Consider the following 102075-nt stretch of genomic DNA (forward strand, 5'->3'; position numbering starts at 1 on the left):
GGCACCATTCAGTCAAGAGAATAGTATCCAGAGGTTTGCCATGGCATGCTGACATCCTTCTGGCTGGTATCCTTGTTGGCTCTGGGCAGATGGACCGAATCTTTCCCAAGACCTTCGGTGTCTGGACATTCCAGTTTACTTGCAGAGAGGCACGGTTGTACACTCCACACTAGAAATCAGATACACATCCCTTGAGGTGTCACCCTGTGCAGTCTGCACCCCCCCATGCCCCCTAGAAATGCCCCTGGTACTAACATTGCTTCCTGCAGTGGTGGCAGTCTTACTGACGGAAAGATGCCAGTCTTGTCTATTTTTATACATGGAAAGAAGTGGGATATCATGTAACTGTATTCTTTGCTTTGGACATCTTGAACAAGCCCTGGACTGACAACAAAGGACCGGAGAAGAATAAGTATAATAACTTTCTTCTCTGGCTTAATGGATAACAGAGTGGTATTTCCAGGTAGCAATCTGGCTACCTAATTCAATGGGCCCTTGGTATCCACTAGGGTTTGGTTGTAGGACTCCACCGTGGGTACCAAAATCCATGGATGCTCAAGTCCCATTAAGTACAGTGGCATAATAAAATGGTGTCCCTTATATAAAATGGCAAAATCAAGGTTTGCTATTTGGAATTTATACCCCCTTTTTAAGGAATATTTTCAAGTCATGGATACTTTAATTTTTGGATACAGGGGGGTGACTGTGCACACTTGGGCTATTTTCTAATTGTCCATGGTCACGGTGCTTTCTACTTTCCCCAAACCTATGGAGTAAACATTCCTTTGTGAATATTTCAGCATAAAAACAGAACAATTTTACTTCCTCTGCAGGTTTGACTTTAAAAACAACAACGATAACATGACTCCCTGTATTTTTCTGTAGCCTGAGCACAGGTTGTAATTTAGGTGTGTGTATTTATGGCCCGTGAACAAAGCTATTTAAAGCCCTACTGACTATGAACCAGTCTTTAGCAGAGACAAACTTAGTCTGTGGAAATGTGCAGCCAAGGGGGCTGTGGGGTGTGTCTCTGCCTTTTCTCTTCTCGGAGGGTGAGGGTGACCCAGGATGCGTGAAAATAGAAGCAGAGCAAAAGACCAATCAATGGTCAAAAAAGAACTGAAGTCCCTTTAGGGAGCGCATGTGGGCAGGCACCTGCACAGAAGACATAATTTTGTATCTTTGCACTAAATTAGAGATGCACTGGGATGCTATTTTTCATCTTGTGTCTTGGGGAAAAGAATGCACATTCACAACAAAAATAAGGCAAGAAGCTGGGCAACCCTGAGTAGAGTCAGGCAACCATAGCTTACAAAATGTTGTGGGATGTGTGACCTATGGGAGAGGAAATATAAAAATCGGGGGCGTCTCTAGAAAATGGTTAGATAGGGCCAGATAGAAATAAAGATGTGGACTGGTGCAGATAGGAAAAGAATTGGATAGGGGCCAGTTAGGAAGAAGGGAATGGAGGAGAGCTGAATACGGTTTTGAGTGCCGAGAGTGTGGGAAGAGTTCAAGAAGTGTTGCTTTGGAGATTACTATACATGGCTTTTAAACTGCAATTAGCAAAAAGCAGCTTTGGTGATACTTATCACACCACAATGCCTCCACTCCATAGCTGCAGTATCCCTTTTCATTGATGGGGAAAATCTGTCAATGATTTTACAATTGCACAAGTCCCCAGGTACGAAAATTCATTGCCAGGGCAGTTGCCCTTGGCTAATACTAGGAAGAACAAGATTCACATCTTCATTCAGCAGGGTGCCCCAACTTATTTTGCTATCTATAAACAAAATGGGAAAGGAGTAGAATGAGAATCAGTGAAATTTAAGATCTGCAGACAAAGGATTATTGGCAGTTTCACCAAGGCATATGACTCTATCAAGGCTGCAAGCCTTTCAGGATCATGGTCTGCATTTATGAAACAGTCTTCCTTTGCACCTCTGGCTGGAGGAGGATCTTACCTTCTTTCGTAAAGGGTTGAAGGTGTTCCTCTTCGATTCACAGGATTGTGTGGCTGAGTGTGCCTAAGGTGGCCAAGATGGATATTGACTGATAAGAAGTTTGCTTTAGTATATTAGCATATTATTTTAGCATGTTAGCATTTTATAGTGTTGTCTTTTATCCTTCATTTTTGGCTATATATGTTTGATGTTCCACCCTTTGGTGGAAAAGGTGTTATAAATAAAAGTTATTCAGTCCAGTAGTAAGTGGTGGGTGTGTACAATGGGAAAGATTTTAAAAACCCACCCCCAAAAAATCCTTCTACCAAACTGATGCTTTATGAGTTATAGTTGAAACCCAGCAAAGTCTGGTCATCTAGGTGGAAGAGATGGAAAATGTGATCCATATATTTGCTTGCTCTGTGAAGAAGCCGGCCAAACAAACATATGGCATATGGCACGGCTAACACTGTGAAACCTGGGGCTAGGTAGAATGGTTGCAAAGCTGCCATGGCCCCCGGCTGGTGTTGATGTGTGCATGCTAATCTTGTCTAACAGCAAAGGCATGACGCTTGGTTAAGCACAAGGTGCTGGACTCAGGCCAGGGAAACATCTGGCCACATTAGGCTCAGTCACAAGGAGCAGCACCTTATGCTGGATCTCAGAGGGAGTGTCATTCCATTCCAAGGCAAGAAGGGTGGAATGTAACTCTCACTGTCATGTGGAAACATGTGTTCTGCAGGCCCAGGTGGTGTGCTTACCTGCCACCATAACACCCCCTTCTTCATGCAAGAAGCCAAGCGTCCCTGAGGGGAATCATATAGCATTGGGTTTCTCAGCTGGCCAGTGAGCCTCTGGAGTGGCTAATATCCTGCCTTTGCAAGTGCCGATGGAGCAAAGGAAAACTGCATGCATTTTGAATTCTGGGGGGTTATGCACACATTTTATTCTGCAACGAGACTATGTGAATGATCTCTCATGCATTCCTAATTTGTCATTCACACTATTTATTTACATCTCTGCAAGTTTTGTCACTCATATGTGTCAGCACTGTGAATAAAGGTGGAATCGATGCTGATGCGGATGTGTTCAAAACCTGTTCAAGGCAAGGAAAGTTTTATCCTGATTTATCCCGGGTCTCTCGCCATTGGTTATGCACACAGCTGACAATGTGAATCTTTCAAGAAAACTTGGTAAAAACCCCGGGACCGATTATCGTGGGTTTTGTGGGGTTTTTGACAGCCTCCTTAAAAAATTTAATTGGATGCATTCGAAATTCATGTGAACAACACAGATTCAACCCACATTCTACCAAGATTAGTATGTAGAGAGATCTTGTAGCACCTTTGAGACTAACTGAAAGAAAGAAGTTGGCAACCATATATGCATGCTAAAAACCTAAAGGCTTGTGGGGTTAAGTTAGACCTTATAGGGTTTGGGTGGGACAAGGTAAACCAAACTTATGCCAAGCTATAAGGCAAGGAGGCAGAATTAAGAGAGAGTACCCAAATGAGAGGCAATCTTACGATTCCATGGCTACCTATCTTCTACCTTCGTTCCCAATAATCTTTTCAAAGAAAGGACCCACATTTTAAAGAATCAGGTTGGCTAAAACATTGCTGAAGTGTAGAAAGGACAATGCAGCAACAGGCAATTTGACCTTCGGATGGAATCCCCTGGGAATGAAACCTTACTATTTGTTTTGGCAGAGCAAATAGAGGAGACGCATTGCCATGAACCAGGCACTTTGGGCAGGATATCCGATATAGTAAATGGGGGAAGAATACACATTGGTTATTTACTTCTCCCTTTAATGAATTTGTTGTTCTTGTTAACTGCCATCAAGTCAATTTTCGCTTATGACAACCCCATGAATGAGAATGAGTCAGCGTGGTGTAGTGGTCTGAGCACTGGGTTATGATTCTGGAGACTGGGGTTTGAACCCCATATTGGACATGAAAACCTATTGGGCAATTCACACTTTTTCAGCCTCAGAGGAAGGCAAAGGCAAACCCCCTCTTAACAAATCCTGTCAAGAAAACACTGTGATAGATTTTACCTTAAACTGGAAACAAATTAAAGACAAACAACACAACACAACACAAGTCACCCTGCCATCAATAGCTCCACTCAGGTCCTGCAAACTCAGGGCTCTGGCTTCCCGAACTATCTACCTGTAATAAGGTCATCCTCCTTTCTTATAATGATTCATGTCTTCTCGTGATATGTCCAAAGTACAACAGTCTCATTTTAACCGTCTTGGCTTTTAGGGAGAGCTCAAGCCTGGAGCACCCATTTACTTGTGTTTTTGGCAGTCATATCCTATGAAATCCTGGGATCTGTAGCTTGTTGCAGCACCAAGACTTCTCTTACAGGGAAGGCTAAATATCTCACAAAACTACAAACCCCAGAATTCCATAGCATGGAGCCATGGCAGTTAAAGCGGTGTCAAACTGCAGTAATTCTGCAGTGAAGACGCAGCCTCAGACTCACTGCAGATTAACAAATGCATGAGGGGGGGGGGGGGAGAGAGAGAGAGAAAGAGAGGCTAAGACCAGAAAAGGGAAACATACATGCTATGTCTAAATTCCCAGAGAGATGTGCAGATTAATAACCATCTAGCAAAGACATGCTAAGGTTGCTGCCTCCAATAAAAAAGGCCAAGAGGGAAATAGCAGCATGGGAGAGCAAGGAGAAAAAAAAATATTATCTTCAGACTACAAAAGGTTTTGATGCCATTTACTTAGCAAGCAAGTCCATTAAGTGCAACATTTTCTAATTGCATGAATAATATGTCTGTTTTGGCCATAAAGGGCTTGTGCCTTTTGGCAGCGGCAAAACTAGAGTGGCTCAAATAAATTGAAAAACAAAACCTGTCCAGAGATTCGAAAGAATGGTCTGAGCGATTGTTTTTTGCTGCCATTATTAGATCTCTGACAACATCGGTTTGGGAGATCCCAAAGGGAAATGGAGGCGAGGAGTGGAGGTAGAAGGAGGTGAGGAGGAGGAAGAGATTTATCTCAGGGCAAGAAGGTGGGAACTTCTTTGGATCTCAAGCTATAAATATTTCAAGCAAGGAGCAAATCTCTTGGCACCTGCCCAGAGGTGCATTTATCCACAAATGGATGCCGGTGATGCAGTGCTCCTGTCTGCTCATCAAAACCATTTGAGTTGATTGTTTGAGGCACAGGAGTCCATCTGTGGATGGTTCGGAGCCATAAACCCATTAAATATGAAGTTTACCTTGCATTGAAGAGGAGCGGCTGCGGGCCGGAAGGGTGACACGGTGCGAACAAACAGAACTCAGAGATTGCAGGATTTGCTCACCTCACAAGCCAGGGAGAGACACCATCCCTCCACTGAACACACAACCAGAAAGCCAAATTTCCCATTTAACACATGCCTACATATGGAAACTATGGGTGCATCTCCTTGGTCGAAATAATGCAGTTTGACATCAAGTGCTGTGGCTCCATCCTATGGCACCTTGGGATTAGTAGTTTCACAAGGTCTTGAGCTTTCTCTGCTAAAAAGTGCTGGTACCCCACAAAACTACAAATCCCTGTAAGGTGGAGCCATTATTATTATTGTTGTTGTTGTTGTTAAAATGATGTCAAACTGCATTACTTCTTTTACGCATCCATTGGGCATGGGACTATAAATGTAAAGATTTATATATCATCCGGTGGACATGTCGTTCCTCATCTGAGCATCTTTGTGAAGTATGTGAGTAAATCTACCAGTGCCCTTCCCAGACTCATGCTGAAACTTGAACTTGTACCATTTGCAGAAATATTTGCAACGTTCCTTCCTGAAAGCCTCATGGCAGTTCATATTTCATAGACTGTTCATCTCAGGCGTGGTTGCTCATCCCAGTGCTGGGCAGTCCTTGTCCTCCCTCCCTGAACTCCGACTCTGGAGACCAGGATTCGAATCCCTGCTCAGCCATGGAAACCCATTCAATGACCTTTGGGCAAGTCACACTCTCTCAGCCTCAGAGGGAGGCAAAGGGAACCCCTCTTTGAACAAATCTTGCCAAGAAACCCTGTGGATAGCATCACCTTAGGGTCACCTTAAGTCATAAATGACTTAAAGACACACACCAACACCACCAACAACATCATATTTGAAATAAATGTCATGTTAAGAAGTGGGCCTGTCCCAAGGCACCTTGCTTCCCAAGGCACAACTTTCAACTAACTCACTAAAAAGTCCCAATAATGGGACTCAAGGCTATTACCGACATATTTAATAACAATACAAATTTAAAACCATGCAAAGGAATTCATAAAAGTATAAATATAAGAATTATTTTAAAAGTGATTAAACAATTCATGTACCTTGTAGATATGCAAATGTCTTTAGAAGCTATTGATAAAGTCAAATTTAAGCATGTGAGAAGGAACAGTATGACTATCTCATCAAATGACCAAGTAAGAGGATCATGAACGTAAGAAGGATGTATGTGATTAATGGTTGACGTGCGTATTGTTTTATGTGTTTTATTGTTTGAAGAAGAAGAAATCTGACATAGGAGAAATAATGGAGAAAGGTGTGGGAAGCAAAAGAACGGGTAAATAGAGAAGAAATATGTCATTATTTCTGTTAGATATACTGAAAGCAGCCTTTCACAACTTGGTGCCCTCCAGATGTGATGGACTACAACTCTCAGCGTTCTTGGCCATTGGTCATGCTTTCTGGGACAGGTGATCATTGGAGTCCAAGACATTTTCAGGGTGCCAGGTTAGAAAGGACTTCAGAAAGGCATCGGTTTCTTTGCCACTCGTCCCAGAGGAAACAAAGGAAAATACCCCACTGCTATCCATACTTTGAAAATAAACTTTAAAAAATCCCTATTGCCTTTCTGGAAAGGAAGAACAAACGCACACAGATATGGGCCAGGAGGGGGTCATGTTTAAAAAGTAGCTATATGACAGCCTTAAAAGTCCCTCTGCTTGTAGAGGGATTAACAGATACTCAGTATTTCCTGCTGATAAGAGTTATGGGTTGCTGGGTGGCACTCTGCTAGAAGAGAAAAATGAATAACTCAAGAGAACAGGCAACCAAAAGAGTCCTAGGCAAGGGTTTCCAAAGTGCATCTGGGCCCTTTGGAAAATATAATGGATTTCTGGCCCCACCCAAAACCCTGCAAAGCTGTTTCAAGTCCTCATTCCAGAATATGGCACCAACGAGTCACATACGCTGGCTTTGTCCTCGGGATGTTGAGCCAGCTCCCATAGACGGCCCATTGACTCACCATGCAGCTCAAGTGTGTTTATTCCCATGACATAGATGCCTCCGCCTCCCAGAGCTGTGTTGGAAGCACTTTTATGTCTTCTGTTCCTAGGAACGGAATGGCCGAAATCATTTTTCTAAGGCAGTTCTAAAAACGTACCGAGCTTTGACACTGTGCAGGCACATTACACTCATTACATTTTTAGGATTGGCCTTACAAGTTTCCATGTGCATCCTGAACCTTTGTATCAAACAATCCCATCAAAGAAACACGCCGCCAATGAGCTGCGACTTGGCTGTTGGGTGTCGGCTCGACAGCAAAGCTAAATTTATCCTTGCGTATTCTGTGGAATGGCCTTGGTTGGAATCAGAGCTTGGAAGTAGCTAGCTGCAGCAACACATTGTTCCTGCTTCATTCGTTCCTGAAACAAAAGAATATAACTACATGATGTTGATAACAAAGGAAAATGTCACTCCTATTATATCTACAAGACTTAAGCAGAGCAGTAGAAGACAAGGAGGCTTGGAGATGTCTCATCCATAGGGTTGCCATGAATTAGAGAATCATAGAATCATAGAGCTGGAAGAGACCACAAGACCCATCCAGTCCAACCCCCTGCCATGCAGGAAATCTAAATCAAAGCATACCTGACAGATGGCCATCCAAAGCAGCTAACAACAAGCCATAAACAGTCACTGGGATATGGCCTCACTAAACATTGGAAGCGCACTGGCATGGTATGACGCGTGGTTAAAACATGCGCAAAGCAAGAGTACATGACAAGTGGCTGAAACTTGACACCAGCCAAAGTTCTGCAAAGCTTAGATTCCAGACTTTTGACCATGTTTGACCCTGTCCACAGTAAAGCGGGGCAGCTGAGAGTATCCTGTCTTATGCTGGTCTGTGGCCATAATATCCATCTATCTATCTATCTATCTATCTATCTATCTATCTATCTATCATCTACTGTAGATATGCCCAGCATTTCAGTCTGTAGAGGAACTTTGTGGCTTAAGCAGCCACTGCCTAGAATTTTGCCTCCTGGCAAAGTGAAAAGGGTTTTGACCTGATACAGGATGGATACCCTATCATTATGAAATGAGTAACAGAAAGAAGCATCTCCCATACTTGCACAACCAGGAGTAGGGCACAAGGGCTGGGTTGTGGCTGGGCATCCAACCCACTCCTTAATACTGTTTTCTGACATTGGGCATAATTGTGTTAATCTCCACTTTCCTGTGCAGCTGATGACTAACAGGAACGGTTAAGAATCCACTGGTAGATTTCCTTGCTCACTGAAATGTGTGTGTGAGTGATGAAGGAGACAAACAATATGTGACAAGCGATGTTTCTGTATCTGTGGAATTTTCTTCTTCTTACAAGAGAAGAAATGAAATCCTTGAACAGCTTTGGCACTGGATTCTGCAGGCGTTTGCACATTACTTTTAGAACCACAACACCCAGCATTTCCAGCCAGCATCCCTAGTGCCTGGGAGATTTGGGAAACCTTAGTCCAAAAAAAGCTACCTATTTCTGGTATAAACTCACTCAGATATGTGGGGAAGAACAGAGCTCCCCACATACATACATGTAGGGGGAGTGAAAGACTGAAATTGAATTCTGGGGGTGTTCAGAGGTTCGGTCAGAGATGACCCAAGATTTTGTGTTGATGTCTATGCAACAGCAACATGTTTTCCCCATCTCATGTGTTACGATGCATTGCAGTCACAGAACTGACTTAGAAAGCATCTTTATTTTATATCGGTAAGCAGAACAAATGTAACCCATAGTAGTATGTCCCTTCTTCCCATGGACCCAAAAATATGGATATACAAAACCCAAAGAACTGAGGTGAAGCCATTTCTATAGATAACTGTTTGCTGCAGAGCAATGGTACGTGTTTTCCAGGAAAAGGAGAATGGGAAAGCTTTCTGAAAAAATTTCCCCACGGCTCTAAGTAATGCTACCCGATTCAGTATGTTGATGATTTTATTGGCATATTTGTCATATTGTAAAGAGACTAACATACAGAGGCAGGCTCATATAGGAAAATGTGATCTGTCGGATAACCTGGACCTGAGCCATATCACCTCAGGCATAAAGACCTGAGAAAGCAAGCAGCAAAAAATGCAAAATGGCAAAAGATGGTGTGAGTAGATTATGTTACTAGAAACAGTATTGACGATGATAAACCCAGAGGCAGCATCTGCTCTTCTTCCCTTGCATGGGACACAAGGCCAAGCAAAAGGATTTCTTCTGCAAGAGATGAGGCTGGTCATCCTAGAAGTGAGGAGAGAGAGACTCCATGCAGCCTGGTTTGCTTCTGCATTTGCCACGGAAGAGAGACGCCCTCTTCCCCAAGACAGCAGCAGTAAATCTGGGATCTTTGCAGGAGACGTGGAGGAGTACATCTGAAGATCATTTTCAAAGTGAACTCCAGTAAAAAGGGCATCATCTCTATAAATCTGTCAGCAGGGGCTTCTTGAAAATCCTGTCCTGGCTTCCCTTCCCCTCACTTCTCTTTGGAGACACCCTCTGCTGCCACAACCGCAGCCAAAGGACATCTTTAATGCAAGGCTGCAGCAATTCCCCAACTCATGCCCAGAGCTTTTTCTTTCCACAGAAGCTCTTTTTTCTTCTAGAAGCTCTGAGAGAGAGGGGTGTGTGTGTGCTTGAAGTAAACCCATGTGAAATGTCCATCCGATATGGTGTGGTGGTTAGAGTGTTGGATTATGACTTTGGGGACCTGGGTTCGAATCCCTGCTCAGCCATAAAAACCCACTGGGTGACCCTGGGCAAGCCACACTCTCTCAGCCTCTCTCAGCAATGGCAAACATCCTCTGAAGAAGTCTTGCCAAGAAAACCCAGGGATAGGTTCATTTTAGGGTTACCATGAATCTGAAACAGCCTACAACAACAACAACAATAACAGTTAATCCTTGCGGAGATATGGCACACTTTCACCTCTATGGATGTGAGCCCTGGACTCGCCCTAATTTTTAAAAATCCAAGTGAAATGTTACTTGCAACTAGAGTAAATCACTGAATCTATGGGAACTCGGTAAACCAACATTTATATATGTTCCAATGAATTAATGTGTCTCCCTTTGGTTGGGATTAACAGCTTGAATGTAGGCCTTTATTTTTCATGGCATGCCCACTTTGGGAATCACTGCCATTGCTGAGGAATATTGCTCCCTTATCAAACTCCATCTCTCCTTAATGTCTGCTGAGAAGAACCTGTAAGATGGATCAGTGCAGGAAAACGGACCTTCCTTCCCTGACATCTTCCATACATTCATTTTTAGCACTAAAAATGTGCAGCTGCCGCTCAGTTGTTGTGGAAGACCCAGACATCTGTCTTCAAAGCAACACAGCTGTTGGCTCAGTTGTTTTGGAGAATCCCAACTCCTTTGCCCTCTAGGCAGTATGTCTGTCTCAAGGAATCAGCAGTTCCACAGGGCTGGGTTTGCAAAATGGGTGGCTCTGGGAACATGCAATTTCCCTTCCAATGTGAGCCTTCCTTGGCTGTCTCCAATGTTCTGCAGGCTTTTGCCCTGGGGAAATCTTCAGTACCAGGTAAAAGCAGGTTTATCTGTATGATGCTGTGGGTGCTCTTGGAGGGCAAAGGGGGGAAAAGAGAATAAAATGCAAAATTCTTGACATTTAGCATGATAGGATCGTCTTAACTCGGAAACAACTTGAAGGAACCCAATGCACACATGCACAGCAAAACAACAGCAGTGGTATCAAGCATCAAGTTGTGTACCATAGATTTCACCTCTTCTCACGTTCCAAAGACCAGGCTTCTTCACTGTTTGTTTTTGACTTGCTGTCGTTTTAACCTCCAAGAGGAACGGCCTTCATCCTCCACTTGTTTGCATGGCTCAGCTGTGGCTTTTCCACTATAAATATCCAAGTGTGGTTAGAAAAGAGAGAGAGAAAGAGAGAAGAAGAAGAAGAAGCCCACTCTCTTGCCAGTGGGAGAGAAATCATAGCCCAGGGGCAAAGACGCATAATTACAGCTTTTCTCCTGATGAAAGGAGCAACCAGTTGAACTCCGAAATGACAGTGTGTAGAAAAGGCTATTATCAGATTATCGCGCAATGGAATATTTGCAGCAGCAGGAAAGCAGTCGGATGCTTCCATGATCTGAAGTCAAGAACTCAAGAATTGGAGGAGATTCCCCCTATTAAGGACATTGTTGCATGCTGGGTCCCTTAACACAAGGCATAATCTGCACTCAGCACCCAAGGCTTCTAGTCCCCACTGGTTTGCCAGGAGTAGTCCTGGAGCTCCTTTCCCTTCCAGAACAGTGAAAGCTAACCACTTCTTTTATCTGAAACGGCTGCTGTGTCATAGATGCATTCCCCAACTTTTTTTGCAGAGGTATTTGCTATTTGTAGTCTTTTTCCATTAATGTTCCTGGCCTTACGCCTGGGACAACAGAGAGAGTGGAGCCAGCCATATCTATTTTTTTTATTATTATTATTTGGTTCACCCACTGCCATTAACTTCAATGGGGCTGAACTGACTTAAGCCAAAGTACTTTGGCTTCGGTGAATTGGAGATGAGGCTAATAATTCCCTCTTCACTGGCTGTCCAGATCTCAGATCTGTACTAGGAGAGGAGGAGAGAGATCATATAAATATTGAAGCACTTTAAAAAAGACTCTGAGTGGCATTTTATCTTTGAAAACCATGGTAAAACTGCAAGTGGAAAGTTAAGAGCTCCAGAGGGGTCCAATCTGAACAGGGACAATGGATGACAAAATGGGAAATGAGGCTCAATATGAGTAAATAAGAGAGCCAGCATAGTGTTGGACTGCGACTCTGGAGACCAGGGTTCAATTCCGCATTTGCCCATAAAATCCACTGGGTGATCATGGGCAAGTCACATACTCTCAGCTTCATGGGAAGGCAATGGCAAACTTCCTCTGAACAAATCTTGCCAAGAAATCCCCCGCCTTAGAGTCGCCATAAGTCTGAAATGACTTGAAGGCACACAACAACAACAATGAATAAATAATATAGAATGAGAGTGAGAAAAAATCCTGACTAGTCTTAAATTCAGGAGCATTTCATCTGGTGTCAACTGATGGGAGGGAGGCCTCAGGGCTGAGAGTAAAGTAGTTGGATCCTAGTGTTGTACTTCAGGAGAGTGGACTAGAAATCTCCAGCTAAGAATTCTGAGCATCTCCCCAAACCGCAGGATCAGGTTTATGGCAACTAAGATGGTGTCAAATTAAAGGCCAATCCAGCATGCAGGCATGGTGTCTCCCCATCATAATATGGAATGGCCAAGAGAAGGACCCATCTTGCCTGCTCTCAGCATCTTTAATTTCCTCTGAGGTTAGCACTGACCTCTTGGAGATGCGCTCTGTGGCTTGTCTCCTTGGGGGTAATTATCCACCGCAACATACTGTCTACGTGAGATGAGCCTGACTTCTGACCTCTCATTGATTTGCAAAAAGGATATTAATTGCAACAAGAATGGGTTGGGATACATGAGTGTCGTGCACTCCCTTCACTTCTGCCTCATAACTCCACTGTGCGTAAACCTCGATTGGGAAGAGGCATTGATCGAGAAAGCATGAGAGAAGAAGCCTGGCCTTTTTCCATTCAGGGAAAACCATATACCTCAATTGACCTAGGATTGTAAAGAAGATGATCTGAAAGTGACTCCTGATTTGGCTGAAGAGATATAGCATGCAGGTCTAACCTGAGGAACGAGAACCAAAAGGAGGAAGGAGCAGAGGCTTTCACATTAGAACTTGGGACAGCAGACAGATCAAGCAGAGCTGGGGAAAGTTATGCTTTTTGGACTGTAGCGCCCACTATCCTTCAGCCACCATGGCCATATCATGGGGCAATGGTTATGGTTGCAGACAGGCCGAGCCCAAATGCATGCCCTCCAACTGTCTCAGTTTGGCAATCCCAATTCATTCTCTGCCATCCCACTTTTCTTCTATATACCCAAGCAACATCAGAGGATGGTCAAGATGGCAGAAGTTATCAATGAGGAGGAAAACACAGAAGCCCCAGAAGTGTCTGGGGCTACAGGGAAAGGCAAGGGTCCCCTTATTCTTCTCTCTCCTCTCTGATGAGTTAAATGAGTGCAAATTACTTTTCCATTAGGAACTGAGTTTGCACTAGTAGAAGTAAACCAGAACAAAGGGGGAGGCGCAGAGAGAAACTGGGACATTTTAAAAGCACCTGAAAAAGTCGGAGGACAGAGTTGTCCCAGTTAAAAATTATTAAATGTAATAAGGGCAGTTGGAAGATACTGATAAGCAAGATACGGTTGGAAAAGATCTTCTGCAATCTGCCTGTTTCTGCAAAGAGTTTCCAGGCTGTTCTGAACTAGACATCGCCTTGTCAAGACTGGTCAAGGCATGTCCAGCCAGTGATCTTGAGTCTGAGAGACTTCTGCAGAATGAGGAAAATGAAGGCTTGGGTCGGGTCAGCAGCAGCAGAGAGCTGGTTTCAAGTGAAGGCTGGAGCACTAAATCAACCCCCTGCCTGGAGCTTGGGTACTAACTTGATGGGCCCAAAGAAGGATAATGAACATTTTAACACTACTGCAAGAGAGAGGCAAATAAGTGGCTCCCCTCTCGGGCACTTCAGACTGGGAAAAGAGCATTAAGTGATGGTCTGGCTGCAAACACCACTGTGCAACTGTCTGGTTTGATTGTTGTCTGCAGACAATAAACCATCATGTGATGTTACTTAATGAGATGCTTGGTATGTGACAATTGCAGGCTAGCTATTCTACTCTGAAGCAAGCATTTTGCATCTGGCCAAACTGAGTCTGGCTCCCCTTTCAAAATGCTCACTTTTGCATCCAGGCCTGGATAAAATATACCTGGCTTAAATGGACGGCTAAAAAGACAAATGAATGGGGCCATGAGTAAATAACACCTGAACTCTCACTAGAGTCCAAAGTGATTAACTGAGGCTGTTGTACTTTGGGCAGATTGACTCATTGGAGAAGCAATAATGCTGGGTAAAGTGGAAGACAGTAGGAAAAGAGGAAGGCCATAGGGTAGGTGGATTGAGTCAGTCAAGAAAGCCATGGGCCGTGGCATCACTAGGGTTGGCATCACTCCGTGCGGTGACTCATGATGTCACACACACACCATTGACCTCCTCCCATACCACACCATACAGAATCCCTAGTACAGCAATGCTATTTGTACAGTCAGTCCTTCATATCCACTGATCCAAGTATCCATGGTTGGAAAATATTTTTAAATACATCCATCCCAAAAAGCAAACCTTCGATTTTGCCATTTTATACAAGGGACACCATCTTACTGTGCCACTGTATTTAATAAGACTTCTGTATCCATGGATTTTGGTATCCATGGAGGATCCTGGAACCAAACCTCAGCAGATACCAAGGGCCCTCTGTACTAATGTTAGGCGGAAATTGTAATTCCTGTAGATCACTGAATGTAGTGGCAATAGTTGTGACATAAACAACTATGGCCACTTTCCACAAAAGATACAAACAGTTGCAGCCAGTGGGCAAAAATATGTTAGTGATCCCTGGCACATTAGAGAAACAAATGGTCAGTTCCTTACATCGGATAGTTTGAGGAACAAACTAAAGGATGCTTTTAGCCATCTAAGCATCTTTTGGGGGTTATTTTGTCCTGAAACATTATTGGAATGGAAAGCAGAGTTAAACCCAGAAACTATCCAGCAGCTTAAGGCGATGCCCTACACCCTGGCTATTGGATTGGAGTGATAATGATGGGAGCAGCAAGCTGACAGCACTTTTGTTGTTCTCATCTTGCGATGGTGTGTGTGTGTTTGTGACCCTTTGTGCTGCCCCACCTCCAGAAAGACCCTCCCCTTTCTCCCCCTTTTTGTTTTTTAATTCCACATTAGGGGACTGAAAGGATCCTTTTGGCAGAACTCCTCCCTGGGCAACTTAAGGTCAGGGGCGGAGAAACCGTTCTATTGTCTTGGGATTCCCATCTTCTTTGCAGCTGCTGCCTTGTTCTTCTGGGGGGATGGGATGGTGGTGGGCTTTGGAGGGGTGGGAATGGAGGGTGACGGTATGACAAGACTAGGCCTGGAATTCAGAAACGTAGCCCTGTTCGTCTGGAATATCAGCTTGCAAAGGGATCTTGTAGCACTTTTGAGACTAATTGTGCAAAAGAAGTTGGAGCGTAAGCTTCCGTAGACTTACATCTACTTTCTCATGGAGACCAAGTCTACGAAAGCTTATGCTCTAACTTCTTTTGCACACTTAGTTTCAAAGATGCTGCAAGATCCCTTTGCATACTGGTACTAGCTTAAACAGACTGAGACATACAGCCCACAAACATTCTTGTTTCAAATTGGCCCTATAGCACTATGGAGTTGGCATCCTGTTAACAAAATAACTGTAGTGGTGGGTGTCCCTGGTGGAGGATCTCTTGGGACAACCACAATTGAGACATCACAACTAACACACGTTAGTATTGTGCTCATAGGGAGGCAATGGCAAACCCCCTTGCAAGAAACCCGCACTGAGAAAACCCTATGATCAGGCAATTTTCAGTTTAGAGAGGGATATCACACTCTCTCAAAGTATGGCAATGGCAAACCTCCTTTGGAAAAATTTGCCAAGGAAACCCCATTGCAAGTTCACCTTAGGGTTGCTATAACTTGGAAATGACTTGAAGGCACACAACAACAAACAAAAATTTAGCATTCTCAGCAAGAGAGCTCTAGTGCGTCATCAGATAAAAACCCCAGGAGTCCACAGGATGTTGCCATGGCAGTCAAAGTGGAATCATGGTGCCATAGCTATGTGGAGTGAAGGGGCATTATGTGCACAAAAGAGCCGGGGAACAAATGGGGAGGACAGCTTCTTTTCCATGCTGTTCTATGCCTCCCATTTTTTCTCATGTTTCCTTGGTTTGTGTTTTTAACACAAGTGAGACTGCAAAGGGTTGCTGGGAAGGACTGGAACTCTTCAGTGAGTTCCTCTAAAGCTTGTTCATTCAGAAACTGTCTTTCTAGATTTTTTTTCTGTTTTAATTGTTTTAAAAAACCCAGCTTGCAATTGTTTCTCAGGAACTGATGCTTTTCCTTCTGCCCATCGCTTCTACATGCTCCTTTCCTTCTGTTATTTATTGAATTCTGTCAAGCTGTACCCAATTTGTAAAGGGTTGAAAAACTGCCGCTGGGAGGCAATTGGCAAAGAAAAGCACAAGCTGGCACGGAAGCAGGCCAGTTAACAACTCTGGCACTTCGTGACAAGTTTGCTTCTTTTGGCTTGGGTTTCACAAGCGTGTGCAAAGTACCTGAGACAGTGGCCTACAGAGCGAGGGTGCAATCATACATGTTCATGCGTGCCTGTTTATTATCATGCAGGTTTCACGTTGTTGTACCAAAGGGCTCCTTTTGAAAACGTTCCAGAAACTTCAACGGACAGAAAGAAAGCTGAATCCCACCTGTTAGCAGGAGCAGGAGAAGCTTATTACTCATTTTCGAAAAACCAGGCTGTGGTCAGGACCAATTCAAAGTGGGATTATTTCTTTTCCTATTAAAGCCCTGTAGTGTAGTTTTGGCTGCAATCGTATGCACATTTACTTCAGAATATTCCCTATTAGACTCAGTGAAAGTTATTTCTGAATAAAGAGGCATTGGTGTTGTTGTTAGCTGCCCTTAAGTCAATTCCAACTCATGGTGACCCTATGGATGAGACATCTCCAAGTATCCCTATCCTCCAATGCTCTGCTCAAGTCCTGCAAGCCCTATAGAAGCCCACTATTCCCTCTGAGAGTTGCCAGGGCCATTTCTCTCTGTTGGGAGACAGAAATATTTGAAGGGATGTCATATTGAGGAGGGAGCAAGCTTGTTTTCTGCTGCTCCAGAGACTGGGACCCGGAGCAATGGATGCAAACTGCAGGAAAAGAGATTCCACCTCAACATTAGGAGGAACTTCCTGAGAGTAAGGACTGTTCAACAGTGGAACACATTCCTTCCTCGGAGTGTAGTGGAGTCTCCCTCCTTAGAGGTCTTCAAACGGAGGCTGGATGGCCATGTCGGGAATGCTTTGATTTGGATTTCCTGCATGGCAGTATGGGGTTGCACTGGATGGCCCTTGTGGTCTCTTCCAACTCTATGATTCTATGAACTATGTGCTGCACACAGGGCTGGACAACTGCCATAGGACCCTGTAAGGCTGGTTGCCTTCTACCTCTTGAATGGAAACCTCAGCGGACACTAACTTTAGCTGAAGATGCTAAAGGAAAAGCTGTAAAATATAAACAGAGTTTTAAAAACCTACTAGCAAATATAGAGGGGGGTAGGTAGGAGACTTGCCAGCTGATGCAGAGCCAAATGCTTGCCAAAGCAAGTTAGGTTTTGGCCCTTGTGAAAGGCCAGGCAGCCTCCCTTGGATGTTCTGTTGTGAGGAGAGCATTCCAGAAAGCCAAGCTGTGGCCAACAGGACTTTGCTTCTGAGGCAATGCCAAGGGACCCTGTGTGGAGCTGAGCATATGGGCAGATTCATGGGGCAGAGGTGATCTTTCAGAAAGGTGGAGAGACAAAGCAGTGCTTATTTCTGGTCTGTGTCAGTTTCGCACATCATAAGCCCACTATAGAACTTAGGTTACTCTTCTGAATTACAGCTCCCAGAATCTCCTACCCACATGGCCACTGGCTCCAAAACACTTCCCCCAAATTCTAGTCCATTCTGTCCAATTTCTGCCCCAGACTGCTGTTGCTTTTTAGGACTGTATGACAATTCAGTTTCTGTATGCACCCATTTTTGTATGCACCTTTCCGCAATATGCAATTCCCAAATGCGGAAGAACTGCATTTCGAAATTCAAAAGTCTATAGCCTGAAGTATAATCATGTTTCAACTCGCATCTTACAGTATATACTCATGTATAAGTGGAGGACAGGTTTTGGGGCCAAAATTTTGATACAACCCATGGATAAGTCTAGCTGGAAAACCGCTTTCAAGTCTTAGGTCCAAAACACACTGCAGAAATAATCCTGTTTGAGACTGCTTTAACTGCCCTGGCTCAGTGCTAGGGAATCCTGGGCATTGTAGTTTATTGTGGCACCAGAGCTCTCTCTGACAGAAAAAGCTCAATGTCTCACAAAACAACAATTCCCAGAATTCCCTAGCACTGAGACAGGGCAGTTAAAGTGGTCTCAAACTGGATTATTCCTGCATCGTGTTTCGGACCTTAGTCTTAATCTTGTTTCTTGACTACAGTCTCCATTTTGAATATTAACTGAACTAAGGGATACAATAAAAATACTTCTTATTAATGCAATGACTTTGTTACCCACTTTAAAGTTGTGTAAATCAATGCGAGTCACTTGTGCAAATTACGAAAGTCATTCTGCTACTCTTAATTCCAGCTCGGATTTGATTCTAGGGTCTAACATGCCCAAAGCCATAGATGCTCAAGTCCCTTTTGCTTTTTACACTGGCACAGTGAAATAGTCTCCCTGATATAAAATGGCAAAATCAAAGTGTGCTTTTGGGATTTCACTTTGGATATTTTCAACCTGTGGATGGTTGAGTCCATGGATGGAGGATCCGTGGATACGGAGGGCTGACTATAGACTCCAATATACCACCAGAGGCAGCTCTTCCTCCTGGCCTCATGTTTGGTTCATCTCCAAGCATGGCTAAAACGTCGGACTACTAGGAAAACAAGTGTTTTTGGAGTTCACTAGACCTTGGCCCTCTTTGCACACTTAGCTCCAGGTGGATGGCTCTGACTCACTCTTGGTTCCTCCTTGAAGATGGCATGAATCAGGCCCAGTTTTTGCAGCCAGCCTCTGATTTATGCCTATTGATTTTTTCCTTATTTAATGGAAGAAAGAGAAACGCTGTGTGCCAAATAAAAACTGCAGCATTGGCTCAGCAAAGGCTTTTTGCCATCTGCCCCATGATGCGCAAGATGGATGGGAATGGAGCAAAGGAAATACCAGGGAGGGAATCCTAGCTGGAAGCCATCTTTCCTTTCAGAAAGAATAGGCAATTTTATTTATTTGTTGGTTTGTTTGACCATCTCCTGCTTTTACTATATTTATTTGTTCCCCAAGATGCAGAAATTCCACAGACCTTGCCTGCAAACTGCCCTTGACAGGAAAAGCATCCTCTGTTGTTGTTACTGACTTTATTTATACCCCGCTTTTAGCTCAAGACTCAAAGTGGCTTATACCTTAAAAGGGTTACAAGTCTCAAACTCTCTGCCCAAGAGATGGCCATGGCAAAGCCCCTCTGAACTGAAGTGACTTGCCCCTGTGTGCCTCCAAGGCCTTTGGGACTCATGGCAACCCTCATAAAGCAAACCTTCCCTTCTTTTCTTCTAGGCAAGGTTTCTTCAGGAGGGGTTTGCCATGGCCATGCGCTTAGGCAGATGGAGAGAGTGGCTTGCCTTTCATAGCATGGCCAGGGCAAACCCCTTCTGAAGAAACCTTGCCAAGAAGAAACTGAGTCACTTGGAGGCAGGTGACACTCTCTCAGCCTTGGAGGATGGATGGCCAGGGCAAAGCCCTAAGGAGCCCTTTTCTTTAGGGTCACCACGAGTCCCAAATGCCTTGGAGGCAGGTCACCCTCTCAATGGTTCTCTGGGGAAACCAAGGGAAGGTTCCTCTGAGGAGGGTCTCCATAGCTCCAAAATGCCTTGGAGACAGGTCACCCTCTCAGTACCCCTCTGAAGGAACCTCAGGAGGGTCTCCATGAGTCCCAAAGACCTGGGAGGCAGCTCACATTCCCTCTGTCCAGGCCAGCCTTCTTCCTGTTCCCCTTGGAGTCCCCATGAGTCCCAAAGGCCTTGGGGGAGGTGACACTCTCTCAGCCTCAGAGGATGGATGCCCCGAGGAGGAGCCCTTGTCCCTTCAGGGTCTGCCAGCCTCGCAGCTCTCCTGGGAACAAGGGCCCGGACTGGGCTCCTGGCTCCCCAACTTCAGCTGCCTGCCTTCCTTCCTTCCTTCTCTCTGGCGGCAGCAGGCTTTGGGCCGCCCTTCTGGAGGAGAAGGAGGAGGAGCAGCCTGGCCGGGAGGAGGCAGCAGGAGCCGGGAAGAAGGAGGCGAAGGAGGAGGCGGCGAAGGCGGCTTTGGCGGCTGGCTGCGAGTCCCCTTCTCCTCCTCCTCCTCCTCCGGGAGCGGGCTCCTTTTGGGCCCCGTTTGCCTCCAAGAAGAAGAAGAAGGCGGCGAGAGAGAGAGAGCGAGAGCTCCAGCCCCGAAGAGCCCCTGGGCTGCCTCTCCATCTCCTCCCCTTCCTTCCTTCCTTCCTTCCTTGCAGCCTCCATCCGAGACCCAGCCGGGGCTGGAGCCCCTTTCTTCCCCAGCCAGAGCCAGCCCTTTCCCGCCTCCTTGGAGGGTCTCCCCACAGACGAAGGGGGCTTTCTTCGGGGGCTGCTTTTGGGGGGGCTTTTGGAAGGAACCCTTGGAGGCCAGAAGAGGAGAAGAAGAAGAAGAAGGAGAGAAGGGAGGAGCAGCCCCGGCGCCCCTGCTCTCCTTCCCCGGTGAGTCTCCAAAGGGCCGAGAGGGAAACTTTCTCCCCCGGAAAACTTTTCTTGGAGGGTCGACAAAGGCTCCTCCGGAAGGAAATGGCTTCCCTTCTTGCTGGCCCACTCCCCTCCCTTCGCTCGGGGTCTCTGCCCTCCGGAGGGAAAGGGCTTCCAGGGCCGCCAGGGCCAGGGCCCTCGCTTGGAGGCAGATTTGGGGGGGCTTCGGGGGGAAACTGCCTGGGGGCAGGCGGAGAGGGGCTGGCAGCCTCCTAAAAGGGCCCCTCCAAGCATGGCCTCCTCCTCCTCCTCCTCCTCCTCCTGGGCTTGGAAGGGAGCCCCAGAGGCCTTGCCAAGGAGGGAAGCTGCCCCTGAGGCTCCCCAAGAGCCCCCAATACCTTGGAGGCAGGTCGCACTCTCTCAGCCTCAGAGGATGATGGCCAGGGCAACAAGCACCCCTCCAAAGAAGCCCAAGGGAAGCTTCCCCTTAAGGTCTCCATGGGTCCTAAATGCCTTGGAGGCAGGTCACACTCTCTCAGCCTCAGAGGATGGCGATTCAGTATCAGGGGAGGGGGAAATAAAGCCATGGCATGGAGGTGCCTTAGAGGTAAGGAAGCCTCTTGAAGCCTTGGGAAGAAACAGAACAGGAGAAACTGCCTCTGCTTGCATCCATCTGTTGCCAAGCCTTGCCTCAGCTTTCCCTTTTGGGGTCCCAGAGATGGTCAGCTCCTGGAGGCCAGGGACATGGCTGCTTATGGGACTTTGTACAGCATCAAGCAGACGGTGGGAATAGTGACAATTTGTGGGAGTTGGCTGCACCACTTGGGTTTGGGATGAACTAACACTGAGCAGGAAAGATGTGATATTTGGGTGGCTTGCTCCCAGGAGCTGCTGGAACTAAAGGTACATAGAAGAGGAGGAGAAGGAGCTGGATCATAGAAGGATCCTAAAGTTGGAAGAGACCCTAAAGGTCCTCCAGTCCAACTCCCTTCTGCCATGCAGGAACTCTCCATCAAAGCATCCCCATTGACAGATCTCCATCCAGCCTCTGTTTAAAGACCTTCAAGGAGGGAGACCACCCCTCTCTGAGTGGACTGTAGATCCTATTGCCCCTTGGAGGATTCTGGGAGTTGTAGTCCACAAGTACATTTCCCAAGCTCTGTGTAGTTGTGGCTTTGGGACATTGTGCTGCTCTGCTGGGGGGGGGGGGAGTGAGGAAGGCTGTAGCCATCCTGTCCTCCATGAAACTGTTTTGTTGATCCGGCTGAGAAGTGACATCAGGAGCTTGTCTGTGCCACTTGTATTGACCCAAGAATGGACTTTGCTGCCTGTTGCCACCTGTTAAAGTTTAAAATCTATTTGTCTTGGAAGGATGAGGCAGTGTGTGTGTGTGTGTGGTGGATGTCTGGTGGATGCCAAGACCAAGGGCCAGGGTCAGGTGCCCCAGATCCTTTTTCTTTGCTAAGCTGCTGATTTCTGTACCTGTTTCTTTCTCTTCCTGAGGTTGGCTTTTTAGAGGAGGAATGCAGCTTCTCTCTTCGCCCGCTTGGCTTTGATGCACACGCTTGGATTTGCAGGCATTTATGGGCAGGAGAAAACGTTCTTGCATTTTAAAAGGAGCAGCGTATGTGTGAGTGTGTGCCTTCAAGTCCCCTGTTGAATTACGAATCATGCGCTTTATAAATAAAGGTTAATAATAATAATAATAATAATAATAATGTTAGCCCCAGTGAATTTCATCAGGTTTTCTTAGACAAGAAATATTCAGAGGTGGTTTGCCATCTCTGGTAGTTTGACTGCAGCACCCGTAATTTTTGGAAGTCCCTCATCCAAATACAGGTTGCGTTGCCCCTATCTGGAATCCTGACTTCCAAAATACACTCGTCCATCCACATTCACAAGGGTCAGGGGCACAGGACCCCCATGAATGTGGAAAAAACACAAGTAACACAAACACTATGTTTTTACCTGAGAGAACACTTCTAGGAATCTCTAGGTCCTCCAGTGCCAGACATTGGCCATAGAAATGCTCTGGAGGAGCCACAAATGCCTAGTGGAGCGTTCTCTCTAGGAATCTATAGTTCCTTCAGTGCAACCTTTGGTTAAGGTTGGCAAAGGGAGTGTTGAAACACTTGGGCCAAAAGTCCTTGAAATGTCAGAGATTTTGTAGTCCAGGGCTGTTTCAAGGTAAAGCTCAAACATATGCAAGATAAGAAGAAGGCACCTGAACCATGGCGCTTTCAGGATGGACATGACCTACCTCAAAGGGTTGTGGAGAGGAAAAAGTTGGAGGTGCTGCCTTTCGGATGTAGTCTCAGTACCTCTTTGTCCTGTATTTTTGGGTAAGCATCAAATTGTGCAGCCCTTGAAAGCAGGTGTTGGTTGAGCAGGTAAGGAAGGGGAGTAGTGAATGCCTGGCTATGGCAAGGGAGGCTTCCATCTTGCTTACGTTTTAGTTATCAATAAATAAATACTGTAAATGCTGCCTACTAGAGGAAACATGAGCTATAAGTGCAATAAAGAGACAATAAATAAAATGTATTGCAACATGCTGTGGAAAGCATGGCTAGGTGAAAGGAAGCAAGCCTTGTTGAAGTCAGTGGAACATGCTCTCTATAGTAGGTTGTTGTGGGTCTAGTTGTGCAGAAATAATCCATCTTGTGACCGCTTTAACTGCCTTGGCTCAGTGCTAGGGAATTCTGGGAACTGTAGTTTTGTGAGACATTTAGTTTTCTCTGTCAGAGAGTTCTGGTGCCACAATAAACCACAATTCCCAGGATTCCCTAGCACTGAACCAGGGCAGTTAAAGTGGTCTCACACTGGATTATTTCTGCAGTGTGTTTTGGACCTTAAAGTAAGAATTTAACCAGAGGCCTATGCTGCCATGGGGAAAAAAAGCACTATAAGAGCAGTTTGCAGATTATTTACAGTGTAATCCCCATGGCATTTATTTCCAAGTAAGTGTGGATGACTTTGTAGCATTACTATGTTGTGGCTTCCTTAAGGGGTATGTTCCAGATCGTTGCTACTTTTTTCATTGGGGTCGAAATCATGTGGCCGTCCAGATGTTGTTGGACTGAGGCACCCAGGATTTTCCACTTCTGCTGCGTTGGGGCTTCTGGGAAATGGAGTTGAGCAACACCTGGAGGGTTGCCAATTCCCACTCCTGTTTTACACGGTTAGTTTCCTGGTAGTGGAGTATTATAGATCTGTGGCCTTTTTTGTAATAATGAGTGGTTTGCAGCTATGCGTCCTTAGTAAGGGGAAGCAAGCAAGCATCAAGACAGTCACGTCTGAAGTAGCGCCAGCTCCCCATAAAAGTGACGATTTACAGTAAAATGGTTTACTGTCGAGTTCATTTGCGTTGCGTATTTAGGTTTTTTTGTACTGAATGCTATTTTGTAATGGAAAGGTAAGATACGGATGTATTAAATCAGTTAATTGTAGAAGAGCAGAGGTCCCTCAGTCCTCACTCCAGATGGAGACCTTGTATCATCCAAGTACATAGTCCTACACCTCTGAAACCCTTACCCTTAAGTAACACTAAACCTATTGCATGATTCCAACCATCTGCAAAGTGGTCAGGTAATTATGGTCACCAGACCAAGACTGTAGTCCTCAAGGAGATGGAGGAGTGAGCGCTTCAAATATGGAGGCTGTGACATGTCCAGAGTCCTGTCATGTTGTCTTCCAAGGTCTAAGAAGCATCAGCCAAACCTGTATTGCCTTCTAGTACCTTTCAGTGTGGGGTTGCCTTCTCCAGTGAATGGACTTTCCTTGCGCCACAAGGAAAGATAGAGAAGGGAGAAGACTCACTCTAAGAATGAGATTGAGAAGCCCTCACAGCAATGGTTCCCAAACTTTGGTCCTCCAGATGTTTTTGACTCCTAAGTGTTGACCAAGTTGACTGGGATTTCTGGGAGTTGAAGTCCAAAACACCTGGAGGACCAAAGTTTGAGAATCACTGCTCTACATACATATCTGGTAACAAGTCCCCCTGAAATAAATGGAGCTGCTTAGGAGGCCATGCATAAGGTTTTAGTGATATTTTGCTAATATTGTTATGATTGCTTAAGCAAGTTCTTAGTCCTTATGGCTGCAGAGATAAGCTGGAAAGCGTATGTCTAACACCTGGGGAACAAAAAAGAAAAGGTGATTTGTGTTCTATGTTCAAGCCATGGGTAGAGCTTTATTGTCTAGCAGTAGAAACTTGCCCTTTTGTAGTATAATTATGTAAAACAAATAATATATGTACGTATTATTAAGAAGGCTGCACTTTTACTTGGAAGTACTGTTGTATTCAGTTGGATTTATTCATGAGTGCATTATATGCAATTCTTTAAACAATGTTAATACTATACTTCTTGGGGCAAGATTTGTGTTATCTTGGCACATTGCTAGATAGTCCTAGACTCCAACTCTGTGGAGTTGCTTTGCAGAGAAAAGTATTTAAAATGGGTATGCATTTTGCTCTTTAGTATTTATTTATTTCATTGCCCGCCTTTCTCCTGGCAAAGGGCCCAAAATGTCACATTTATATTTTCAGGCCTTTTTGCTTCCTCATCTCATTTGATATCTACATGCAAATAGCTTTGTCAAAATAAATGTCATACAGCTTTGGGAATGCTGAAGGGTAGACTTTGACATATTGCCCTGATCATAAACATTTTACTTGAAGGCAAGTCCTATTAATTTCAGCAAGACCTGCTTCACTCTCAAAATGTTGGAAACATTTGAATTTTGGCGCAGTGGGTTCAGGGTTTTATGGCTGAATGTTGTGAGTTCAGAAAAGTGCAGCTTGGAAGGCTTTGCGGGAGAAACGGATCTGTGCGTTCTGTTGCTGGTTGCATAAGGGTTCGGTCTTAGTTAACACATTTTATTGTTGTTGTGTGCCTTTGAGTCATTTCTGACTTATAGTGACCCTAAGTTAGATCTATCATGGGATTTTTCTTGGCAAGATTTGTTCATTGCCTTTTCCAGAGGCTGAGATGGTGTGACTTGCCCAAAGTCACCCAGTGGGTTGTGGTGTGTAAAGTGCAAAATGGTGAAAGTGACTTTATAGATGTAGTTGAATGTGAGGGTTTTCTGGACAATGGTCTAAAGCTATGCTTGTCCCAAATAAATCAAAACTGTTGGAATGTACACAACCAGATATCCACCAGATGTTCTGGATCACAGTTGTCTTGATCCCTGACCATTGACTTTGTTGGCAGAGGCAGATGGGTATTGTGGCCAAAACATCTGGAGGCCACTGCGTTTGGTGTTTGAAGATGTCAGGTGCTGAAGAAAGGGAGCAGATAGAGTGAGTAGAGCGCATCATGGTGCAGGCTGAGAAAAAGGAGCAAAGGTATAACAGGTGGGAGTACAGAGAGAAAGAACCTGTTATATGGTGCAGAGGAGAAAGGACTGAACAAAAAACACTGGGTTAAAACTGACCATAAATTCTTTTCATCTGGCTTATTGGTATAAGGCAGATTTGGAAATGTGTGCACTCCAGATACTGGATTGCATCTCAGTCCTTGGAAACCTAACCAATGCTGAGGACTCATAGGACTTGCAATCCAACAATGACTGAAAGCCAAATGTCCCTCACATCTTAGAAACACTGGCGATAGTTCTATGGCAGAGCACATGTTTTGTATGCAAAAGGTCCCTCTAGGTTTTTGTTTTACATGGAAAGGGCCAGAAGTATCAAGGTTGCAAATGGCCGTTGTGTAAGAACCGATAGAGTGGTTGTCAGGAGAAGGAGACAATGCTGGGTGAGGTGCACCAATGGACTTGGTATCAGGCAGCTTCCTGTGTTCATAGCCAGAGCAGTAATTGCCAAGATTAGTATTCTGTGAGAGAATTATTAGATTATATCCATAGTTTATGTAAAAAATTTAAACCAAATGTTCTTGGGAGTCCAAGGTACCCACATAGCTAGGAGGCTTGGCTGTTGTGTGTCTGCATGTTTGTTTGGCACACCTTCCAGTGAGTTTGTAACACGGCGGCTGCATCTGTCCTGCATGCAATTGCATCACTCAGCCAAGATGCAGAGAGGAGTACCTATATAGGCAGCGATTTATTTCATCTTTGTATGAGTCATCTCCATTCTTTATTTACAAGTGAGACCTGCAACAAAACGTAGCATTGTATCTTGAGCATCTAACAAGATTGTCCCCATTTAGGATGCCAACCATTTCTTTGCCAGCTGTCATTCAGCGTCCATTGGCTACTGATGATGTTCAGACCTCTCTGAGATGTTATCTGGGTTTTGCCCCATTAGGTTTTTCCTCACCTCTTGCTACTTCTGCAAACCTTTTAGACCAGTGGTTCTTAAGCTTTGGTCCTGCATTTCCTTTCAACATCAGATCCCAGAGGCCCTAGCCAATTTGTTCAATGGTCAGGAAGCATGGGAGCTGAAATCCAAAACATCTGGAGGACCAAAGATTGGGGACCACTGTTTCAGAGAGTCCAAGGTTTAAATGTTAAAGCTGAGAAGGTATTTGAGCCTTTCGCCTAATATGATACACTAACCACTACACCATACTCTCTTTCAGTCTGTTTCATTCAGACTTTAGAAGTGGATGTGGTGGATTGAATAATCTGGGATCAAGTATGGTTGTGAAGCACGTCAGATAGTAACTTTGGAGGTCTTTAAGCAGAGACTGGATGGCCATCTGTCGGGGATGCTTTGATTGTGAGTTCCTGCATGGCAGGGGTTGGACTGGATGGCCCTTGCGGTCTCTTCCAACCCTATGATTGTATGAGTCCATGTTTCTGTGATCTCTGCTGGAGTTAGATAGGGTGGGGTTGTGGCTTAGATGGGATACAGATGTCCAAGGATGAATCTTGCCAAAAACTAGTGATGAGGAAGAAGTTTGTTTGGTTCACATTTCAGTGTGAACTGTCCTACTCCACATTTTGAATACTAGTGTACAAACTGGGATGTGCTATCCTTTGGTTTTCACAATTTCCTGACAATTGTGACTCAGTTCTCTGGTTAATACACACACACACACAAATACAGATCCAAGAAAATAGTATTAAAATGTATTAGGCAAAATTCCTAAAAGTTACCACTGTACATATAGGGGGACATTGCACAGAGACGCATGTCACCTGGACCTCAAAACATGGTGAGCCGCTGAGAAGGATATTTGCTCCTGGAAACAAAAGTGGATGTTATCAGCCATGGAAACCAACTGGGTGGCCTTGAGCAAGTCAGCCTCAGAGGAACACAATGGCAAACTCCCTCTCACAAAGCTTGCCAAGAAAATCCTGTGATAGGTTGACCTTAGGATCATCGCAAGTCAGAAATGATTTCAAGGCAGACAACAACAACAACATTAAAAGGAAAAAAGATTTCTCCATGTCTTCTTAAGCAAAGCTGGAAAGAGTTTTGAAGGGATGGTTTTTTCCTCCTCGTCTTGCTCTGTCCTCATTTACATGACAATCCTAAACTAGTCTAAGTACAGCCATTACTTCCCTCTTCTTATAAGACCTTAGAAACTGAGCATTCAGAAGGGAGCTAAATCTGATCAGCTTTGGCGCTCTTATCTCTTGAACTTTAGTTCTCAAGAAGCCTTGTTAGTTGTCAAGTGTGTGCATAGATAATTGCTTTGGGGAGGCTGATGCTCCTAATGCAATACACATTTCATTGCAGATAAAAGTTCCATTTCAGCTCATTGGATTTTCCCCCCTATGTAAATAAACTGATCATGGCAATAATACTCAAGCTTGCAAAGTACTTCGGATACATTATCTTGTCCTTGCAACAACCTTGTAAGACAGTCTGATTTTCTTTTATCCCCATACTGCAGTTGGAAGTTTGCCTAAAACCATCTAATAAATTTGAGCTGAAATACAAGATTTCCCATCATAAGTTGCATGTCGTCTGAAACGTTTGACCAAACTCATTCTCAACCTCAAAGGATGGCAATGGCAAACCTGCTCAGAAGAAACTTGCCATGAAAACTCCATGATAGGTTCACCTTAGCGTCACCATAAGTTAAAAAATGACTTGGAGGTACACAACAGCAACAGTGTGATGTTAAGACCCCCGTATCTTGGGGGAACGCTTTTTACATTTAGATGTTTTTCAGGGAATTTCTGAATATTGTGGATGACTCCAGGAAGCAATCTCCCTTTCTCCCTTTTCGCAGTTAGGTTCACACAGTGTTCATTTCAGAGACGTATGATTGCTCACTGAGGAACCTTCCAAACTACTTGGAGGCTTACAACAACAATAACAACAAAAATGGGCCCCTGATTTTGAAGAATACAGTATGTGCATTTTGGATATTAAACAATGCAGGCCACCTGTTTAAACTTGCTAACTCTTTTAACCCTGGTAACCTATTTAAAAGCTGAATTGGTACAACTCCTGGTGACTTCCATGAGAGAAAACCCACTTTTTTGCGGGGTGGATTGAGAGAGCCTAGAGGGAGGTTGTCATAGTCTCCACATGAAAGAACTAGAAAAGATCCTAAAATGTAAAGATATACAACTGAGCATGAAAGTTAGAATCGTACAAGCCATTGCATTCCTTATTTCCATGTATGGATGCGAGAACTGGACAGTCAAGAAAGATGGATAGGGAAGAAACTCAATTCATTTGAAATGTGGTGCTGGAGAAGATTGCTGAGGATACCATGGAGAGCCAAGAAGTCAAGCAAATGGGTGCTAGAACAAATCAAACCAGAAATCTCTCTGGAAGCCTAAGGCTGTCTTAGTTTGGACACATCATGAGAAGAAACAACTCATTGGAAAAACAATAATGCTAGGAAAGGTGGAGGGATGCAGAAAGAGAGGAAGGCCACATGCTAGATGGATGAACTCTAAAAGAGATCATGGGTATGTATTTGCAGAAACTGGAGGACAGAGAGCCTTGGAGATGTATCATCTACAGGTTGCCATTGGTTGAGATTGACTCTAAGGTGGATAACAACAAAACAGAAGAGGGGATGTGTGAGAGCTGCAATTCCATCCTTTGGGGCACTGCTTTCCCCAACATCCATATTTTTCCAACCCAGGTTTTAAAGCAGTATCCGAAGCAGCCCTCAAAATGGGGGGAAGGAGCTGAAATAAGTTGCCAGAGTTGAGCCAACAGATTCCTGCAGACTCCTTGCCTCCTTGAGCCCTGCTGAATGTAAATGATGAGGCAGAGGGGAAGGAAAAGAGAGGAGTGGGGAGCCTGCCAAGTCTTGGCTCTGTCGAGTCCTGTCACATATTTCTTTGGCAGGAGGCCATCTCCCCCCTTCACCGCACACACACTCAAGCACTTCCCTTCCGTAATCTCAGGGGTGGCTGGCATGCATTGGTGCCCTCCATTGTCGTCTTTGGAGGGGATTAAAATACATCAAGACAGTCGCTGACTGGAATAGAAAAGAAGCTGCGGCTTGGAAACTAGATGTCAGCTGCAGGAGGAAAGTGGGAGAGTCCTCTATTGCATACAGTTCTTTTTCTAACAGGAAAAGGGTACTGGGCCTGGCCCAGTGTTAAAAAGACTTCTTTGGTTTACTAGTATCTTTATGGCTTGTTTCTTAGCTCAGCCTCTTTCCTTCTTTCTGCATTTGAAAATGGAGGCTGCATTGGAACTTATTTTGGACGCAGCCCATCCTGGCAGCCATTTTAGAGGATCTTAATGGCAACAAGAGTGGGCAAGAGGGAAGCTTTGGGCCACAATCCATTTGGATGTTCTCCTATTTGATCCCTATTGAAATCAATCTTGTGTTGACGTCAGCAGCCCTTTCTGAAGAGAACTGTTCCATGGATTGTCCTATTCTTGAGGGGAAAAAGTGGGTACCCTTTTCGATTTTCCTTCTCCAGTTCTCTGATTATATTTTGGTTCTGAGAAGTGTGTGTGTATGTACATGTATTCATGCATGATATTAGTTGCATGCATGGCATGCCAACTTAGGTCTTCTCACTATTTTTGTTGCTGTTGTTGTGTGCCTTCAAGTCATTTCCGACTTATGGCATGCGCCCCATTCAAGCCTATGGGGCTCGAATATGTGCAAGTTTTGTAACTCACAAGGGGGGGCCTGGAACGGATCCCCCTCGAATTCCAAGAGGCAACTGTACGTATATCCTTTCTGAATAATGCTAACTTATTTTATTTCCCAAGGCGTTTCTCTTAAAACCTTGAGGCAAAAAGGACAAGATGCCTGCAACCATTGATAGAATCAGGCTGGAGTGGCATCTGTCCCCAAGGTTTATGCTACCTGAGGCATCTTTGTTACTTTGTCTTAACAGAGGACTGGACTTGAGACCACTTTTTGTGGCCAGATAGTGGCTTAGGGCCATCCTTGGATCCAGAAATATCGAACACATCTGGATATACCTTCTAGATCGTGTGCACTCCGTAAGCAATCAGGCCATTCATTGGGAGGCCTCTGCATTTTGGTTTTAATTTTAGTATCTCTGCTAGTGGTGTGTCTTTTTTCAGACCCTGCTTTTTCCTGTTGGACCTATGTACACATCCCGGTGAGGAGGCTGTTGGCTGTGTTTTGCATATCTGGATGTTGACTTTTCTGAATCTGCTTCAACCATTAATTGGGGTGGTTTCCTTCCCTTTCTCCCCAGAGCAATTAAATATGTCTTATTTAAGCAAATCATTTCTGGCCTGACACATTTGCACTTTGAGGCAACAAGGATACAGTGTGGTAATGGTTTGACTGGGAAATCAGGCACTGCGTGAATTCATCTGACTTATCAATGGTTGCTCATCTGACGTCTGTTGGAAGTGTTTATCTACAGGCCTTGAACCTGGCTAGGTAGTCTCTGTAAACTGATAGGAATTTGCTGTATCCTTCCTGTTAGGTATATTTTAAGCTGGTATAGCATGGTAGCTAAGATCCTAACTATGAATCAGGATCCCTGTTTCAAATTTCCACTCTGTCACAGATTCATTAGGTGACCATAAGAAATCAATGTGCTCTCTTACTTTCTCCTTCTGACCACATCAGCAGTCTGGTGATGATGATAATGGTAACCTATTTACAGGTTTGCAAATAAAGATTACTACAGATTTGAACCCTGACCTATCTAAATCAAGCAGTTAAGCGGTGGAAGGTTTTCATTCCTTGTGACCCACCACTGATTGCGCCAGTTCTCCAAAATGATGAATAGATGGATAGTGTAAGAGGGGGTTGCCACTTGAAACAGTCCATGTTGCTGGAGATTTTTTGGGCAATACTGTCCCCCCCCCTTTTTTGGTGGATCTTTTTTCTTTAGTGGGGGGGGGGGGTGGGTACAAGAGAATTCAAAAATGCCTTTAGGGACAGAGATATAAAATCTCCAGAAATTTTGAAGGCATGGGAAAATAACTGGTTTTTCTACCTGGGTTTGTTGGGGAGAAATGGAAAAAATTTGGATCCCGAGATTTGTAGTTTGATGAGGGATAGAGAATTGTCTGCTTGAGATTGCTAGGGAACCCTTTAAACTATAGCACTAGAACTGTGTTGGAGAGAGTTCTAGATACTTCATGAACTATAAATCCTAGGATTCCATAGGATGCAGCCACGGCGATTAAAGTGGTATCAACCTGCTAATAATTGCGCACTGTGGATGTACCCACGGCATGTTTGCTGATGCAAAATGCTGTAGAGCAGTACTTCTTGTGGTCTGATGTGAGGGACAAGCCAAGGACCGGTACCATATTTGAGCCCAGTGACTACAGTTCTTTTTTCTTTCCTTCCTTCCTTCCTTCCTTCCTTCCTGGAAACCTTCCAGGGACCAGTAACATGTCCCATGGACTGGCACCAGCCCTTGAACCACCGCTTTCGAGTAACACTGTTGTAGAGGGTCACCAAGAAGGATGTTTTGCCTCCATGGAATATTTGTGGGTTTCCCTAAAGCATCTGGAAGGCTACTGGGGCAACTGCAATGCTGGATTGGATGAACCTGATTCAGCAGGGCTCATTTTATGTAAGGGGAATAAGCTCTACACATAATCAGAGGTATTTTGGTTTGGGAACCATTCTCTGGTCAGGAGGAGAGGATGTGGATGTGACTGGCCACAGATGTTGAGAACTAAAAAAACAAGTATGGTGTGTCTCTAGAGATATTCACTCTCCATTTACCTCTGGATATTCTTAGACTTGTCTTTTGTCCTGTCGTAATTGGCATGGCCTTATTTTAGGCTTCCTGCGGATCTGTTTGGGAGCCTTGATTTTAGCACAACATTAGATAGCAAAGAACATAGAGTGAGGCTGATGGAGCCAGGTGGTGAATTAAAGTTTCTGTTGTAGCTGAATCACCCAGCAATCACCTCTCTTAGACTTATTTTCTTTCTTTCTTTCTTTCTTTCTTTCTTTCTTTCTTGTTTGTTTCCTTCCTCAATGTGAAATATGAAGAGCGAATTTTGTAGCTAAACAAAATCAAGCCTCAAGGCAGCTTGCATCCAAGGTACATGGAGAGACTTGATTTATCTCTTTTATATCCCTGATCTCTTTCTGGAGCAGAGAAGTCTCCGAAATGAGATGTTGGTGCTTGTAGCAAAGCTCCTGTCTTTGGGTTCAACCACAACATTCTTTTTTTTTCCATTCAAAGGAAAAATAATATTGGAAATTGTCCAGTACCTTTGTTTGGTCCAACAACATCACAACCAACTTATTATCTGGCACTGGACAGAACATATAAACCCCATTCTGTTTGATCTGCATTAGTTACCTGATTCTGCGTTGCAGAGGTATCAAACTGGATTATTTCTACAGTGCAGATGCAACTTGAGGAATTTCTTGAGTCCCCTCTTGAACCTTAGGCTAGGCCAGAGGAAGGGAAACGCATCAGGGTCGGTGGGGAGGGGGCTGGATCTTCTTTCCCCTTAGCCTTTGGGTGTTGGGTGATATCAGGAGTCATGGCTCGTGTTTGTAAATGCCATCTGACAGCAGCTGGTGTCATTCTTCCTCCCTTTTCCACACATGGAAACACAGTCAGCAAAAAACAAGAGTGGCTAGCTTTGTGCTCTGTTCCCCTTCCCAGAAGTTACTTTTTCTCTATTACAGTGAGCCATTGGTATCCTCTGTGTGTTAGTTCCTGGTCCCCCTGTGAATACCAAAATCCATGGATGCTCACGTCCCATTACATACAATGGTATAGTAAAATGTTGTTGTTGTTGTTGTGTGCCTTTAAGTCATTTTGGACTTATGGCAACCCTAAGGCAAGCCTATCATAGGGCTTTCTTGACAGGTTTCTTCAGAGTGGGTTTACCATTGCTATCCTTTGAGGCTGAGAGAGTGTGACTTACCCAAGGTGTGAGTTTCCATATATATATATTTGGAATGGCTGAATCTGTGGATTTAAAATAATCCATGGATAAGGAGGGCCTTTTCTTTCTTTCATTTGTTTGTTCATTCATTCTTTCTGTGCTTCTCTTTCCTCCCTCAATGTGAAATATGGAAGTCCCTCCTTATCCATGGATTTTTTTTTATCCACAGATTCAGCCATCCATGATTTGAAAATCTTAATATATATGTGTAACTTCTCCAAAGCAAACCTCTCAGAGTCCTCCAGCAAGCCTAGCCACCTATAGTGCCTTGCAGGTTTCTGAAGTTATAGTTAACACAGGCCCGGTACAGATGGGCCAAAAAGGACGTCCTCATCACATGCGAGGGGCGGCACTTCTAGACATCCTTCACACATGAAGAGGGCGTCCTTGCTGCGCATCGCCGAATACACGGCATGCGTAGTGATGACGTCACTGCTGTGTGGCCTCCAGATGGAGCTTCACAACAGCGAAGTCCTTGCGCCGCCGCCACTTTTAGCGCTCCTTTTTTCTTGCATAGCCGCATCACGCAATTTGGTTGCTGCGGCGTGGCTACACAGAAAAGAGAGGCGGCTCCCGTCCGCCTCTTTCTGGCGGTCTGTACCCCGCCTGAAGGAACTTTTCCAAGCTCTGCTCAGTCCTGCTTGGGAGGGAGAGTGGTGCCCAAGCAGGGACTCTGTGGTTGTCTCCAGTCACTGATTCAATCTCTGTCCTTCAGATGACAAAGGAATGGCAGCTCTGTTTGCACTCCAGCCCTGTGAGGTTGACAGGTGCACTGCAGACTCAGGCTGTGTAAATACCAGGAAAATCATCACCTTTTTGCTTCTGCAGTCACCGATCACAGATAACAGTGGGTTTTCCCCTCCATTGGCTACAGATGGCGGGGCTTACGTGGGGTGAGGTGCAACTCTATATGGGCCAGATTCTGATCATATGACCCACACTAGAGGCTTAGTTTATGGCTCCCAGCTTCAGCAGGGATATCATAAAACTTTTCTACCTTGTTATAAGGATTGCTGTGAGGATTGCATGATCGCTTATGACACAAAGCAATGTAAACATATTTATTTGGGCAAGTCTTTTCTTCTCAGTCCAACTGAACACCTGCTTCTTTGACTTAGGTCCAAAACACACTGCAGAAATAATCCAGTTTGAGACTGCTTTAATTGCCCTGGGTCAATACTAGGGAATTCTAGGAACTGGAGTTTTGTGGAACATTTAGCCTTCTCTATCAGGGAGCTTTGGCACCACAATAAACTATAGTTCCCAGGATCCCCCAGCATCGAGCCAGGGCAGATAAAGCGGACTCAAACTGGATCATTTCTGCAGTGTGTTTTGAACATTGGAAAATAATGTGTGTGTTGTGTTTTGTGTGTTTGTGCATTGTGTGTATTTTACATTTTATAAGTGATATGTAAATATTTGCAGAGAGCATAGGACTTAGACAGTGGAAATCAGGGTTCATTTCCCCATTTGGCCATAGAAACCCCCTGAATGACCTTGGGCATGTCACACACTCTCAGCCCCAGAAAACCCCATGATATGTTTTTTAGGGTCACCATAAATCAGAAATGACTTGATGGCTCACACCATTAAAATATTTGCAAATGATAGGAATGAATTTTAAAGTACTTCAGATGCTAAAAAATATATCTCTATAATATTGCTTATCAGTATCACCAGTCACAGAAAAGTTTTCTAAATTGGAGGAGAGAGTGTGTATTCTTTCCCTTTCATCCTCTTAATTTTGGTGATGTGTTACAAATGATGGACAAAGAGGAATGGGCTGGTAATATTTGTGGACTGACTTCCCAAGCTGATCTATAGCAGATAAGTAATAGAATTCCTGCCTAGAGAATTAGCAGTCATCAATAGAGAGGAATGGGTAGACATGGTCTCTGTGTGTAAAATTGATTGATCACTTAAATGGTCTCTAAGGGAGATTCTGCTGGTCAGGCTACACATGATTCTTTGCAAGTTCAACATGTTCTCTTAGGGCTTCCTCCGCCCCATGAGGGTGTGTTTGTTTTTGTGTGAAACCTTAAAACAGCCGAGAGACTTTGCAAGAGTAAAAGTTATTGCAGGAGTTGCTTCTCACTGTTTTGCAAACTCTCTCCTCTCCTACCATTGCTTTTCACCTTATGTAGGGATGTGTGCAGATGTAAATCAAAATTTCTGTATCGTTTTGAGAAGAAAAATTACCAGTGCAAAGAAAAGAGAAGTGCTTCCTAATATACGTGTGCAATGAGGTGCTTTAGTTTTACACCCACAACGGTGAAATCCTCATGAAAAACATAAACACCGTTGCAGGGTATTGAGCAGCTGTACCCTGACTGAAGCTGCTCCAAGGCGATAGCTGCATCAGAAATATAAAAGTAGTTTCATAACCCTTCCATTTGCCCAGGAGAGGATTCTGCCTCTCTAACACATTCCTCTCCCCAAAATGGATTTTTTGGCACAGATTTAAAAGGTTCCACTCTTCCTGCAAACAGATGGGACATTGAAAGTGGACCTGATACAGTAGGTAACCACAGGAGCATCAACCCCTCTTCTGTTCCTGTTGCCCCCAACTCCAGCCCTGCCCTGCCTTACAGCAATATTATTATTATTATTATTATTATTATTATTATTATTATTATTATCCATCTTTCTCCCAATATAGGGCCTCAAAACAGGATGGGATGTTTGGGTAGGGTGTTTTATGTAGTCTACATAATGCAAAGGGATCTTGTAGCATCTTTGAGACTAATGTTGGTAGCATGAGCTTTTTTAGACTTTGAGTAGCCTACAAGGGTGTCAACTCAAAGTCTACGAAAGCTCATGCTGCCAACTTCCCTCTTACATTTAGTTTCAAAGGTGCTAAAAGATCCCTTTGCACACTGGTTTTGCAGACTAACATGGCAGTGTCTTTGTAGTTACTCCCTCGGAGAGTGGTAGAGTCTCCCTGCTTGGAGGTCTTTAAACAGAGGCTGGATGGCCATCTGTCACAGGAGATGCTTTGATGGAGAGTTCCTGCATGGTGGAATGGGGTTGGACTGGATGGTGTGGTCTCTTCCAACTCTATGATTCTATGATTCTAGTCTACAGTTTTATGCTCCATATCTGCTCTTTGTATTTGTGTTGTACAGGGCCAAAGAGCACAATACAAACTTCAGTGTGTTTTCATCAAGGCCTATTTGAAGGTCTCTCCCCTCATGGACCTTTTCTTCTGCATGGTGCTGTGGGCCACATTGGGAAGTATAGTACTAGTATACAGTAATGCTAGTGTTCTTCAGCAATTTCCGGTGTATGGAGTGGGATGTTCTGGAAATGGCATGATTTATGGGAATTTATACACATGGTGGATGTGTGTATTTGGAGATGGCCTGGTACCCTGTCCACGTGCCAGTGGATGGGCATGAATCCCGACGGGCCACATGGAGGAAGGAGGAAAAGGCTGTGGTGGCATGTGGTCAAAGCAGCCTTCTAAAATGTCTCTTGAACAGTTGAAGCCTTGTAACCAGGAGGATGTGCTGAGGTGGGGTAGGAGGGGGCGGCAAAGGAAGCTGGAGGTAAGCGGCAGGCAGGTTCCCACACGGGAAGGAAGGAATTGAAGGGCAGCTCTGTTTGCGTTCCAGCCTTGTGAAATGAACGGCGGTGCTGTTCAGGTTTATATAAAAACTGTGTCAATACTGAGAAGAGCTGCACCATTATGCTCCCACAAGCATCCTTCACGTTCACTTGCCCCTTGGGCTGGGCAGGCTGGAAAGCAAGAAAATGAAGATTTCTGTGTTTCTTTTTCATGTGCCGTATTTGCTCCTACATGGCCTATTTGGGGTGGGATGGGTGACACCTTTGTTCCCAATGGGAACAGCTTGGTAGCAGCACAAAATTGTACCCCCATATTTCATGTCTTGTGGAAAAACTGGTTAGCAATACCTTCTTGGAGTGCAGAGCTTGCTAACCGGTTGGACCTTGACCTAACTAGTCAACGGGTTAGATCAGGATATAGGCTACATGAGTCCAAGAGCACTGTTTGATGCTGGCAGTAAAACAGCACTGTCAGAATTGACAGTATTATTGGCACAGCCTTAAACACTTCCCTATTGATTTTAAGTCACTCTATTGTGGGCCTGTAGTAGGGGTGGAAACAACTTGAAAGCACACAACAGACTGCAGGCACTTTGTATATACATACATAAAAAAAAAAAACAAAATTATGCATTATCTTCATATACAAAGTGTCTGCGGATTGAATTGACTAAAGCTCCCAAATCATCAACTAAGGCTGCATCCACACTGCAGAAATACTGTAATACAGTTTGACACCACTTTAACTGCCATGGCTCAATGCTATGGAATTCTGGGGTTTTTAATTTGTTGTGGCACTGGAGGTCACTGACAGAGAGGGCTACGTGTCTCACAAAACTACAGCTCCCAGAATTCTGGTGCATTGAGTCATGGCAGTTAAAGTGGTGTCAAAGTGAATTATTTCTGCAGTGCGGATGCAGCCCAAGACACTAACCCTAAAGCTGTTGTGAGATGTTTGAAGCACAGTGAATGAACGTGGCATTAACATACAGGGAGCTTGTCAGGATGCATGTGTATGATCTCCAGTTCCAGTGCCCCTCTTAGATGCTGGGAAGCATGAGGTGCCAAGGGTATACTGATGTTTTTGTGGCAGGCTTCCCACAGGCAAGTTTGTTGGCCACTGCGGGAACAGAAAACTGGCTGGGGATCTTCAAGCAATAATGGGGACCCTATGAGCCTCATGATTCCCATTCTTCCTCTAGTTGGTTGTTGTTGCTGTTATGCTAAGTCAGCTCCAGTTTATGGTGAACCCACTGTAGTGTGTCCTTGGCAAGATTTGTTCAGAGGAGGTTTGCTGTTGTCTTCCTCTGTGGATGAGAGAGCATGAATTGCCCAAGGTCATCCAATGGGTTTTCATGGCCAAGTGGGGATTCAAGCCCTGGTCTTTACTTAAATCCCACTACACTACTCTGGGGCTCTGTCCAGTGGCACCTGCAGGAAATGCCCTCTCACTTGTTACTTAATGCTTGTGTTGACTTAGATCTTCAAGTGATGGGCCTCATTCACACTTTAATAGTTAGGCTGAAATCCTACACTTGTTGTGTACCTTCAAGTTGTTTCTGATTTATGATGACCCTAAGGTAAACCTATCATAGGGAGCCCTGGTGCCACAGTGGTTAAATACCAGTACTGCAACCACAACATTGTGAGTTCAGTCCCAAGGCTCCAAGGTTGATTCAGCCTTCCATCCTTTCGTAGGTCAGTAAAATGAGTACCCAGCTTGTTGAGGGCACTTGGCTTACAGATTGCAAACCACTTAGAGAACGCGGAGTTCACTGATAACAGGTATGGAAATGTACATGCTGTTGCTATTGCTGTGGGGTTTTCTTGGCAGCATTTGTTCAGAGAGGTTTTTACCATTGCCTTCCTCTAAGAATGTGACTTGCCACCCATGGCCCAGCAGAGATTCAAATCCTGGTCTCCTATTCCAAGACCCAAACCATTACACCACACTGGCTCTACACAGACCCAGGAGTAAATCGTATCAAACTGAGCAGAACCTCTGAATGGACACCTGTAGGATTATCCTAGAAAATCTATTTGATTAAGGAAGCCTCTTTATTTTGGCCTGTTCCTTCTTTTCCCTGTTAATCTCCTCTGAACAGAGTTCAAAATACTGGGTTCATTGCCACTTTGGGGAGGGTGGCGGAGGGTATTTTGGTTACAGTCAACAAAGAACCTTTTTCTTTTTGGTTCCATGCGTCACAAGGAAGGCTGTGGCTTATCCAGGCCCCCCCTTTCCCCTTCTCCTGCTCCAAAACTCTCAGTGCACTTTGGCTGCAGAACTGGATACTTTTCTGCTGACGCTACTTCAGCGCCTCTTTTTCGGTGTTGTCTAAAGGACAGACACATCACCGCGCGTGACTCGTCCTTCAGATTCATGCTGGAAATATTAACTGGGCACTTAAGGAGGCCGGGACAGGCTTCCCCGTGACTCTTTCCTGAGCCATCCTTTAGGTGTTTCAGGGGGAAAAAATTTAGGATTTGGAGCCAGCTCAAGCTCATGCCCGCCCCAAGCTCCACTAATCTTTCCCTCCCTCCCTTTCTACTCCACGTTTCTTCTCAAAAAGGGCCTTAGTTGCAAGAAACATTTCCCATTAGGCTGTCTTGAATGACCTGTGTGCCTGATAAACGAGGCCCTTCGGAGCTGCGGGTGACTGAGTCCCGAAAATGCCAAGGACTCTTCAGCTGGGTATTTCGCTCCTTAGCAATATGTTTGATAATATTTGGTGAACTATTTTAAAAATGTGCTTTCCAGGCCACGTGGCTCCTCTCCTGCTCAAAGTCTGGTGCCGACGTTTGTTTAACTGTCTGGGTCAGTACACAAATCCTAGGCGCCATGGCTGTCGATAACCAAGGGGGGTTTTGTCGGACGTCCAGCTATGAATAGCTTCTGCCTGGCTGGTTTTCCACCAACGCAGTGCCCTTATAAGGATGGCAATGGCTTGGAACCTGGGTACCCCCAATGGCATTAGACCAATGATTCCCAAACTTTGCTCCTCTGGGTGTTTTGGACTTCAACTCATAGAAGCCCTAGACAGATTGATCAATGGTTAGGACTTCTGGGAGCTGAAGTCCAGAACATCTGGAAGACCAAGGTTTGGGAATCACTGCATTTGACTGACCACAGAGTTGAGCCAGATGGCAGTCAGGGAAAGGGCATTTGAGTGGTGCCCTATTCAGTGGTGCCAATGGGGCAGGACCTTGGGGCATGATCAAGAAAGCCCCCAAATGCATCAGGGCTGACTTGCAAGTGACATATCTAACCATCCAAAAGGTCCTGCTTTGGCAATAAGGGAGCAAACGTTCAGACTCTAAAATTAACTAGCTGCAGTAGTGACTTCATTTCTGGAATTGACTCCTCAAGGAGACTTGCTTAGCAACACACTGTTATATCTTTCTGGTGCCAGGTAAAGTACAGTACAGTTCGTCCTCTGCATCCATGGATTCTTCATCCACAGTTTCAAGCATCCACAGCTTGAAAGTATTCAGTACACACACACACACACACACACACCTTGATTTTGCCATTTTATAAAAGGGACACCATTTTATTATCCACTCTATTTAATGGGACTTGAACATCCACCCAGAGGACCTGGAACCAAAACCCAGCAGATACCAATGGTCCACTGTACTTTTTAATCCTTTGGGCTCCTTTAGTGGCTTATGGCAGGCTGCATCTGCACTGCAGAAGTAATGTGGTTTGATACTGCTTTAACTTCCATGACCTTTGAATTGTTATTGGATTGTTTGCTACATGGTAATCCATAGATTAATTCATTCCAAACTAGCAAGATCTGTTATACCATCAGGCAAAGGTACTCTTTGAATTATTATTGGGGTATGTTGGCCAGGACAGTGTCATGCCATTCTCTAATCAGTCCCAGGATTTTTAGGTACTAGGAAGTAATCCAATAGCAAGCAGCAATGCAAACAAGTGACAACTTAACTTTTCATACCGTGGCAGCTTTAATTTCAAAACCACCATAATGAGCACTGGAAATGAATTAATGTTCAGAGGTAGCATTTCAAGTCCTGTGTTTGTTGAAACATGCCAGGATCATAAACAATGCCATACATTTGAATGTAACAAGAAACTCCTGTTAGTTTAGACCAGGAAGTGAATGCTTCTGTTCTCTGTATTAGGAGAGAAGGAGTAGTAGGGGATTGCAAAAGCCAGAGAGAGGGTGGCTGTTGCTTGTATATGTATTATTAGATGATAGTTTAATGTTACATCTGTAGGAGGGATGTGATTCATACTGGGTTGCTTGTGCCCCCTGGAAAAATGTGCTTCCTGTCTCTGGAATTGTGTTCTCTGGAGGTGGAAGTAAATGAGAATGAATTCCTTTCTTCTTGGTGGGCATTTTTAAGCCAAGGTTCCCAATTTCTGAATTACTATGACCCTTCTGAAAAACATTTTGTGATTAAGAGGATGGAGGCAACAAGCAAGTTGGTCCTAAGAATGACTGAGAGTCATGTTACTTTTAATTTTTTAAAGATAATGTTTCATCTTCAACAAAAGACAAGCATCTGGTTGCTACATAGTTACACCAGATAGAAGAAATCAGCAACAGCCAAAAATAGCAACATGGCTAATAGATAGGTATATAACCAGACATTTGGAAAACAAGGAAGACGAGTTTCAGTCCAGCTCTGTGAGTATGGGAAAGACACATGAGAGCAGTTGTACAATGGGTTTGCAAGCGTTTTCAGACGCTTTCTGAAAGAAGCTGTTTCTTCAGAAGTATCTTCACTTTCAAAGTATCTTTGAAAAGATAGACAAATGAACTTTCCATGGTGGGAGACTTAGGGCTCTTTTATGGGTGCATGCTTATCACTTGATGGTTGAAATTTCAGGTGATCCCATACGTAAATATGCCATTGCAAACAAAACAGACAAATAGTAAGTAGCCACAGTCAACTTAGAAAATATTCAGAAGTGAGAATAAGTGCAGCATGTGTAGTAGTTTCAGTGTTGGACTATGACTCTGGAAGCTAGGGTTCGAATCCTGGTTCGGCCATATAAACTCACCAAGGGTAACTTTGGGCAAGTCACACTTTCTCAGTCTCAGAGGATGGCAATGGCAAATCCTGTCTGATGAAACTTGCCAAGAAAACCCATGAGACAGTCATCTTAGGGTTACGGTAAGTCGGAAATGACTTGAGGCCATACAACAAGAAACAAAAATGGATGGATGGATGGATGGATGGATGGATGAAAGTTTTTGTGTCAGAACGATTCAAGGTACTGTATGTAACTTTGACAACCTGTTCTAGTAAACACTATATAGTCCTGACAGATTGTTGATTAATTCACTGAGACTGTCCATTAATTCTCTTTTCTCCCCTTCATCAACAGTGTTCAAATGCCTGTACTCTGGAGAACAAGCAGCTGAGGAGAACCAAGCGAGAGACTTTCCTTCCATTTGCTAAAAGGTACCCAAAGTCCAAGCCCTCATGGAGTCTAGGAGCACAGTTGCCAACCAGTAGCTGGAGAACTGGGATGTTTACGTGGAAGTGCCTCATTCTTTGGGCTGTGCTGGTCACAGCCACACTGACCTCTGCAAGACCAGCGCAAACCCTGCCAGAGCAAGGTAAAAAGCACAAGTATTTTTCTGACATTGCTGGGTATGGATTTGGTTTTGGTCTTCACCTTTGCATTTCCGTGCTGTTGGTGAATTGGAGGAAGCTTAGTGGAGCAATGTCTTGCCACGAAACTGAAATAGCTCAGAAGTGATGCTCGGGTGTAAATATGTCTCTTTTGTATTGTGTGCATGCACAAATGTGTTGTGAATGAATACAACAGAGAGAAAAAGGGAGAATGGATAATAATAATGGATAAGCCTGTTTCATGAGCCATGACCAGAATGGAAAAAACAAGAAAAAGATCTATAAGTTTGGCTATCAGAATTGAAATTATAAGAAAAGTGAAAGTTGGTGAAAGAAAGAAAATCCCTTTATGGATTTTGGAAGAAGCCTTCAAGTGTTCTCTAGAAGGTTCAAAATGTTCTTATTTACTTATAGAAGGCTTATCTGACCTAGTTGTTTCATTTCATGTGTGCATATTGCTAAAGTTGAATTTTTAAAAAATTGCTGGGACATATTGAACTGCTCTTCTTTTTGTTGGTCTAAGAAACTGTCTCTATTCTTTTCATGTTGTTTTTGCCACTGGTACCTACGTTTCTGTTAAAGAAGCGATGCCCAGGAGCATGTCTGCTTCACTAACTGAGGTATGCTTGTAGTTAGAATTGCAAATGAAGAATCTAGTGACATATACTGGTATAACTTGTTAGGACAGAAAGACTGGACTCACCAACATGGGGTCAGCTTTCTTTGGTAGATTTTGTACTGTAGCCATATAGCTGGAATGGTATGATGCTAACATTTTGCAGTTGTCAAGAAATGACTGTTGGAGTATTTTGGCAGAAGACTTGAGTGGCAAAACTATAGCATTATTTAGTGCCGCCTCTTGACTGAAATGCAGAAAAGGGAAGTACAGGTTGGGTCTCCCTTATCCGGACGCAACCTGTACTGTTATTCCAGAAAAGGAAACTTTCCGACAGGTCAGCAAGTGCAAATCTGTTTCCAAATTTAGGTTCTATTCAAGCTGCATTTGTTTTGAGACATCAGGTCCTGCGTTGCTCTTAAATGAGGAGGTGGCTGAGTTCTCCCCAGCTCCAGCTCCCTCCCATCGAAGCCTGGCACCTCCTGTGGTTTCCCTGTGCCATATGGAATTACTGGCCCAAATATTCAGCAAACTTGCTGACGTGTTGGGCTTGGCTTGCATTTTTGTCTCCAGCGGAGCTAATAGCACATAGTAGATGCTTTATTAGAGACTGATGCAACATGATGTCAGTGCCCAGCCATGTACTACTATGGGCCATAATTGTCTATGACAGTCACAGTGTTATGCTTCATTGACCGCAATTCCACGCAAACAGAACCTGATATCTGTAGCATTTGGATGCTAGAGAACCTCGTCTCTCATTTCCCCCCTCATTTTAAAGGACATTTGGTTCCAATGCCGTCTCTGAAACATGATTCAGGCAGAATGAGGTTGTTTAGAGTTTTGAAACCAGGAATTTATTTTTATTGGACTGAAATCACTAAATAATCAAGAGTAAGCTTGCATCTCCTTTCTGCTTCTGCTTCCACCCCTTTGATCTAAAGCCAACAATTATGTGTTTGGATTCTTGAGGTCCTAATCTGAAGATTCAAAGTATATTTAAAGAAAGACGCCGAGAGTCGAGATAAGCTAGGCATGTGAGAATACCGTGAATCTGTTGTGCGCATGGTTGCAGCAAGTGCACCCAAACATTGATTTTTCACATGCCTGGGTTATTTGGATTCTAATCTGAAGAGAGGTCAAGCTTTAAATTAGAACCTTGAGCATTCAGATAAAGCAAGGCATGTGGAAATCAATGCTTATCTACCTGTCAGTGCTATGCACATAAAGAGATTACTGTTAAAAAAGTGTGTGTATGGGGGGGATATCATTAAAAATACTAAGGAAGGATCATATGAAGGCAATTAAATATAGTTTCCATAATTCAAAATTGTTATATAGCAGAACACTTTAAGTAATTATTGTGGGAGTATAACCAAAAGCATGGTGGATTGGTTTGAGTGTTGGACTACAAGTCTGGAGACCAGGATTCAAATCTCTGCTCTAGAATAAAAACCCAACTGGTGATCTTGAGCAAGTCACACTCTCTCAGCCTCAGAGGATGGCAATGGCAACCTCCCTCTGAAGAAATGTGCCAAGAAAACCCCATGATAGGTTCACCTTAGAGTCACCATAAGTCCAAAATGACTTGGAGGCACACACAACGACAACACATAACTAAAAGTAATTTGGAGAAGGTTTAGCAATTTCCCCTGATTTATCCTGATTTATTGCCATAAGTCACAAACAACTTGAAGACACAGAACAACAAAAACAAAGAGTTACAAGCTAGTCAAAGCTTGGTGTCTTTAACTGTTAAGCTGTTAAAGCATAATAGCAATTTGATATGCGGAAATCAGCAAGTGAAACCTTTCTTTCTTTCTTTCTTTCTTTCTTTCCAGCAGGGAGGTTAGGGTAGTATTTTGCTGATATCTGCATATCAAAGCTTTTGCACAGCTGCAGAGGCTGGTGGAAAAGTTGGCCATCCTCCTGGGGAGAAGCTGCTGCCTTGCCAAATGCAAACATTTGGGAGTAGGGTTGTGCAAATCGGAGATGTGTGAAACAGGGTTTTTCCAGCAGATATTGCTTGTCACAGAACCAGATAACAAATAATACCTACTGAAATTCCCCCATCTACACAAACGTTAAGGTACGGGAACCCTCTCCAATTTTCACTCTGGCAATGCTGTTTGGGAGCTATAGGCATAAAACTGAACTGGCTGCCTCTTGAAGGCATGCAGCAGCAACAACAACATCAACCTTTGCAATCATTTCATAACTATGGGGAGGAAAAGTACACCTGCTAGTATAGCACACCAACAAGATTCCAACTGGTATGTCCCCACGAATCTCTCCACTTCTCTAAAGAGTTAGGTCAATGTAGTGATGGGCTTGGGTCCTTCTAAGCTTCAGTAGCCCACTACAACATTTGGCCACAGAGTGATGGTAGTGGAGCATGGAAGGATCTATGCTCCAACCATCAGCTGGGCCGAAGGCCAGAGAGCATCGGTTACTGATTTGCTTTTGATGCTGTGATTAATTACTAGGATGTGGTCAGGGGAGAGGGGAGATGTGGGGAGGAGAAGCAGTTGCCAAACAGCCCAGAGGTCAGAGATCATGCTTAGCAGCTGGGGCAATGTTTTTACAACCCCCTTTTCCCCTGGGACATGGGGGCAGGGATGTGGAGGCATTGCATTCATAGTATCCCAGCATTCCTGGCTGAACTCTTGCAAACAACAACAAGAAAGGATCCTCCAGCTCTCTAGTGTGAGCTTGCCTGGGCCAGCGCTGACGCCATGCGCTAGTCAGGCTTTAGAAATCTGATCCTTAGGAAGGTCTGCAGGCCAACCAGTATTCATGCATGGGAGTGGGGTAGTATGTGTGTGTGTAAAGCACAGGTAGGATTTGAAAACACCTGAATCCGAATAAACTGGAAAGGAATCCTCCAAGTCAGAAAAATTTCAAGGCATTGCTACTATTAAGTGAGCCATTGGCTGCCAGTCCCTGGAGAGTTTCCAGGAGGAGAAGAAACAACTGGAGTCAATAGGCACAAATATGGTGCAGGTCCTTTGCAAAATGAGGGGGGGGGGGGGACCTTGCTGGTCCCTCGCATTAGGAAGCTTAAGAAGTATTGTTTTTTGTGGGTTTTTTGGGCTCTGTGGTCATGTTCTAGAAGAGTTTATTCCTGATGTTTCACCAGCATCTGTGGCTGGCATCTTCAGAGAATGCTGGCATGGAAGAGAGTTCTCTGAAGACACCAACCACAGATGCTGGCGAAATGTCAGGAATAAACTCTTCTAGAACATGGCCACAGAGCCCAAAAAACCCACAAAAAACTATGGATGCCAACCATGAAAGCCATGAAAGCCTTCAACTTCACTTAAGAAGCATTGTTTCAGGGTACATTTTGTGCAGCCATTCTTCTCTGTTGAAGAGTCCTTGTGCCTTGCAGAAAATTTAAGTTGCCATGGGCCCTTTTTTAAAATGCAGTACGAGGCCTTTTATATAAATGTGAGCTCTTATAATATCACTATATTCCTCTTCCTGTTATATTTTCCCATTAAGAGAAAGAAAGAGAAGGAATGTCCCCTTTCTTTCTCCTCTTTATTTCAGAATGGCTTTAGTGGGTCTGAGTATGGACTTGTGCCAGCTGGTTTCTGTGCCATAGGCATATGCCAGGTGGGGAGCTGGAACAGGGGGGTGTTATATTTACAGTCCCTGCATAGTAAATATTTCTCCTGGACTGGAAATTTGAGACTGTGTGGTGGCTGGCATACTTTCTGCTGTTAATAAGCTTCCTCTCAGCTGGATTTTATCCCCAGATAACTCTAGAGATGTGGGGGACGTTCAGTCAGATTGCAGTCAAATGCAAACCTGTCTTTCCGGAACCAATACACAAACCAGAGCAGTTTTCCTTCCCTACTCACAATCCTCACAATTCTGTGCTGGCGTTTTTCCATTTCAAACGACACAGGAATATATACGAAAGGAAACAGAAATGTATATATCAGGAAAAATAACATACAAAAAATGCACTACGTTAAGAGAAATTGCTTGCAAAAATACACATAGGAAGCGTGTTGGAAAACGTGCACAAATATTTATTCAGACTTTATATAAAGTAAGAAGTTGATCTGGAAATAGAAAGGGAGAAACCTAGGAGTGTGGGAAAATGAGAAAGCAAGAGAAACCAAAATTGACAAATTAGTCAGTTTGACTAATTAGAAATCAATTAGTAGATAATTGTCAGATTAGAAAGGATTACACTGTCCCTTTCTCTCTAATCTGGCTGTAAACCTTTAGGAATGTTTAGCTATTACATAAGGGGTTTTACTACCCCATTGTATATAATGGGGCTTCCCAGGGTCCTGGAACCAGCCCATTGTATGTAGTTTACCATTTTTATTGCAACAAAAATAACAGATGCTGGCAAAACATCAGGAACAAACTCTTCTAGAACATGGCCACATAACCTGAAAACCCCACCGAAAACTAATGATACTTTTATCGGGGCAACCAAAATGCACAATTACATGTTGCGAGCTTTCAAAGTTACATTGGCGTCTTCATCAGGCATTGGGGGGGGGGGGGGGCATTGAAGATGTTAGTCATGCGGCAGCTAAAAAGGCCAGTGCAATTTTAGGATGCATCAATAGAAGTATAGTGTCTAGATCAAGGGAAGTAATAGTCCAAATCTATTCTGCTCTGGTCAAGCCCTACCTGGAATATTGTGTCCACTTTTGGGCACCACAATTTAAAAAGGACATTGAGAAACTGGAGCGTGTCCAAAGGAGGGCAGCCAAAATGGTGAAGGGTTTGGAAACCATGAAGCCCTATGAAGAACGACTTAGGGAGCTGGGGATGTTTAGCCTGGAGAAGAGAAGGTTAAGAGGTGATATGATAGCCCTGTTTCAGTACTTGAAGGGATGTCATATTGAGGAGGGAGCAAGCTTGTTTTCTGCTGCTCCAGAGACTAGGACCCAGAGCAATGGATGCAAGCTCCAGGGAAAGAGATTCCAGCTCAACATTAGGAGGAACTTCCTGACATCAAGGGCTGTTTGACAGTGGAACACAGTGGAGGATGGTGGAGTCTCCTTCCTTGGAGGTCTTTAAACAGAGGCTGGATGGCCATCTGTCATGCTTTGATTTAGATTTCCTGCATGGCAGTATGGGGTTGGACTGGATGGCCCTTGCGGCCTCTTCCAACTCTGTGATTCTATGATTTTCTGTTTCAGGTAGGGCTGGCACCTCCTGCTTTGGCCATGCGGTCACTGGTAGATTTTCAAAGTCAAGGAAATGTAATGTCCATTAGACACCATACTAGCTGATGGATTCTGGAAACTGTAGGCCAAAAACAAGTACCCTTCCAAAGTTCTGACACATGGGAAGCCGCCTTCCTCAAGTCCTCTTGCTTGATCCCATCCAACCCCAATTTTTTTAGGGCTGACCCTTTCCCAACGTAATTCAGTCCATCCCTCCCTGCTCCGGCCCTTCTCAATTTCTGGTTGCACTTGAGGACAGACGGCTCCTGTTTTTTGCACAAGCTCTCTCTCTCTCCATCGTGTGTCAAACCACTTCCCTTCCTTAATGTTTGGCAGAAGCCGGCGTGCATAAAGCAGACTGGTCTGGAACGCATCCATGTTACGATTTTGGAAAGGGGGGGTTGTTTTGTGAGAGAGACCGAGGGGAAGGGGGTTGCCTGCCCTCCGGTGGGATGGAGTTAAGCCCTGGAATAGCGTAACAAGAAACAGAGGTTGCACTTGTGCGCATGAGAGGGAAAGCAATGCATGGGAATGGGAGACTTTGCAAACTGGGGAGTGGGATGGCACCCTTTGAGCATCTCCTGCCAGCAAAGGGATCATAGCCATCCTGGAGGAAAGGCCAAGGGAGGGGAGCAAGGGGGGATGCTTCCCTTCCCAGCCACCCATCCTTAGAGAAAGAGGCCAATCCCCAGAGGCCCAGTAAGCGCTTCCTGTTGGGATTAGCGGAGCTGTTGGGCATGTGTGTGCTTTTTCTTCAGGAAATACCTTTAGTAAGCCCTGGTGGGGGTTTCCAAGGCAACCGGCGAAGGGACCTGCTGATCTCAGCCATTCAGCTCTTTATTGTTCCCTGCATCTCTTTGTTGGCTGCATTATTGCAATCCTGGGCCCTGGCAAATAACAGCAGTTTGCACTGTTTTGTGAGGACCCTCTGGATGCAGAAGGGTAGTGAGGTCTTCTTTTTTTCCTTCCCTCCCCTTCTTTTTCTTTTTAACATTCAGATGGCTCTAGTCTGGCACAGGGCCATTTGCATGCAAAACCCCTTTCCTCATCAATGCAAGGTATTGAAGCCCTGGCTGAATACCAAAAGACTAAAGGTTAATCTGTACTGCTCCTTCCTCCCATGCCCCCCCTCCTCTCCCCAATTTTCCTACCAATAAATTATCTTCTTTTTCATCCCCTTCACACAAAATTGGGTTTGGGTACATGGCGGGGTTGGGTTGCTTTCTCCCCACTCACCCTCATCCCTTCTCCTGCCACATTCCCACATCTTTGGAAAGCTAATAACAGCCCTAAGAACCTGTTGAGTTTTGCCATCTGGCCTAGCATGCCAGACTAAACTTTGGGATTTAATTCAGCTTCAAAGCTATGGTTAAAACACAGGAACACACAGACACATTGTCAGAAGTGCAGCAGAGAGTATTTGGACATTACATCATGCCTGCAATGTTCAGGCTTGTTTCAAAACTATTATGTAACGTTTCTGGCAGGGGTGTGCCCCCATCCCATATCTGGCGTTCGGCCTCCTTCGCCCCGGCGGCACACTCTGCAGTGCGGGTCCCAGGCTGAAAATCTCGTGTTACAGCCCCAGGCGTGGGGTATTAAAAGACACTCTCTTCCAAATCCCTTGAGGGATGCAGCGTGGTCCAGGGCTTTGCGGTTCCCCATTAATCATTGCTATTTCAGTTTCTCTGTCATTGAAGTATGTGCATCCAGCCACAAATTGCAGCGATAGTCTGCTCCTTTGCCCTGGATCAGTTATCTCTAGAGTTTGGGAAAGTTACTTCTTTTCCCCCTGCTCCACTGCTCTCAGAATCCTCCAGCCATCAATGGCATTTGGAAGTAGTAAAGGAAAAAAGTAACTTTTCCTAGTTCTGCCTCTTTGTATGGATAAAAGTAGGTTCATGATCCTTGCACCTTTGGGGGAACTGGCTTTCAGCCCATAATAACTTCATAACGTAGAGCAAATGCAGTGGAAGAAGGAAAGGGAAGAGTCATGCCATGACTCCAAGATGTTGGGATGGACTCTGAGCCAGAGCATGAAGGCTTCAATAGAGAGCCCAGAAGACATACCAGGTTTGCAGCCTCAAGAGCACAGTTCCCAGCAGCCACAGGAGCAGAGCCACAACCTTCAGAAGAAGATATGGGCTTACCTGTACTTAATGCCCGTGCAGACAGGCCAAAATAAAGCTGCTTCAGGACTCTTTGGAGGTATGCTGCTTAAATGATACATGTGTCCTAAGAGGCCAGAAGTTGCACCAAAGCTGTGCTCCAGTCTTTAGCACTGGAGCATGGCTTTGGTGTGGCTTCCGACCTCTTAGGACACATGTATCATTTAAGCATCTGTCTGTACTGGCCCTTTGTCTCTGATTCTTGATCTTAAAAAAAGAAAAGCATCAAAACTCTGGAATCTTCCTCCTTTCCCTAGTCCCCAACACACAGCTACACACACACACACACCCATCCCTCCTCTGGGAATGAGAGAGAGGAGTCCTGCCATTCCCTCACTGTTATGGAAATGTCCTGGATGCAAACTGTTGGTGATTACCAGAGGCTCCATTAAAGGCCACAGCTTTTCTCAGAGCCCTGGAACTGCCCCAGGCGTCTCTTGAGTCTCTCTTCACAATGGGAGCCAACACAAAAGGACCACAGAGATCATCTGGCTTATTAAAGATTTGTTAGAGATGGGGAGTGAAGGAGGGCATCTTGTTGAAGAGCTGCTAGTGGAGGATCTGGTGTGCTTGGTGTGTTGTCTCAGGGGCCCTCCCTCGACTGAGCCTTGCTGCACCTGGCCTCTGCCTAGAGTTACAAAAGTAGTAGTGATGTGGTATGAAAGAGACATTTGAGCCTGACAGAGCCCAGTGATCAAATGGGGTTTCCCCTTAATTAACATGCTCAAGCAAGAAGAAAGCGGCAGCATCACTCAGGGGCTGTGGGGGCCGGCTTGCCTTGAAGGGACAGAGGGGGTTTTATTGTGCATTGTGGCCGTAGGCAATGCGAGGGAGGCATCTGTGGGAAATGCTGTTGTCTCTGCTCACAACCTGTTGGTTCTTGGGTGGGGGGGCGGGGGCTCAAAAGCATCTTGAAATACTTGGTTCTGGTCCAGCTCAGGGGTAGGACTGATGTTGCAGCATCCTGTTGCCTAGGCAACCTGAAGAGTCGACCCAGACATCTATGCTCACCTTGAAGCCCAGGTGGTCCTTTGTTTTTGAAGGATGATGGTTGTTGTTGTTGTGTACGTTCAAGTCATTTTGACTTACGGCAACCCTAAGGCAAACCTGTCATGGGGTTTTCTTGGCAGGGTTTGTTCAGAGGAGGTTTTGCCATTGCCTTCCCTAAGGATGAGAGTGTGTGACTTACTCAAAGTCACCCGGTGGATTTCATGGCTGAGCTGGGAACCGAACCCTGGTCTCCAGTGTTGTAGTCCAGCACTCAAACTACTATGCCACACTGGTTGGGCATAAATTAAAATCACACAAACACACATTCCTGGAGTTGTAGGAAAAGGTTTCAGGTTTTTAATCTACCGGTTTTAGTAATTTGAAAGAGAGCTAGTGCAATGATGTGGGAGCTGATGGTGCAAATTCTCCACTTTTGCTGCGCTGACTTCCAGGCAAGCAGAAAGGACTGTATGCAAATATCCAGTTTAGCTAGTAATCCAGCAGTTTGCTACAATCTGCAAGGATTCATAGATTTGTTGCTTCAGCATTCAAGGACTCTCCAGGGGGTTTATGGATTTACCTAGCTTCCTCCTTGCTTCCCAATTGGGGTGGCTCTAAGGTTCACCCTCTGCTTTGCTCTGCATTCACCTTCTGCCCAGAAGCAGATAAATGTCCTCCTCTCCCTAAGAAGAAATAATCCCCTCTTTTCACCTTCATCTGGGAACATCTCCTCCAGCTAAGTTTTAATTTCCAAGCAGGAAAATAGGTTCTGTGTGTGCTTGAATGACAAGGTGTGATCAGGTGTGGCTGTGTTGTTGTTGTTTGCCTTCAAGTCATTTCCCACTTATGCCAACTCTAACATGGTGTTTCCTTGCCAAGATTTGTTCTAAGGAGGTTTGCCATTGCCTTCCCCCTGAGGTCACCCACTGCATTTACTTGGCAGAGCCAGGATTTGAATCCTGGTCTCCCCAGTCATAGTACAACACTCAACCCACTACACCATGCTAATGCGTGATGCTTAATAAAATCATCACTAGCCATCCCTAAGTCTCAAGTTTTGATCTTGAAACCTCAAGGCCTGGGATGATCCAGAACAGGCAACCCTAGTCACTGTGGATGTTTAGTTTCTAGTCACCCAACATTGTGTGCATGTGTTGTGTCCCTTCAAGTCATTTCCGACTTAATGACTATCCTAAGGCAAACCTATAATGGGGTTTTCTTGGCAGGATTTGTTCAGAGGAGGTTTGCCATTGTCTTCCTCTGAGTTTGAGAGCATGTGACTTGCCCAAGGTCACCCAGTGGGCATTATGGCCAAGCTGGGAATCAAACCCTGGTCTCCAGAGCCATAGTTTGACACTCAAACCACTGGCTTTCTCACTCAACCATAAGTGTAGAGAAATCCAGCCATGTGTATACCTGTTGGGCCATGGTTCCATTAAACCTGGGCTCCTTCCCAGTAGCTAAGATGGCGAGGCTATGTTTTGGAACCACTGCTCAATTTAAGACCCCTTTGGCTTAGATTGTGTTGTCTCTCCATTCCTGGAGAGACTAGTGAAGCTGGATATGGTCATTAGCCTGTGAATGCATTCTCCCTGCGTTCCCACCGTGCCTCTTTACCAGTCTGTGGTCTGGGTTACCAAAGGCCAGCGGCCTGCCTTTGCCCTCTGACTCCCTTCACTCATCAGCTGGGGCTGGGAGAGCAGCCCTGTCTGTCACAGACAGAAAAGCATCCCTGCACTTTTGAGCTTCCATTGGTCATGGCAGTTAATGTAGAACAGTGGCGGGAATGGAGGCTTTTATTGACATGGAAATGACATGACCCTGCCCAGGCTGCTGGAGCTGATGTTTTAAAGTGCTTGCTCCTTCTCTTCTACGCTCTCCAGAGGCCAAAAGCAAGTTGGATGCTTGCAAATGAAAAAAGTATCCAGTATTGGATGGTCAAAAGTGCCAAGTAGTTAGGTTCCAAGTAGGATGCTCTGGAGAATTAGCTTAGAAAAGAGATGGGCAACTAATGTCGTTTTGGTGGGGCGGGAGCTTGCTTCTCTAGCCATCATTGTGAAAGCCAGAGGCATAAGTGTATTGTCGTTTTTGTGCCATGTACAGCTTGGAAATACTATTTTTTTAGACAACAGCTCCCAGAATCATGCAACTAAATAGGACTTCCATGTATAGAACAAGTATACCACACTAGATAACAAATTTTGGACAGAAAGAAAGGACAGTTATGGTACCTGTGAAGGTCCATGGGTATCTGGCAGGTTGGGAATTGTACTCCAAAAAGTAACTTTTCAAGCTCAGTGCCAGCTACCAACAAGCGAACCCAAGCATTAATTTCACATAAAAATGTGTATTACACCTCTGTCTTACAATTGTTTCTTATTCCTGTGAGGAAAACATCCTACCACATTTTCATTAGACCATTAGGGACCCCAGGGTCTTTGATACAATTTGGGTACCCTATGTGCTCTCAGGAAAGGAAAAAATAAAGTTTTTTTCAGAATCATAGTCTCTCCTTCCTAAAAGAATGAAAATTGTTTAAATGGTGGTCATAAATCCAGCTGTATTCATTGGTTCAAGTGAAGGCAGCCTTTTAAGCGACACATAGCTATGCCTAATGGACAGAACTGTGTATTGTGATACCTTGCATTACTTTGCTATTTATAAAATTAATGCCCAAAATAGCCATTTGTTATTGTGCATTAATAATATGCTGTTATCTACCAAGAATGGCTAGTTGTGTGCCAAGACCTGTAACACTGTGGATGTGTGGAGATACTAAATCTTTCCGGCTGGGAGGGTGGGGTGGATCTTTATACAATTATATGGTGGGAAGATGGGGAAAGGAAGCAGTTCCATAGAGGCTGGGCCTTTGTGTAAACAGTCTGCTATCTGGTTAAATCAAGGGTAATGTATCAAAGTTAAGCATTTGAAATTAAAACCACCAGAGATCTGATGTAACTATTCATTTTAGAAAGCTGACCCAGATTAAAGGGGAAAGAGAGCTCAAAAGGCAGCTCTCAGACCACTAACTCTGCAGTTAATGAACGTTGTGTCAACTCTTATCCCAGCATATTGTGATAGTGCTTCAACCATGTCTGTAAAATATCTGTGTAAGCACTGACTCAGATGTCTTTTTCCTTGCCAGTTACATATGCGTACATGCAACCAAAACGATGACAATCGTTGTAGTGTAGTATTTCAGAGAGCCGATGATCCCAGCATTCTCAAAAATGGGTCAGGGTGTCTAGCTTGAGTGTGAACACAAATAATTGTGTTCTGAACTTACACATCAACTTTCATTTTGACGTCTCCATCTTCAAAGGAGATCTTGCTTTGTTTGTCATGTTTACATTGCCCTCCTTTTTGGAACCACTGATCAGTCTAAGACCCCTTTGGCTTAGAAGCATTGCCCTCCCTTATTTTTCCATCAAACTCAGTGCAGCAATTTTGCTGTGGTTTATATTTAAACTTCAGTAGGTTGCCTTCAATGCTGGAACCATTTTTCTTGAAAGTAGTCTTAAACCTTAAAGCCAATAAATGTACTGTGTTATGCTATACATCTTATCTGCCTCCCTTATAAACATGTTCAGGGACTGAGACAGCATTTGTATTTTACACCAGAGCTTGGAAAAATTACTTTGGGGGAGTAAAAACCATCCAGTCTCTTACTACCAGGATGGCTGGAGCATTCTGAGAGGTGTAATCCAAAAAGTAATTTTTCTAAGCCCTGCGTGAAGTATAGACTACACCACTGAACATGTGCATCGCATTTTATTGCAGTGTATCTGCATTCCACAGAGACATTGCAGGGCAAACAAAAACGCAAAACAGGATGCTGAAATGGCCAATAGATAGAATAGAATCAATAATAATGACAAGTTACAAGTTCAGGTGTGCAACAGAAGAAGGGGATGTGCTCTCTATTTGTTTAGTCATGCATCCTGGCCATATGAAAACTGTGTGAAATATGGTGTATAGTAATGCTTCAGCATGGTGTGATGTTTTGAATGTTGGAATATGACTCTGGAACCAGGGTTCGAATCCCGGCTCATCCATGTAGGGAAGTCACAGTCTCTCGGCCTCAGAGGATGGATGTGCCAAACCCCTGTGAAGAAACATTCCTAGAAAACCCCACAATAGGTTCAGAAACAACTTAAAAGGCACACACCAAATACAATGCTTCTTAAGCAACTGATGCTGAGAATCAGTAGGATTTTCCCCTCAGTGTTCCAGGATCTGGCATCATATTTGTGCCCATTGTTTCTTTCCTGGAAACTTTCTGCTGACTGTCATTCAATGTCTTGCAGGCAGCCAGCAGTCTATGTACCTCCATTTTGAGTAGCACTGAGGTTGAAAGTTTCATCAAGCCTGTACCGTTCTATTATCATAGTCAGAAGTGCTGATCGCCCATTGTATGAAGTCCCAATTTATTTACTGAAGCACATTTGTATGCTGCTGCATACAACAATTTGGATGTTGCCAGAATGTTGACTGCGACACCCATCACCTCTGGTCATGCTGGCTAGATGTAATGGGAGCTGCAATCTTACAGAATTTAGGGGCAGGGGAGGACACTCTCTACTCTTCGCTTATAATAAAAAGCATTTTAGCAATCATTTAAATAGATAGAAACCCAGAAGCAGCATCAATACAACAACAGAAAGCAAAACTGAGAGCAACCTTAGTGGAAGTGCAGATTTTTAAAAACCAGTTAAAAGCAAAGACAGTGTTCCAAATCAATGTGGACTCATTGATTTACTTTCACATTGTTTCTCCACTCAACAGCTGATGGAAGAAGTCTACTGTATTTGGGAGCAACCAACAGGATGTTAGCCATTGTGAGTCATTTCATATGTTTAGTATATGCTTTGAAGATCAGGGCCAGGAGAGATAACAGCAGAAGGCTGGGATGGTGGGTGGGCTGACACCTCTCTCCTTTTCCAAGTGACACATTTGCAAAACTTGTTGCTTAATAGGCAACTGGGAATAATAGGGGAAAACCAGCCTCGAGGAAAGTTTTTGCAGCCAATGCAGACTGAGCTGCACTGCAGTTAGGAAACAACATACAGCATATTTATAGCTTGTGGTTGGAGTTGACTGGTCTATATCCTTGAAGGTAATTGAAAAATAATAATGTCTTTCCTCTTTTTCCAGCACCAACTATTAACTTTTGTTTTTCAGAAGGGGAGCGGTGTGGGGAAGTAGAAATGAAAACACTTGAGATTAGATTAAAACCATTTAGTCCTGTCTCAAGAATTTCCTAAGTGACCAATGGAACAGGACAGATGTGTTGGAAATCAACAGACTTAAGCACATCTGGCTGTCATCTTGAAAGGATCTTCTGAACTTTGTGCCGCCTTTCCAACCCTCTTATTTTTCACAACATCATTTGGGCATGGATATATATTTTAACATACATTGATTTCATGTATTCCATTCGTATCCTGCCTTTCTCCCATGCATGGGACTTAAGGACGTTCACCATCAAAGAGAACAAACACATTTAAAGCATAAAATGAATAAAGGCATACAAAATTAAAACATGATTTTAAAACAGAAAAGAAAAAGAAGAAAAGCCCCTTCAAAAGCAGTAAACAAGCTTATTTGCCAAAGGCCCATCTGTATAAGGTCTTTGCCTGTTGCTGAAAGGTTTCCTTCATTGGTTAGGGTGGTCTGGATCATGGAGGTGGATTAGAAAGCCCTTTCTCATCATTTATTTTGGTAGCTGTAACAATTAAAACATATTGGCTATCAATGAAATGGAAGCTTTTTACAGCCTAGCTGCATAATCCAGCATCTTTAGATGACACGACATGCATGTACTTCAGAAACAGTTGCTCAGAAGCTAAACAGATTTGAGTTTTGCTTTCTTTGTACACATGTCTGGACAGTGAGCAAGATCACTTACTTGAAGGCCAAGTCTGCAGTCCCCTTAGAAATCAATCCTACTGAAAAATAGATTACTCAGAACGTAAGTGTCCACAATTTCAAAACCTTAAAGTAGCACTTAGTCAAACCAAATGTCCACTCTGTTTGGACAGTAGTCTTAAACAGTCACGGTTTGGCCACTGACCGCATTGAGAACTTGGAGGACTGGAAGACATGAATTGGAGCACAGGATCCATCCACATGGGCTGTGTAGACTTGATCTTAACAGACTGATCCACTTCAGAGAAGCTGGATAGTTTGTTTTCAATTGGGTGGGGAAGCCTTGCAATTTGTCATAAAATTACAGAGGAGGAAAGGAATAATGAGAGGAGAAATTATCAGGAACACAGAGCAGAATGTAATCTGGTTGCTTTCTCTTCGCCTTCCATCTGAGAATCCTGGGCTCATATTTTTAGATTTTAAGCGCTCAGCCAATACACATTTATTATATCTCAGTTCTGCCAGGGGCTTACTTTTGCTGTCAGAGCAGATTGTTGTCTTTCAGATTAAGTTATACATCTGTAAAATGGAGACAGTTGAGGGCTATCCCGCAGGAGTATTGCACAGAGGAATGCTGTAATAAAAATGTGACGGGTTTTGATCACCGTTAGAAAAATGACATTGGCACAGGCGAAAGTAATATCTACACAAATAAGATGTTCTCTATAGAGACCATCTTTAAAGCACTGATGGTAGATTACTGTATGCTTATATTGAGAGATATATAACTTGACACTCTGTTGCACATTTCACAGTTCGTATTATTGATCCGAGTCACTGTTCATTCAAACTTTTATAGATGAGGAACTAAAGGACTGTGTGACCTATCACTTTGTTTCATACTCTGCTTCCTGAGCCATCAGTCTGATCTTAAAAGTAGGACTGTAAGTCAAGCATTAATGGGTACGTTACTCTGCAAAGGAATCTTGCAACACCTTTGAGACTAACAACGCAAAAGAAGTGGTAGCATAAGCTTTCATAGTCTTGGTTTATGTCCTAAGATGCATGGAGTGAACTGCTTCCCTGAAAGGATCTTTATAATCAGACTGTGTGACTAGCCATAGAAATGTAACATATGCATGGCTAGTCATACATTCTGATTATAAAGGCATTGCTCATGGTACAATAACTGCAATTCTTGTACATCATCACTGTGCAACGTCATTTAGAGAGGTTAAGATCAGTGTTCAAAATCATAGTCTGCGCTTGTGCCAGAAGAACATGATGCACACAACAATTTGTGAATGAAAGGAGTGTGAGGGTAGAGACTGAGATGGGAAGGTCTTTCAAGAACTAGAAAATGTAAGCTGTGGAATGAACATTTTCTGTCTCTAGACTCCTCAGTCCTGCTTTTTTTTTCTCTTTCTGTCCTCTTTACTTGTTTTTCTTTCTGGATTCAAGAAAGACTGGACACTCAAGTTGAGGGCAAGCAGATCTAACCAAGCTGGAGAGCTCCAGCAGCAAAAGAAAAAGGACCTTTGTGCTCTCCAAACAAATGCTTGGTTTTGCAGCAGCTGCCTTCCTTCTCTCTAAATATATTCTCAACCCTGGAGTTATCCGGACAGCACCTAATAACTAGATACTCCCCTGAAGCTGATCCTGCCTGCCAGCAGGGATTTTTATATCGATTTGCCACTCTGGCTTCAACTCTGCTATGGTAAAGCTTGAAAGGCCTGTATTGTCCAGAGCCTTGCTCACTTGATGTATCATAATCCAAAGAAACTGGAGGCAGGAGGGTGGGTGAGCTGAGAAGGTAGTGTACAAACAACCCCATATAGACTCTTAACTGGACCCTGTGTGGAAGAGAAACAACAGAAAGGTTCAAAGACATAGCTGTGTCCATCTGGGAAATCAGTATGCAAAGGGATCTTGCAGCACCATTGAGACTGAAAGATAGAGGTTGGCAGCATGAGCTTTTGTAGACTTGAGCCTACTTCCTCAGATACATCAGCAGAAAGGTCGATCAGAGGCTTGCTCGAATGATACCTGGTTTTGGAATTGTGCCTAGGAAATCATCAGTAATAGACCTTAGTTTTGCACATTTTTCTCCACTGGAATAAATGAAAGCATTGTTCACTTTTCCCAGTGTCCAGAGGAGGGAGTGCTAGCATCAGAGGCCAGTATCCCTCTGTTTACAGTTCCAAGGCCCTGGTATCCTGCAGGGAACCTCATGGTGGTCAAAGGAAGCCGATGGTGGCATATAGTATCCTTGGTTAGGTCCCTGGGCCAATTACCTTGACATGACCAGTTCTTTACCTCTGTGAAGTCTGGCTTCCATGACTGGCTTCCATAGTTTTCTGTGGGTTTTCCAAGCGATGTGGCCGCATTCTAGAAAAATGTATTCCTGACGTTTCGCCTGCATCTGTAGCTGGCATCTTCAGAGATCTTCTTCTCTTCTAGAGCATGGACACATAGCCTGAAAAACCCACAAAAAAACTATGGATGCCGGTCATGAAAGCCTTCGACTTCACAGACTTTGGGTGTCCAGTTGCAGCAGTGTGTCTAGGGTAAACAATGAGATAAAACCTCAGCAAGAAAATAACTTGGTTCTGCTCTACCTGTTTGTACAGTATCTGTGTATGCTTGCATACAACAGGCAAGGTAAGCAGTAGCTGCCTCCAAAATTGTGAACAGCAAAACAGAAAAAGAGAGCAGGGCAAATAAGCCTCCTTTGTCAGCATCCCAGCAAAACAAAACAAAACAAAACATAGATCTGTAAGTTTGGCAAACAAAATGGAAACTGTAAAGAAAGTGGAAGCTAGTGAAAGAAATGGTACATTTTGGAAGCAGCTTTCAAGTGGACTCTAGAAGGTTCAAAATGTTTTTGTTTACTTAATGTTAGGCTTACCTGACCTGCTTGTTTCATTTCACATGTGCATATTGTTAGTTTTTAATATAAAGTGTCCTGAAACATGTTGACGTTCCCTTCTTTTTGGTGGTTTAGGAACTTGCCTCTATTCATTCCATGTTATTTCTGCCTCCCCCCCCCAAAAAAACCCCAAATTTTCTGTTTAACAAGTAATGCCTGGAAATGTAGTTTCTTAATTGAGGTATGCCTGTATTGCCACATAAGCCAGAAGAAAGTGACCAACATGGGACAGAACCACTAGAGGGACCCCCCTAACCAGTAGTCCATCAAACCTGAAGCTAGCCCTGAAGGGCTACTGTGTTCTCTTTCATTACAACTTGGAAGACAGCTTTAGCTTTGATATTGAATCATGATGGATGTGGGAGCTAGTGTGACAGTGGCAAATTTGGAAAGTTTTCTGTTCAAATGAAGGTTATCCCAAAATCCCAAATAATCCAAAATCCAATATTGTCCACATGGGTGGCTGAGATGGTATAACACCTTTGCTTTCTGATGGTTCAGTCTACACAAATGTCCTTTCATGCACAACATTATTTAAAATTACCTTCAGGTTATGTGTATAGGAAACGTAAATGAATTTCATATGTAGACTTGGTTTCGATTTCCAAGATGTCTCATTATGTGTGTGCAAATGTTCCAAAATCCAAAACACTTCTGGTCCCAACCATTACAGATAAGAGAGACTCACCCTGTATGAACATAGTGAACAGCTTGCTAGGCAGCCTTTGACAGCTCCCTTGGCTCTCAGAGCCAGTTACCCCATGTGATTTGTATGGAATTACCTCAATGAAGAGTGTGTAAGCAAACCTTGAGCAGTGGTCCTGTAATGATTTAATGGTGAAGACCATACCGAAGTGTGGACAGTGCAATGAAAGAGGGAAGAAAAGCTCTAATCCTCCTGCAGTTGCTTTTAACCCTTGCCTCTTCTCTGCTCTCCCTGCTCTGAAGGCTGTGTGGCAGCTGGCTTGCAAGCTGCTGAGCTTCAGGCAGGTGGAGCTCTAGTTGGAGTTGGACTTGCCACCTTGCTCCGCCATTTTGTCTTGGACTTGGTCAGAGGCAGCCGCTTCCCCGTCGCTTTGTGGCTGCAGCTGGTTTCTAATCACATTTTTTAAAAAAAAGACATTGTATACATCAGTGGTGCTGCATCAATAACCAAAATGAAAGTCCCCATCCCATGCTGTTGTCCCTGCTGCTCTTCCCAAAGACCCGCATGGCAGCTAAGCCTTGCGTCTCATGACTGGAAGGAAATGCCCTCTCCCCATTGTCTGCATGCTGCCAGAGTAATGCATCTGCGATAGACCACTCATGCCTTGCTTCCCTTCCCCCTCTCTGTCTCTTTTTCTCCCCTAACATTTCCAGTTCTGCCCAAAACAAGCATTGAAGTGGAGTCTTTGTCAGCTCACCCTGGCGACCCCCTCCAGTTGCGCTGCCGGCTACGGGATGATGTTCAGAGCATCAACTGGGTTCGAGATGGGGTCCAGCTGGCAGAGAACAACCGGACGCGCATCACAGGGGAGGAGGTGGAAGTCAGGGACGCTGTGCCCGAGGACTCAGGGCTTTATGCTTGTGTGACCAACAGCCCCTCGGGAAGTGAGACCACCTACTTCTCCGTTAACGTCTCAGGTTGGTAGCAGGTCACTGCAAGGCTGACCGGTTTCAAGCCAGTATTGGCACGGTGGAGGTTGTTTGGTCTGGCTGCACAAAAATTCAGTTCCAGATTCTCGTCTTTCTCATGAGCATGCCCTAATATTTTGCAGCCTCATTTGCCTCCTACAATTGTTTGGAGGAGAGCTCTGCAAAACTAAGAATAGATACTGAGCAGAAGCATTCTTGGATTCTCCTGATGTGCTTGCCTTTCAGATAAGATGTTCTACTTTCCACAGGGAAGCATCCTAACATTTCTTTTGTTTATATGAAATCTTATAATATACAGCCTTCCATCTGAAGTGGTAAAGTCAAGGCACAGTTCTCTCGTATGATGTGCTCTTAGTAAGATTGCTAATTCATATGGAGTGACTGATGAGATACTCCTGAAAGGCTGCTAAATGGCTGGCTGCACCACAGATATCACAGATTTTAGCTATGACCTCTTCTCCCAGATGCAGCTTAAGGTCAGAGGCTCTCCTTTCCCACATTGAGCCTGTAAGAGGTTCAGAAGGCATTAGGATGTCTTTGAGGTTAAGCATGAGATCATAAGATCATCACCCTTTCTTCAGGCTTGGATTTGTCATCAGAACTAAAAAACACAATTGCCAGTGGTAAGTGAATTTGTGGATCTGTGGGCCCGCAAGATAATCACATGTCTCTTGTTTTCAATATCTGTTCAGCCTCCCATTCTCCATTATTATGTCATACACAACAGAGCATCATCCAATCATTGCTACAGTGGTCCTCAGACTCTAGTCTTGCAGAGGTTTTGAACTTTAGCTCCCAAATGCCTCAGGCAATGTGTCCAATATTCTGGAATTCTGGGAGTTTAAGTCCTAAACATCATATGGAAGAACAGAATGTGGGAAGCACTGCTCTAGGAGATTCGGATTGCCAAAACTGATTTCCATAAGATGGTGTTTGCTACGCTATTTGTGGCTGAAAAGAGTTACATCTGAATTGTAGACTCATAGAAAGAGAGGTGCTACTCTGTGGGCACCCCTTCTTCTGCCTCACTGCCAACTTTCATGCTATCAGTTCAAATCTTACGTCCATATTTTTTCTCTCTCAGATGCTCTTCCATCCGCTGAAGATGATGACGATGACGATGATTCCTCCTCAGAGGAGAAGGAGGCAGACAACTCCAAGCCAAACCGTATGTATTTGATGGAATTTCTTTCCATAACTTGTGTAACTTCAATAACCTGAGTAACTTTAACTTGAGTAACTTCAATAATTTTCAGCTACAAGTCCCAATTGTAGTCTGGAGTTCCTTGTTATAAGTGCATTTGGGAGCAATTTTGCATTTCCAGCCAAGCTGGCAATATCATGTACAATTTGTAAGTCTGCTCATCTTTTCTGTGTGGATGTTTCTTAAACCGATTGCATTTACTGATTACAAAACAGTGGACACAGACAGTAAAATGTAAAGTGTAAAATCTTTTTCAGAAGCTATTCCCCCATACTGGACTTATCCGGAGAAGATGGAGAAGAAGCTCCATGCAGTCCCTGCTGCCAAGACAGTGAAGTTTAGATGCCCATCCAGTGGGACACCTACTCCTACATTGCGTTGGCTGAAGAATGGTAGGGAATTCAAACCTGACCATCGTATTGGTGGATACAAGGTAGGATTTTCTCGTTGGTCTCTTGTGTTTAAACCCTGTAATGACCCATTGGAGAACAGAGTATGTAGAAGTGGGTTGCTCCTACTCTAATGTGCTTGTTTCCAGACTCTGTGTTATATGGAGATTTGCTGTTCTGGTCTGTTTTTCCTTTGTGGCTTGGCCCTCTTTCTTTCTTGACAAGCATCAAAACCTTCCGAAACAAGCCCCAATTGTTGTATTTTTTCATATTATAAGTAATTCTTCAGAGTATCCGCTAAGAAGGTTAGAAGTGCAGAAGAGACAAACTGCTTTTTAGTTGAAGCGGGTCGCCTCTTCAGCGTGTAATGGAAGTAACCATTCAGCTCTTTGACATTTGTGTGTATGTGTGTTTATTTAACTGCACTGTGGTTTTAGAGGCTATCTGAAGACACATCAGAGCCTGGTAACAATTCCTTGGATAATATCTTAAGGCCTTTCTTAAGAGTTCTTGTAATCGGCAATGCTGTTTTTGAACAGAAAAAGGCATTGCAGGAAGGGTGAGAGGGAATAATTGATTTTCCAAATGACTTCATAGGTAAAAGTTTGCGTATCTCAGAGGCTGGATCCACATTTTAGAAATAACCCAGTTTGACACCACTTTTAACTGCCATGGTTCAGTGCTATGGAATCCTGGGAATTGTACTTTTGTTATGGTATGAAAACTCGGACAGAGAAGGCAAAATGTTTCACAAAACCACAAATCCCAGAATTCCATAGTATTTGAGCCATGGCAGTTAAAGCGATGTCAAACTAGATTATTTCTACAGTATGAATGCAGCCACTTTACACTCTAGCTTGCTTCTTTCTAGCCATACCAGTAGAGTAGTCTGAAGCAAGAAGGCAGACTCCCACAGAAGTAGGATGCTCTTATATAAAATGTAATTAATTAATTGTTTAACAGAAATGACTAATCTGCCCAAAGCTCTGTGATCAGTAAGTGTTCTGATACCTCTTTCCAAACCTCTCCAAAGCCAAGTGGCAGCATACGTCTGAATGTACGACAATGCAGAAGTCATTCTGGCACTTGCTGGCCAGCATTTCTGGCTTCCCTTGGATGCCTCATCCATTCGCCTCCAGTTAGAACAACTTGTTTCCATCCGGAGTGAATCACAAGCTCAGTGTGGCTTCCACACCTCCCACTGCGAGCGCAGCCCAGGCCCCTGTGCTAATAATAAAACTCTTTTAGCAATAGCCACTGGCAGGGACAAGAGCCATCCTGTTCTACTTTTCCTTCTTTAATCTTCATTTCTGGTCAAAAGAGGTTTGCCTGAGGAATCAATAGTGGCTTTAATGAATCAGCTGGTCCTTGTCATTTTTCTCCTGGGCTGACCTAGGCAAGTGGCAGCTGTTTGTCACTTCCTGAAACGAATGCCTCTTTCCAGCAAAAGTCCTTCTGCAGCTCCTTCGTTTCCATCCGACTCTCCTTTTGCGGCTCCTCCTTTGCTGCGTTCGCTGGATTGTAATCTTGGCAGATGTTGGTGAACAATTGCAGCAGGAGGAGTGACACAGACCCTCGACTAAGGGAGGCCTCTTCAAGCTTTGCCTTTGAAAAAAGTCTTGCCCAAAATCATCTGCCATTAAGGAGCATGAGCACAGCAAGGCAAAAATACTCAGGTCCTGATGTCAAACGCTAGACTGGCAAAGTGCATTGCTTTGTGGAGCTGGGACTGATCCTAGCTCAGCTACTGATAATCCATTCCAGTTGAAAGACCAGTGGCAAGAGCTAGCAAGCATCTTCTGTTGAAACCAGTACTTTTATTGTGGTCAAATGTATCACCACAAAGGTAGGAGGACTGAAACTGGCCACTCTGAGGTAGAGTTTGCAGGGTCTGGCTGAGTGCATCATGCTGCTTCTTCCCTATCCACTTGGCACTTGAGGGCTGCCATTTCAGTGGAGCAGTGAATTTTCTCCAAACATTAAAGAGGTGTCCAAGCATCCAAGATGCTGAAGCAACACTCCTATTGCAATGTGGAGAAGATGGAAGGAAGCCAGCCAGCATCTACAGTCACTGTCCAAGCCCCATAGAAGATTAAAAGTCAGGGATCCTATGAGTCCCCATGGCATTATCCATTCCCTGGAAGATTGTGATAGTAATTTGCATTTCCCACTCAGATATGGCTCTCCTGTCCTGTTGAAGGGACGTGTGCCCTCTCCTCATGTTGAACAGTGGCTATCCTGGAACACCTGTGAAACTGGACAAGACAGTATTAACATGAATAACTGCGGAGCCTGGCCATTCTCTTGAGAGGGTCTGATGGGATACCAGAAGTTCAGCTGTTTTAACAGCTCTGCTGATCTCACTCTGTTCCTGTTTAAGACATGGTCCAAAAGGGGAGCAAGGGAGAGTAGAGTGAAAATCAAAGCAAGATTTGTTGGCACAATTTGAACATGAAATATGCATGGGGCTTTTTATTTCCTTTTCAAAAGCAGAACCATTTCTACAGTATGTTTTAAAAAAACAAACCTGTGTGCAAGGTACCATGCATATTTATGGATCAATTTCATGGCCAGGTATAACTTTCATCTGATGGGAGCCTTTGCCAAAGCACTTTCTGGTGGACCCTCCCATGGACATACCTAGTTTTATATATTTATTTCATTTATATGCCAAATTTCTGGGACCTAAAGGGGCTTCCAAAGAATATTCCAGAATTCCACAATATTCCAGAATGCCTAAGACAAAATACCCCCAAGACAGTATAGGATTCCCAGATCTTTTCCAAACCTCAAGGCACAGACAAGAAATCTCGGGGAAATGCCGATTTGAAAGATGTGTGCATAGATATTTTTCTCATTTGTTGGATTTGGGTTATCGTTGCTGTTTTTCATTTGTATGGTGTACTCTGTACATCAGTGGTTGATGCTTAAAGTATTGTGCTCAGTGATGTCACCAGGGCTGCCCGCTGTGATATTACACAGGATCATCCCTACCTTTCAGATTTGGGCTTTGAAATCTCAGGGCTTGAGATAGTCCTGACCTGACAACCCTAAGATAATGTGATAAATTCAAATAGTTGCTCACAGACCTGTGGCTGGCATTGGGGGTTGAACATCATTGCTGCCTGGCCTTTCCAAGTTGCTCATGCCTTGTCCCCTGTATGCCAGAACTGGTCCTAGCATTTATGGTTTGTGTATAGAGAGAATTCTCTTCATGGGGAAACATTTTTATATGGTAGCTCTCCACTGTGGGCCATTCTATTGACTTTTACAAAGCAGAGGTGGGTGAAATGCAGACCTGGGGCTGCAAATGGACCCCCCAAAGCCAATTCTGCACAGGCCCATACTGGTCAAACTCCACTGGATTGCCTTTTTATCTGCTTAAAAAACAACATTGTTTCTCCTGAAAGCCTCCAGGACAGTTGTTCACCTTTTAAATAGGACAGAGGGCCCCCTCTACTGTCCCAAAGTAATCCATTTTTCAAAACCAGATGTGGACTTCAAACCTTATTGATTTTTGTTTTGTTTTGTTTTGTTTTGGGGATTTTGGGGGGAGGAAATTGGCAGACAGACTGTGCTTGGAGGGTCCTAGGAGTAGTGGTCTTGTCCCCAGACCATTCGAAGTTGCATACACATAAGTTTCTCCTGAACAAAGAACTGCTTCTTCCTTTTGTAACTGTGTCATATTGTCGTTTGTAGTTGTTCTGGTTTCATTGTATTTGAAGCTATTATTGGTTGGTGTTATATACATTGGCAGTTCTGCAAGTTGCCTTGCACAGGGTCGCATCCTAAAAGCAGGGAACTAAAGGCAATCAATCAATTTATCAAGAAGGAAAGAAAGAAGGAAGGTGGGATTGTCCAGACATCAAATTCCATGCTAGATCCAGAACTGGTGTTTGTGTGGATGAAGTCATGTATGACACACATAAATGTTTCAGCCCTCTGGTTAGATTTGGGCATAGCGAGCCTTCCTTTGTGTGGGAGAGGAGCTGGAGGAGTTTTGAGACTGGTTCCTGTGCTGGCAAAAAGAGCTCGTCCCACTCAATAGTATCGGTTTCCAGATGTAGCTGGCTCTGTGGTCAGCCGGCAGCTGGCAGCAATTACTCCCTGTCCATGGCAAAAGGGGGAAACATGACCTCAAATGGCAATTACGTGCCGTCTAGAATGCGGAGCACAGGAGCTGGCAAGACCTTTTGCCCCAATCTGAGACGAAGAAGCAAAAGAGGACATTGTCACTGTGTGCGTATGTGCTTTCAGGTTGCCTGTAAAGATATGGCAAGTCCATGAACTGCGTAGGGTTTTCTTAGGCAAGAAATATCAAAGGTGGTTTTGCCAGTTCCTTCCTCTGAAACAGAGCCTGGTTTTCGTTGGTCATCTTTCATCCAAGCACTAACCAGGGCTGACCCAGTCTAACTTTCAAGATGGGATCGGGTGCCTTTAGGGTATTACTTGCTCCTCATTCCCCACTTACACATGTTCCTCCCCAGTCATCATTCAACAGGCACCTTTGCTGAGCTAGCCGTGCTGTCTTTTTCCATAGGTCCGTCATGCAACCTGGAGTATCATCATGGATTCAGTTGTGCCGTCAGATAAAGGCAACTACACCTGTATTGTGGAGAACAAATATGGAACGATCAACCACACCTATCAGCTTGATGTTGTTGGTAAGGAAATCTGGGCATGGGAAGGAGAGCTTGGAGAGCTAGCAATGTGGAAAAGCTTTTAAATCATTATTTTGTTGCATCTTGCCAAATTCCGCCTGTACATCAGTCACCTCCTTTGATGCCATCAATTGCAAGATTGTCCCCCAACATACACATATGTGATGGAAAGTTGTACACATTTTTGCACATATTTTCTTAATGTGTATATTTTTGTACACAATTTTCTGTAGCGTTTGTATTTCTCCCATTGATGAAAGTGTTTATACCTGTTTTTCAGGTGCATGCATTTTATCCATTTTTATATGTACAGTGTACACAAGGTTGTGTGTGGATGGTATCACTGCAATGACTCTTTTACTGATGCCACTTTATATATATATACATATATATATATATATGTATGTATGTTGTATTCATTTAATTCCTGCTTTAACTGTAGGGATTATCCTCCCCCAGTTTGAAATGCCTGTGTTTTATGGTGGCTATTTCCTTGCTTTGAATTTTAAAATAATAATAGAAGCAGTACCATATAAATATATATCAAGATAAAACAGTGGCACATAGGCCAGCTCAGAGAGAAAGGGGGTGATTTTCTGATCATAAAAGCTCCCCTACCTTGTTACCCAGAGAGAGTATTTTCTCATTATTAGTGACCACAGAAGCCTGGATGAAATGTTATCTTGGTCTAATTTCAGCAAAACGACCCTTATGTTCTCATAGCCGAGCTATTAATCGTTGCCACTTCCTTTGCTCCTTGGTAGTTGCTGGGGTTGTGCAGTCAGGAGTCTTTTGTAAGTAGCCAGACGTATATGGCTGACTGGAAGGGACTGGAGAAAGTGGTTGAATGTTATTGTCTTCAACTTTTAATAGCCTTTTTGCCCTGATTTTTCACTTTTCTAAGTCGTCTACTTATATACCAGTCCCCATGCCAGACAATCTTCTTTCCACTGGTTGGGCTCAAGAGGCTGACTTTGCAAGCCAAATGTGAAGTTTTATTTCATTTCCCCCCTTTTCTTTTCATGCTATGCTTCCAATACTTTGAGAGGCTATCCAAGAAACTCTCTCTCCTCCTCACCCCCCTCCCCAATTAATCTCCTTATTAGCCTTAATTCCCAACCCAGGCAGGCTGATCTCTGCCGTTCCACTTGTGGAGTTGCTCTAAATGCCACTAAATGAACCATTAAGAATGCAGTTTAATTTGATTACACTGAGCAAACTGAAGGGAATAGTCTGCAAGGAGGAACAAAGGGGTTTGTTAATGCTCACTCACCACAGTGGCAGGGTCTTTGTTCATCCGCCGGGCCCTCATTAGGTTTGTTTGACCTTTGACCTCCGGTGAATAGGTAGCCATGTTTACCACCATCCCCTCTCCCCTGAACCCCAACCCTAGTTCTGTGACAAGAATTTCACCTGTCCGCTTCTCCTTTACTACCAGCAGTAAGGATTTCCCCCCTGTTGTTGGGGTTTCCACGTGGAACCCCCATTCACCAGAGTAGGCAACCTGGAATGTGGCCAGGAAAGCCCTTCACTTAAATAAGATACTTGATGGTTTGCAGTTACTGTATATACTCATGTATAGTCTAGAAATTTTAGTCAAATAAGTGCCCCAAAAAACCTGGGTTGACTTATCCATGGGTCAATATAAGTACTCTACTTTAACTTTGGAGCCATCCCTGTTCTCTGAATAGAGTAGTAAAAGGCAAGAGATTAGTCCATCCTGGGAGCACCAAAAAGAAGCATGGATCCCCTCTACTCTTTCATCCGTCCAGCTCCAGCCTTTAAGGATGAATACAAACAGTTATGCCTGCCAGAATGTTCTAAGTTCTTTGGCATCATTTTCCTTTGCATCATCCTTTGTTACGTGCCCCTAAGTTTTACCCTCGACTTATCCATAGGTCATATCAAAATCCATAATTTTGGCCCTTGACTTACACATGAGGTCGACTTATACTTGAGTATGTACGGTAAGCCATAGTTGCCTGGTTGGTTACTTGGGCTCCTATGTGCATTGGAGCTGTCAAATATAGGAGGGATTAGAGTGCAACCAGAGATGTAATGGAGGAAGCAAGTGAAACATTGCCCTCCAATGATAATTCTGCACCCAGATTAATTTTTCGTTCAGTTAAACCTATTTTGCCGTGCCCCGATCTTTCTGCTCCCCTTAGTTTTGTCCCTGCTCATCTGTGGAAGTCTGGGGGGGGGGGGGTCACATTAGACCCTCTGGAGACCTTGGGAAACAATACCCCCATTGCAGTAATAGTCAAATAAATAAAATGCAAAGGAAAACCCTCTCCGAATAAATGTGACTTAATGACTTAAAGAAACACAACAAAAACAAATCCTCTGTAAGGAGCATGAGGGCATTTTAAACATGTATTTAGGTATTTCGGGGCACTCGCTTCCTCTTCACTTCTTGTTTCAGAAAAGACCTCTCCTGGGCTGAGGTTGGTACAGGGGACCCCTAAATCTGATGGAAATGCCCTCCACACTCCTTAAAGATTATTTGGGGGCAAAAAATGACCCCCTGAGAGTCACAAAAATAGCCCTGAACTTTGCCCACCCTGTGGTAGAACATCTTTGGTAGCAAGGCTAATTTTGCTGCATGCATAGAACTTTTCAAAGATGGCTTGTTCAGCCATGAGCTTTTTGCAGTTGTGGCCGGAAGTGGATATTGGAGCAACAATCCCTTATAAATAACTGTAACTCGACGAAGGAGGTCTATTTTGCATGCTGAAGGTTGCAGGTTCAAGCCCCAACTTTGCCCAGAGCAGTTGCAGAGACCCCTGTCTGAAACCCTGAAAACCATCTGCAAGCGGTACAAACACTTGAGCCAAAGGCACAAATTCCCTGGCCCCAGAGGATGTGTTTGTACCGCATCCACAGCTATTTCTGTGTGAAACTGGTCCTAGTTTGCTACTTAGGACTCCTGCCCCCACCCTTTGCTTCTCTATAGCCCAACTCCATTCCAAGTGTCAGAGCTGCCTTTTTAGGGTATTGTAACACAGGCTCCGAAGAAACAATGGAAATCCCAGGAACCTTTGGCGAGCCGTGTGGGAACGTGGCCTAGCTTATTCATTCCTCTTGGCTGTGACTGACCTGGATATTTTCTGGGTCAAATGGAGTTAAAATGGCTCAGAACCTTTTGCATTCTCCTGGCCAAACCATAACCTGGGTCATTTTGAGCCCAGGTGGCTGGGATTTCTTTGGACATGTGTGAAAAGAGGGATCTGTTTGCACTAGGATCTCTTGGTGTGGTTTAATGGCCCTTTGGTGCCTTTTTAACCTACCCATGGTGCCCATTGTCAGGTTGGTTAAGGAACAGATACTAGCTGCTTTTTTATTGATAGCAAAAAAGGTGAGACTGAGAATCACATCCCTACCAGTGATTTCCGTTCTCACACATTTAATTAATGTAGAGTGCAAAGTGAGATCTAAATTGGCAGCAATTTCTAATTTAAATATCTGAATCTCCCTTCTTTTCACATACTGAGTGTCCTTAGGAAAAGCTGAATATCCCCCATGATTTTAAATCTGTCTTCCAATATTGATATCTGACATAATAGTGAGGTTCATATGCACTCATGGTTTTTGTGATTGAAACTATACCTTGGAAACATAAAGGCTTGTTTTTTGTAACTGTATTGGGGCTGTATAATCTTCTGATACACACACACACACACACACACACACATACACACATACATACACACACACAACCACAAACATATCAACAAAAGTAAATGTATATTACTTGATGTATTACATTTATTCTCAAGTTGCTTTATTCATTCCCTTTTAATTGTTGCATTTTAATAGTTTTCTTTGGAATCAGTTTTCTGTATAGATCAGGTCTTATGTGACCACATGCTTAAGATAGGGCTGCATCTGCACTGCAGAAGTAATCCAGTTTGACACTACTTTAACTGCCATGGCTCAGTGCTATGGAAATGTGGCACCGGCTGTTCTTTACTGCTTCAGAAAAGCTCTGTGAAGCTCAGCAGAAAGTGTTCTCTCTGATTTGAGGCAATGAGACCCTTTGGCAGAGGAAGGTCTGGTCCTGTGATATTTACTTCAGGAAGCGGAATATGATTTTTGGATACAGAGGGGCCCCACTCATCAAAGATCCTTAGCAAGAGGGATTAGAGGAGGAAGCATTCCCTTCGTATTTTTCATAAGTGACTGACCGGGATGGAAAGAAACAAGAAAGAAAGATCTTGGCACCGGCCTCTTGCAATGAAGGGGGGAAAAATAACTTCTTAATCCCTGCTTTGTCACATCACAAGTGAAGATGTGAGGGTCGCAGACGGCTGCGAGGCTGGAGGCTTTCGTTTCCATGCCTGCCAGCCTAATTCTTTTTTGTTTCTGTGAAGTTTGTTTTCCGATCTGCACCTGACTAGTTGTTAATGTTCACTTGGATTACTCCACAGCCTCCTTGACTGGGGAAGAGAGGACAAGGCAGGGCCAAGCTATTTCCTTTTTTTAACCTAACAGATCCCCTTTCTTCAGCCCTAAATCGCACGGCAAACTCAGCCCCTTTCATGTATTATTTTGCATGATGTCTTCTTCATGCAAGTAATGTCTGGAGGATGCCTGTGTCTGTGTCTAGCAAGTGCATACAAGAGTGCACAGATGGTTAAAGGCCCAAAAGTATAGCACAGCTCTCCCAAATACCACATTGAGGGAGTATATGAGCCAACTTGGGAAGCTCAAATTCACATTGACGGTGGAAGAGAAACCGCCAGCATAGCTCCTATCAACAATGGTCCGCTTGGGAACTAGTGTGGGAAGTGGTGTGTTTTTTGTAACTCCTATAATGTCATTTTCCATCTTGCCTCCGCAGTATTTGATGGAGCAGTGCCTCAGCCGTATAACTGCTAGATTGAAAATTAGATCTTTCTCCTATATCTTTAATAGTTGTGTAGAAGGGAGGCTATCAACAGGCGTTGCTTGTTACCTGGTTGTATGACCAAAGGCACCTGCTGAAATGCCCTCATCTACACAACCATGAAATCAAAGACATAGTGTGGGAAATCAGTGTGCAAAGAGATCTTGCATTACCTTTGAGACTAGAAGTTGGTAGCATGAGAATTCGTAGACTTTGAGTATGTTCAAGTCTATGAAAGTTCATGCTACCAACTTCTGTTTTGCAGTTAGTCTCAAAGGTGCTGCAAGATCTCTTTGCATACAACATGAAAGATACAGGAACCCTCTTCAGCAATCCTATTCAGCAGTCCTACCAAAGTTACATCCAAGGACACACTGATGTTCTTCAGACCAAATAACTCTTTGGCCAGTCTTGAGGGCATCTAGAGAAGGAACCAAATCTACATTTTCCCTCTCGTTTGAGATGGGTTGGGACTATGTTTTGGCTTGCTAAGCAACCCTATCCATGCTAAGTAAGAAGGCTTTCTGAATGCCTTCGGTCTGAAGCTCAGAGAGATTAGTGGAGTTAGGTTGCAATGTTTGCTAGGAGGCATCATTAGAGGTGAAGAAGGTGATGACCATGGAATGAGTCCTCTCAGTATTAGTGCCCTGTGTTTAGAACTGCTTACCCAGAGAAGCTCACCTGGTGCTTGGTTTATAAACTCAAGTTTTATAGTAATCTGCTTGTGTAAACTGTCCCAGGAACTGGTTGGCATGCAGTATGTAACTGTCATAAACAAGCAAATGGATGTTTATTTCTGCACTCTTTCTCCATGATCTAGTTGGTGACACCTATCTGAAACTATTTTCTCCCATGTCTCTTCCAGAGAGATCACCCCACCGGCCTATTTTACAAGCTGGGCTCCCAGCAAACAAGACTGTCTCCTTGGGTAGCAATGTGGAATTTGTTTGCAAAGTCTACAGTGACCCTCAGCCTCACATCCAGTGGCTAAAGCACATTGAGGTCAATGGGAGCAAGATTGGGCCAAATAACTTGCCTTATGTGCAGGTCTTGAAGGTAAGAACCTCCATTTGGTGCGTTGTGACATTTTTGTTAATGGAGGTAGGGAATAATGTAGGGAATAATAGTCTTTGGAAGGTGATCTCTGAGTTGGGTATGAATAGGGGGAAAGACCATTTTAGTTGCAGTCTGAGAGAGAAAACTATTTCTAGGAAATTGGTCTGGTAGATCATCCAGATGCTGTAAAATCAGCAAAGTTTGCAGCTTAGCATTCACTCTTGGAATTATATGGCAAAGGCTACACTTGGGCATGAAATATATCAGGGAACAGAGTCCAAAAGTAACTTTTCCAAATGTTCAGGAAAGGGAAATAGTGGGAAGGAATGATATCCACTTTTACTGTCCAAACCTGTTCTTCTTGGGCAAGGTATTACACAAATAAGCAGCAGGTAGATCAGGGTTGTCAAAAAGGCTTCAAGTGTCCCTGACATCCAGCCTAATTTAGAGGGAGTGTTTCTCTGCAGAAAATGATGAGGTGGAGTGAGAACTTTTGTGTAGAAGATAGAATCATAGAATTCTATCATGTTCTGCAGAGAAACACTCCCTCTAAATTAGGCCGGATGTCAGGAATTCAGATCTAATAATTCAATTATAATAACAATATTGGCAAGTGTGTGGCCCAGTGGCAACCAGTTCCTTAATGACACTCTTTATGTGCTTGCCCCCAAGCCTCTACCTTGCATCTGGCTGCAACCATTAGTAGAGATACTAAAATAATGCCATCATGGTACAATTGTGCTTTTTAAAAATTCCCCAGTAAATTTGGTAGAAAGATGCTAAACCAGTTTAAAAGGATGATGGCTAAATATTGATGTTTACTTTTATTGGGCCATTTTATCCCTGCAATGGTTAATACAGAGACATTCATACATGAATGGTGGCCTCTTACTGACTATCTAGATCACTACCAAAATGGTAGTATAATAAAAGTAAAGTACTATTTAAATAGCATGCAAACTGTTTGCTTATGGACAAAGGTGGAAAATATGACAGATACTGGACAATATTTTCATGTTTGTTTGCTTTTTGAAATAATGTGTCAAAATATATGTTTTATTTTGTGACACGAACGGAATATAGTTATTGATCTTCTATTTATAGTAAAAACAAATAAATAAAAGATAATGTAATTTAAAGGGCATGGTAGAACGTGGCTTGACAGCTTCTCCTGGAAAGATAGTGTCTGGTTAATTTAATCCTGGCACATAGCCCTTAATCCAGCCTTCCTCAACTGGATGCCCTCACAAAGTGTTGGACTGCATCTCCATTATCAGAGCAAGGAACTGGCAAAAGCACCTCAAAGTATTCCTTGCTTATGAAAAGCCTATTCATGGGGCCACCATAAGACGATGGGCAACCTGAAGGCACATATATACATGCAGCTTGGCAGTGGTTGAATTAGCTGGGGACGATGGGAAGTTTGGATGACCACCTTGGTCGGGAAGGCTACATTAAAACTATTTTAGACGAGACATGGCAATTCATTCCTCTTCTTTGAAATAAGGGATGCCATGTCTGCTCATGATTCTTCCAGAAGGGATGAAATGCGGTTGGTGGAGGGTAGAGAATTTGAGTTCCCCATATATTCCTTCTGGTGAGAACTGAGGGAGATGTTAATGTGAATAATGTTGTTGATCTCAGAGCTGCGGCGCCCATTCCCCGGCCACCGAGTGACTCCTATGTGTTGTTGGTCTTGTTCTAGCACTCGGGAATTAATAGCTCTGATGCGGAGGTGCTGACCCTGTATAATGTGACAGAGGCTGAGAGCGGGGAGTATGTTTGTAAGGTTTCCAATTATATTGGTGAGGCTAACCAGTCTGCGTGGCTGACCGTCACCAGACCCATGGCTGAAGGTAAACGGGAAGAAGGCCACTTTGGGGGCTCTTGCTTGGACGGTTCGGTCCTCATCGGTGGGAAGAAAATAAACTCTTGTGGCTCTCCTGTTTCTGCTCTGTTTCTGGTGCCGTAAGCCATGGAAAAATCCTTGGGTGAGGTTGAAGCAGCTCAGTTTCATGCCCTCCTCCTGTTCCTTTTCCTAACAGATCATTCTCTTCCTAGTCCTTTCTTAACAATCTCTCTCTGTAGTAATTAAGCCAAATTGGGAAATCATCTTCAGAATCCTTTAATTCAAAAGACCAGATGAAGGTTATCATTGTAGTCCTTTCTAAAATTGGCTTCTGTGTATGTTTCTTGCTAAGCCTTCCAGAGAAACGCTGTAATTATATGATTTGTCACTGGTTAACTAAATCAATTCAAATAATATCAAAACCTAAATATAGTAGCCTTTCTGAGAGAGCAAAATCAAAACGAATGATTTACCCATTTGCCCATCAGTCCCACTCATTTTAAATCGATTGTCACGAAGTAACTGATTACCTATTAAACCCATGCAAACTTGGAAGAACTACTTGTACCTCTGATTTTGAGTTCCTCGGCTTTTGGTCTCTTCATCACAAAGCAAAATTACGTTTTCTCTTATTTACATCCCTGTTTCGAAGCCGCATGACCTTTCTCTTCTTCCAATTGCATATCATTTCTTAAACTCGGATTGTTTCCTGTTCTCTTCCATCTCCATCCATCACTTTGCCATTTCCATCCCCTGAAACTAAGCTGGTCCTTCCTCCACCCGAGGTCACTTTTTCCATGTGGCCCATCACCAGCATGTTCAGATGGGCAGGGAAATTCAGTTTGGTGAAGGGTTTTTTTTGTTTTGTTTAACATTGCCTCTTTAGGCCTGCCTGGATCAGAGGTTGTCCTAAGGCTCTCTGTTAAATTAGGTCTGCCGTGGTGTCTGTTACTCCTTAGGAGGCCTTGGGGGCATGTGTATCCCCTTCCCTCCTTCTCCTGCACCTTGGTTCCTGAAGGGGTCTTAGATTTGCTTGTACTATTTCCCTTTTTCTTTCTCTTTCCTTTTTTCCCCTTCCATTTTTCCCCTTCCTAGACGGCTGGTGTTAACACAACTGACAAAGAAATGGAAGTCCTTCACTTAAGGAATGTCTCCTTTGAGGACGCTGGGCAGTATACCTGTTTGGCGGGTAATTCTATTGGGATCTCCCACCACTCTGCATGGTTGACGGTTCTGGAAGGTATATACTGGTTCTCTTCCTTTCTCTGCCTCCTTGCCTTCCCCTTCTTGGTTTGGTGTTAAGTGTGTCCTAGTTTGCAAGAGCCAGTCCTCCTGGCGATGGGTTGATGGTGGCGAAGGAAGTGTGGTTTAGCAACAAATCTGGTTGGACAAGTGACTTGCCAGTTCAAATTCAGAGTACAAAACATATTCAGTCTTGCCAGGGAGTCATATGCCCTGGTTCAGTCTCTTTTCTTTTTCAGCCAAACTGGGATAGTCCATGCGCCTACCGGATGACTCTTGCAGGCCAAGGCACCATGAATTTCCAGTCTAGGTTTAACCAGAGATTAGGTCCAGGTTTTTCATTAGTTTGATTCCATTCTCTTATTTAATGCCAATCTCCCCCAGCCTCCCCCATGTTTTTCTCTATCTCTCAGCAGAGAGGAAGGGAAGCCGATGTACCTGCTAGTGCTTAAACAGGATCCCTCCTATGCCCAATAATACCAAAAGAAGCAACTCCAGTGGATACTGGATTTGGAAATATGACATGCCACCCACACTCCGCAGAGACTGTGGATAAAGGCAATAGCACAGGGTTTTTCTAGTTCTCAGGTTTTCACAGTAAGAACTCTTACTGTGCACATCTCCATGTGCATACATGTTTTCTGTATCACCTGAATTTCATAAAGTCCAAATTCGACACACACATCCTGAGAGCAGACAGTTTTACTACCTGCTGACATAAAGCTAGTAGGTACATAGGTGCTGTCCACAAGTACATCTGCACTGAGTGAGAGGTCAGTTCAGCAACTCATGCTGCATCACGCACACAAACCATCTAAAAGGCTTTCATGCATAAATCTTGAAGCTCTTGGGTGGAGATGGCCCATAGTGGGGTCCTTTTCTATGTAAAGTGGCTGTGAGAAAAACGGAGAACTAGTTCCCAGTCCTTACAAAAGCAGAGACTAGAAAAATGTATTCCCAAAGATTCTGCTTTTCCCCTACGATTCCAAACACAGATTTGTTTCTCCACTGCCTTGGCCAGAAAGGGAATGGAATCTGGCTTTTTCTGAGTTGAGGTGTCTGCTGTGCCTCCGCATTCTCTTTGGGATTTACTCTGCATGATCTCCTGTTTTACAGACTACTGCTCATCCTTGTTTGGTCGATGCTGGGCTTATTTTTCAGCCATCAACCACTGGCTGGCAAGAACTGATAACTTATGACTCCAGAAAGGTTTTTTAAAGGGGTGTGTGCTATTTCTATGAGTTTCATTTAGGCAATAAGAAAACCTTCTGAGTTATCAGTCCCCTTTCCTCTTGCTGAGCCTGTACCCATTCAGAGTCCTGAATGGAGTAAGATGGTGATCATTTCTATGTTTCAGCCCTTTAACTCCCCAGTCATTCTCTAATGCTTATGTCTTCTCTGGGACTGGGAGGAGTGGGTTGGGGGGACATATATATCTCCCTGCTGCTACCCTTTATTCTCTTTAAATTGCAACCTATTTCTCTCTTCCATACCTGTAAAGTGTCTTATCACTGTGCTTTCTTACTGCCCCTTTTCCATGTGAGCAAGCCTTAAATTGCTGCTACATCTGGAAGTACTCCAGGCAAGGCGATGCTGCCATCTTGCAAAATGCTTCATATTTGATTTGAGAATGCTTATGGGCAAGACTTGCAAAAGATGGCTCATCTGATAGAAGCTGACATATTTGATCCATCTTCTGCAGAAAATGCACTTATAGTTCCGAAAGGTTTGAGTTGATTCACAGGTTCAGCATGGATTCTTTCCACTCCCGAAGGGTTGGGAAGTCACAAGGAAAACCAGATCTGAACAACAGATATCAGAGATTCTGCTACTTTGCCATATCCACCTACAGACCTTTGGAAACCTCTTCCTTAATGCCCATAATAGTCCTGAGATTCTCTGCTGTGTGCTCAAGTCTTTGAAGCTGCACCCACGAAAGCAATTTCATTACTGCTTCAGAGTCCCTCAGTATTTCTCTTGTTAATTCGTATTGGGCAGGAGGAGATAGGAAGGCCATAGTTCCTTCTAGCAGTCTGCTGGATCAGTGTAAAATTTTATTGTGATGAGGGTTGAGTTTCTTCTAAAACAGAAGTGGAAGACACCCTTTCCTCCATAAAATGCTTTGGCCTGCAGCTCTAATTTTCCTGTAGCACATGGTCAGTGGAAAGGGATTCTGGAAGTCCCTGGATAAGAGAGTAGAAAACAGTGGGCGAAATGTGGCCCAAGAGCCACATGCAACCCTCAAGGCTGCTTTTGTGTCCCACAAGGTCCCCCAGGTATATGCCCTCAAGGATGTGTAGAAGGCATCCCAACAATGTTTAGAAGGTGGCAACATTTTTGCCCCCAAATGTCATCTAGGGCATGGGGGAACATGTCCACCATGTTTTGCCCAAAAGAGGAATAAAATAGCCTGGGGATGACACACACTTCCTGCCATGATTTAATGCCAGTCACTTTCTGTCATTAAAAAGTCCTCTCCTGGACCTAAAATGTTTTTGGGAGGGCCCAAAACATAGTGAGAATGCCCTCATCTCCTCTAGAGGAGCACAAAAATCAATATAGTTTTTCTGGGAGTCAGTGCAGTGTATGGGGATGCAGCCCTTCAAGCTATCTTGGGGGGCTTTGTGTGTACCCCCAACCTTACACAGTTGCCCACCCTTGATCTAAAACATCTGAAGGGCCAAATGTTTTCCATATTTGCACTGAAAGATTTGATGCAGTTCCAGCATTTGCTTCGGAGGACCGGTTTGGATAAGAGAGAGTCAACAACCCATACCCTTGCATTTTAACCCTAGATCTGCTCCAGACAACAGAAACTCTGAAAGTATATTCTGGTGGCTGAATTCAGATCTAGAGGACTAGAGTCATGAAGGTGTAATGGGTGCTGAAGTCTTCCAATTTAAAAATGGCCAGGAAGGGTGACAGGGAATAAATAGATTCACATTGGGATCCTGAAACAGGTAGGGAAAAACCCAACCACTCCATCCCACCCCTGCACTGGTTTCCAAATTTAAAATCACTTTTCCGCCCAGAGCTACTGTTTGTGCACCCATAGCCCTTCTGTGTCTTTGGAAGCACAACCAGCTGCCACATGATTATTATTTTTTAACTACTGTTGTTTGGGTGTGTCTTGTGCTAATGCCTTTTTCGCACTGATCCAGCCATCGAAGACAAGCCAGCTATGATGACCTCCCCTCTCTACCTGGAGATCATTATATACTGCACAGGGGGATTCCTCATCTCTTGTATGATTGTGACCATCATCATATACAAGATGAAGAGCACCACCAAGAAGACCGACTTCAACAGCCAGCTGGCCGTACATAAGCTGGCCAAGAGCATCCCTCTGCGCAGACAGGTAACAGAAAGTAGATAGGGGGTTTGATTGTACTTTACCAGCCCACTCAGCCCTGAGAGAGCCTTGCTTGCATGTCTAGCAAAGCTTGCTGCATTTGGGAGCCCTTTCACCACACACATTCATAGTGCTGTGATTTCCCCTTTAGCTGCTACAGTTCCATCCTACTTAATCCTAAGATTTGCAATTTAGGGAAGGTGTGACAAAATCCCTGTCTAGCTTTGCTCTGCAGTTCCAACCCTTGGGCTGCTATTATTCACCTTGTCCTTTTACCCTTAAGATCCCTCCCTAGATCTGGTATTTGGGCCTCAAGGTGACCCCACTTCTGGACAAGTGGTGATGTTAGTCACGGGGTTCAGTGTAGTAAAGCATGACCAGTTTTCCTTGTTAATTATTAAATGAAAACATCCAGACAGCAATGTAGAAAATAAAAACAGGGAAGGTTCTTTGTAACCGTTAAAATAAACATCTAGCATTGTGCTGGGTGCAGACACAGTGCATGGTAGCAACTCACTTTAAAACAAAACAACCTTTCTCCCTGAGGTTCTTCCAGATTCTCAGACTCCAAACCCAATTCAGATCTTTCTGTTCCTCTCTTTCTAACTGGCCTGTCTCTGTTTCTGACTGGCCCTATCTAACCCTTCAATAGACAGTCCTCTAGGTCAGTGGTCCCCAACTGTTGGTCATCCAGGTGTCTTGGACTTCATTTACCAGAACCCCAGCTAGCTTGACCAGCAGTCAGGAATTTTGGAAGATAAAGTACAAAATATCTAGAGGACCAAAGGTTAGGAAGCACTGCTCTAGGATATATTCTTTCCCCCATAGCACACATACCTACAACAGCATTATTTGAACGGTGGTTGTCGGCTCTATCCAAGCTTGCCCAGTTTCTTACTTTATAGAGGGGTATTGAGAGTTCTTAACCAAGGAGTTCTAGGGCTACACCAGACGACAAATCCCAGGATTCCATAGGATGCAGTCATGGCAGTTAAAGTGGAATCATATTGCTCTAATTATGTTGTATGAAAGAGTTCCAGGTCAGAGGCACTTTTTAGCTTTGGAAGCAGGAGCAGATTATGGGCATGACAACTTTTCCTAGGAACTGCAAAAGTAAGGGGACTAATGCAATGGTCCTCCAGATCCCATAAACCCCAGACAACTTGGCTAACAGTCAGGAATTGTGGGAGCTGAAGGCCAAAACATCTGAAGGACCAAAGGTTGGGAACCACTGGACTAGTGGATTCTCTTTACTTTGGCATAAGTTTCAAGACTTATGTCAGAGATTCTGGACACTGGCTGGGACTCCTGGTCAGGTTGGGTGTAGCCCCTGGTATCCTGAAAGTAGTGGACAAAATTAGGAACATAAGTGTGTATCTGTATCTGTGTGTGAGAGAGAGAGATGAGGGAGGAGAGAGATAGAGAGCTAGGAGCCAAGGAATGGAGAAAGTGATGGTTGTTGAGAGGAAGAATGAAGGACTCTTGCATCCACTGGATGCAACTACTGAAAGAGCACTCCCTGGGATGGGACACACTTGAACCAGATGCCAGAAAAAGAAGCATGCTCTGGCAAGTTTTGTTTTGGGGGACAGGAGCCAAGAGAAGAAGTCAAGGATAGCAGCGAGGTGAAGAGAACATAGAAGCACAAAGAGCAAGAGTTTATTCCTGGAATCATTTAAGGTTTTGGCAATAGAAAGTCTGGCATCCCCAGCATAGTACTTGTTGTTACTAGCATTATTTACACTGCACTTTTAATAGGCAAGGTGCTGCTTTTGCCATCTCAACCTTCATCATGTGGCTAAACAGTCTGCACTGAGAACAAAACTAAATTCTGTGCCAAAGAGAACTTGAACGATTTTGACCTGTACTGAGTAATGGAAATTAAACCAATTGACGTCTATCTCCCCTCTTGGCCACAAGATGTTTTGTCCACTTCTGCCCTGAGTTTAGAGATGGGAATTGTGTGGCCTTCCAGATGCTGAACTCCAACTCCTGCCATTCCTTGCCCCTGGCTGCGGTGGCTATGGTTGCAGAGAGTTGTAGCCATACAACATCTGGAGGGCCAACTAGTTCCAACATCTGCAGTTTCGGAAGCAATAACAATCACTGCATACTTTCAAGCAATTTTGTGCAGTCATGTTGACAGAGAAATTATTCCTAGGGCAAAGGAAGGAAGGAAGTTGAGATTTTCAGGATGCTGCAGTAGAGAACCAGTACACTCTTACCTCGGGTTACGAAAATAATCCGTTCCGGCGCCATTTTCGTAACCCGGAAGTCTTCGTAAGCCGAGAAAGCCATAGGCGCTAATGGAGGGAAGCCGCGATTTGGTGCAAAATAGCGCCGAAAAGCACCAAAAGGTTATTCGTAACCCGGAATAACCTTCGTAACCCGGAAATATTTTTTTTTTTTTTCGTAACCCGAAAAGTTCGTATCCCGGCGCGTTCGTAACCCGAGGTAAGAGTGTACCAAAGTCCATGTTTCCATGTTCCAGATCACAGAATAGAGGCAGTTCTGTTCTTTAAATCTACTTAGAATGGTGTGGCATTAGGAGGTGGTTGAGGATGGAAGCATATGCACATAGCCCAAATAGAAATAATAATAATAATAATAATAATAATAATAATAATAATAATAATTGGTATCCCACTCTTTCCCCAGCCTCTAGTGCAGCAGTTCCCAGCCTTTGGTCTTCCATTCCTTTTGAACTCCATCTCTCAGAAGTCCCAGCCAATTTGGTCAATAGTCATAACAGTACTGTTTTTTGTTTTGATCTTCGGACATTAACTACGTTAGTATTTTATTAACTTACTTCTATTTTTAGACAGTATGCCGTAGGCAGCCTTTAATCTGTATTTTGGCTACTAATATTGTACAGTGCTGTGCAAATCTACAGTGCTTTATAAATAAAATGTAATAATAATAATAATAATAATGGTCAGGAATTGTGGGAGCTGAGGTCCTAATCATCTGGAAGACCAAAGGCTGAGAACATCTTTAATGACAGATCTCCCAAACTAGTCTGCTTCTGGATCCTTTCCCGAAGGGTAACCTCCACACTCTTGTTCATTCTGCTACAGGTATCAGCTGACTCAAACTCCTCCATGAACTCAGGTGTGATGCTCATGCGCCCTTCACGGCTTTCTTCCAGTGGGACCCCAATGCTGGCGGGTGTCTCTGAGTATGAGCTGCCAGAAGATCCTCGCTGGGAGCTGCCCAGAGACAGGTAACAACTCCTCCTTATTCTCTGGATGATGGCTTTTCTGAGTGGTTCCTTCTCTGATCTGTGCCGCCACATGTCAGAGACATGAAGATTTTGCATTCACTGGATTTGGGACCCTTCGTTCCTTTCATTGTTTCCGATAAAACAACGATAAATAAATTCGTATTTGCTGAATGTTCATCATTCTGAGAAGAGGTGACTTCTCCAGAAACCTTAGAAGCAGAGGCATTAAAAATGGGAAAATGAAACTACTTTCAAAATGCACATACATGTTGAGGCTCCCTTATCTGAAATGCTTGGGACCTGAAATGTTTTGGACTTTGATGTTTTTTGGATAGGGGTTGAGGACAGGAAGTCTTACAGATCCCTCATTCATGGGTTGCCAACAACTATACGTTATGCCTTACCAATTTCAAGTATAATCTGTATCCAAAGCATCCATTGTTTGATATAAGACTTTCATTGTGATCTCTGGTTGCTTCAGAAGCACAAGGATAAATGCATTTGTTCTCCAGATAAATGTATCTGTTCTCCAAAGTTTTCTTATTATTGGAAGGCAAAGAATTAAAATAAATTATTACTAATAGTTGTTCTTAAGAGTAAAATTCACCTGCAGCCCCTGGCAGTTAGGCCCAGCCTGCCAAAGCCAGAACTATTTGCAAAATGTCCCTGAGATGACTATTGAAGAACTTTCTACTGTGTTGTGTTCAGTTTACTTGAGCAAAAATGGAAAGACAGTACTTGGGACTGGTTCCATTTGAGAGAAATTCATATCTTCGTATATTAGAATAATTCTTTCTCTATTATTAACTTGTTTTATTTTGTTTTCCTTCATTCTAGGCTGATTCTTGGTAAACCATTGGGGGAAGGCTGCTTTGGGCAGGTAGTGCTCGCTGAAGCAATTGGCCTAGACAAAGACAAACCGAACCGAGTAACTAAAGTGGCCGTAAAGATGCTAAAATGTAAGTAATTGCCTTTGTGTGACTCATTACCACAGTTCCTTCCAAATTCAAGAGTTGTAGGTCCTGCTGTGTTACAAATGTTCAGGGTCTCGAGTCTGTACAGCACAACCCCAGTATGCATAAATTCAGTATCTGTATTATCCACACCTGAAAAATACGTTCTTTCTAGGCATTTCTGGGTCGTCCAGTGAAATTCTATGGTCAACCTCCAGCCCAAGCATACCATAGGATCATGCTAGAGGACCTAGAAATGCCTAGAGAAATGTTTTCTCTAGGCATTTCTAGGTCCTCAGGTGGAATCTATGGTATGCTTGGACCTGAAATCATTCTTCTCATTGAAAGTAATAGGGTTCTGTACCTGGCCCATAGGTCCCCAGCTTCTGACATCCAACTTGAAATGTTCTTAGTCCTGACTCACCAAGATGCACATTTTTTTTATCTTCTTCCCCAGCGGATGCCACAGAAAAAGATCTGTCTGACTTGATCTCTGAGATGGAGATGATGAAAATGATTGGCAAGCACAAGAACATCATCAACCTCCTTGGGGCTTGTACTCAGGATGGTAAGGGCTGTCTTAAAATTTGAAGAAATGTGAAAACCAAAGGATAATTGCATTCTAGCGTGTATATTACTTCAGAAAATGTCAATAGGTCGATGTGTTCAAAACAACTCTTTCCCCCATCCTTAGCGAGATGACTGTGAGGTTTGGAAAAGAAGTGTTTGTCCCTTATGTGAAGTCGAAGGCTTTCGAGGCCGGCATCCATAGTTTTTTGTGGGTTTGGGGGGCTACATAGCCCTGTTCTAGAAGAGCCACAGATGCTGGCGAAACGTTAGGAATAAACTCTTCTAGACCATGGTCACATAGCCCAAAAGAACCACAAAAAACTATATTTGTCCTTTAGTTTCTTGGAGAAACGTGGGTCATAGAAAAACAACAGTGTCACACAAAGCCCACCATCCTGTACCAAACTGAACAACTACATTGGAATGGCTAGGCATTGGTGCTGAGCAGTGGCTTTGGATTTCCATAGTACAGATCTTCTCTGTTGCCTGGCATTGGTCACCACTCACACAGTTAGGTACTGAAAGTCCCAGTTAGATCCCTGCCCGAATTCAGGCTTTACTTCTTTCCCTTTGACAGGTCCACTCTATGTGATAGTGGAGTATGCATCCAAAGGGAACCTGAGGGAATACCTGCAGGCTCGGCGCCCTCCAGGCATGGAGTATTGCTACAACCCGACCCACCTCCCAGAAGAGCAGCTCTCTTTCAAAGACCTGGTGTCCTGTGCCTATCAAGTGGCCCGAGGCATGGAATATTTGGCATCCAAAAAGGTGAGAGATTACAGCAGGAAGAAATGGTAGACGCAGCTAGAACTCTTGATGGAGTCACTGAGGAGATGGGTGTATGGACTTCCTAGTTGATTGAGTGATTGATTGAATATTAAGAAGACAAAAATAAATACCACAGATGATTTACGTAGTTTTAAATTGGGTAATGAAAACATTGGAATCATTAAAGATTTTCTATACCTTGACTCAGTCATTATTCACAATGGAGACTGTGGTCCAGAAATCAGAAGAGCAGGACTTGGAAGAGCAACTTGAAGCCCCCCTTGACTTTGCTTATAATTTTTTTATTGACCTTGCAGCTCTTTAGACGTTTGCTTTTCCAAAATTTGGGGTAGGGTTTTCACACCTTGTTTTGAAGGAGAACCATGCTTTCTGGAGGCTTCCAAGGGCACAATTCTTCCCTTTTAAAAATAGATAAAGATTTCAAGGCTCTGGGAGACGCAAAATCAGATGAGATGCAAGCAGCTCACAGACCGCCAGTTGTCTACTCTTGCTATACAAACTTGCACAGCTTATATAGTATGCCAAGACAGTAAAATTTCAGTGCTCTTGATACAAGAATCTTACTTTTTAAGTATGTTGCCTCCTATTTATTTATCCATTTACTGTACTTATATACCACTCACAATTTCTGTAGGAGATTCTCTGCACTTTATTTATTTGGAGCATTTTAGGCATTTTTAACCCTGATCTTCAGCAGGGGAGGTTTCTATACTGAGGAATGTGCCAAGGTCTGCCTGGCTTGCTTTGTTTTTCAAGGTCCCTAATGGTCTGTGTCTCCTCTTTTGTGTCTCCTCTTCAGTGCATCCACCGAGATCTGGCTGCCAGGAATGTGCTGGTGACAGAAGACAGTGTGATGAAGATAGCTGATTTTGGCCTGGCTCGAGATATCCATCACATAGATTACTATAAGAAAACAACAAATGTGAGTGACACGTCCAGGAGGCAAAATCAAATTAGGCTGATGCCTGATCATCACATGCCAGGCTGTTGGACAGTCTTCTGCGATCACATCATAGGCTGGTGTACATTCTGTGTAGAAGATGCATGGAAATTTGGGTACAGGCTGAGTCTCCCTTATCCGAAATGCTTGGGACCAGAAGTATTTTGGATTTTGGAGTCTTTCAGATTTTGGAATATTTGCATATCCTTAATGAGATTGTCTTAGAGGTGGGACCCAATTCTGAATATGAAATTCATTTATGGCGGTGTAATTTTATGCATGAAACTAAACTTTGTGCACACTAAACCACACAGAAAGCTCCCCAAAACACGTGAACATATCTCCACAGCCAGAAGGCACCCCAGAACTCCATAGTACACCCAAATACATCTGTTTTCCTTTGCAGCCTCTCTCAAAATGGCAGCAGCATCATATCATTTCCTGTCGCCATTTTGAGAGGGACTGCAGAGAAAAACAGAGGCCTTTGAGCTTGCTAGGAGAATGTGACCCAAGGGCAATTGGGGGAAATTGATCCTTGGTCCCCACACAATTGCCCACCCTACCTTAGGTCGATTAGTTTGCAACACAAGAATTTGTTAGACTGCACATGAGATAAGCAGTAGCAAGCTAGAAAATGAAACATGCTCCAGTGTATATTACCTTGGTCTTGCTGACCAGAACAAATGAGCCACTGGACAGGAATGCACATAGAATCTGAAGTATAGGCCAGTTTGGGGTACACCTAAGGCTACAACCACTGATCTTCTCAGACTGACACATGCTTTGACAATGTGTATATATGCATATTTCAATTATTGTACATGGCTTCTACCCATAGAAGACTGAAGATCGTCTAAGCTATCTATGCCTCTTGAAGCAGATTTTTAAAAGCACATGAGATGAGGATACCTCTGGTCCCAGAGAACAAAATGTATTAATTTAATCTTAGAGATTTTCTCATCCATATTTGAGTGGCATTAAGCCAACTGCAATGAAAGCACAACTTTAAAATGGACAGGAAGAAGTATCGCAATCTGAATGTAAAGCATGTGATACAATATCATCTCTTTAAACTGATTAATGATTAGGGAAGTTTTTTTATTTTAAATAAAAATTATCTAAGAATCTGATTAGTATAGCACTAAGTGCTCTAGTGTTTCAACAAATGTCCTTTCCTTTATACATAGATGATTCAAATAAATTCATATTGAGATGCAGCATCCATTCTAACAGCGTTGTGCACAACATAGCAGTTGTAATTGTTTTTGCAATGTCCTATCGGTAACAGTACAGAATTTTTAAATTTGGGGGAAACTGAGTGCAAATCAAATCGGCTAGAAAATGATTGATTTTTGCTAACCAAAAGAACTAGAACTGTATTCAAGATTGCCTCTTATGCCTTTGCAACTTGCTCTGCATTTGGAGGTTTGCAAGGGCTGTGTGCACATGGAAGGTTTGCTTTTGAGAAGTTATTTTGCCATACTTTTCTGCTGAATTTGCACTGTTGTTTTGTTGTACCCTAGTGTGTTGAGGGGGGGGAGACCTATTCTGGGGTTTATTTCATAGAAAATATGTAGAGACTGTGTAGCTGCAAGTGACTCGAGATAATGAAACAAGCTGCATACTTCAGGGGAAACTACAGTTCCCCAAAGGACTGCAGATAGTTTGGCCTACCGGAAGCTTTGTTCCTAACTGAAAACCAAACATGTTCCCTATGCATAATCTATGTGTTGCACTACAAGGTAAAGAAACAAGTTTGCAATGGAGCACAAACCTAAAGATCTTTGCTAAATCCAGATGTTCCAGTACTTCTGTTTTGTGACTTCTGCCCCCTTAGTCCTTGCAATGATGCACATCTTCCTTGTGTTCTTCTCTTCCGCATGGCCTTGGATTGATGCTCTGGTCTTTTCTTTTATCCCAGGGTCGCTTGCCGGTCAAGTGGATGGCCCCTGAGGCTTTGTTTGACAGGATATATACCCATCAGAGTGATGTGTAAGTACCTTTCTGGCTTCTTCTTGTAGGGGTGTGTGAAAGTGCATTAAATAAATCAGTCCAGTGACGCATCTTGCTCAGGGTGAAGATTGTAGAACTTGCAATCCCTTCATTACAACCAGCCACCTGTTTCCCCCTGAACCACAAAAACTTGTTTGTTTGTATATGTGTGTGTGTTTTATTTGAAAAACAAGTCCAGTGAAGAAACGCCTGAAATGAGTCAGTTGCCACTTCTGGAAACCTGTGGGATTCTGGGTGCTATAGTCCCCCAAAATAAATTTCCGAACTCAAGGATCTTCTCTGTCCTAAGCATACACACTTCCCCTGAATGAGGAGGCATGAACTCTCACTGGCCACATGCCCAACCCAGTCTATGGGTACTGCCCTGTTTTTATCTTCCCAGCATCATCTCATAAAAGCGTCATTTGCCATGCTGGGGCTTCACTGTGCTGTGTTTACAACTGAGCTGCAAAGTGCTCAATATTCCCCACTGCTTAGGTCTCATTATGCTTATGGCTCCTGCCTGGAATGTTTCTTCATTTATGGGCCTCTTTATCTGATTTCCATTACCTCCTCCTGCTTTTTCCCTTTCTCCTCATCTAGGTGCAGGTAGCACCCCTCTAGCCTCCTGGCATCTCCAATTAAGCTTGGCATGTTAGGTATTATTCCCAGTGGTGAAACAGGCCTCATGTGATTCATCTTAGCTTAATGAAATGCTAATTACTGTAAGCAGGAACAGTATTTCAAGCCTGCACTGAGCTTGCTAGCAAAGAGGCTTGTTTACTCGAATGCCGCTGCAGGCTCCAACCTCATTGCCAGTTCAGTACTTCCTTCAGAGAGTTTTAAGCTCTTTGTTAGAAATGTCTTCTCTTTCTTTCTCCATGAAAACTTTTAAATGAGGATTATTAGACACATAGATGGAGAAATGGGCTTGTCTGATGGAACCTCCAGATGAACTAGCAGTAGAAAGGAAAACTTTCTGGTGTCTTCAAATGCCTCCTTCCTTCCCCTTTTATTCTTCAGAAGGAGGTCAACAGACATGAACCGGGTCACACTGTATAGGCCACATATTTGTATGTCCCTTGTAGAAGTGCTATGATTGGAATCAGTATCAGGTTTTCTGGCAAGAGAGATGTTGTGAGAAGGCCCATGCATGTGCATGGGTGTCCTACTGTATATTTCAACATAGGATGTGTTTGTACAGGTGGTCCTTTGGTGTTCTGTTGTGGGAGATCTTCACACTGGGAGGATCGCCGTACCCAGGAGTACCAGTGGAAGAACTGTTCAAGCTGCTGAAAGAGGGCCATCGAATGGACAAGCCTAGTAATTGCACCAATGAACTGTAAGTGTCGTTGTCTAGCTTTTGTTGGAGCAATGCACAATCTGCATATCCAACTTAAATGCAGTTGTATTGACATCTGGTAAGCTGGTGTGGAGGTTTGAGCATTGGACTATAACTCTGGAGACCAAGGTTCAAATCCCCACTCAGCCATGGATATCCACTGGGGAACCTTGGGCAAGTCACACTCTCTCAGCCTCAGGAGAAAGCAATGGCAAACCACATCTGAACAAATCTTGCCAAGAAAACCCCATGACAGGTCCACCTTAGAAACAACCTGAAGGCACACAACACACACACACAAAACATTGCAGCAAAATTGAAATTGTATCTGAATCAACCGTAAACATAACAGGTCTCTTTAGCCGAAATGCCAAAACAAAGAAGTTTATGCTTTTCCGTGCTGGACATCAGGAGAAATGTTAATTAATGAAACGTCCCCTAAGATTTTCCTTCCAGAGCCTTGGGGCTACAGCTGTGAAGTCCCTGTTGCTACAGATGTTCACATTCCCCTCTGTGATGATATTCTGACCGGCAGATTCTGACCAGGTGATTCTCTGAATCCCGGGGCCAGTCTGTTTTTAACATGGGCTCTCCCAAGATGTTTTTCACTGCCAAGTTTGAGAGAGAGAGAGATAGAGAAAGAGCCCACATTGAAAGACCCATCAAGCTCAGCCGCCTGGCACGGCATAATGGAACCCCTGCTGACTAGCAGATGCAGATGATGGTGACTGGCAGGGGTTCAGAGTTACTTTCCCAGCCCTGCTGAAAGCTGTGCGTGATAATAAACCAAGACTTCTTTCCTCTTTATTTTTGTTTTTCCCAGCAGGAAAGTATCCCAAATTGACCCTGAGTAAGGCTGCTTCATCAGGGACTCGCTCAGCCTTTTGTCTTGAATGAACCTCCATCCTTTCCCATGTTGTTCTAACCAATCCTGCCAGTGTTTGCATGGTTTCTCACCCCATTACTGAGAAGGGTAGGGGCTGGTCCCTAAGAAGAAGCTCACACGAACCACTAGCATCACCACAACTTCACATAAATGCATTTTTTAATTCCACTTTGTACTTTCTGTGACTGGTGTATACACAGAAAAAGCACATGGGATGCAGCCCTTAGCAATTTAATCACCTGTTTTAGATGAAATCACTATCATAAATATTATAACCCTTAAATTAATTCACTACAGTGGGCTCTTGGTATCTGCTGGCATTTGGTTCCAGGACCCCTGGGGATACCTTGATCCACAAATGCTCAAGTTCCATTATACAGTATGTAATGTTGTTGTTGTTGTGTGCCTTTTTGTTATGGAGACATGGTTTCTTCAGAGGAGCTTTGCCATTTCCATCCTCAGGCTGAGAGAGTGATTTGCCCAGTGGGTTTCATGGCCAAGTCAGGATTCGAACCCTGGCTTCCCAGTGTCCTAACCCCAACATTCAAACCACTACGCCACACTGGCATATTATATAATGTCAGAGTAAAATGACATCCCTTATATAAAAAGGCAAAATCAAAGTTTCCTTTTTGGAATTAATTTCCCCCAATTATTAAGGTTATTTATAGAGAGAGTTACAGAATAGAACATTTATAACTATTCCAAAAAATAAAATACTAAAATACAATGGGGGGGGGCACACACACAATGCAGAATAAAACAAAATAGTCAGTACAGATAATAAAATATACTGAAAATATAAAGCATTTTCAAGCCAGAGATGGTTGAATCCATGGATACAGAAGGCCAACTGTGCATTAATTTTGTTCAAATTTAATTGCTTGCAGGGAGTCGTTTATGCCACTTGTGTTGTATCTTTAACTTCATTTACGTGTTTTTAAATGACATTACGGCAGTGGTTCCCAAACTCTATTCCTCCAGATGTTTTGGACTTCACTTCCCAGAGTTCTCTGTTGTTGAGCCTTACCTGGAAGGCCTTGGTATATTCCAGTCTGTTGCTGAATGATTTATGATTTTAGCCATGCCACCAGATTGTTGCTCATTCCAAGTCTTCTTCCTTGATGATACTTTTTTGCATGTTCATGTTGGGGTTCTAACCGTATGGTTCATTGAGATCAGGCACTCATTCATTTGTTTTCTCTTTCCAGATATATGATGATGCGAGACTGTTGGCATGCTGTTCCCTCCCAGAGACCCACATTTAAGCAGCTGGTAGAAGATTTAGATAGGATTGTGGCCATGACCTCTAACCAGGTAAAAACCACTAAGACCACACTTCAAGGAACAAAATTTTCCTAATCTGAACTTGGGGGTGGTTCTGTTTTATTGTGATCCAGTAGGTTATGAGGAGCTCTCTATTTGTTTATGACTGAACCAAGGGGTCAGAGCTAAGTTCTCAACCCTAGCTCTGAATACATGGGCCTTGATACCCCTGGTTTCAGTGTTGTCTGGGTCATTTTTCTTGTTTGGGGTATGAGGGTCCACAATTGGAGTAGAGATTCCAGTGGTACTTGCAAAGGTGAAGTAGGCACTGGATTTGACTCTGTTTTGGTGCCTTCATTCCATTAGACCCACTTTGCTCTGTGCTTCCTCTCTCAAACTCTTCAGTAATTGTATATTTCTTAGGGGCATCAGTTCATTTACTTTCCTTCAATGCACAACGCCTCATTATTCCTTTCATTTCTTCTAGGAATACCTGGATCTCTCCATGCCACTGGACCAGTATTCTCCCAGTTTCCCAGACACCCGCAGCTCAACCTGTTCTTCAGGAGAGGACTCTGTGTTTTCCCATGACCCCCTCCCTGACGAACCTTGTCTTCCTAAACACCCCCCTCAGCTTGCCAATGGAGGACTCAAAAGACGCTGATACTGCAACTTCTGTGGGACCCTTTGCAAGCCCGCTGTGCATACAAGTGTGGTGTGCGTGTGTGTGTCAATGAGTGAATGTGCATACGCATGTGTGCGCACTCCCCTTCCAGCTGGACTGGTGATGGAGCGCCTACCGAGGCAGCCATCAGAGTCACATTTCGCTCTTGTATTCATGAACTGCAGAGACTCCATTCCAAATAACCAAACTCACATCGCCATCTTCTTCTCAAAGCTGCCATTCTTGCAAGCCCTTCGACTTCTGGAAGAGGAGTCGGGAAGGAATCTGTGCTTAAACATTTCTCATAGACTGCAGTTGAGCTGTTGTTGTATTTTCCCCTTTTGGCCAGTGTCTTATCAACAACAACAGAGGAGACCCAGAGGTTGGTTCCTAGATAGCGACATGCTGTCACTTCTCTTGGGAAGAATAACATTCCTATGAAGAGGAGAGTCTTTTCCGCTCCCTTTTCCTATTTGCTGACTGAAGCAATCCAATCCCTTGACAGCTCAATAAGCTAACAGTGGAGCTGAGATGCAAACCTGCGGCATCAACATGTTACAGATCCAGCTGCAACGTCTTCATGCAATCCAGCTGCAGCCCCTGCCATTTGGAGTGCCTGCTGAAAATCTGGTACCAATCCAGGATCCTCACTCGTGACCGCTTCCTCACTCCGGCACTCATGCAGCGCAATCCTGTGCCTTTCCACTCAGAAGTAAACCCCACTCTTTTCCATGGGGCTTACTCCTAGGATGACGTGCATCAGGTTGCGGCCTTACATTGTGCTTTGCTGACCAAACTTGGAAAGCGACCGAGGTACGAAAGCATCCCGCATCTTCGAAGCACTGACGTATCACGACAAAGGAGGCCGCCAAATGGAACCAGTGCTCAGAAGATCAAAACCAACCAACAAAAATCTTGTGTATATAGCTGCAAAATGTATAAATATGAATTATATATTTACATGTCTTTTAAAAAACGGTCCTTACCAGAGATAATATCACTTTGGTAGTAAGTTACTAGTGGCTGGTTAGGTATCAGTTGCTATAAAAAACAAATCATATATTTTGCTACTTTTGCCGGTTTTGTTTTTGTTTTTAAATTATGTTCTAAAACTTACTTCGGTTTAGGTACGTCAATAAAAATTGCTGCTGCTTCAGTTTTATATGAGGTCATATTAAACAGTGATTTTTGTTGGTAACATGGATGCCTTTAGAGAGATGTCATGGAATAACTCCCCCTCCCCACATACTATTAACCTTTGCTCTGGTCCCATCTCTAGCCACTTGAGGGACTTGTTGTAGCCTTTGGACTTGAGCCCCAGCTCAAAGACCCTCAATTCACCATGCTGTGGAAAGAAAGGCGTGCACCCATAGTTCAGTTATTAGGTTCAAGATTACAGTGTTGGTCACCCATGCGATTGTGTAGGAAGCCCAGTCCGGTGGAGTGGGGACACTTCTGGCTGGCATTTTGGAGACTAAAACATCCAACCCCCTTTTGAGAATGGGCAGCAGTGTTATTAGTGCAAATCCACAGACTATCCTTACCTTTGCTTTGGTAACCAGGAACCCAGCACAGAAGCATCTCGAGAGCCATTGCCAGTCCCCTGGCCAAGTAAACCTTATCCCTTCTTTGGGCAGTGCCAAAGAGGAACTCAGTGAGTGCCTTAGAAATAGCCATGAGGCCCTGCTTGTCATGCCTATTTTCCACTGGAGAAATAGAAGATAAAGGGGAACTCCACCTTTCCTCCTAATAAATTCCTTCCTCCCACCCCTACCTTTTTTGTTCATAGGGAGAGTCTCACCAAATGATCGGGTGGTTTCTTCTCTCCCTAGTTCTTCCTAGTAGTTGTTTTGACCCTCAAGCCTTTAGAGGTCTTCAAGCTACAATGAGCATCCTCTCCTGTCCCCTGCCACACAAAAAAAAGCATCTTCCCCAGAAATCTATCTTCTCAATAAACCTCAACTATTAATCTATAGTTTGAGCTTGAGGTGGAAGCAGACCTGTTTCCCTCGGCTGATGCTCTGAACGCCGCCACCAGCACTCACAACATTGTCACTTGTATACAGAATCAGTATCAACTTCTCAACTCCCAAAGCTAGTTCCCACCTCCATCCTTGGTTCCCTTTTTGGTGCTCTGGAAGCCGGAGCCGTGCCAGTCATACTTGAAAGCTTGCCCTGCCTTTGTATGGAAATCAGATTATTATTTTTAAGGGAAATTCTGTCACGGATTGGGATTTCTTGTAACTTATTTATTTTTTTAAAGATTTGAACTGAGTCCTTGAAATCTCCTAACGTTAGCTGATATTCCTGTTGCCTCTCTTTTGTGTGCCTTTTTTCCAGAATCTTATGAGGGGGAAAATAAGAATAAACCATACACATTTATGTCAACTCTACATTGTCTGTTTTAAGCCTAGAGTCCATGTGTTTCAGCCTGTGGGCTTCAGCAGTGCTAAATTCACAGATCCCCTCTATGCCTAGCTAACAAGGGAGCCTTTTTGTTGCCTGGGATGTTTCCTGATGAAGCTTTTATTTGTGCACCAGGGAGTCTGGATACCTACATACTAAGTAAGTGAGTAGCACTTCTACTTCTTATCACAATTTCTTTCGTTTTTCCTTCATGCAAGCATGCATATACATATATCAAAGAGGGAATGATGCAGTCATGCTACAATGACTTTTGACTGGAGTGGTGGCAACTCTTTGTCCAGAAGCAATGCTTACTGAGAACCTGTAAGTTGAGTGTAGAGTCATCCCTCCATATCCATGGATTCAACCATCCACGGTTTGAAAATATTCACACATAAAAAGTTCCAAAAAGCAAAACTTGACGTTGACGTTTTATATAAGGGATGTCATTTTACTGCACCGTTGTATATAATGGGACTTGAGCATCCACAGATGTTGCTATCCATGGAGAGTCCTGGAGCCAAACCCCAGTGGATGCCAAGGATCCATTCTAGATGGGTGTGCGGTGCATTTTTTGATACTGTGATTGAGTTAGGTCAGTAGGCCTAACATCTGAACAGCCATGCAAAGCATTACAATGGAAATTCTGGAAGGTTTCCATAGAACTGAACATTGCCTCTGACTCCCACAGAAGAAAACTGAAGCTTAATATCATTTGGGTAATGAAAAAAGAGTAGTTTTCTGGGTTTTTTAAACATACCCCCTTGTCTCCAACCCAAGGCCAGCTGGAGCTGTGTTTACTGGATGCTGCTGTAGAGATGAAGTAGTTGCATTTTCCCCTCTAATGTCATTTCTCTGGAAGTTTTTGGTTCTGTTAGCCTATGGCCAGAGATCTGCTGTTACACCAAAGCGGGTCTCAAAACAACTGTGGTGGCCTTGCCGTTGTGTTCTCACAAACGCTTCCTGTTTTTCCTCTTCCGAACATCCTTCCACCGTCACCCCTTGAGAAATTCCGGACCCCTTCCGACACCACAGTTGGATTTGTAGGCACACAAGTGCTCCTCGGCATGGTACAAATGTCCATAACAACCAACCCCACCTCTCCTGTATTATCCTTATGGGAAGCAGTGAATGTAATACGTAGGGGCCCTGTGAAACCTCTGCAGAAAGGACTGCCTCTTGAATGCTGCTTCCATCGGCCAGAGCCTGACCCTTTGGTTATTTCAGCAAATGTTTCAGGAAATTAGCCATGGGCGATGAAGGCCAGATGTTTTGGCAATGGCTCGCTTGTTGCTTTTCTCTCATGAAATAGCTCCGTTCTGAGGACAGCTGGGCTCTTGTTACATCCTGAAATGTGACCAATTGAGTCGGGAACTTTAACTGCATCTCTGCTGGGCCAGAGGGCAAATCTCTCCCAGGGTCCTGGGCCTTGTGTTCTTAGACCCTTTGGGCACGAAGCTGGCTGGCTGACCAAACTCAGAAACGTCAGCTGGCTGCTCCAGTCAGACTTCATTCTTCTGCTCTTTGAGATTTATGCCATAGGGATGTGCTGTGGATCCTGCTTCACAGGCGGACCTTCTTTTTCAGTCTCATGGCTCCTTCATTCCTGGCCAGGATGAGCTGATTTTAATACTGCCAACCTGGAATCTACTGAATGTACTCATGTATAAGTCTAGAAATTTTAGACCAAAAATTGCCCCCCAAAAAACCTGAGCTGTAAACTGTCCTGGATGCATTGACCTGCTACTATCTCATCCACCTAGTCTTTAGGGTGAGCACAAACACTTATGCCTGTTGGAATTTGGTAAGTTATTTGGCATTGTTTTCCCTTTGCTTCATCCTTTAGATCCTTTGTTACATGCCCCTAAGTTTTACCCTTGACTTATCCCAGGGCCATATAAAAATCCATAACTTTGGCCCTAAAACCTGCCCTCAACTTGTACATAAAGTCAACTCATTGAGTATTTCGATTCCTCATCAACCAAAATATCCAAAATATTACACAGTGTTCTCCCAACAGATCTTCAGTGACCTTATCTCCCAATGTTTTCTATCAGTCTTGCAACTGAACAGTAATGTTATGTGCTTAAAAACTAAACAAAACCATCTCACACATACCCTCAAGAAACAAAGGATTCTGTGATCAGTATGAATTATGCACAGTAAATAGGCACAGATTTCCTTAGCTTGAGTAAATTGTTAGATTTAGATTTTTAAATACTATGTCTCACTTATATATATAAAAGTCAAATGCTGCTTAATATATATTAGTCATGAGATGGCGTAACCCAGCATAGTGTAGTGTGTTGAGTGTTGATCTCCGACTCTGGAGACAAGGATTCGAATCTCCACTCAGCCATAGAAATCTACTGAGTAACCTTGAGCAAGTTACATGCTCTCAGCCTCAGGAGAAGGCAATGGCAAACCTCCTCTGAACAAATCTTGCCAAGAGAACACCATGATGCATCCAAATCCACTGACTCTACACAGATGAAAGGTCTAAATTCAATATGGAAATCCTGAGTTCTGGGGAACTAACCATGCAACTCTTCATTCTCCGTGGGAGTCTCTTGTCAAAACCAGGATCTCTGTTGACATTATTGTATCCTGCCATTTTCGCTATTTTACCTATTTGACACCAAGCATCCAAAGGCCTATTAAATATGCTAATTTTTCAACTGGCGTCGCAGTTCCAGTCTCTAATGCAAAATGTATTCCTAGGGGAAGAAGAAATCCTTCAATGGAAGGTGCCAGGTTGCTTTCCTATCGACTTACCCCATCTGTCTGAATGTGTCAGGTGAACCTCCAGAGACTGAAAGCAACTCAGTACCAATATATATAGAATAGGGGGAACTGCTACTGCTAGACACTATTCATCCCAACACATTAGAACCTGGAGCTCGGCATTTTGAGTTCAAGGAAATGGAGGGAGGAGGGAACAATGCCAAAAGATTGACTAAGTTCCCTTTTGTCTTTCAAGGCCCACTTGCATTTCCTTCCCAACAAGGATAAATGGAATCACACTCACAGCCAAATCCTCCATGTGTTACTTGGAAACAAGCCTAGCTGTGTTTGTTGTTACTGCTGCTGTTGTGGAGCTTCATTCCACTGAAAGTTACAGTGACCCTCTCATAAGGTTTTCTCTCCTGTATTTATCCAGAGGAGGTTTGCCATTGCGTTCCTCTGACTCTGCGAGAGTATGACTTGCCTAAGGCCACCAGTGGTTTCCATGGCTCTGGGGGGATTCAGAGTTTCCGGAGATCCTAGTCCAACTCATAAATCGCTACGCCACACCGACTCTTCCCTCTGCAGCTTTATTGTTGTGATGCGCCTCCAAGTTGACTCTGAGAGGATGATGATAATCTCCAGTTGTTGCTGTTCACTTCCCTAGAATCGGCTCCGACTCACAGCAACCCAGTGGAAGAGACATCTCCAAGACCCCTCTCCTCCGCTGCTCTCCTTGCGTTCTGTAGATTCATGCCTGTGGCCTCCCTCCCTGAGTCTAGTCATTTGGTGGGTCTTCCTCTCTTTTTACTGCCCTCCACCTTTCCAAGCATCAATGTCTTTTTGAGTGAGCCATGCCTTTTTATGATGCGGCCAAAGTACAACAGCCGCAGTTTTGTCATCTTGACTTCCAGGGAGAGTTCTGGCTTGATCTGTTCAAGGACTCACTTGTTTGTCATTTTGACCATCCACAGTCTCCTCAGTATTTGAGGAACCTCATCTCAGGTATGTGTTCATTGCCCAAATTACAACACGCAAAAGGAGGAAGGTTCCATGATGTAGTTCCCAAGCAAGTTCTGTGTGGTTTCCCTTTCTTCAGTCGGATAAAGGCACTGATAGAATGCCGAAGAACAGCCAAAATGTTGGCTCCATGGTGAATGGTAAAAGCCAAGATCCCAAATTCACACAAGGAGCAGGTGGAGAACCCAGATGTGGGGAAAGGCTTCCAAAGAGATTGATTGGATGAGTGACCAGGATGACAACGCCAAGTGAATGACACAGAACACAAGAGAACAGCCAAGACCTGTTTGGCCAGTAGCTCATCCAGTTCTTTTGGTCTGTTATTTTGTTTAAAGGAGGAATGGACAAAGTGTGGCCTTTCAGATGGTGTTGGATTACAAATCCCAGCAGTCCTGGTCAGGGCTGTCAATGGTGAGGAATGTGGGGAGATGCAGTCCAACAACTCAAGGGCCACACCTTGACCGCACATGGTTTAAAGTGGAGGCCTGCCTGGATTACCCTTTACATCCAGGACTTGGATGGATTAAAATGGAAGCAGACATTTAAACTTCCCACAATGCCCTGACAACATGGCTTCATTCCCAGGCATTGTGGGGACAAACAACTCCACTCCAGGCCATTGTCCGAAATTCAAGCACTTCAGGTTGAGCCTCCCTTATCCAAAATATCCTGCAAATTGCAGTTTGTTGTGATGCTAGAGCTTTGCAAACTGTGTAAGTTGGAAATAACTTGAAGACACACATTTCCAAAAAGTATCCTCTTTTAGTTCTGAGTAAGGCTAATAATGGGCGAACAAATCTCAACATCACACATACACACTTAATATTATAAAACAACAGGAGGAAATGTAACACGGTGACCTCTATAAATTTCCAAACCACAAAGGAATAACTAATGAACATTATAGGAGATATTTTATAGAGTTGCCAGGACAGGAGTTAATCAGGCAGAGCCTAGAGGTACAAGCATCAATAAAATCCATATCCATCTGTCCCACATGGCAGCCGGATTATATGCCCAAATGATTAACAACGGTGAGCCATAGCTCTTTGGAGAGCCTTTCCTGGGAAGAGTCAGACCCAACACTTTCTCCCAACGAAGCCTATTACACTCCTAGAGTTGTGCCAAGAAAGATAGATGAAGGTGAGGTGGATGCTGCCGCTGTCTGATTTATTCAAATGCTTTTTCATCTTCAGTCCTCCTGGCTGCATGGAGACGCCAGGCAAGCATGAAGAAAGTGGTGCAAATCATCCTGTCACTCGCATGGAGGGAGGAAGCCACATCTGTAAGGCCTGCATATGATTTTCCAGACCTTTCAAAAGGTTCCTCTTTTGGATGACGTCCTCCTGAACTGGCCATACTGGCTGGAGCCTTCTCAACGCTGGAGCATTTGCTGTTGTTGTATGCCTCCAAGTCGCTTCCAGCTTATGGCGACCCTAAAGCAACCCTATCACCGGGTTTTCTTAACAAGATTTGCTCAGAGGTGGTTTGGCCGTGGCCTTTCCCTGAGGCTGAGAGAGTGGGACTTGCCTAAGGTCCCCCAGTGGGTTTCATGACTGAACTGGGAATCGAACCCTGTTCTCCAGAGTCATAGCCCAAGGCTCAAATGCCTTCCAACATTTCACAAATGAAAACTGGGACACATGTGGACAAGCAATTTCAAGTGCGGTCATGACGACAGAAAGTGATTCAAGAGGAACTACAGACAAGCGAGAAGCTGCTGCAGCTGTTTGCTTTTGCCTGAATTTGCAGGGAAGGGAAGGGTTCCACCCCTCCTTTCCTCTCCATCCCTTGCCTTGACTGGTGAATCTATTGAACGCTAACTACTTTTTCCACTTTGAAATCTATGGGCAGCAACTGAACTAAGCTGAGGACAAAGGGGGAAAGCAAATGAAAAAGTGGGACGACAGAGGATTAATTGGCACTATCCCTGGCAAATCTGGGAAGATGGAAGGTGTTTTTTCTGCCATGTTTTTGCACACTTTTACCAGACTTTGCTCCAAATGCAACAAAGTTGGGGGAATTCCCGGTGTGTCCCAAAACCCTAGAGTGACCTTGAATTCTTCTGGCAGATGAACAGCTGGATTGGGTCCGATTCGGACCGATCCAATGTCCACATGCAAAGAACTTTGCCATCCCCCCTTTTGCTGAACAAA

At 43.9% G+C, this 102075-nt stretch overlaps 1 protein-coding gene across 6 annotated transcripts; it reads left to right on the top strand.

Moving 5' to 3' along the window:
* The first annotated feature begins 20271 nt into the window (after window positions 1-20271).
* FGFR1 (fibroblast growth factor receptor 1) lies at window positions 20272-94931 on the top strand. 6 transcript variants are annotated; one of them, XM_089537569.1, is made up of 18 exons: window positions 20272-20679; window positions 42846-43080; window positions 62228-62491; window positions 63588-63671; window positions 63965-64140; window positions 68637-68760; window positions 74511-74701; window positions 76407-76557; window positions 80954-81156; window positions 84222-84367; window positions 85205-85326; window positions 85778-85888; window positions 86468-86658; window positions 87479-87601; window positions 89541-89611; window positions 90816-90953; window positions 93051-93156; window positions 93593-94931. In XM_089537569.1, the coding sequence occupies exons 2-18, from the start codon at window positions 42990-42992 to the stop codon at window positions 93767-93769; spliced, it is 2469 nt and encodes an 822-aa protein (XP_089393695.1). In that variant the 5' UTR covers window positions 20272-20679; window positions 42846-42989; the 3' UTR covers window positions 93770-94931. The 6 variants fall into 6 exon arrangements, with proteins under 6 accessions (XP_089393695.1, XP_089393693.1, XP_089393692.1 ...); XM_089537567.1 differs by lacking the exon at window positions 20272-20679 and having other exon boundaries at window positions 42871-43080; window positions 80954-81150; XM_089537566.1 differs by lacking the exons at window positions 20272-20679; window positions 76407-76557 and adding an exon at window positions 77646-77790 and having other exon boundaries at window positions 42871-43080.
* The last annotated feature ends 7144 nt before the right edge of the window (window positions 94932-102075 follow it).

This window comes from Sceloporus occidentalis, unplaced genomic scaffold (genome assembly GCF_023333645.1).
Source record: "Sceloporus occidentalis isolate IW3139 unplaced genomic scaffold, rSceOcc1.0.p SCAF_9, whole genome shotgun sequence".
Classification (NCBI taxonomy): Eukaryota; Metazoa; Chordata; class Lepidosauria; order Squamata; family Phrynosomatidae; genus Sceloporus; species Sceloporus occidentalis.

Excerpts from the sequence above, each read along its gene's own strand:
- FGFR1 (XM_089537569.1), top strand. The coding sequence starts at position 42,990 with ATGTTTACGTGGAAGTGCCTCATTCTTTGGGCTGTGCTGGTCACAGCC. Across the intron at positions 76,558-80,953 it reads CACCAGACCCATGGCTGAAG|CCATCGAAGACAAGCCAGCT; the intron begins GTAAACGGGAAG and ends GCACTGATCCAG. Across the intron at positions 87,602-89,540 it reads ACTATAAGAAAACAACAAAT|GGTCGCTTGCCGGTCAAGTG; the intron begins GTGAGTGACACG and ends CTTTTATCCCAG.